Source organism: Notothenia rossii, assembly GCF_949606895.1.
Source record: "Notothenia rossii genome assembly, chromosome: 11".
Taxonomy (NCBI): domain Eukaryota; kingdom Metazoa; phylum Chordata; class Actinopteri; order Perciformes; family Nototheniidae; genus Notothenia; species Notothenia rossii.
Window position 1 is genome coordinate 53476203 of NC_136910.1, and position 142769 is coordinate 53618971.

At 40.1% G+C, this 142769-nt stretch overlaps 7 protein-coding genes across 22 annotated transcripts; 4 read left to right on the forward strand and 3 right to left on the reverse strand.

The window, feature by feature from the left end:
• Positions 1-12610: 12610 nt before the first annotated feature.
• On the forward strand, positions 12611-26884 carry LOC307025471 (uncharacterized protein). The gene is made up of 2 exons (XM_079660171.1): positions 12611-13105; positions 25338-26884. The coding sequence occupies exons 1-2, from the start codon at positions 12913-12915 to the stop codon at positions 26786-26788; spliced, it is 1644 nt and encodes a 547-aa protein (XP_079516297.1). The 5' UTR covers positions 12611-12912; the 3' UTR covers positions 26789-26884.
• A 12899-nt stretch (positions 26885-39783) lies between these two features.
• LOC307024023 (uncharacterized protein) lies at positions 39784-58881 on the forward strand. Its single transcript, XM_079657799.1, has 2 exons — positions 39784-40282; positions 54395-58881. Exons 1-2 carry the CDS (start codon positions 40090-40092, stop codon positions 55705-55707), a joined length of 1506 nt encoding a protein of 501 aa, XP_079513925.1. The 5' UTR covers positions 39784-40089; the 3' UTR covers positions 55708-58881.
• A 3284-nt stretch (positions 58882-62165) lies between these two features.
• On the forward strand, positions 62166-92539 carry LOC307025474 (uncharacterized protein). 6 transcript variants are annotated; one of them, XR_013804174.1, is made up of 5 exons: positions 62166-64076; positions 70498-70579; positions 71138-71261; positions 90959-91040; positions 91637-92539. XR_013804174.1 is itself a non-coding variant. In XM_079660177.1 (4 exons), the coding sequence occupies exons 1-3, from the start codon at positions 81157-81159 to the stop codon at positions 90967-90969; spliced, it is 690 nt and encodes a 229-aa protein (XP_079516303.1). In that variant the 5' UTR covers positions 80294-81156; the 3' UTR covers positions 90970-91040; positions 91637-92539. The 6 variants fall into 6 exon arrangements, 3 of the variants coding, with proteins under 3 accessions (XP_079516303.1, XP_079516301.1, XP_079516302.1); XR_013804175.1 differs by lacking the exons at positions 90959-91040; positions 91637-92539 and adding an exon at positions 73426-75004 and having other exon boundaries at positions 62169-64076; positions 71138-71274; XR_013804176.1 differs by lacking the exons at positions 90959-91040; positions 91637-92539 and adding an exon at positions 73426-75004 and having other exon boundaries at positions 62191-64076.
• Positions 75471-78221, reverse strand: LOC307025707 (uncharacterized protein). The gene is made up of 3 exons (XM_079660543.1): positions 78026-78221; positions 77076-77189; positions 75471-76677 (listed from the first exon to the last, which is right to left on the reverse strand). Exons 2-3 carry the CDS (start codon positions 77178-77180, stop codon positions 75616-75618), a joined length of 1167 nt encoding a protein of 388 aa, XP_079516669.1. The 5' UTR covers positions 77181-77189; positions 78026-78221; the 3' UTR covers positions 75471-75615.
• A 1808-nt stretch (positions 92540-94347) lies between the features above and the next one.
• LOC307023879 (phosphatidylinositol 4-phosphate 5-kinase type-1 beta-like) lies at positions 94348-112841 on the reverse strand (the record flags this gene model as incomplete). Of its 5 annotated transcripts, none has more annotated exons than XM_079657516.1 (14): positions 109592-109804; positions 105977-106185; positions 104967-105097; positions 103668-103785; positions 103414-103566; positions 102350-102646; positions 100402-100586; positions 99747-99827; positions 99351-99399; positions 99064-99148; positions 98708-98848; positions 98530-98608; positions 97950-98046; positions 94348-95255 (listed from the first exon to the last, which is right to left on the reverse strand). In XM_079657516.1, the coding sequence occupies exons 2-14, from the start codon at positions 106031-106033 to the stop codon at positions 95253-95255; spliced, it is 1476 nt and encodes a 491-aa protein (XP_079513642.1). In that variant the 5' UTR covers positions 106034-106185; positions 109592-109804. The 5 variants fall into 5 exon arrangements, with proteins under 5 accessions (XP_079513642.1, XP_079513640.1, XP_079513639.1 ...); XM_079657514.1 differs by having other exon boundaries at positions 97950-98049; positions 109592-109802; XM_079657513.1 differs by lacking the exons at positions 94348-95255; positions 109592-109804 and adding exons at positions 110785-110839; positions 111197-112841 and having other exon boundaries at positions 97944-98049.
• Positions 112842-114097: 1256 nt separating this feature from the next.
• Positions 114098-116942, reverse strand: LOC307023880 (uncharacterized protein). The gene is made up of 4 exons (XM_079657517.1): positions 116345-116942; positions 115511-115711; positions 115044-115154; positions 114098-114384 (listed from the first exon to the last, which is right to left on the reverse strand). Exons 1-4 carry the CDS (start codon positions 116639-116641, stop codon positions 114328-114330), a joined length of 666 nt encoding a protein of 221 aa, XP_079513643.1. The 5' UTR covers positions 116642-116942; the 3' UTR covers positions 114098-114327.
• Positions 116943-128603: 11661 nt separating this feature from the next.
• On the forward strand, positions 128604-134495 carry LOC307023452 (uncharacterized protein). 7 transcript variants are annotated; one of them, XM_079656739.1, is made up of 5 exons: positions 128605-129826; positions 130465-130639; positions 132083-132165; positions 132211-132225; positions 132256-134495. In XM_079656739.1, the coding sequence occupies exons 1-5, from the start codon at positions 129590-129592 to the stop codon at positions 133528-133530; spliced, it is 1785 nt and encodes a 594-aa protein (XP_079512865.1). In that variant the 5' UTR covers positions 128605-129589; the 3' UTR covers positions 133531-134495. The 7 variants fall into 7 exon arrangements, with proteins under 7 accessions (XP_079512863.1, XP_079512860.1, XP_079512865.1 ...); XM_079656737.1 differs by having other exon boundaries at positions 128604-129826; positions 132086-132165; positions 132211-134495; XM_079656735.1 differs by having other exon boundaries at positions 132083-132225.
• The last annotated feature ends 8274 nt before the right edge of the window (positions 134496-142769 follow it).

Here is a 142769-nt window from a genome sequence, read left to right on the forward strand (position 1 = left end):
AGAGAGAGAGACAGATACGCGAGGAAACAAATAAGGAAATTAATACTTTGGTGAAAATCAGCTGGCACGGAACCGCTATTACGTGTCGTTGATATTATAGCTTTTTTTAGCTGTCAACGAACTCCCTCTCAGAGGTGACCACGATTCACTCCACAGCATGTCCGAGTCAGGCAGTGCATAGGAAAATAAACCATGCCCAAGGCGGGCTAAACAGTTCATCGTCTCCGTCTCCATATTTCTTTCCTGAGGAAGCTACCATCCTTAACCAGTGTGCCTTGCTTGTGATTTACCAGTATTTTTGCTGCCACGCACACAATTTTTTAAAAGTGATTTCTATGTTGCCCTTTATTTGTGTATGTATTTGTGATAAGTGTGCGTCTTTATGCAATGCTTTTGGCCTTGCTGTTTGATATATATTGTGCCGCTGGCCCGCAGCACATGACGGTTTTGTGTGCCCTCCCATGAAAATCATTTGCCCTCCCTTTAGATTTGTTCTGGCGCCGGGTCTGAATAGATTATAAAAGGGTTTTAGGACGTGTCACTGCACCACTAGAAGCCAACTCCATCGATCAAGTTGGCTGAAACTTTCTCTCCCTCTTCTTCTCATGCTCCCTGTCACTCTCCTTTAACTCCTCCGGTGACTTTCTTTTATTTGAAGATAGTTTTTTGGCCTGCGCTTGGCCGGTTACCGCTGGTATTAAAAACATTTTGGCAAATGGTTAGGTGGCGCGATAGTCTGTAGTAAAGGTTTTATTTCACGGGAGCCTGCTCGCGCTGCAATCCGCAGCAAACAGCTGTTTGCTTTTCACCCAACAACGACAAGCGACTCACGAAACGCTATGTTGTAGCGTTAATAAACGAAACAATTAAAAAAAATTGCTAGTCAAAATACCAATAACACAGGACCATCTTTTTTTTTTAAAGCAACATTTTTAGTGGCCCGAGCGGGCAAGTGGAAAGTACTGGAAAGGCCCGGGGTGTCTAAATAGTGCTTCCGGGCCAGCGGGCCATTTATAATGTCGAGGCCTGGGTGTGACTAAGAAAGATAATTTTAAAGTATAAAAACAAAGGCATTAATTAGGGTTGCAAAATGTCTCCCATTTTAATGGTGATTAGATTTTTAAAATGCTAACACTTAACTGTTTTTTCTGACTGTGTGTTTCCTGCAGACGTCCAGCAGCTGGTGGTGGTTAAAGAAGAGGTTCTCCCTGACCAGCAGGAGTGCAGCACCAGTCTGGAGCAGGAGGACCCAGAGCCCCCCCCACACATTAAGCAGGAACAGGAGGAATTCAGGATCAGTCAGGAGAGAGAGCAGCTTCAGGAGCTGGAGGAGGCTGATATCACCAAGTCCACTTTCACTCCTGACCCTGTGAAGAGTGAAGATGACAAAGAGAAACCTCAGTCCTCACAGCCTCATCAAAGACAAACTGAACACATGGAAACAGAAGCTGATGGAGATGACTGTCGAGGACCAGAACCAGCCAGGAACTCGGATCCAGAGAGTAGTTTACAACCAAAGACTGAGGACGACACTGAAGACTCTTCTGAACCTGACACTGAAGACAGTGCTGATTGGAAGGAGACCAGCGAACCTGCGTCAGGACCAAACTCACTGAAAAATAGACATGAATCTGTCAGTGATCCACCACGTGGTGCTGAAAAGAAACCATTCAGCTGCTCAGTCTGTAAGAAAGCTTTTTCACGGAGTGGAAATTTAAAGAGACACATGATAATCCACACAGGAAAGAAACCCTTTAGCTGCTCAGTTTGTAAGAAAGCTTTTTCACAGAATATAGATTTAAAGACACACATGAGAGTCCACACAGGAGAGAAACCCTTTAGCTGCTCAGTCTGTAAGAAAGCTTTTTCACAAAATATACATTTCAAGGCACACATGAGAATCCACACAGGAGAGAAACCCTTTAGCTGCTCAATTTGTACCAAATATTTTGCAGTGAGCGCAAGTTTAAAAAAACACATGAGAATCCACACAGGAGAGAAACCACACAGCTGCTCAGTCTGTAAGAAAGCTTTTTCACAGAGTGGAAGTTTAAAGGCACACATGAGAGTCCACACAGGAGAGAAATCACACAGCTGCTCAGTTTGTAAGAAAGCTTTTTCACAGGGTGGAAGTTTAAAGGACCACATGAGAGTCCACACAGGAGAGGAAATATACAGCTGCAATGTTTGCGACAAAAGATTTAAATGGCGTAATCGTTTCAATAGACACAAGTGTGTTGGTCGTCAGTCCTCACAGGTTAATGAAATTCAAACTGAGGATAACAGAGAGGCAGAACCTCCAATCAGCAGCTCAGCTAAACACATGGAAACAGAAGCTGATGGAGAGGACAATGAATAAGTCTTATGGCAGTTCACACATGAGAAAAATCTGCCTGACTGGATTAACATTGTTGCACAACATTCATATAAGACTTAAATGAACTCCATCTTTATCAACATATGTGGACAATATGTTTAATGTTTTTGTCATACTAATTTTCCGATTTATACGTTAACCACTGACTGTTGATGAACCATTTTATTGTGGATTGAGGGCTCCAAGTTTCCTTATAGAGATATAGAATGATTTGATGTATTGTTCTTTATTTCTAAATGTTTTGTATCATTTCTATCCTGTTAATGAGCCCTGTTTTGGGCGGGAAACAAGATGGCGGCGTAGAGGAGAGACGTGTTTCATTGAGCTCCGGCTATAACTGTTAAATAATCCGTTTATCAATCACATTTCATGGCAAAATTATCATAGTTTATGATCACTATTACTATATAATGACCCTGGAGTACTACTTTTCAAAAACTTCGGACAAGACAAAAGAAAGCAAAGACGACCGAGATGGAGGACGGGGAGCATTGCGAGGGAGCACAAGCTAGCGCCCCTGAACATGCTAGCAGCAGCAGTTACACAGATCCAAATATTCTAAAAGCAATGGACAACATTACAGAAGACATAACTACGGTTCTCAACGCTAAAATAGACACACTGCTTGCAGCCATAAATGATCAAAGAACTCAAATTCAGGCGTTTGGAGCCCGTGTTTGCGAGGCTGAGGACAGAATTGTAAACGTGGAAACTGCGGCTGATTTGTTACAGTCTAAAGTGACTCGTCTGGAGAAGCAGGTGAGCGGAATGCTGGAGCACATCGATGATTTGGATAACCGAGGACGGAGGTGTAATGTACGTTTGGTTGGACTACCGGAGGGTACAGAAGGACCGGATCCTGTCAGATTCATTGAAAAGTGGTTACCAGACTATCTTAAAATGATGACCAGGAAGGGAAGAATCAAGCTGGATCGTGCACACCGCTCCATGGCACCGAAGCCCGGCCGGCTGAGGAAAAAGAGTAGCGATTACGTGCTGATATACCCGGCAACGCTCAAGGTGATGATCAACGGCACGGAAAGGAGGTTTGATACATCGGAGGGTGCCGCGGTATTCTCTGAATCGCTTGATGGAACCAACTGAAACATATTGTCCAATGCTGGACAATTCAGTTCTTGCAAAGAATAATAAGCGGGCACTGATAATTTGACTTGAGGAAGATGGGTATTGTTTTTTATACTGTTGGGGAAAACACTGCGGTGCGCAGACTGCTGATCTGCAGCTGGGACTTTTACGCAAGAGATGTTACCGCTGCCTCTGATAACTGACTGGACTGTAAAACCCGAGGTTGGAAAATTTGTCTTTTTGGTCTAATGTTGTGAAGTAAGTACTCACATAATTCCATGGCGTTGTTTTGATTTTGTTTCTTATTTAACTTCCCATGTTATGTTGCTGTGTGCGAAATGAAACGTGTTCTGTTTCTATGGATAGGCGTGAGTATAACGCTTTGTTTGTTCCATGGCTGTCGGCTGTGGGAAGGAGGAAGAGTGAGATTCCCTACACGCTTAGTAGGGACATTTCCCCTTTTCTGTTATGTGTTAGTTTATGATTTTAAGTGCTTTTTTTTTGTTTTTTCTGCTACACAGCTCAGTCACTATATCATTATGTTTATTGAGGAGAAGGTGTCAGGACATTCCCAGTCATATAACTACATACAAAGTTTAGATAATGGCAAATAAACTTAGGATTTGTAATTGGAACATACGAGGGATTCATAGCCCCATAACACGCAGAAAAGTATTTTCCTTTCTGCAGAAGGAAAATATAGACATTGCATTAGTCCAAGAAACTCACCTTGATGACACAGAACACTCAAGGCTTCAACATGGAGTATATGGGCAAATATTCTATTCATAATTTACAACTAGAAGTAGGGGTGTCGCTCTACTTATTAAATGGAATCTGCCCTTTAAAATTGTAAAATGTATAAAAGATAAGGGTCATTATGTGATAATTAAGGGCAGTTTACAAGGGCAAGATATTCTTATTATGAATGTTTATCATCCGCCAGGTCACCCACCAAATACCGTTACTAATATGTTTATGGAACTTGCAGAAATGACAGCTGATAGTCATTGTAGGAGGTGATTTTAATTGTATAATGAAGCCACTAATAGACAGGTTCCCTCATAGCACTAATACTCCCTCTCGTCAAGCAAATGCTCTTCGTTCTATTTGCAAAGATTTTGGATTTGAGGATGTATGGAGGAACCTCCACCCCGCTAACAAGGAATATACTTTCTTCTCAGCTCCCCATGGGTGTCAGACTAGGCATGACTATTTTTTTATACCTAAAGCTGACATGCATTCCATACTATCTTGTGACATGGGGAGTATAATTATATCCGACCATGCCACCGTGGTTATGGACTTAAAGCTTAAGAATCCAAAAAACCAGCCTAGGCAGTGGAGATTGGATAGTGTTATACTTTATATCCTATTTTATAACTGAATTTAAAGTATTCCTGTCGATTAACCTACCATCAACGGACAATCCATCACTTTTGTGGGAAACCTGCAAACCCTATATGCAAGAGGCCTGATTATATCTTATGCATCCACTAAGAGGCGCCAAAAGCGTAGAGAGCAAAAATAACTTAGTAATTGAACTGACAGACAAGGGAAACGCTTATATTAACTCACCATCACCTACTTTATGGAAAGAAATATCTGCCCTCAAATCAGCTATCAACTGTCTCCTTACTAAAGAGGCAGAGAAGAAAATTAGATATGTTAAGCAAAGGTTTTATGAACATGGTGATAAACCAGGGAAATGTCTTGCGTACCTTGCCAAAAAAAAGCAGAGTCCCTGTCCATAGCTGCCATTGTTGATTCAGAAGGTAACAGGATATATGAAAATAGATTAATAAATAACTGCTTCAAAACATTTTACACAGATTTGTATTGTTCGGAGCAGGCAAGTGGCCTCATTATATGGAGGACTTTTTTGCTCAGATTAATCTTCCAACAATATCAGAGGAACAAAGAAGCCTCCTTAATGGCCCAATCACAAAAGAGGAACTTATCAATGCCATTAAAAATGTCCAGAGTGGAAAGTCACCAGGACCAGATGGACTAACCTGTGAATTTTATAAATAATTTAGCAGCCTGCTTCTAGAACCATTACTCGAAATGCTTAATCATTCATTTACTACGACATAATTACCGCAGACTTTGAGAGAAGCAAAGATATCTCTTATATTAAAAAAGGGAAAATGCCCAGAATCTTGTGCCTCCTAGGCTTCAGGCCAATAGCACTCTTGAATGTAGACCGGAAATTGCTTTCTAAGGTTCGAGCAACTCGTTTGGAGGACCTTAGAGAGGACCAAACTGGTTTTATAAAAGGCCGTAATCCTACAAACAATGTAAGACGTCTTTTGAACGTTATACAGGCCTTTGAAAATGATTCTATAGATGGATTGGTGCTTTCCATGGATGCAGAGAAGGCATTTGACCGTGTAGAGTGGTCCTTCCTATTCTACACATTGGACAAATTTGGTCTTGGCAATAACTTTTTGAAATGGGTGAGAATACTGTACGCCAACCCACAAGCAGCTGTTGTAACTAACGGATTAAGATCAGAGTACTTTCCAACACATAGAGGCACTAGCCATTGAACCACTGGCTGAGATAATTAGAGCCACGCCTTCCATACATGGCTTGCAGCTTGGAGAGATATGTCATAAAATAAGTTTATATGCGGACGACGTCATAGTGTTTTTATCCCAGCCTGAGATATCAGTCCCAGCTCTCATTGAGAGGGTAGATTGGCTTAGTATTTGTTCTGGGTATAAGATCAACTTAAATAAATCCGAAGCTATGCCTCTGGGTAGTAGGACTATATCAAATACAATGACATCCTTTCCTTTTAAATGGTCTCCATCCGGTTTTGTATATTTAGGTATTTTTATTACCCCGTAATTTAATCAACTGTACAAAGCCAATTTTACTCCATTATTTGGTAAGGTTAAAAAAAGATTTAGATCGCTGGACCTCACTCCCTATCTCCTGCCTTGGGCGAATAGCTCTGATTAAAATGAATGTATTACCCAGGTTACCCAAAGTGTATCAGCTCTGTGCTCACCTGACAGCAATATCTCAATGGATAAAGAATGATGTCTCTTCTACATGGTTGGATATTGAATCCTCATTATCAAAATACTTACTGTATTTTGGGAGTTTTAAAAACATAAAAGAAAAATGTACCAACCCAATCACAATTAATGCTTTGAAAGCATGGCGGTCATCTCGCCGTATGGAAGGGAGGCTCAAATTGACTTCCATGTTCACCCCGTTAACCAACAACCCAGACTTTTTGCCAGGAGTAATGGACCCTATAGCTTTCAGCAGTGGCGTAACAAAAGCTTAACTAAATTGGGGGACTTCATGTCAGACAGTTGTCTCATGTCATTTGATCATTGAGGACAAAGTATCAGCTCCCAACACACGACTTATTTCGTTTTTTGCAGATCAGACATTATATCACCAAGAATACAACCCTTATAGATCACAGGGAGGTATCTGTCATTGAGAAATTCCTGTGCCGTCAACCAGTGAGATTGTCTCTTAGTTTGTTTTATGAAGTAATGCAACGCATGACTCCTAATAATACGCAAAGAGTCAAAGGGGCTTGGGAGAGGGAATTGTCAGTGACTAGCGATGAGGAGACATGGGAAGATGTCTGGAATTATGCCAAAAAGATATCTATATGTGCCAGAGCAAAAGCAATACAGTTGAGAATTATACACAGGATACATATATCCCCTAATCGCAGGCACTGTTTTAACCCCTCACTCTCCCCATGTGTCTAAAATGTAAAACAGAAATAGGAACCCTGACCCATTGCTTCTGGTCATGCTGCAAACTTCAGAAATATTGGTCTGACATATTAGTTGAAATGGAGAAGATATGTCATAGACATTTAGATATGGACACTACTGTCCTTGATTTGAGGTCTACCAGTCAAATCACTACCTACTGCTGCGAACAGAAGATTATGTACTGTCCTTACTTTTGCTGCTAGGAAAAATATTTTATTACTGAGGATCAGGTCCCATCTCTCAAAGGCTGGCGCAACATTATATTTGAGTTGGTTCCCCTGGAATATCTCACAAATGTTTTACATGCCAAATCTGATCAGTTCTATAAAATCTGGCAGGCTTACTTAGATTTCCTTGGACCTGATTTGTCAGCTATTATTGTTAAAGGAATCTCATGAATCTCCTGTCATCATAAATTCATCTTCAATCATAAATGTGATACTCCTGTAACTACCTACATATGTGTATGTTTGAGACAGCTGTTTTTTTTTGTTGTTTTTTGTTGTCATATTTTGTCTTTTTGCTTTGTAATTATGTACTTGTCATGTATGTGCTGCGCCATTATTGTGTTGTACATTTTTTTTAAAATCAATAAATATATTGTTTAAAAAAAAAAAAAAAAAGAGCCCTGTTTTACATACATTTACCTGTTATCTATGGGCTCAGAACAGTCTCATAATACACACATGCACACAGAAGGATTCACACTTGTATTTCCGGATCCACACTTGTGTTTTTCAATGCACACACAAATGTGTTCCGTTTCATATACATGTAAATAAAATCCAAATACAGAAAAAAGTTTTAAATGTGTATTTTTGATCCACACATATTTGTTTTCCGTTTAAAACCTCTGAACCTGCAAACACAAACCGCTTTCTGTGCATGGATCGCTGTGCATTCGTGTGTGGGTTTTTTGAGACTCCCCTGACGGTCAGCCGATTCGTACTTGTAATTTTTTCTATCTATAGCCAATCAGATGTCTCCTTTGATTTTAACATTCACTTGAGGATGTGAAGTACAGAGAGAGGCCAGAGAGAGTGGAATGGAGCAGAGAATTACAATACAAAATGGCAGGAACACACCAAAAAGTAATCTTCAAATCCAACCCCACAGCGCCACCAAGAATAAAGAGGATGATGATTTTCTACGAGTGAAAAAGGTGCATTTTGTGGTATTCATATGCCATACTATAAATGGTGCATTACAGCTAAAAAAGAAAAGGGATAGAATCAAAGCCATTGTGGAGGCAGCTGGACAATTCCTTGACATGAAAGATATTAAAGTAGACCAGATACATGCAATGCTAGCTATAAATGGAGTTGGGGGAAATGAAATTCAGGATGAGGGTTGGATCCTTAATCATGGTGCTGCACATAGACCTACTACAGTGGAACGCAAGAAGCCTCATAGCTAATGGTCAGGAATTCAAGAAATATATATGATCTAGAGGTGGTCCCTGAGGTAATATGTGTGCAAGAAACCTGGTTACGACCTCAATTAGACTTTGTCATTCCGGGATTTAGCTGTATAAGACATGATAGAGCTAATAATCAAAATGGTGGAGGGTTTGCCACGTTTCTCAAAGATGGTGTGGCATATAGGGAGGTGCAAACTCCTTATGATATAGACTATAGAGTGTATTATAGTGGAAATCTGCAACCCTAAAAAACAAGATAACATTATGATAATCAATTTATATAACCCATGTAAAAATCTAACCACTGAAATGTTTATAGAAATAGCAGGCAATAAACATAGGAAGGAAATGTGGTGTGGCGATTTCAATGCACACAGCAGTTTATGGGTCAGCAACCATACAGACAGTAACGGAAATATAGTGGAAAGAAAACTAGTATGCTTTAATGATGGACATGGCACAAGAGTAGATGTGCACAGGGGGAAAGTTTAAAAGTGTTTAAAAGTGTCTACTGTTTCATGTTTTGTAGTAGTGTAAAACAGTTTTATTGAATAAGAATTGCATTTGATGATACTTAATAATAAAAAATTAAAAATCGTACTCCCCGTTTTTTTCAGTGCAGGGCAACCCAAATAGGACACTTGATGTCTAGACGGCTGCCCAATATGCATTGCGCATGCGCAAGTTTTACACTTAAACGGTTGCCCGATTTGCATTGCTATATAACCAAACGCCACTGTGTAAAATGTCCTATTTGATTTGCCGTATGTAGTTGTCCAATATGGCGAGAAGGGTGAGCCTGCAGCCGCAGCCGGTGGAGGTTGAACACTCAAACAAGTATGAGAGCCAGCACAGCATAATAACGTAACACTATCAGAGACTGGATAATCCTCCGCCGCATCCACGCACGCACGCAGGCACGCACGCACGCAGGCACGCACGCACGCAGGCAGGCACGCAGGTACGCACGCAGGCACGCACGCACGCACACACGCACACACACACACACACACACACACACACACACACACACACACACACACACACTGTACAACACGCACCTACATCTCCTGAAGCATATCCCCCATCAGGAAAAGTGTTAACACCACTATAAAGACAATTAAAACCTGGCCTTTAGACGCCAATCCACAGCTGCAATACTGTTTTGAAAACACCGACTGGGTTTTTTTCGAACATGAGGACCCGGAACAGTACACATCAGCGGTCCTGGGATACATCAAGCACTGTTCAGACTCCGTCACTGTGGATAAGCGCATCCGGGTTCATCCCAACAAGAAGCCGTGGATGACTTGAGAGGTGCAGCGCCTGGTCAGGGAGAGGGACATCGCCTTCAGGACTGGTGAGAGGGATCTGTACAGCACTGCCAGAGCCGACCTGAAGCGGGGGAACAAGCGGGCCAAGATGGACTACAAGGGGAAGATTGAGGACTGCTTCCAGGGTAACGACTCCAGGCGGGTGTGGCAGGGGGTCCAGCAGATGACCAACTACAAACTTAGCCACCCCTCGGCCGACGGGGGTGACCCTCAGCTGGCGGAGGAGCTGAACTCCTTCTACGCCCGCTACGAGACGGGGCTATCGGAAGCAGCCACACCATTACACCCACCTGCCCTCAGCAGCCTCATCCTCACGGAGCACGAGGTGAGACGCACACTGAAGGCAGTGAACCCGAGGAAAGCAGCGGGGCCGGACGAAGTCTTGGGACGGGTGCTGAGAGACTACGCTGACCAGCTGGCGGGGATCTTCACCAAGATCTTCAACCAGTCCCTGTCCCAGGCCATCGTCCCATCCTGCCTGAAAACATCCACAATCATCCCGGTGCCGAAAAAGAACAACATCGGCTGCATAAATGACTACCGTTCAGTGGCACTCACCTCCACCCCCGCCAAAGTTTTTGAGAAGGTGGTCCGTCCCCACATCGTCTCATCCCTCCTTCCCGGTCTGGACCCCCACCAGTTCGCCGACAGGGCCAACAGGTCCAAGGAGGACGCCATCGCCACAGCTCTCCACTCTACCCTGTCTCACCTGGAGAGTAGGGGGAACTACGCACGGATGCTCTTCGTGGACACCAGCTCGGCATTTAATACCATCCTCTCTGACAGACTGGTGACCAAGCTATCAGTCCTGGGAGTATCCCATTCCTTGTGTCTATGGATTAAGGACTTCCTGTCTGATCGCGCCCAGAGAGTGAGGATAGGCACCCACACCTCCACGTCCCTCAGTCTCAGCAACGGGTCACCACAGGGCTGCGTGCTGAGCCCCTTACTATACGGCCTCTACACCTATGATCTCGTCCTCGCCCACACCAGCAACTCCATCATAAAGTTCGCTGATGATACCACTGTGGTGTGCTGCATCTCAGGGGGTGACAAGACCGCGTACATGGAAGAGGTGGAGCAACTGTTAGCGTTGTTTAAAGTAAACAACCTGCAGCTAAACAAGCTGAAAACCCAGGACATTTTCATTGACTTAAGGAGGAAGAAGACCGACATGCAGCCCCTGTACATTGATGGAGGCTGTGTGGAGAGAGTCTCAGTGATCAAATTCCTGGGCGTTCACCTGGCGGAGGACCTGTCCTGGAGGACCAACACCATGGCAACCGTCAAGAAGGCACAGTAATGACTCTACTTCCTGAGAATACTCAGGAAAACCTCCTCAGACAGGACCTGCTTGTGTCCTTCTATCGCTGCGGCGTGGAAAGCATCCTCACCTACTGCATCTGCGTGTGGATCCTCAGCTGCACAGCCGCAGAGAGGGGTGCGCTCCAACGGGTCATCAACTCGGCCCAGAAGATCATCGGTTGCCCCCTCCCCTCCCTGGAGGTACTGCACAGCATTCGTTGCCTTAAGAAGGCAGTCAAAATCCTCAAGGATCCACACCACCCGGGTGACAAGCACTTTTTGTACGGCTGCGCTCAGGCAGGCGCTTCTGTACCATGTCTTCCCGGACAAACCGACTCAAATTTAGTTTTTTCCCAGGGCCATATGTGCACTAAACGCTGCTAATATTTAAATTATATAAGCCTTCCGTGCAATACGAGGGGAATCGTGCAGTTTAATTTATTTATGTACATATTCCCTATCATGTCTATTTAAGTCCCATTTCTTATTTTTATAGTGTCTTGTTGTTTTTATATTGTCTTGTTGTTTTCATATTGTCTTGTTGTTGTGTGTTGGCACCTTGCGTTCATTGTAATTTCGTTGTACCTGTACAATGACAAATTAAAGATCTATCTATCTATAATATCAAGCTACAGCCATTGTGTATTTTATTATGTGAAGCACTAGATGGTTTTAGATAAATATCGACTCTTTGTTTGTAGATATCTACTAAACTAAAGCAAATACAGAGAGTAATGAAGGCCTGTTGAGAAATATGTATTGTACACACTGCTCTGCTTTCTGCACGGATCTCACAGCTGTTCTCACTGTAAACATCGCGTCTCGATGAAAGCAGTTAATAACATAATATCCAGGGGATGCATGCAGAGGAGCCGTGGAGGACCGTGGAGGACCCATCAGTGTATCCTCGATTATAGCTCCTCCAGAGAGCCTCCTCGACGCTCAATCCTCGATGTGCATTTAGAGAAATTAGATGTCCTTCAATATGGCGCGCCGGAAAACCTCTGATCGAGATTTCGAGGAGAAATTATTAGAGAAATAATAAAGGCCCCGGGTCATTTCCCTTGGTTAGGAAGGTTCCTAACCTAAGCTAAATGGACTATTGGACCGCAACCTGATTGTGTCTGCTTCTCACTTCTCTGGGGTTGCGTCAGAATATTGCATTTTAAATAAAAAATAATCTAGAGTTTTGGTTCTTTTCTTTTCTTTCTTTTGTTTATTGTTTTCTGCTAGTCTCTTGTCTACACTCCAGTCCAGTTGGTGGCGGTAATGCACCTACAAGTTGGTTTTCCAACCGCCAAAAAACACCAAAGAAGAAGAAGAAGAAGAAGAAGAAGAAGAAGAAGAAGAAGAACCCAGGTGGCGTCTCGTCCCTAGGTCGCAACGGTTCTCTCTCTTTCTGTGTTCCTGAGACATTGTGTGAGCTCCAGCACTACTGATCCATCATCTGTGTTTTTAGATAATCCTCCGAATGGACTGTGTGCTCTTTTTCTGGAGCGTTTACCTCGGACTATAGGAGCTAGCTTAGCATGCTAGCTGGAAACACGTTGGCAACACTACTCAGATTGAGAGTTTGATGGAGAGAAAGAACCAGTGTGTTTAACGGAGTTTGCAGGAAAAGGTGATCTAGTAAACATGAGTAAAGTCCAAATGCTGCTTTCGTTGAAGAAGCTGCTTCTCACTCCTGCTGGTGAAGAGATATTTGCTCTGGTGGAAAAAACGATGGCAGAGTGCGAGGAGGAGCTGTCTTGTTCAAAAGAGGAGAACAAGAGACTCCAGAAACTACTGGATTCTGTTTTACAGCCTCAGCTTCGGATACACACAGCAGGTCTGTTCCCTTTACTCTTAATTAACACTTTAAACCAGGGTTGTCCAAACTGCGGCCCGGGGGCCAAATGCCCCTGGCCATTTTGAAACGGCCCTCAGCTAAAAGTATAATGAAATATGGCCCACAAATGAAACTTGTGCTTTTCTCATATTGTACTACTTAAATGTATATTACACAGTAGTATTCATGTGTCAATTCATGTTAATAACATTTTGATAACATTTTCTAACAAATCTTAGTGGATAAAAAGAAGCCTAATAACTTATTTACATAACAAGCTTCATGTTATTATAATCATTCTGAGACTTCTGTTTTTAAGGGATGAGCTGCCAACCAGATAAATGAAACACTATATAGAACTGTGATGTAGGCTGTTTTTTCTTCAAGGTCCCATGACATGCTTTTCTGGTTATTAACCATCTCCTTGTGTGCTATGTAGCTTTTTATGCATGTAAACGGTCTGCAATGTCACAAACCCTCAAAGTAAACCCTGGAGCGAGTAAAACTCTAACAGCTATGCTTTCCCAGAATGCGTAGTTGGAGATTTATCTTTTTCCATTTTTTCTTCCTGAGTATGGTGACGTTACCATGCCCAAATGGACCAATCAGTGGAGCTCCTCACACACCAAAATCCCTTTGGCGCTGGGTGTAACGCGTTACAAAAGTAACAGAGTTACAGTAATGTATTACTTTTTGCTGTAATTAAGTAATATTACGCATTACTAATAAAATATGGGTAATAAACTCACAAAACACATATTAACCCGAAATTAAATGGAGTTTTTTTTTTTTGTGGAATTTAACAACATCGCGAGACATTCCGACCCCAGAGTAAAATTGTGCGCGTAGATTAGTAAGCCTGGTGTTTACCCTTCAGCCTGCCCGGTTCTAGGGGGGTGCATTGGCATGCATTGCACCCATAGGCTGCGTTTCACTTCGGTTAAATGGATTCCTTGCGTCCCTCACTTGCGTCGTTTCCCTGTGACTAGTCCCTCCCTCCAGGGAAGCATGGAGAGACGCAAGGAAACCACGAGAAGCAGGGAAATGAGTTTTAAGAGCAATGGGACGTACTTTCCTCCGGAGAGTCACGTGAAGCGACGTCCGTTTGTGATGACGCCGCACATCTGATCATCTGACAGCAGCTCTGTCCCCGTTATTTTCACAAACACCCCCGCCTACACATTTACTGACACAAATATTTGTATCATCTGTTGTAGACCCAAATAAATAAAATCAAATAAGAACTCATTCTCAAAAAAGATAAACGCCATTCTTAAAATGTATAAACGAACATTAGTTGGATTAATGTTGATTAGAGTGCACAATAGAAATAAAATAATTGAGAGAAGAGATGTTATCTATCAAAACCCAGTTAGATTAACATTCATTGGATTGCACACTTTGTTTGTTTGGATATGTGGCAAATTCACATTTTAAATAGCACTTAATGACTGACTGAATCGAAATGACAATAAATGACAATGTAAAACAGAGGCGTGGGAAGGTATTTTGAGTGGGGGTGTTGGACTCCAGTGAACACTATTACGGGCACTATAGAGCACGCACAAAAGCGCGAGCACCAGGGGCGCCACAGTGGAATGTTCTACTGCAACACTCCCCACACGAAAACACACAGTACACCCGCGACTGTTACAATGAAGGCTCGATAATCAGCTCACGGCATATAGGCAGGGGTAAAGTGCTATTTTTTTACGAGTGGGGAGCGGACCTCACCTCCTCTAGGGGGGTCCGGGGGGATGATCCCCCGGGAAGATTTGTTTTAAATATTGAAGTTAAAAGCATCAATCTGGTGCACTTTGAGAGCAACATTTAAGAGATCTATGGATACATCGCTCAACACCCAGATGAAACACAACTGTAAGCAGATGTTCTTTTTCTTTATGGATATTTTTACAAATCACTCTCCTTTCAAACTGTATTCTTGTTTTACTGCCATATAGTATTTCATAACTGTTTTTCCTTTATTCTCTTTTTTTTATAACTATAATGATCATATGAAGGTGTGCCACGGAAATAATCTTTTGAATAATTTGTGACCAAACCGTTTGTGGCCCACTGGGATAACTTAGACTAAATGTAACTATCTAAACACTCAGAGAGTCCTTTAGCTCACCTGAGTCTCTCAGCCTGATAGGAGAGCTCTCCTCCAGCTTGTTGTGGAACAAACAGCTCCGTATGTCTGTTAGTGCAGCTAGCTAACCAGATGCTAACAACACGGTCCCTGCTGCTGGCACCGGTCCCTCTCTCTCTCTCTCTCTCGCTCTCTCTCTCCCTCTCACACACACTAAATGCGCTATTTCTGCACACACACACACACACACACACACACACACACACACACACACACACACACACACACACACACACACACACACACACACACACACACACACACACACACAGCTGAGCTTGAATGACACAAGCACACTTTTATTTCCATGCAACTCTCTGATTGGTCTGGTGTCTTGCCTCTGTTGCATTCACTGAACACGGGAAATAACAGTCCTGCCGTTCTCTCTAGTGTCTTGATGAGGTTCACGTAAGGCACGGTTAATGTATTATATTATTGAGGTAGAATTGTCCGGGGCTACAGAAAAAACATTCGGGGCAGGCTAAAATATTATTTTACCAACAATGTGGAATTTATTGGCTACATATTTACACAGATTATACACAGCGGGAGCCGCAATAACCGTCAAATAATAATTCAGACGGGGGAGCTCTGCACCCCCTGCCTGCCGCTAGGGGGTGCTGCTTCACCCTCAGCACCCCCCTTCCCGCGGCCATGATGTAAAATGAAAAAAGCGATCATGAAAATGTTTCCAAAAAATGAATAAAATGATTTTTGACCACTTTGTTGTTCAGATATATCACATATTTGTAACTAAATTATACATTAATTGAAACAAAACAAGGTATAAACTGAGGAGTGACTCCCGTGAGGTTCATGTATTTTCTTCACTCCGCTGGGAAGCTGCTCTCATGTCAAGAAGCATCAGATCAGTGCATGCACTGTTAATTTATAAGCGGTGTGTTTGTGTGTTTAGGGGCTGTAGATATAATTATTTTGCAATTGTAATGTTTTTTTTTTTATTTCAACAGTGAGCTACAAACACAATAAGATTATGAATGAACAGTATGAAGTTCATCAACATTGAAATATATGTTATCAAAATAATATTGAACTGTTATCAAAACGTAGTGCAACTGTAGAAGTTTGCTCTGTTGTCTCGCTGAAAGAATAACTTTTACCACGTTTTTTACAGACAATATTGAGAGATAAATAGTAGCAGTTCTCACTATGTGTTAAATATCTTTGCCTTCAATAGATTAAATTAGAAGGCTGACAATCATATTGCTTAACATCTAAATGTAACTTTTTGCATGCAAAAAAACCCTCAACTTAACTGATGTGTAGGTGATTTAGTATTGTTTAATGGAATGTGTATCAGTGTATTAAAGTCAATACTTCATTCATTTAAATCAATATCTTTCTTGATTCTTTGTACAGTATGAAAAAAAGAGTCTTTGTACCTGTACTGAAGTTCACTGCTGTGAGGAGTCCAGTTCTGTCTCTCACTCTCTGGTCCAGCCTGTCTGCATCACCTGGACACTTTTAACAAACAAATATATATGGAAAGTACCATGTGTACAAACAATATAACTGATTATCTTCTGTTGAACATATTGGATTGTGTATTGTCCGAGTCAGGGTCCTTTTTATTTTACTGTAACTTTGGAAGTTGTGTTACCAATGCTTACTGTTTATTTAATACCAATTTGGTAATGCAATTAATAAAAACAACAAGGTTTGGGTTCGTTCTTCAGATGAAAGTGACGTTAACGTGTAAGCTCAATAATGAACTCCAGATCAACCAACCATATTGTAATATCTAAGTAATCATCTTGAAATATGACATTAATAATTGTAATATACACACATCTTATTGTGAGGTTGATTTCACATACACTACTTCAACATTAGCTTGTCTACATACTTGAGCATAGCCAATTTAAATTAACCTTAGCGATGCATACAGTTCCTACCTACATAATAAAATATCTCTTAAGTTACAAGGATGACCTTATCTTATCAACCTCAAACAGAAGCCGTCTGTTCTACAGTATTATCCCACTTAACGCTTAACACTTGTCTATTTCGTTTTAACCTTTATATATACAGTCTATGATTTTAACTTGGAGGCTACGATTAGGATAGTTAGCACCGATGTAGCTACCACTCGCTTACACGCTAACCCAAGCCTTAAAGAGCATCTTGCAGGTTGTTGTTTTTTCTACATTTATGCTTAAACTTGCTTGAAAATTACAGTTAAAAAAGTGAATGTAGGATTTAATATGTTTTACGAGACATAAGGGCAGGAATTCAGAGGGAAAGGACCAATTTAGAGCTCTGCTCTTAAAAACAGCTTTTTTTCAAGGTCATACGTCAAACGCGTCATATTACATCACAAAGGGGAAACATCTCCGCTCTCTGACCGCAGGTATAGTTAGTAGTTGCGTTGAGTTGAGCGGTTGTGTTTTAATGAGCTGGTATTTTTCGGTAGTTTTACATTGTATTTCACCATTTGTAATCATGGTGCAGTATTGTGTTTGTGCAGGTTACACAAATACCACCCTGTCAGGACATCGAGTCCACAGTTTCCCTCACGGGAAAAGGAACGGAGCTAGCGTTCTTTCCTGGGTGTGTTGTGCATCCACCTCCCTGCAGCATATACTCTCCACAACTTTATCAGGAAACCGTATTACATCTCTCTTCCCCCCCCCCCTTCGCTGCTCACTCTCTCTCTCCCCTCCGGTACACGGCACCGTAAGACGTAGTGTGGAGTTGCATTAGGTAACGCTGTGGTGGCTGTACTGCTCCAGCCGTCTCCTTTGTGTTTGTGTGTTTCCCCCTGTCTGTGTTGTTTGTGTGTGCGTGGTGGCTGTCACTCCTGGCTCCCGGCTCAACCTCCACTCACCTGTTGCAATCAGCTGTGCACCCTCCCCGACTACACACCTGCTTTCCATCAAGCCATTTACAACGACATATCAACGGAGGCTCCACAACATTTCTCCGCCAGATCGTCAAGTATCAGCCGTATCTCGCGTCTCTCCTCCGGTACACAGCACCGTAGTGTGGAGTTGCTTTAGGTAACGCGAGATACGGCTGATACTTGCGCATTAGTTTCTGTTATGGATCAGTATCAACAGTCCTGCCAGTAACGTTACTATATTATCAATGCTACTTTAGTTATAGCCTGATATATGATAGCTAACTTTACAATGTTGTGATGTGACGTTAGCTAACATTCTGTAGCTAACGCTGGTCACTCACCAAGATAGCTGCCCAGTTCTCCACTGGTTCTCCTCACACCACAGCTCAATTTCTCTCCGATGGCCGTTATTTCTTCTAATCCTTGGCTGCTCCTGGTCTCTTGGACGCCTAGCAGGCTCATAATTATAAGGTTGTGGTCCGTCATATGCATTAGAATATTCATGTTCAACTTCTTCTGTGTCTTCTTTGTCGAAACTAGCATTGGGATCCATGTTTATTAATACGTTACACCGGCCGCTCTCCCCCTTGTGTCCTCCGTGTTACGTCACACGCGGGAGGTCACGTGCCGAGGCTTTTTTATGCGGAAGTTAACATTTCTTAAAAAAACGACGCCAGATGTCACTGTAGTGTATATTTCTGTATATTCTTTTGAAAGTCTAGTGTATTCATCATTTTCCTACACATTTATTCACAGGTGTCTTTAACCTGGAAGTTGCTCTTTAAAATAGGCAAAACTGGTTTTGATCCCTCCTCCCTTGGCCTCCCTGCCACTTAATTCAGGAGTTTACTTGATTGGGAAGCGATTGGTCGCTTTTTCTGTCAGTCTGTTAACCCAGAATGCAAAGCGATACAAAATCAGTCAAGTGCCGGGAAAACTCAAATTAAGTTAAAGAGACAAACAAGAGACAAACAACAAAATGAGTGCGGGACCGTGTAAAAAGCTAAAAACATACCACTTCCACCCAGAATGGGAGGAAGAATATTTGTTTGTGATGTCACATTCAAAGGTTATTTGCCTTATTCGTAAAGCAAGCGTAGCTCTGCCAAAGAAAGGTAACGTGGAGAGGCATTATCGGAGTGTTCACAAGGCATATGAAAGCGACTTCCCTCCGAGTAGCGAGTTGAGAAAGAGAAAGGTCATGTATTATTGCTACAAAAACATTATCTCGCAGTCTTAGTGTCGACAAACTAGTTTCTAACATGCAAAAAGACAAACAAATGCGTCTAGGGTCAGTGTATTTTCGACCTTTCCAATCCAGACGAGATCTCTCTCCCCCGTCTGTGTGCGAGGGGGCGGGGCAGTTTACACACACTCGGCTGCTACATGCAGCAACACACGGCGGGGATAGCGGAGAGAAGCGCTCCAAGGTGTGGTTAAATGTTACCCGTCTTGAGGTGGACAATGGTCCTTGCCAAGAGTGTTTAGCATGTAAGGGCGGTAACACGAGCAATTTGTCTAAACATTTAGCAAAAGTGCACCACATTCAGACTGAGGAATGCACCGGGTTCAACTGTCTTTCTAGTGGCTCTGTAGCCCCATCCACGAGTAACGTTTCCACGTCAGGTATTATGTATGCTAGCAGCAACACACGGAGTTAACTACATTATACAAACATGGGTTAATGATTAGAGGTAACTAACTGAGTTATTTATTTTGTGAAAGTTTCAGCTATTCTGTTTACAGTTCTGTCATCAGATTATTTAATACGATTTGTTAAAACATTGTTGTTTCTTTTTGATGTGAAATATTATTTATTTAATTTAAATAAAAAGCAATGTTAATTTTGTACACTTTATTAAGTTAATTTAATAATATATGTATTTTTAAATCAAGTATTCATCTTTATTGTCTTCATTGTTAGTTTCCACATGCCTAAAACAACCTCCAGCTAAATCTAAAAGTTGATGGCTAAATAAGAGCGTTTGAGAAATTGTGCAAGGCATACAGTAATAGTCCGAATAGTCGATTAATCGTTTCATTAATCGATAGATTAATCGATTATCAAATTAGTCGTTTGTTGCAGCCCTATTGTAGTTATCCCATGTATAAATAAAACGTATTATTCAGCAACCCTTGCAATTTGGGATTTTATTTTTGGTTGGTAGACCTCGGTGAGCTGGTCATTTCAAAAGTAGCTCACCAGCCAAAAAAGTGGGGGCACCCCTGATGTACATGGTTTTAATAATACTTTTGCCTTTCAATGTTTGCCATTTCAAACCATGAGATGGTTCAAATAATATTTGCCTTGATTTACAATATTTTCTCATTTGTTTTATCCGTACAGTTTTGAAGCTTTTGTGCTTTTCTTAGCCATAGTCCGGTTTGGAATGGATGAAATATTTCAGCATTGCACTTTTAACTGGAAATGTTCTCACTTGATTGGTTTCAAAACATAATACATGCCATAATCTGTTCATTGGCAACCATAACATCAATGCTATTTTTCATTGCTGTTGCCGGCCGCTATTGCTCACGTAAACCTACTACTGCTGCACCCTTCACACCTTCTTTATAGTCCTTGACAGTGGTCTGTACTACTGGATTAACGTGTCACATGTTAAGAATTTGCAATCAGAATCGAGTATTCAACTAAGCCGTGTAATAAAAGTTGTTAGTAGCCTTAATGGCCGACACAGTTGTTATGCTATACCACATTGCCCTTCACTGGATGTATAATGAGCTGCGCTAAACTACATTTTAGCATTTAAAATACCTAGCCATTTTTTTGCATTTATTTTGGTAAAGTAACTCAAAAGTAATACAAAAGTAGTGTAACTCATTACATTTCAGAGACAGTAATATTGTAATGTAAGTTATTACTTAAAAAAGACAGTAATAAGTAATATTATATTACATTTTGGAAGTAACTTGCCCAACACTGGGCGCTACTATCAAACGCAGTGGGGGGACCTTTAGCGTTGATTTTCAATTATCAGGGACTCCCCTTGACTTGCATCGAGCTCCCTGCACGTTGGTAATAGACGAGTTGGGTTCGCGGAGAAACACTCACTCAACCTTATCTTTTCTCAGGATGTGTGGCGAACTGTGTTGTGAACAGCCTGGCTTTGAGTTTATGTGTGTGCTCAGGCTGAGTTCCGCGGTGTCTCGCTGTCTCGCAGTCCCAACGCAGCAACCAGAAAAGAATACCAGTAACCCAGCTCACACTGTCCGCTCCTCGAGCCTCAAAGGGCGGAGCAGCGATCGTCCCGCCAACACGGCACCCAGACCCAACGGCGTCCTAGCACGAAGTGCGAGGAACCTATTGTTATTGGTGGAATTATTCTTATTCTGCTGAGAATGTAAAAAAACTAAATCTGAATTTTTTTGTTAAAATAGCTCTTTAGCGCCCCGATTGTGTGGTAGTCACATATAGTTTCTCCGAACTTTACACATTTTGGCACAGACGTTCCTCATGGAATTGCGGACATATTTGTAATTGGCTTCCAATAGCCCCGCCCCCGAGAAAGTTGGTCATTTGGTCATTTGCATTTTTCAGCACATTTTTGCAAACTCCTCCTAGGGAAAAGATCGAATTTTTTTCAATCTGAGACAAGTTCAGCCCATTTCCAATGTGATGTTTAATTGCGAAGGAATAGTTGATCGCTCAAACGAGGAGCTCGTAAGCTAACGGAGAATGTACCACTTTTGACGATTTACATGTCACAAATTACTCCAAATTACTCGCATATACTTTTTCCGATATTCCCCGAAACGCTGTATACACACTGCTCTTATGATTGCAGACATATTTCAAATTGGCTTCCATTAGCCCTGCCCCCTAGAAAGTTGGCCATATTGAAGAATGTGCGTTTTTCCTACATTTTAACCTGTTAAGCCCGAGAGGACCCTAATGCGGGTCTGGCGTGTGGTTTTTTCACAAAAATGTGTCTCAGGGCTTCTTAATATTTAAAAACCTATGAATGTGTTATACTCACTTAACGGTTAGAAACTCAGTGAACTGAAGATATGAACAATTTTTTCCGAAACAAAGCACAAGTCTCACTAGAAGCGTCTAAATTAGCCCTGAGTGAATAAATGCTAACGCACTTGGCACATAACTCAAGGTAAAAATACCCTTATTACTTATCGTAACTGCACATACAAGATATCCGATTAAAGCTGAGATTCCACAGATTATATAGGTATTGGTATCATCACTGAGCGATCAGAATTCGCGACAGGGGAAGCAAACACAGACATCACAACACGTAGCATTACGGAGCATTCACGGGACATCTCTTACCTTGGCTGTTGGTTTCTGATCAAAAGTCGTGTTCAATGTCATTAAAACTATAAAAACGCGGCTGAAGGTTAATCCATAGGTTAATCCAATGTGTCTGTCACTTGGTAAGTGTTTTGCAGTTATAATAACAGGGGGGATGTGTGGCAGCGAGTATGAACACAGTCAAGTTAGTTACCCTGGTTTCTGTCCCTGTTAGGTTTCAATACGGTCTTCCTTGGAGGTCGTAGGGAGGGCTGTTAATGCGGTGTGAAAGTGGTTAGAGCTATTAGCTCGGGAGCACGCCGAGGCTGCAGGTGGAGTTGCCTGTTTGCTGGTCGCTTCGCCGAGCTTACGGTATTAAGTGCGTAAGTACCCGCCATAACTAGTACCTGAAGACTAGCGGGGAGTTTAGCTAGTTTCTGTGAGGCAGTTAGAGGGTCAGGCCGCGGTAGCGTGTAGGCTGTGTAGTAGCGTGAGCGTGCCACACAGTGTTGTCATGATGGAGAGTGTTGAGGACTTTGTGAGAGCGCCTACAGAGGAGCTACTGGAGGGCTTCTTACGTGAGCAGCTGATCTGTGTTGCTGAACATTTCCGCTTGGATGTTGGGGATAAAAGGATGAAGGAAAACATAACAAGGATTGTTAGAGCAAATATGTTCGTGTTAGGTGTTTTAAAAGGAGGAAAATATACTGTTGATCCTGGCAGATACAGTGTCAACATGTCTGGCTGCCGTGATACAGACCTGACTTTTGAACAGAGAAAGAGACTGTTGCTGTTGTAAACAGAAATGGAGAAGCTGGCAGTGGAAAAAATGAGCAATGACATTGCCAGGGTTCTGGTTATCTCTTTCGATAGGTGGTGTAACTCTTTGAATGTGGATACGTATGTCGCATTATGTGAGTTGATGGTGTTGGAGCAATTTCAAAATTCTGTGCCCAGCCACATTGCGGTTTACATCAGCGAGCGTAAGGTGAAGATTGCTGCAGAGGCTGCTGCTGTGGCAGATGACTATGTGCACAGGGGCGGTCGCGACTTCAGGTTCCAGGATGTATGTATCATGCAGCAGGGAGATGGGAAGAGAAAGCTAATCCACACTTGGGTGAGCGTGAGAGGCGTGGTCAGCCACAGAGTGATTCGGAAATCTGTCGGAGAGTGCACTGGAAGGTTGACTGTCCAAAGCTAAGGCTAAAAGGGGGAACTGTGTAGGCCAGTTTAACTCTGCTGCTTGTGCTGTGTCTGTGGTACCCTTACCTGTCACCTCTCCCTGTCAGCAGGTTAGCGAGCCATGTGGGTTGAGGGAACCACTGTTTTCTGCATTCTTGTCAACCGGATACGTGTCATTGGTGGGAAGTGATATCAGCGTGCGAGCGCACTCACTCCGGGCCACCTGGGGATCTGTTGCTCGTGCCGCACCACTTCCACTTTGTTTACTGACAATAAACATTTGTTATTTATACCTCTTGTCTCGCCTCCCTGCTTTATGTTACAGCCCAGGAGCCGGGTTGTAACAAAATGGAACAAGGGGGGCCAGAGATATGGAAAATGCACCCAAATGACCCCAGAAGTGTTTTTTTTCTTCTAAATCTCTCTAAAAAGGTCAAATTTCACTTATTTTGCATCAATCTTGATACAGGGTACTTATTATATGTTATAGTTTGGATTCCTAAAGCTTTCAGTCTAATATCCCGTCATTCAAGGGTGGTTCTCACTATAATTAAAAAAAAAAAATTGGACGGACACTATAATTTACATTTTTTGACTATGTTCAATCTGAATTTACATTAAAATAAAAAAAATCTATATTGATTCTGACTTTGTTACATCCAACTCACCGGTTTATCATTGCTTTGAGAAAAAAGATTATGCATTTACCCCTTTTTAAAAGGGAAGATATAGTAATTTGATCTGGGAATGTCATTTTCGAGCCTGAGTCCTGAAAAACAGGCTCAGTTTTATTGATTTAACGAGCAACCAATGTTTGTTTACAAAGGTAGGGAGCCACTGGTCTAGCTGAATCCCCTCTCGCAGCTGTGTATTCTGCAGGAAGCACTTGGAGTAAAGTTGTTAATATATATATATATATATATATATATATATATAATACATATTATGGCACTGTTCTAGCGGTAAACACTTAAGAAAGAACAGCTATGTGCTGTATCAAACAATGCACAGTGTGTTTTGGAGTAATATGGTTTGTGTTTACATTAGCAAGCATGCCAACACTCAGAGCTAACGCTGTACTGGAGAGAATATGTGTAACGTAATGTCCTTGCGGTAAACCCTGTGAGAGAGAAAGGTTTGAGATCCATACTGTTTCAGAAATAATGCTTGAAGTTGTTTGGAACATAATATGGCATTTAATCACGGCAGCGTTTGGCTGTGTTTTTGCCGGTAGGAAACTCTCTTAGCAGGGGAAAACTGCAGGACGCTACAAAGGGGCCTGGATAGCAGCAGCTGTTCCATTTAAAGGTATGGTCACAGAATCAGCCTTTTTGGAACAGGGCTGGAATAGAGGGGTATCAGGCATGGCTACAATGGGTGATCTGTTTGGTATTTGAAGCAAAACACTTCACAGACATGTTTTGTATAGGTATGGGCCCTATAGGCCCTACAATATATTTTTAGTATTACTATTCTATAGTAGTGTAGCTGTGAACGATCCCAAATACAATTCATTGTTTACATTGCAGCTTGTGCTAAACCAGAAGAAAAAACCCTTTTTCATTTTTAATTCGAAGTTGAAAGGGACTGGTCTACATAAGGTGAATTGAGTCAACAAAAATACACAATAGGTGGGACTAAGAAAGATAATATTAAAGTATAAAAACAAAGGCATTAATTTGGGCTGCAAATCGTCTCCCAGTTTAATCGTGATTAGAATTTTAAATGCTAACACTTAACAGTTTTTTCGACTGTGTGTTTCCTGCAGACGTCCAGCAGCTGGTGGTGGTTAAAGAAGAGGTTCTCCCTGACAAGCAGGAGTGGAGCACCAGTCTGGACCAGAAGGACCCAGAGCCCCCCCCACACATTAAGCAGGAACAGGAGGAACTCAGTGTCAGTCAGGAGGGAGAGCAGCTTCAGGAGCTGGAGGAGGCTGATATTACCAAGTCCACTTTCACTCCTGACCCTGTGAAGAGTGAAGATGATAAAGAGCAACCTCAGTCCTCACAACCTCATCAAAGACAAACTGAACACATGGAAACAGAAGCTGATGTAGATGACTGTCGAGGACCAGAACCAGCCAGGAACTCAGATCCAGAGAACAGTTTAGAACCAAAGACTGAGGACGACACTGGAGACTCTTCTGAACCGGACACTGAAGACTCTTCTGAACCTGAGACTGAAGACAGTGCTGATTGGAAGGAGACCAGAGAACCTGCATCAGGCTCAAACTCACTAAAAAGTAGACATGAATCTGTCAGTGATCCACGAAGTAGTGCTGAAAATAAACAATTCAGCTGCTCAGTCTGTAAGAAAGCTTTTTCACAGAGTGGAAATTTAAAGAGACACATGATAATCCACACAGGAGAGAAACCCTTTAGCTGCTCAGTTTGTAAGAAAGCTTTTTCACATAATATAGATTTAAAGACACACATGAGAGTCCACACAGGAGAGAAACCATACAGATGCTCAGTCTGTACGAAAGCTTTTTCACAGAATATACATTTCAAGGCACACATGAGAGTCCACACAGGAGAGAAACCCTTTAGCTGCTCAGTTTGTGAGAAAGCTTTTTCGCAGAGTGGAAGTTTAAAAAAACACATGAGAATCCACACAGGAGAGAAACTACACAGCTGCTCAGTCTGTAAGAAAGCTTTTTCACTGAGTGGAAATTTAAAGAGACACATGATAATCCACACAGGAGAGAAACCCTTTAGCTGCTCAATTTGTAAGAAAGCTTGTTCACAGAATATAGATTTAAAGGCACACATGAGAGTCCACACAGGAGAGAAACCATACAGATGCTCAGTCTGTAAGAAAGCTTTTTCACAGAATATACATTTCAAGGAACACATGAGAGTCCACACAGGAGAGAAACCCTTTAGCTGCGTAGTTTGTGAGAAAGCTTTTTCACAGAGAGGAAGTCTAAAAAAACACATGAGAATCCACACAGGAGAGAAACTACACAGCTGCTCAGTCTGTAAGAAAGCTTTTACACTGAGTGAAAATTTAAAGGCACACATGAGAGTCCACACAGGAGAGAAACCATACAGATGTTCAGTCTGTAAGAAAGCTTTTTCACAGAGTGGAAGTTTAAAGGTACACATGAGAGTCCACACAGGAGAGGAAACATTTAAATTGCGTAATCATTTCAATAAACACAAATGTGTTGGTCGTCAGTCCTCGCAGCTAAAAGAAATTACAGAAATACAGATATAGGATTATTTGATGTTTTGTTCTTTATTTCTAAATGTTTTTGTATCATTGCTATCCTGTTAATGAGCCCTGTTTTACATAAATGTACCTGTTATCTGATTGTGTTTGCTGCTCCAACTGTCAGGGATACATTTGCATATTTTGTATCCTGATGACCTAATGCCGTTACATGTACTCCCTAAGCCTGATTTCACCCACCTGCAACCGATTCGCTAATAGCCACAAATGGTCTTTTCTTTGACCCCTTGACTCAACAACTTTCTTGTTTAATAATCGTTAAATCTCCTCAGGACCAAGTTCCGTTTCCTGCCTTTCACTTGCTGATCACCCACTGCTCATTTAAGGTGGACTAACCTTTACAATGGACCAGCTAGTCTTAGTGTCTTAATGCAAACGTTCTTGAACGTATAAGGCTTCGCCCTCTAAGGCTATCGCTATTGGCTAATCCCACTGCACGTGTGCAGCACTGACAGACTTAATCCACGCCCACCTATGACGTGGGCCCCACCTACGGACTCACTTCCGTATAAATAGGAAGTAGTACCGACAATCTGCTCCCACTTTTCTTCAGCACTCCGTTGCAGAAGCACTGTCAGGCACAAGCTCTTTTCAGAGCTGTTTACTATAAAGCAAACATTCCTAGTGGTTCCCCTGGCCCCATCCTCCCTCTCCTCCGGACGGGGGAGACAGGGTGGGGGCCCGGTGTCAACCCGACATATGAGTTACGACCGGAGCTCACGGTGTGAGTCCTGCGCTGCTGCGGCCGAGGATGATTGGCTAGTCCAGGAGTCTTACTCTGTGGACCAAGCCCTTTATTTATTGGATCCGAGTGGCGGGCAGCAGTCAGGCGACTCCTTCCCCTCCATTCACGAATCACCACGTGGTTCCCACAGCCCCATCCTCCCTCTCCTCCGGACGGGGGAGACAGGGCGGGGGCCCAGTGTCATCTTTGCAGAAGCAGTGGTGGAATTTTGAGGTACTTAAGAATTTCATTTCCGTTGCACTTTATACTCCACTACAAATCAAAGGGAAATATTGTGCTTCACTATCTTATATAGAGTGTATAAAGTATAAGGTTCTGTTTTTTAATTTACCAACATTTTTAAATATTGTTAGAAACCCTTGAGCTATTACATTTTTGTTTGTTATTATTGGATTATTTACTACAGGGTACTTTTTACATGTAATAATCAAACAGCCTTTAGCTAATTATAGTTTTACTTAAGTAACATTTTCACTACCAGACTTTCACTTGTAATAGAGTATTCTTACAGTGTGGTAGGAATATTTTGTACTTGTGTTGTATTCGAAAGCTGTTACCGTTCATGGTGTTCGCGGGTCAATTTTGACCCATGATTTATCTCAGTTCAAAACACTCAAAAATAATGACTATCAACCAATATTGTTTTAACTACATCATAACTAACTTATTAAGCATTCATAAACGTACAATCCTGTTGTAATTTAATTGTATGGTTCCACAACACATTACACCACATATTGCCCATGTGCATGTGTGTGTTTAGGTTCAAGTGTTAGTGTACATATTCTTTGTGAAAGGTGGAGTTCCCGTGGGGAGGGGGACCAGAGGGATGGGAGGCCAGGTGCATGTTGCGAAAAAAGTAGTGTTACAGTGGATGAAGGGGGTGGGGGTGAGGTGTCTAAAGTCAAAGATGAATCTTGATTGGGCCAAATTTGACCCTGAGTCACCCACAACAATTCTGCTGGGTCTTCACAGACCCGAACACCAAATTATACACTTTTTTTTTTAGAGACCTTCAGACTTGGCTAAAATGATCAAAATCGGTTTTGTAGCTGTTGTGGAGGATATCATGAAGCGATAAAAAAAACTAGAGTAGTTATTATATAATCTTTACTTGAAACGGGTCACTGGATACCCGAACACAACATAAGGGTTAAGAAAAGGGCCTGATACTTCTTCGACCTGCTTTGTTAACTGTAGCTGATGTATGTGCAGTATTTGTTAAAATCATTGTAAACTGTAGATTAATCATGGCATGTATCAGATAACAGAAGAAATACAAATGTGTTGTTGAAAAGTGTCTATTGTTTCATTTTTTGTAGTAGCCGCCTTAGTGTAAAACAGTTTTATTGAATAAGAATTGCATTTGATGATACTTAATAATAAAAAATCTTACTCCCCGTTTTTTTCTGTGTAGGGTAACCCAAATAGGACACTTGACGTCTAGACGGCTGCCCAATATGCATTGCGCATGCATGAGTTTTAAACTTAAACGGTTGCCCGATTTTCATTGATATATATCTATATATATAATTCCAAAGCTGGTAAAGACCTTTCAAATTAGCAATAATAGTCATATAAAAAAAGTACTGATCTAATAACAGAGATTTTTTCTTGAATCAACTTTTTTATGGAAATGTTTTTATGTAATTGTATTTAATTAATAAAATGAAAGACATTCACAGCTGTCTAACAGAAGTTCAATCCATTTCTCACTTATTCTGAGAATGTACTTAACCTAATAAAAGGAGTTGTTAAATAATAGTGAAGTCACGTTGTAATAACAATAACTCATCTCTCTCGTTCAGATGAATATTGTCGGGTTTTTTTACTTTTCTTTTTCTGCTTTACCAAATGCCACTGTCAAGTGTCCAATATGGCGGACCATCTCGCACATGCGGAATTTAAATCGGGCAGGGATTCAGATCGGATAGTCAAAAGGGGCAGAAATGTAAATGATATTGTAGGTAAGATTCAGGAAGCTATTTCGGAAATTGAAAGCTGGTCTCTGACATGGGGGTTTAGATTGTCGGTTTTTTACGAGGAAAAGGATAGGTGAGGAGGTTAGGTTAAAACTTTATGGACAAGAACTAAAGAAAGTGAAGACATTTAAGTTTCTGGGAATATGGTTGGATGAGAGAGTCACATGGAGTACTCACATTGATAAAGTAGTAGATAAATGTAAAATGGTTTTAAATGTTATGAGGTGCTTGACAGGCACTAAGTGGGGGGCTGATAAAGCTGCTTTGAGGAACGTATACACAGCCTTAATTAGATCAGGCATAGAATACGGACTAATGGTGTATGGTTTTTGTGTTTCGGAATTATGTAAGGAATTCAAAATTAAAGCATGGAATATTAGTCTGACGGTGTTGTTATCAGCTGTTCCACCATCATGGTTGCTACCTCAATCTTTAGTAGATTTATCCTTATTGAAACGGTTAGATTCAATGAAAAATAAAATCAATGTGCAAGCTTATGTGAACACTGTTCTACATGAACAATATGGGCAGTTAATACAAATATTTACTGATGGATCCAAAAATCCAGAAAATGTTCGAACTAGTTGTGCATTTTATGTTCCTGAATTAAAGGTCAAAGTGGGAAAGCGAACGAGTGATCACATCGCAGTATACACAGTAGAGATGATGGCTATCTCACTAGCACTTCAGTGGGTAGAGGAAATACAGCCTATGCGAGTGGTCATTTGCTCTGACTCCAGCGCAGCTCTGGAGAGTATAAACAACTTCTCTTCAGAATGTCGTCAGGATATTTTACATGAAATTGTACACATCATGTTTAGGTTGGTTCATTTGGGAATCGTTGTTCAATTTTTGTGGGTTCCAGCCAGAGGTTGCGCTAGACTTTTTCGCTGCCCGTCATTTTGACGGACAGGATCGTAAAACTTCCGTCAAAATCCAGAATTACCCATCGGCCTTTACACAACTCTGACGAGGGGGGGGGGGGGACAGTTCACATGCGCCGTGTTATGCATGGCTGCTGCACCTCGCGGGAGCGTGCACAGCGTAAAGCCAAAACTCACAGACATTTCAATGATTTGTACGGCACAGTTAGGTTTGGAAACGGTATAATTTCCTTTTTGGAGGGCATGCATAACACGGCATAACACCGCTGCGGGGAAATCAGCATCTTGATATGCCACACCTGTGAGGTGGGATGGATTATCTCGGCAAAGGAGAAGTGCTCACTATCACAGATCTTTTCAGATTTGTGAACAATATTTGAGAGAAATGGTTATTTTGTGTATGTAGAAAATGCTTTAGATCTTTGAGTTCATCTCATGAAAAATGGGAGCAAAAGTGTTGCATTTATATTTTTGTTCAGTGTATATTAGCAACAATAATGATTGTATTAATAATAATAATTAGAAGAAGAAGAAGAATATAGTCAATGATTGACATCAGAAAATGGTTAAAACAATCAGCCCTTATCGCCAGCAGTAACACTGCATCTACTGCAGGTAATAACAGTTCAGATCATGCATGAGGACACTACGTTACCCGCGGCCACTGTCGTGGACACTAACGTCCTCCCGTCCGACTCGCTGGCTTTGCCCGCCAAGCCCACGGAGGCGGAGCAGCTGCTGCCGCAGCCGTCTTTGTTGCCCCAAACACCGCTACCCCTCGGAGGCCCGCAAGTGGCAGAGGACCTCGGCAAAACAGAGCCTGCCCAGGTATATTTAAAAAAGTACCCAACTCGCCTGTACAGTGGGGTAAGGCGCTCATTTTGCAGCTCATGGTTTAAAAACAGAGATTGGCTGGAATATTCATGTAAAAAAGATGCCATCTTCTGCTATGCATGTAGACATTTCGGTTCAAGTACGTCAGATGCCTTCACCATAACTGTACCAGAGTACCAACCGCTGTCTCCTGGTACTCATCTGAGTAACTCACTCACTAAAAATGAAATACTATATGACAGTAAAACAAGAATACAGTTTAAAAGGGGAGTGATTTTTAAAATATCCATATAGAAAAAGTAAATCTGCTTACAGTTCTTCTGTTTCATATGGGTGTTGAGGGATGTATCCATAGATCTCTTCATTTTGCTCTCAAAAGTGCACCAGATTGATGCTTTTAACTTCAATATTTAATTAAAAAAATCTTCGCGGAGGAGCATGCCCCAGGAACCCCCTAGAGGAGGTGAGGACCCCCCTAGAGAGTTTTGGGTCCACTCCCCACTTATAAAAATAGTACTTTACCCCTGCACCCTCTCTAATCTCAGATGCACCGTGAGTCATTTTGTTCTGGAACCGGGCCTGGAACAATATCAGTCTTTACACATCATAACAATTGAACAGTTTTAAAGTTTCTCTTTCTTTCCCTCTTATATTGCAGTTCCTCACTCACTTTTCTTTAATTCAGTGCGAGAATTTAGCTCGAGCTTGTCCTGCCAGGAGTTTAGATCTGGGCTGAAATTGTGTCAGGGCCATTCACATGCACATTGGTTAGCCTGCCCTGGAACGATATTTAGTTTGAATCCTGGTCAACTGATATTGGGCTCTGAGACTGATTCTTTTGTGTGACCTCAGTTCTGACTTGAGAGGGAATGTTGGGTCAAACACTTTGTGTTTTGTCTCATAGTTGCGTGTTGGCACCTTTAATGAGCGCCACGGTCTCTAAATGAGACACACTGGTTCTGTGCTCCCAGTGGGCAGGATGAACATGAGTCCGTCCACTCAGGGTTAAAAGCTCTGTTCTCACTGTCCACTTTCCTCTTCTTGGAGAGCGCCATATGTAATTATTTGTCTCTCCCTGTCTGCCGGTAACACGCCTGTTCACTCTCCTCTCCGTCTTCTCTCCCTAGCCTCATCACAATACCCCTCCTCGACTCCTCTCTTCCCCTCCTCCGGGACTTGACCCGGAAATCGATCAAGACACGCCATTTTGAAGGACTTCCCAATAGCTGAAATGCACAAGGAGGAGTCGAGGAGGGGTGAGGGAGGATGGGTGCGGGAGGAGACGAAAGGGAGGATAAACGCGAGTAGACTACACGGAAATGTTTTCACTACTCGCGTATAAAAGCCCCGCCCCCACCTTCACAGCTGGTCGATTTCAACAGAGGAAAACCGACTGGAAGATGAGTGGAAAAGCGTCACATAAATGTATAAGTGCTCACAGCTCCGGGGGAATTATTATGTGCAATTCATTTCTAAAAGGCTTTCACATACTATAATTATATATATAATTTAAATGTAGGCTACATTTGACACCAAAAGCAGGACCAACCATCATACATTGAATTCCTTGACTAACAAGAGAAAGATTCATTCATTTAAATAAATATTTAAACAGAAATGGGCCGGTTCTAAAGGGTTAAGCCCGATGAGAGGGGATACAGCTGTGCACATGTCATCATTAACAGACGTCGTTTAAGAGTGACGTTTGAGTGAACGAGGACATCCCAATGAATCTGAGGACTCCTCTGTCCTCGCGTCACCTTCTCGTGTCCCTCGCTCGCATTTTACGGAGGCGGAGCTAAGATGCAAGGAAGGGACGCGAGTGAGGGAAAGGAGGAGTCGAGGAGGGGTATTGGGCTGAGGCTCCTGTATCGCTAATTATTCTCTTCACTCACTTTCTCCTCCGCTTCTCTCTGCCGCGCTCTCGTCTCTTCTTCTGTGTTTCTCTCACTGTATCGCTCACTCGTCCCTTTCGCTCCCTGTCAGCGGCGGTTAAAATAGAATCGCCCCGTCTAAATTGAAATCCCCTATTAATGTATTGATTATAGGTCCGGGTCCGTATAGTTCGGCGTCTGGGTCCGGATCCGGACCGCGGTCCGCCTGTTGCTGACCCCAAGAGCGTAAGGCAATATCTCATTTTAAGTGAGGGGCACCAGCCTTTCATGTTCTCCTGCATGTCACCCTCTGTGATAATAGTTTGTATTTTCCCTCTAGTTTAGAGAAATATTATTTTGTCAACAGTATCAACCAATCCTCTAATCCTAGATTTATTGAGACGCATTAGCGAAACCAGGGGTATTGTTTTTCACAGCAACAATGATACATTGTGCCATGACAAAAGCCATTATTGAAAAAACAAGTAAACTATTTTTTGTGCTAATGGCAGATTTTTTGTGAATATGCATTTACACCATCAGAAAACCATACATCATACGATATTTTTGTACGCCTTGTGGGTACACGGAGAATTATATTTATTCCATACAACATTGTGGTTTTTCCATGTCCTGTTCATAATAGGGTAATCATTGCAATATTAATTGAGCATTTTATGCTCAAAGGAGGGAGTGTCATGATTATACAGATATTGATTTTGGTGACGTTGTAGTTAGTAAATAATAACAAGTAGTTAACAACAGTTCTCATAACAACAAAAGGTATGCCAAAGCTTGGGCCTTCTCCAATGAGGGAGTGGTCCAGTTTTAAAAGGTAAAGAAAAAGGAGCAAATTGACACCACTTCACACATTGTCACCCTTCACTGGCAACTTCCAGAATATTATTGGGAGTTAGGACTGATTTGGCAGAGCTGGAACAAAAACAATAAATAGAAATAAGATTAAGATAGAAACAGCTTAAAAGACGAATTGTCTTTAGATTTTTATAGATTGTACACTAAAAAGGAAACCTATTTTTTGTTTTACAGCTGAAAAAGAGTCCATCGTTTTGTTTCTATTTTTGGAGGAAACCGGGAGAGGGCAATGAAATCGGGAGTCTCCCGCGAAAATCGGGAGGGTTGACAAGTATGAGATTATGTCAAGAACAAAGCCAAACCAATTGTGGAGTCAGTCACCTCGGCCAGAGACAACACGATTGTCTGAATGACATGCCCGATTTTTTCTTCAGAAACTATTACAAAGCGTTAATGAAAAGACTTTCCGTCTTCCGGTTGTTCCGGTTGTTGCCTCTTTTGAATGATGAATACATACTACCGCAGCCTGCTGGTAAGGAGAGTTATTGCCACTCACGCATGCGCAGTTCATACGTGCTCGGCTCGGATTTGCGGTGTGTTCCAGTGCGCGAAGTCGGCAAATACGCAGGAGAGTCCGGCGACGCAACAGTCGGTGTCGGCGTCGGCGACTTCTCAGGTGACTGGCCGGTGTATCTGGGCCTTAACGTTATTGAAGATTATACCATATTTATTGAAGATTTCACATTAGGAAATATTCCCCAAAATTATTCAAAAGCACATTCTTCCAAACTCTCTGCTGTAGTATGAGCATCAGGAGACTAGTGATGTGTGTAGTGAGTTTGGTAGTAATATACTGTATAATAGTGATTGAATATTATTGTATTCTCTTTTTTCGGTGTTGCACTTTGCAGACGGTCCCTGAGCACTCGTTTCTTCTCCGGCTGCGGAAAGAGACCAATTTAATGTGTCCAGTTTGGAGGACAGCACATAGGCTTTTTTTTTATCAACATGTGATTGTAATTCGTTGTCAACCTTACCACGGTACCTAGGAGACGTAATTTGTATCTGAATAACATTTTGTTCATGAGTTATTGATCCGTGAAATCTGAATCTGCCAATATCGTTCTAACTTTACTCAACTTCCACACCGAGGGAGAGGCCTGCCGATGCGGAGCCTGAAGAGGCTTCAACAACGGCCACCGCCGCCGGCATAGTGACACTGTCTGTAGTAGTAGCAGAGTGGTTTTATAGCAATTGATCGAATCTGCGCTGCTTCGCCAGTCAACAGACCGTGCGTGTCTGTATTTAGTAGCAGGATGTGCACTGAAAAATTGGGCTCCCCCGAAAGCAAATGGGTCATTCGAACACTGGTTATACTATACTTGCACTGCTTACCGTTTTCATACTTTATATATCTTAGCATATTCATACACACTGTTCATACTGCTCACAGGCTGCTGTGTATATTCATACCCCTCACTGTTTATTCATCATTCAATTAATTCTATATTTTATTCTGTAGATTGTGTACATTACTTTTCACTTTACTGCTTGTTGCACTCCTGGTTGGAAGCTAAACTGCATTTCGTTGTCTCAGTAGGCTACCTGTAATATGTGCAATAACAATAAAGTTGAATCTAATCTTGAGCAGGAACAAATGTATTTACTTCGTACATATCTGACATTAACGATTAAACACATGTGTGCATTCTTTATAAATGCAAACCGAGTCAAGCCGACTCCGGAGGTGGCGGTATGCACCTTAAAGTTCTTCTTCTTCTTCTTTAGTGTTTATTGGCGGTTGGCAAACCAACTTTTAGGTGCATTACCGCCACCAACTGGACTGGAGTATGGACAAGAGACTACACAGAAAACAAGAAATAAAATAAAACTAAACTAAAAAAACTAAAAAACAACAACAAAATAAATAAAACCAAAACTCTAGATTATTTTCAATTGATCAATTTCTCTAAGAAACGTAATAAGCTCACAATACAAATTGCCTGATGTTTTCCCTAACAGCCCTGATAGCGAAAAGTCAATGTATTTTGCAGTGTTTGGAAAAGCACATTTCTCTGAATACTTTATTTCCTGCAATGCAGCAAAACATGTCCAACCGTTTCTGGCTGGCTACAGTGTGTACACTTTTCGGTTGGATGCTTTCCTATTACCCTTAATGTATGATTGAGACCTGTATGATCTATTCTCATCCGAGAAATGACATTTTCCTCCCTTCTTTTAAACCCCACCTTCCTTCCATCACCCACATACCTTTGAATGTTATAAAGATGTCTTCCTGTATCACTAAGGTCCCAATGTTCTTGCCATGTTGTTTGCGCATATTTATGTATGAATGTTTTAACCTCCGATTTGCTGAGTGGAACTTCAATGTCTATATTCGTAATTCTGAGTGTTTGTTTGGCCAGAATATCCACCTGTTTATTACCCTCCACACCAACATGAGCAGGAACCCAGATGAAACGAGTTGCTATGCCTTTGATTTGCATTTTATACAAAATTAGAAATATTTCATTTATTATGTCCATTCTAAATGAAGATCTGTCTGATCGTATACTCGATAAAGCTGAATAGCTGTCAGATGCAATTACAGTATTATATATTCCTTTCTCCTTTATCCATTCCAATGCCAATACTAATGCCAACAACTCTGTGGTGTATACTGACACATGGTCTGTTACCCTTTTTCTTTATATGTGAATTACTCACTGGGATATAAACTGCTGCCCCAGCACGCCCTGTCTCTGGATCTTTGGAGCCATCTGTAAATATGATTATTGAGTCTGAGTGATATCTTGCAAAATAATTCTGGACTATGAGCCATACTGGTATTTCTTTCTTTTCCTTCAACTCTTTTTGTATATTGAGGTCCACCCTTGGCATTGGGAATATCCAGGGTGGAATGGACGAGATTGCAACTGTGGGGCAATACTGTATTTGATTCAATCCTATACTTGCCGCTTTAACATCGCCAATCCATCCGAAACTCGTTAAATGTGACTCATTGTGCTCCCAGCAGTCTTTCAAAATACTTTTCGCTGGATGACTATCACCATGCCCCTGAAGGTTTACCCAGTATGCCAACATTAACTTTACTCTTCTTATCCTTAAAGGCATTTCTCCCATTTCCACCTGTATTGCTGATACTGGAGATGTTTTAAAAGCTCCACTACAAATCCTCAGGGCCTGAGCTTGTAGGACATCCAGCTTTTTAAGGTTTGATTCTGCTGCTTCCATGAATGCTATACACCCATAATCCAATACAGGTCTCATGAGTGCCCAATATATGTTCAGTGGTGATGACCTACTCGCTCCCCACTCCTGTCCCACCAAACACCGAAGTACATTGTTGACCTTTTTACATTTACTTTGAACTTTTCCTATATGATTGCTCCACGTTAGCTTTCCATCAAACCAAACACCAAGAAATCTTATTGTATTTACCTGTTCAAGAGGTTGCTCATAAACTTTTAATGATACAGGAGCAGTTTTATGCCGTTTTGTAAAGCAAATGACTTGCGTCTTAGCTACTGACAGTTTGAATCCCCATTTATTTGACAATTTCTCCACTTCAACTATTGCAGCTTGTATTTTCTTTCCATCATGTTCTACATTGCAGCCTTTTGCCCACAAAGTCCCATCATCTGCATACAAAGATTTCCCCAAACTTGGATGAACTTGATTAAAAATGTCATGTATCATTATATTGAACAACAACGGACTACATACACTACCTTGCGGAGTACCATTTTCCACATCATACACACTTGAATATTCTGCACCTACTCTTACTTGTATTTTCCTGTCCCGTAAAAAATTCATAACCCAATTATATGCTTTACCACCAATTCCCAATGATTTTAACTTGATTAGTAGTCCTTCCTCCCAGAGCATGTCAAAAGTCTTTTCAATGTCAAAGAAGACTGCAATCACTACTTCCTTGTTGGTCTGTGCTTTCCTGATGTCTGATTCTAAGCACAATATAGAATCCATTGTATTCCGACCCCTACGGAACCCACATTAATATGGTGATAACAGAGCTTTACTTTCTAAGATATATGTCAACCTTTCTGTAACCATTCTTTCCATGATTTTGCATAAATGCGATGTCAGGGCAATAGGCCTGTAGCTAGATGGATCTGAAGGGTCTTTCCCTGGCTTTAGTATGGGCACTATTATCGCTTGTTTCCAAACCGAAGGAAGTTGGCCAGAATCCCACACCCTATTAAACAATCTTAACACAATGACTAGAGAGTTATCCGTCATATATTCCAACATTTTATAGCAAACACCATCTTTCCCAGGAGTGGTTTGACGAGCACTAATAATTGCTTTCCTCAACTCAAACATACTAAAATGCAGGTCCACCTGATCCCCTAACACTTCTCCTCTATCCAATATTCTCGGGTTTTCCATTAATGTATTATCTCTGCACTGCCTGGCTTCCTCTGTAAGGTTATCTGAACTATGAACTTTCTTAAATTGCTGAGCTAGAAGTTCCGCCTTTCCTAAGTTTGTGACAGCTATTATGTCCCCTCTGCTCAAAACTGGCAACTCATAATTCCTTCGAACTCCCCCCATTCTCCTAATCATGCCCCCAAACATCTGCAAGCTGTACTTCTCTTCCAATGCTATTGCAATATTGCCTCCAAAAAGTAAAGAAATCGGGGGAGGTAATGAGTGCCAAAGTATTGAGGAATGGATCAATGTTGATCAAATGTAGGGATAGAGAGCAACAGGGGAGGGCAATAAAGATGAGTACCGTAGAGGGTAAGAAAGTGGAGTGTTCACTGTTTAGTGGTAAAAAGCTAGTCAGGGGAGTGGTGACAGGAATCCCCGTCAGAATTACAGCGGATGATGTGAAAGAGAATATAACAAATGCAAAAATAAGTGATGTCAAATGCATGAAAGCAAACCGCAATGGGGTTAAAGAAGATAGTCTTTCGGTTTTGATCACCTTTGATGAAAAAAGGCTTCCGGAAAAAATACTTATTGGATATATGTGTTATTATGTGAGACCGTATGTTCCACCACCAATAAGATGTTTTAAATGTCAGAGATTTGGACATGTGGCGGCAGTGTGCAGAGGGAAACAAAGGTGTGGCAGATGTGGTGGAGATCATGAATACGGCAAATGTGAAGAAGGGGTAAAGCTGAAATGTTGCAATTGCGGAGGGGAGCATAGTTCAGCGTACCGTGGATGTGAGGTTAGCAAGAAAGCAGAAGAGGTGCAGTGAGTCAGGGTGACGCAGGGAGTAAGCTATGCAGAGGCAGCAAAGACAGTTTCAGGAGGAATGCAGGTTACAATGGAAAACAAGAATAAGAGCATAGAAACAGAAAAAGTCCACAACTGTGTTAAGTTGAAGGAGGGCACTCTGATAGTGAGTAAACAGAGTTTGTATTGTTTATGGCAGAGATTATCAACTGTTCAGGGCAGACTAAAAGCCGGAATGAAAGAATAAAAATAATTGTCAGATCAGCTGAAAAGTACCTTGATGTGAAAGGGATGCAGTGGGAAAGTGTGAAAGATATACTAAATGAGGATGTTCAACAATCTCAGACATGCAGTGGATCAACTTGATGGTGTTAGTTGTACTGCAGTGGAATGCCAGAAGTTTAATTGCAAATGGACAAGAGTTTAAAAAATATAATGACAATCTGGGAAAGAAACCTAATGTAATTTGTATTCAGGAAACATGGCTGAAACCACAACTGGATTTTATTGTGAAGCATAGGCTCTTGTCCATACTCCAGTCCAGTTGGTGGCGGTAATGCCCCTAAAAGTTGGTTTGCCAACCGCCAATAAACACTAAAGAAGAAGAAGAAGATTGCTGTGCAGTTGCAGTGGACAGACCTCCATAGACTCGTCGCTAGGTCGCTACGGTTCTCTCTCTTTCTGTGTTCCTGAGACATCGTGTGAGCTCCAGCACTACTGATCCATCATCTGTGTTTTTGGATAATCCTCCGAATGGACTGTGTGCTCTTTTTTCTGGAGAGTTTACCTCGGACTATAGGAGCTAGCTTAGCATGCTAGCTGGAAAAACGTTGGTAACACTACTCAGATCGAGAGTTTGATGGAGAGAAAGAACCAGTGTGTTTAACGGAGTTTGCAGGAAAAGGTGATCTAGTAAACATGAGTAAAGTCCAAATGCTGCTTTCGTTGAAGAAGCTGCTACTCACTCCTGCTGGTGAAGAGATATTTGCTCTGTTTGAAAAAACGATGGCAGAGTACGAGGAGGAGCTGTCTCGTTCAAAAGAGGAGAACAAGAGACTCCAGAAACTACTGGACGCTGTTTTACAGCCTCAGCTTCGGATACACAGAGCAGGTCTGTTCCCTTTATTCTTAATTAACACTTTAAACCAGGCCAAACTACGGCCCGGGGGCCAAATGACCCTGGCCATTTTGAATCGGCCCTCAGCTAATTCAAAAGGTATAATGAAATATGGCCCACAAATTAAACTTGTGCTTTTCTCATATTGTAATTCTTAAATATTGATGTACAAATATATTACACAGTAGTATTCATGTGTGAATTCATGTTGATTACATTTTGATTACATTTTCTAACAAATCTTATTAGATAAAAAGAAGCCTAATAACTTATTTACATGAAATAGACCCTTCATATGTCATGTTATTATAATATATATATATATATTTTTTTTTATTTTTTTTTATTTAACCAGATAAAAAGCATTGAGATAAAATCTCATTTACAATGCTGACCTGGCCAAGAAGGCAGCAACGTAACACATAACACAAACATATAAAATACAGAGAACATAACTAAGAAAACAAAAGACAAAAAAAAGCAGTTACTACATTGTGCACATTAGGACAGTAAGAAAGGCAGTACTTATTACTGCAAGAGCAGCTGGTGGTAAGGACTTCTGACAACTTCAATTTTAATTTCAAATATACACTCTGAGACTTCTGTTTTTCAAGGAGGAGCTGCCAACAAGATAAATGAAACCCTATATAGAGCCGCGATGTAGGCCTTTTTTTTTTTTTAAAGGTCCCATGACATGCTTTTCTGGTTATTAAATGCTTTCCCAGAACGCGTCGTTGGAGATTTATCTTTTTCCATTTTTTTCTTCCGAAGAGTATGGTGACGTTACCATGTCCAAATGGACCAATCAGTGGAGCTCCTCACACACCAGAATCCCTTGGCGCTACCAGTGTTGGGTGTAATGCGTTACAAAAGTAACAGAGTTACAGTAATGTATTACTTTTTGCTGTAACAAAGTAATATTACGCATTACTAATAAAATGTGTAAATAAAAAACGTTTACTATCCGTTAAAATGCTCAGTATGTAACGCAATTACAAGTTACAACACATTTTAACCCAAAATTAAATTGAATTTACCAACACCGCGAGACATTCCGACACCAGAGAAAACATTTGCGGGTAGATTAGTAAGCCTGGTGTTTACCGTTCAGCCGGCCCGGTTCTATGGGGGTGCATAGGCATGCATTGCACCTGAATGTTATGCACCCTCTTTTCAAAAAAGAGAATGGAGCGAAAAATACAAACAACAAATTGTGTCAGGTGCGCGTGACCTGGGGGGTATACTACGAAGCAGGATTTTCGCTTAGCCGGCTAACTTCAGGGAAAACTCGGGGTTTCCGGTCCTACGAAGCTGGTTCTCTTTTTAGCAGGCTAGATCTCCATGGTAACTTATGCGGTGCGGCTAACCTGCCCCGGAGCAGGTTAGGTTGCAGGCTAAGAGCTCAACTCAGTGAAAGCACTGCCTGCTGACCAATCAGAGCTCAGTGTGCGGAGTTTAAAGCGATCAAGTCATATTACAGGAGAAAGGAAATACAGAAAAGCTGCCGTTGGAGGAAAGACGGCCGGCAAAAATCACTGACTGTGTGAACGTGAACATTAATAGAATATCACCTCCAATCTTCAGAGCAATCCAACTATTATAACATTAGCGTTAAGAAAGCTTACTTAAATATCTGCCACAACATAAGTAACCGGATCAGAGTAACATTAACATTACAGTCCGTGGCACATCACATAATAATGTATCATATATTTCCTTATCTGAGTCAGCTGAGCCGTATCTGGCTGTGGAGCACTCACAATGTCACATACTGTATGCAGAAGTATTATTTTAAGCAACACATTAAGTTGACGAAACACTCGAAACAAATGTAATTAAAGTCAGATTCACTGGTGTCTTAGACGAGGCAGTGATATCATAAACCTGTTAATGTACGCATTCAAACACTTTTTCTGTTACCAGCTGTATTCATCTTGCAGGTGCAGCTATGTGGCTTTTATCCTGGATAAAGTGTAAGTCATGGATGTTTAAAGTGTAACTTCTTCATATTTGTCTAATTATATAGTTGACTTTTCATTCAGGAAGTATGACGCGCTGCGCTGTCAGTACGCTTGTCCATGTTTGTGATTGGTCGAATGCTCCAAATGCCACCCCTTTCATGTGAACGCGCACCTAACTAGATAGGGCATGGCTGGGTTGAGCGATCCACTTGATAACCCGTGTCGTAGTATCGTTTAGCGAGAGCGCGTATGTTTTGGATTAGGCCAACCGGCTAACTCAAACATATCCAGGTTAGGTTGAACCAGCTTCGTAGTACAGGCCCCAGCTCCGCTGCGCGTGTATCATTTCCAAAGTGCTTCCACATTAGTGACACACATCTGTGGATAATCATTTATACGAAAATAGTTAAAGCAACCATCACTAAACGCCAGCAACACTGCATCTACTGCAGACAATAGCAACAGGTCAGATGGGGACGTTACGTTACCTGCCGTTGTGGACACTAGCTTACTCCCGCCTGACTTTCTGCCCTCGCCCCTGGAGCTGCAGTCTTCTCGCCCGAAAGGCGGTCATTTTGCAGCTCGTGGTATTAAAATAGACAATGGCTAGAATATTCATGTAAAAATAGTGCCATATTCTGCGATGTCTGTAGAAATGTTGGGTCTAAAATAATGCATACAATAGCACAGATGCTTTCACCACGAATGGCTACAAAAATATTTCATATATCCCAAGCTTATCAACAAGCTATTGCAGCTGAAATGTTCTCCAGTCAACCTCACATGATGATGTGATAATGATGTGAGTTTTCAAGCGCAGTAAATAATCTCTTCCCAGAGTATATGATGGGACCAAGGTGATGATGTACATGGGTTTAATAATACTTTTGCCTTTCAATGTTTGCCATTTCAAACCATGAGCTGGTTCAAATAATATTTGCCTTGATTTAAAATATGTTCTCATTTGTTTTATCAGTACAGTTTTTAAGCTTTTGTGCTTTTCTTAGCCATAGTCCGGTTTGGAATGGATGAAATATTTCAGGATTGCACTTTTAACTTGAAATGTTCTCACTTGCTTGGTTTCAAAACATAATACATGCCATAATCTGTTCATTGGGGACCATAACATCAATGCTATTTTTCATTGCTGTTGCCGGCCGCTATTGTTCACGTAAACCTACTACTGCTGCACCCCCTGTAATCTCAGATGCACCCCGAGTCATTTTGTTCTGGAACCGGGCCTGCCCTTCAGGCTCATCAAGATCCCTCCGCTTCGTGTCGGGTTCCCTGATCAGCCTGTCGGGTGTGCTTTTCCCCATAATGACCGCCTCGCTGCACATTATCCCGTTCATTACACAGCCATATACTAAACAAATAACCGAGCCCATTCCGTGTTCCTGTTATTGTTTACTTCCTCTCTGCCTTTTTCTGGTGATTTATCTGATGTCCAGCGCTCCGTCTTTTAACCTCTTTTCCTTTCTCTTTCTTGATCCTCCTTAGCAACCTTCATTATAGTCCTTGACAGTGGTCTGTACTACTGGATTAACAACGTGTCACATCGATCAATCAGCGTAGACTACTCAACTAAGCCGTGTAATAAAAGTTGTTAGTAGCCTTAATGGCCTACACAGTTGTTATGCTATACCATATTGCCCTTCACTGGATGAATAATGAGCTGCGCTAAACTACATTTTAGCATTTAAAGTACCTAGCCATTTTTTTGCGTTTATTTTTGGTAAAGTAACTCAAAAGTAACATAAAAGTAGTGTAACTCATTACATTTCAGAGACAGTAATATTTTAATGTAAGTTAGCAAAGACAGTAATAAGTAATATTGTATTACATTTTGGAAGTAACTTGCCCAACACTTGGCGCCACTATCAAACACAGTGGGGGGACCTTTAGTGTTCAACTATCAGGGAGTCCCATTGACTTGCATAGAGCTCCCTGAACGTTGGTAATAGACGAGTTGTGATCGCGGAGAAACACTCACTTAGCCTTATCTTTTCTCAGGCTCTGAGTGTGTGGCGAACTGTGTGGCAAACAGCCTGGCTGTGAGTTTATGTGTGTGCTCAGGGCAGGCTGAGTTCCGCAGTTTCTCACAGTCCCCACGCAGCAACCAGGAAACGACACCAGTAACCCAGCTCACACTGTCCGCTCCTCGAGCCTCAAAGGGCGGAGCAGCGAGCCCCGCAACATCCCGCCAACACGGCACCCAGACCCAACGGCGTCCTAGCAAGAAGTGCGAGGAACCTATTGTTATTGGTGGAATTATTCTTATTCTGCTGGCGTTTCCTGTTTTTGAGGGCTTTAGGACGCTTCAAAAGTTGTATAACTAGTGCCACCTATGTGTAAATAATCTTGGAAACATTTACATAGTCGCACCGTTTGTCTGTTTGACCTGAAATGTTGTACACTTATCTGGGTGAACCTGCTCTACATTTGGTCCTCTTGAACCTCTAAGCTTCACATTATGCTAATTTTAAATTATCATAATGTTCAAAACAGTTAAATTACAATCTTTTGTTTTTCGACACCAAACTTAGTATACAGCATCGGTGGAGGGTCACACAGATTACCCTAGGAAATGAGCATGTTCAGTCAATAAATATGGCCGCCATTAATCAAAACGTATTTGCAAAAAGTTGGGGCTTAGAAACAAATGCTCATAACTCATCAACAATGTATCCAAATATCACATATTTTGGTGGATAGGTTCAGTCTGCCTTGGGGAATAAGCAAACAAAAACATTTTCATTTTGGAATATAGGGGGTGCCAAAAGCACCACAAATGTATAACTCAAGCACGGATGGACAAAATAATATATATATTTTTTTGACATACTCTGGGGGTGACTATGAACTGAGATTTAGAGTGTTGCAACCAATGCAGAACATGGGCGTGGCCTATGCTTTTTTTTTTTTATTGCGGTGGCATAAAATGAGCTTCGTACGCAAAACTTGGGACACACGTCACAGCCCATGCCATTTTTGAGAATGTAGAAAAAACTAAATCTTAATTTTTTGTTAAAATAGCTCAGTAGCGCCCCCTATTGTGTGGTAGTCATATATAGTTTCTCCGAACTTCACAAATGTTGGCACAGACATTCCTCATGGAATTGCGGACATTTTTGTAATTGGCTTCGATTAGCCCCGCCCCCGAGAAAGTTGGTCTTTTGGAAACATTTGCATTTTTCACGCATTTTAAGCACATTTTTGCGAACTCCTCCTAGGGAAAAGATCGAAAAAATTCACTCCATGACAAGTTCAGCCCATTTCCAATGTGATGTTAATTTGCGAAGGAATAGTTGATGTAAGGGAAACTTCTGTAGCAATGGAGAGTCAGGAGTCAGAGAGACACGAGGAGAGTTGGAGCTTTGATGTCAAACACTGGTGGTTTAAGTATTGGCCCGGAGAATTCACAAGACATGTCACGGGCCACGATTTGACCACACGCTTGAGATGCCACAATAAATTCTGCAGCGCCTCTCTCTCGATAGCCCTTTTAACTAGTTCAGAGAGTAAACAACATATTTGGGGAGATAGACTAAACAGCTGGGCACCCTGAATCACTTGCATCTGACCCTTAATGGCCTCGAAGCCAGCATTCCCACAACCATAAACCATTTCGGGACCGAGAGTTGACCGGTCATAAACTGGTTTATCAAGATAGCTGGAGCCTCCCATTCCTTAAAGGTCCCATGTCATGGCAATTTCCACTGATCATAATTCCATTGTTGAGGTTTACTAGAATAGATTTATATTGTGCAATTTTCCAAACTCACATTGGTTTCTCATACAGCATCTCTGTAACTTTGTGTATTCACTGAATTTCACTCTCTGCCTTTAACGGCTCGTTGTAGCTCCAATAGCCCCAGCCCCCACCCTCCCTGCGAGCACAGTGTGCTCTGATTGGTCGGGACGTTGTGAATCGCGCTGAGCTCCGTGGAGGTGTGGTTTCCTTGTTTAGCGACAGCGAAACACAGCCAAACTCATCCTCGGCACACACAAAGTCACAGCCGAAGTAAAAACAATAAGTGTGGCTTGATATTGAGTAAGAAAAAGGTTGATAAACGCTGTGAGAATGGGTCTGCAGAGACAATTTCGCCACGAACCCAACTGTATGTTATCAGCCTGCAGCCAGGGAGGAGAAATCAGCAGAGCTGCCTGCACTGAGTGTGTGTGTGAGGAAGTCCGTGGATTGTTCAATTTGGACCAATCAGCGAGGGCTTAACGTAACGGCTCCACGGATTGGTCCATTTGGTTCCGGGTACCGCAAGACCGTATCGCGTCATAGCTCTGGGCGCGGCTACTCGCCATTCCTATGTCACGATACCCAATAAGTAAACAATGACGTATCTCCAACGAGGCGTTTTGCGGGAGGTATTTTCTGTGTTAGAGTTTTACTCCTTACAGGGTGTACTTTGAGGGTTTTGACTCTGCACACCGTTTACATGCATAAAAACCTTCATAACACACAAGGGGACGGGTAATAACAGTAAAAGCATGACATGCGACCTTTAAGAGAGATAACAGACTCGGGGTTGGTCATAAACGTCAACAGACAAAAAGGTTAGATATCTTAGGAGTAAAGGAGAATTATTCCCTCATAGTTGATCGCTCAAACGAGGAGCTCGTAAGCTAACGGAGAATGTACCATTTTTGACGATTTACATGTCACAAATTACTCCAACCTACTCGCATATAATTTTTCAGATAATCACGAAACCCTGTAGACACATTGCTCTTATGATTGCAGACATATTTCAAATTTTCTTCCATTAGCCCCGCCCCCCAGAAAGTCGGCCATATTGAAGAATGTGCGTTTTTCAAGCATTTTAAGCATATTTTTGCAAACTCCTCATAGGGAAATGATCGGAAAAATTCCAATTCAGGAAACGTTCAGCCCATATCCAATGTGATGCTAAATTGCGAAGGAATAGTCGATCGCTCAAACGGGGAGCTCGTAAGCTAGCGGACAATTTACAATTCTTTACGATTTACATGTCACAAATTACTCCAAACTACTTGCATACAGTTTTTCCGAGATTCACGAAACGCTGTAAACATTGCTTTTAGGATTGCGGACATATTTCAAATGGTCAACGCGAGGCGTTGCAGAGGCGCCGGGCAGGAAGTGGACCGGTCAGAGCACCCGGCCCATCCCCAAAATAAACTAATTTTGCAGACCCTATCCCTCCGTAGTCTTTCAAGTAGGAGGAGAAATGCCAGCGCTCTCCTCCGGTTTACAGGCACTGTGTAAATTATATATATAGAATAATTATGATGATGAATGCATTTTTTTAACACTAAAATACAGCAACACGTCTTTGAGTCATGTCGTTTATAACTGGAATATTACAATATTATTAACTTTGTCTGTACAAAGTAGCCTGTCCAGGAAATATGCCCAAATCAACAAAAGCTGCGAGCCGGAAGGCAAGACGCTCCGCTTCTGAAACGCGCCCGGTAGGGCATGACGCCGGAGGAGGCCGGACCAAAACCGCGACGCAGAAGGACCTGGTGGAATCGAGGGGTAACGGAGAACGTAACATTTTTGAAGTAAATTCAGATTGAACATAGTAAAAAAAAAACAAGTGAAATTCAACCTTTTTTTCAGAGAGATTAAGAAAAGAAAACCCACTTCTGGGGTCATTTGGGTGCATTTTCCATATCTCTGGCCCCCTCGATTTTGATGATTGACATCTCTTTTTAACCGTTAGAGCCAATAGAATCGAGGGGAATTTACTCAAATCCATCTAAACATTACACATTGGTGAATGAGTGATACATAGCCAAAATGCCCCAGAGCCGGAAGCTGCGATACACTCTGGTAGCTATCATTATTAGCTAATATGAAATCTCCATTATTGACATAAAAATTGAATGATGGATTATTAGGAATAATTTAAAAGTGACACAGACACATTGGATTAACCTATGGATTAACCTTCAGCTGCGTTTTTATTGTTTTAATGCCATTGAAAACGACTTTTGATCAGAATAACAGCTAAGGTGAGGCGATCTCCCGTGTTTGCTCCATAATGCTACGTGGTGTGATGTCTGGGTTTGCTTCCCCTGTCGTGAGTTCTGATCGCTCAGTGATGATACTAATATCTGTAGAATCTGTGGAATCTCAGCTTTAATCGGATATCTTGTATTTGCAGTTACGATAAATAATAAGGGTATTTTTACCTTGAGTTCTGTGCTAAGTGCGTTAGCATTTTTTCGCTCAGGGTTCATTTAGACGCTTCTTGTGAGACTTGTGCTTTGTTTTGGTAAAGATTGTCCGTATCTTCAGTTAGCTGAGTTTCTTACCGTTAAGGGAGTATGACCAAATAATGTTTGTTTACAAAGGTTGGGACCCACTGGTCTATCTTAATCCCCTCTCTCGGCTGTGTGTCTGTGTATTCAGCATGATGTCTGCAGGAGGCACTTAGAGTAAAGTTGTTATATACAGGGGTGCACATAACTTTTTTGCCCTGGTTCTCAACACCTGGAGATGTTGCTTGGTGTGCATCCTCTGTATCGCGAATGTCAACGGGGGGGGTGGTGTGCTAGTGAGCTGTTCGCCCGTGCCTCGCAGCAGAGAGCGCATAGAGCAGACTCTTCATGCCTCTTACCAGTTCTTATGCAGCTCGCAAATATCTCCTCTCTTTTCTATCTCTCTCTTCTCTCATCTCTCTCTTTCTCTTTCAATGTTGGTGCGCAAATGCACTTTTTTCAAATGATCCGGTGCTCCTTTTTTGGCGGTGGGTGCGTCTCTCTGCGCACCAGTTATGTGCAGCCCTGGTTATATATAATGGCACTGTTCTAGCAGTTAACACTTAAGGCGAGACACGGCAGGCAAAAACATCGTTTTTCAAGCACTGGTCAATTTTGAGATTTTGTGCTATTTTGATTCTATAACATGTTTTCTTTCAGGCTCTTGGAAGGAAAATGCACATTTAAGTGTTTATTTCACTATAGTTTGTCTATTTGCGTCAGTAGATTTCTTCTAAATTCACCAAAAGTTAGCATTCTAACGTAACATAAAGTACCGCGACCGCTGTGTGCACCATGTCATCAGAGATATCGTTGGAAAGCTGTTTCTCTCCTGCACATCAGATCCAAATATAGTCGTTTCCTTTGTATCAGCAACCAACCGTGAAAGTACAAAGGGGTCTTCAACCAAGAAACTAAATCTCATTGGCTGGTGTCAATTTCTGACAAAGTGATTCGTTCAGATGCGTCACGTGGTGTGCCAAAACACTTCCTGGTTAGCTTTCCGCTAGAAATGTAAATCTCAAAATGGCAAAAGAACGGCGAAAAAAACGTTTACAGAGAAGACGACAACAATTGTCACTTGCATGAAGCAAGGTTATACAAAAAAGAAATGCCCCCGAACATGAAATACCTTCACGGAGTGCGTTGATGCGTAAGCTGTCATCCAAAGAACAGGAGGGTTTAGCTAGCGCCTCACTGCAATCTTTAAAGGTCGTTTTGTCAAAATGAGTTTTTTCTCCTACTCTGAGTTCGAAATTTCTACTTCAGTACCACGTAGATACACCAAACCTTCCAGTTATATTCCTATCAATATTATGAAGGCTTTTACAGAAGGGTTTGTTCATATATCATTCATAGCCTAAATTATACAACATTGTATACCTAAAAACATGGCAAAAATTGATATTTTAGGGCTGTTGACAGTATTTTCTGATTTATGGAGTGATAAAAAGAGATATCCAATATCCCTTCTGTAAAAGCCTTAGACACTAATATGACTACAAAATGAAACAAGAATTTTGAACCTCGCTTTATCCAAAGTTCAGATTTCGATTCCTGAAATGTGTTAAAATATGCACATATTTAATGAGATAATGGCTAATTTGCATATTTAAACATGCTATTTCAGAATACTTGTAATACAAAAAACAATTGCCTTATTGTAAGTAATTAACTGGAGATATTTCTAGCTGATACCTTTAAGTTAAAAAAGATACCCTGTTCACCTGGGGTGTCTCGCCTTAAGAAAGAACATGTCAAGCTATGTACTGTATCAGAAACAATGTGCTGCGTGTTTTGGGAGTAATATGGTCTGTGTTTACATTAGCAAGCATGCTAACACTCAGAGCTAACTCTGTACTTGAGAGAATATGTGTAACGTAATGCCGCCGGTGAACGCCGGTGAAGATGGCCGCATTGTCTTTTGGCTCCTCTTCAACTTTGCCCTTTTTCGTATTTTGTGCGTGTTTATTTACTTACAATAAATTAAATAGTCAGGCTGGAAAACAGAGCTCTCTCTCTCTAACTATCTATCTATCTATCTATATATATATATATATATATATATATATATATATATATATATATATATACATATACATACATACATACTTACATACTTACCAGTGACGTGCGGTGAGCTTCATGGCTGGTGAGGCACTGACTCTTTCTGAGTCAGATTTACAAATATTATATTTTGACCTTAATCAAAATATTCGGTTATTTTCAAAAGCTTTTTTAGTCTGATGCTTCGATTCATTTTAAACAGACCATTCAACAAAAGTATACCCAAAATCTAAATATTGGATTGTTATTTCTTAGTAAGATCCCATTTTCATTACAATTGTGGTCTTACCTTGACTTGAAGATTAAGTCCATGCTATCTTTCTGGACAACAATCTCTATTCGTTTTTTGTAAAAGTCCTCCTTATCTTCCTGTAGTTTCAAAAGTCTAGTTTGTTGTTTATGTCTACCGTCTCTGCATAGAATAACAGTAGCAACAAGAACCTGTGGGCTCACGTGCGCCCCCTTCAGTGCGACAGAGGTTATGGCTGCCTCTCCTGCTGCTTTTTTCATTGCCGTTATATGATGAGACCAGCGAGCCTAAATATCATATATACGTTAAATAAGTTATTTAGAGACTATGGATGGCGAGGATAAATTTAATAAAGGGATCTACAAACATTACATTGGTGACCTAGAGTGAGATGGTAACAGGCATGCGCTTAGGGCCCGCTTTCCAGCCAGTTTCTGTGGGGTGACACATTCTGAGGTGAGGCAGAGCTCATCTGTGCCTCACCTCACCCCACAGTAACTGGCTTGAGCGCGCTCACAAAATAAGTGCCCGAGCTAAATTAGTGCCCGCGCTCCAGCCAGTTACTGTGGGCTTACGAGAGGCAGAGCTCGTCCCTGCCTCACTTTTCATCGCTACCCGTAGTTGTAGCGGAGCTCGGCAAATTTGCTGATTTTGACTTTAAAAAGCGATTGGAATCATACATTAATCACACTTACATCATAGATCAGTGGAGACATTTTTATTATTATTACTATTTAGTTTTTCTTTAGTTGATTTTCCGTTACATTGGAGTATGACAGGTGAGGCTCTGCCTCCCCTGACTGCACGTAGCTGATACATACATACATACATACATACATACATACATACATACATACATACATGCATACAATGGGGCAAAAAAGCATTTAGTCAGCCACCAATTGTGCAAGTTCTCAAACTTAAAAAGATGAGAGGCCTGTAATTTTCATCCAAGATATACCTCCACTATGAGAGACAAAATGAGAAGATAAAAATCCAGAAAATCACATTGTCGGATTTTTAAATAATTTATTTGCAAATTATGAAAAATGAAAATAAGTATTTGGTCACCAACAAACAAACAAGATTTCTGGCTCTCACAGACTGGTAACTTCTTCTTTAAGAGCCTCCTATGTCCTCCACTTGTTAACTGTATTAATGGAACCTGTTTGAACTCATTATCAGTATAAAAGACACCTATCCACAACCTCAAACAGTCACACTCCAAACTCCACTATGGCCAAGACCAAAGAGCTGTCAAAGGACACCAGAAACAAAATTGTAGACCTGCACCAGGCTGGGAAGACTGAATCTGCAATAAGTAAGCAGCTTGGTGTGAAGAAATCAACTGTGGGAGCAATTATTAGAAAATGGAAGACATACAAGACCACTGATAATCTCCCTCGATCTGGGGCTCCACGCAAGATCTCACCCCGTGGGGTCAAAATGATCACAAGAACGGTGATTAAAAATCCCAGAACCACACCGGGGGACCTAGTCAATGACCTGCAGAGAGCTGGGACCAAAGTAACAAAGGCTGCCATCCGTAACACACTATGCCGCCAGGGACTCAAATCATGCAGTGCCAGACGTGTCCCCCTGCTTAAGCCAGTACATGTCCAGGCCCATCTGAAGTTTGCTAGAGAGCATTTAGATGATCCAGAAGAGGATTGGGAGAATGTCATATGGTCAGATGAAACCAAAATATAACTTTTTGGTAATAACTCAACTAGACGTGTTTGGAGGAGAAAGAATGATGAGTTGCATCCAAAGAACACCATACATTACCTACTGTGAAACATGAGGGTGGAAACATCATGCTTTGGGGCTGTTTTTCTGCAAAGGGACCAGGACGACTGATCCGCGTAAAGGAAAGAATGAATGTGGCCATGTATCGTGAGATTTTGAGTGACAACCTCCTTCCATCAGCAAGGGCATTGAAGATGAAACGTGGCTGGGTCTTTCAGCATGACAATGATCCCAAACACACCGCCCGGGCAACGAAGGAGTGGCTTCGTAAGAAGCATTTCAAGGTCCTGGAGTGGCCTAGCCAGTCTCCAGATCTCAACCCCATAGAAAATCTTTGGAGGGAGTTGAAAGTCTGTGTTGCCCAGCGACAGCCCCAAAACATCACTGCTCTAGAGGAGATCTGCATGGAGGAATGGGCCAAAATACCAGCAACAGTGTGTAAAAACCTTGTGAAGACTTACAGAAAACGTTTGACCTCTATCATTGCCAACAAAGGGTATATAACAAAGTATTGAGATGAACTTTTGTTATTGACCAAATAATTATTTTCCACCATAATTTGCAAATACATTCTTTAAAAATGGGATTTTCTGGATTTTTTTTTTTCAGGCTGTGGAGGCACAGAAGGACCAGGAGCCCTGCTTCTTTTGTTTTAAACAGGGCAGATGTGTTCAAATCCTTTAAAAGGGTTAACCCACACAAGGCTCCTGGACCTGATGACATCCCTGGCTGTGTTCTCAGGGTGTGTGCAGTTCAGCTGGCAGAGGTGTTCACAGACATCATAAAAGACCCCCAACACCCCAGCCACAAACTGTTCAGTCTGCTGCCGTCTGGCAGGCGTTACCACAGCATCCTGACAAAAACCACCAGATTCAGAGACAGTTTCGTCCCACAGGCAATAAGACTGTTAAACACCTGAACTGCTGAAACAATTTCACAACATTCATCTGCTACTTAGTAATTATGTATCTATTATCTAATATATCATTCCAATAACTTGTATATAGACTCGTATTGCACTATTCCACTTTTTTTTAGAACTATTTTTCTTTTGTATTACTTTTGATATAATATTATTTAATATTGTCTGCTTATCTGCTTATTGTGTTGCATTGTTGGAGAAGGCTGTGACCTAAGATTTTCAACGACATAATTACTGTAGCTATGTTAGTTTGACAATAAAGAACCTTGAAGCTTGCGGTAAACCCTGCGAGAGAGAAAGGTTTGAGCTCCATACTGTTTCAGAAATAATGCTTGAAGTGGTTTGGAACATAATATCGCATTTAATCACAGCAGCATTGAGCTGAGTTTCTCCCGGTAGAAAACTCTCTTAGCAGGGAAAGCTGCATGACGCAGCAAAGGGGCGTGGCTAGCAGCAGCTAAGGTTGGAGAATCAGCCTTTTTGGAACAGGGCTGTAATAGAGGGGTATGAGGCATGGCTACAATGGGTGATCTGTTTGGTATTTTAAGCAAAATACTTCAGACATGTTTTGTATATGTATGGCCCTACAATATATTCGTAGTATTACCATTCTATAGGCGTAGTGTAGCTTTGAACAATCCCAAATACAATTCATTGTTTACATTGCAGCTAGTGCTAAACCAGAAGAAAAAACCCTTTTGGATTTTAACTGGATGTGGAAAGGGGCTGGGCTACATAAGGTGAATTAAGCCAACAGAAATACACAATAGGTGGGACTAAGAAAGATGATATTAAAGTATAAAAGGCATTAATTAGGGCTGCAAAATGTCTCCCATTCTTAAATGCTAACACTTAACCGTTTTTTCTGACTGTGTGTTTCCTGTTTCCTGCAGACGTCCAGCAGCTGGTGGTGGTTAAAGAAGAGGTTCTCCCTGACCAGCAGGAGTGGAGCACCAGTCTGGACCAGGAGGACCCAGAGCCCCCCCCACACATTAAGCTGGAACAGGAGGAACTCAGGATCAGTCAGGAGGGAGAGCAGCTTCAGGAGCTGGAGGAGGCTGATATCACCAAGTCCACTTTCACTCCTGACCCTGTGAAGAGTGAAGATGATAAAGAGAAACCTCAGTCTTCACAGCCTCATCAAAGACAAACTGAACACATGGAAAAAGAAGCTGATGGAGATGACTGTCGAGGACCAGAACCAGCCAGGAACTCAGATCCAGAGAGCAGTTTACAACCAAAGACTGAGGACGACACTGGAAACTCTTCTGAACCTGACACTGAAGACTCTTGTGAACCTGACACTGAAGACAGTGCTGATTGGAAGGAGACCAGAGAACCTGCATCAGGCTCAAACTCACTGAAAAATAGACATGAATCCGTCAGTGATCCAAGATTTAGTGCTGAAAAGAAACCATTCAGCTGCTCAGTCTGTAAGAAAGCTTTTGCACAGAGTGGAAATTTAAAGAGACACATGATAATCCACTCAGGAGAGAAAGCCCACAGCTGCTCAGTCTGTAAGAAAGCTTTTGCACAGAGTGGACATTTAAAGAGACACATGAGAGTCCACACAGGAGAGAAAGCTCACAGCTGCTCAGTCTGTAACAAAGCTTTTTCACGGAGTGGACATTTAAAGAGACACATGAGCACGCACACAAGAGAGAAACTCTTTAGTTGCTCAGTTTGTAAGAAACCTTTTTCACAGAATATAGATTTAAAGATACACATGAGAGTCCACACAGGAGAGAAAGCACATAGCTGCTCAGTCTGTAAGAAAGCTTTTTCATGGAGTGGACATTTAAAGAGACACATGAGAATCCACACAGGAGAGAAACGATACAGATGCTCTGTCTGTGCGAAAGCTTTTTCACGGAGTGGACAATTTAAGGAACACATGAGAATCCACACAGGAGAGAAACCATACAGATGCTCTGTCTGTACGAAAGCTTTTTCACGGAGTGGACAATTTAAGGAACACATGAGAATCCACACAGGAGAGAAACGATACAGATGCTCTGTCTGTACGAAAGCTTTTTCACGGAGTGGACAATTTAAAGAACACATAAGAATCCACACAGGAGAGAAACCATACAGATGCTCAGTCTGTAAGAAAGCTTTTTCACGGAGTGGAAATGTAAAGAAACACATGATAATCCACACAGGAGAGGAAATATTCAGCTGCAATGTTTGTGACAAAAAAAATTAAATGGCATTATAATATCAAAAGACACAAGTGTGTTGGTTGTCAGTCCTCACAGCTTAATGAAATTCAAACTGAGGATAACTGAGAGGCAGAACCTCCAATCAGCAGCTCAGCTGAACACATGGAAGGTTTCTCATTTCTCTGATTCCCCTCCTCGACTCCTATCCTCGTGTCTTAGTCCCGCCTACAGGAGATTTAAGCAGAGGAGTCGAGGAGGGGAACCTAGGAGAGAGGAGGGGAAGCAGCAGGCGGCTAAAGAAATGAGAAATCCTCTCCTCTGAGCAGTCATTTTAAAGAGACGTCCGTTAATGATGACTGGAGGCACAGCACTCTGTCTGATGGACAGAACTGTGTTCATGACGACTTATATATTTTCTTTGAATTCATTCACAGTGCGGTATAATGAGACAATGACGGGCTACAGATGCGGACATATATACACACACATATACATGTATATAAATATATACAATACCTTCAACATGGCGCGCTGAAAACCGTTTCCGGGATTCGAGGAGTCGAGGAGGGGAAATTATAGAAATTTGAAAGCTTCATGGAAACAGAGGCTGATGGAGAAAACAATGAATTAGTCTTATAACAGTTCATAAATTGGAAAAATCTGCCTGACTGGATCAACATTTTTGCACAACATTCATATAAGACTTAAATGAACTCCATCTTTATCAGCTTAAGTGGACAATATCTTTAATGTCTTTGTCATCCTGATATTCTGATTTATACGTTAACCACTGACTGTTGATGAACCATTTTATTGTGGATTGAGGGCTCCAAGTTTCCATATAGAGATATAGGATGATTTGATGTATTGTTCTTTATTTCTAAATGTTTTGTATCATTGCCATCCTTTTAAAGGTGGAGTAGGTCATTCACTTCAGAAAACCTTTTTGCTATATTCCATGGAATGCTCTTAACAGCCCGATAGCAATGCATACATTAAATACTTTGACAATAAATACATAACATTTTTTAATATATGGCGCTGTAAAAAGCGCGACTGATGGTCTACCTTCCTGTCAGCCTTCCATCTCGTGCACAAACTTATCTCGGGCCAACATTGGTCATGTGCGCGTTCGTGTGTGTTGGAGGAGGGGCTGTGTAAGGAAGTCTGAAGGAAGGGGCAGATTTTTTTCGGCTGCATACTTTCAAATTCTAGTGCACTCGAGCTGGTTTCTCTATTCTTACCTACCCTACCTTTTTAATGAGCCCTGTTTTACACAAATGTACCTGTTATCTGACTGTTTTTGCTTCTGTATCTGTAAGGGAACACATTTTTCTATTTTGTATCCTGATGACCTAATGCCGTTACATGTAACAGTGCATGACATTAAGGATTTTGGGAGATGGCCCTGTGTGCCATCTAAGCTAATTTACAGATGGCCCTGAGCCCAATAGAGATTGCCCTGAAAAATGCGCGCGGACGAAATGACGCACGAAGGGTTTGGGGGGCCTGCCCCTAGAACATTTAGATTTTTGCAGGTCTTCGATGCTGTCTGGTGCGTTCTCCAGACTGAATTATAAGATGAACCACCACAATATTATATTGTAGGTTACAATTTCAATTGTATTCTTCATTTCACTTGTTTGTTTGTTCTTGTTTGTGTTTGCTCGCTTGCATGCCCTGCATAGCTATAAGAAACACTTAAGTTGTTGGTCAAGACACTTTCCATCTGATGAAGGCAAATGCCTTCCCAGATGTAAAATAGTAGAAAAACATTACATTCAGTTATAACTGCCAAAACAAACATTATTTACACTATTATGGCCCCTGTTAAAAATGTTTGTAATGTTATCTACTGTAATTTGGTCGAACGAATGCCTCCTCATCCGGAAGCTGACCAAGCAGCAGTCGAGAGGAGCCGAGCGCATCCGCGAAGCACACAAAATGGCGACGTCAGAGTTCCCGTTAGCCGGCAAATCTAAATCTCTTCGGTCAAAATGTCCGGTCAAAATAATTTCCCTTTAGGCAATACCGCTTCAGTTGCGCCACTGATGTGACAGACAAGAAGAGTATGTGACAGACCAGAATAGTCAATTCTAATGTCTAACACTTAATGTGGAGAAAGAGATGTCCTGTATGGGTTGATTGTGCGTTGATCTGTTGGTTGCCTCGGGGTTCCGGTGGGCATGTAAACAAATGCATAATGCTGCGCTATACTTTGTGGCCTCACCCAGTTGCATCGCGACACTTATTGTTTAGGTGTCTTTTAATAAGCAGGTAGTTATATCATTAGCTAGAACTAGCTGGATCTGATCGATATGGACATAAACGCGAGTGAAGTCTAATCTGACGGGAGAGAGAGATCAGCTGCTGCTGACGAGTCGACACGCAGCTCTGCATGATCAAATGCAGCGGTGAGCGGACAAAACACACACTTCAGGTTAGAATATCACACGTAGCTATTTTAATTACCTCTCAAACTACCTAAACTAGTTATAGATATGTTTAGTTTTACTGTCGGGTCATTCATTACTGGATCCGCGAGCTGCATGATACTGGCATAATAGATTGCCCGATCGGGCAACCAGCAGATGAGGCTTTATTGCCCGAGCTAAATACTAGATGGCCCCGGGCCATCGGGCAGTCGTTAATGTCGAGCCCTGATGTAATATGTTACTCCCTAAGCCTGATTTCAACCACCTGCAACTGATTCGCTAATAATCACAAATGTTCATTTCTTTGACCCCCTTGACTCGACAACTTTCTTGTTTAATAATGGTTACTTCTCCTCAGGACCAAGTTCCCGTGTCCTGCCTTTAACCTGCTTATCATTTAAGGTGGACTGACCTTTACAATGGACCAGCTAGTCTTAGTGTCTTAATGCAAACGTTTTGTAAAGTGATGCTAGACCAAAAACGTGCTGTTGGGTTGTGTGCTCTGTGCAGGACGGTGTCTGTACTAAAAGATTGTTTATGAAATGAGAACTTCACTCTGTTTTTGTTGTCCAAACGACGCCAACAGAGCGATACTTCTTTCCAGCAGGTGACATAAATGTTACATCATCCAGTTCAACTGTTATCCACATATTAATGATTAAAAACAGCAATGTGTAAGATATGGCTAGTAATTTACTATTTCAACAGAATGTGAAGAGGTTACAGTCTTGAGGCCATGTCCAATATGTTTATATTTTGTTTGATTAAATCTACTGAAATGAGCATTCAATGGCTAAATTATTCTTAATTACTGTCATTACATTATGGGTTTGGATTGCAATTAGGGATGTAACGATATACCGAATATCGCGGTATCGCGGTAAATAAATTTCCCAATACCGTCGTGAGACTGACAAAATCTACCGCGATTTTTAAAAAATAATAATTTTTAAAAAAAAAAAAAAAAATTTAAAACACTTTTTTTTTTTTAAACCTTTATTTAACCAGGTGGTCCCATTGAGATCATCGATCTCTTTTTCAAGAGAGACCTGTCCAACATGGCAGCAAGTAGGTTACAACATGAAAATAAAACAGATAACACAAAAGGACATCGTATTTACAGGGCTACATTTACACACCTAGAGACATTGACAAGTACCAACCATATAGTTATATCTCGCCATGTCAATAAGCCTGCGTTAGACTTTTTCGCTGTCCGTCATTTTGACAGACAGGATCGTAAAATATCCGTCATAATCCCTTATTACCCGTCGGGTCTGAACAGTTCACGATAGAGCATGCTCGTGAACTGTCAACGGGGGGTGGGGGGGGGGCGGTGTTATGCCGTGTGTGCATGCACCTCGCGGGACGCGCACAGCGTGAAGCAAAACCTCCCAGACATGTATTGATCTGTACGGCAAAGTACGGTTTGGGAACTATATCATTTCCTTTTGGAGGGCATGCATAACACGGCATAACACCAGAGCCTCGCTGCGGGGAAACGTTGGCGCTGTTCCGAGTTTGTTCTAATCTGTCAAAATGACAGACTGCTTTCAGATTTTTCCGTCATTGTTAAATAAAATATTCGGTTAACGCGACCACTGGTGTCCCAGCAACATCAGTACCAAGCGAGAGAGTTGTTTCCAGAGCAGGGGATATTGTAAATGCCCAAACACCCCAGCTTATAAATACCTGGAAATGTGGACATTCTCATATTCCTAAAAACCTGTCTGATGATGCTGAGTGAGTGACTAGTGAGTTTGAGTTGAGTTACTTGAAAAACTAAAGTGAAACTTGATTTATTTTATTGCAGGGTCTGATTATTAAATGTCCTTGTTTATTTGTGAGATGCAGTGGCATAAAGAAAATGCTTACTTTGTTGGGTAGTACCAGTAGGTACAAAAACACTGGTTTTCTTGTTCCAGTCTGTTACTGTCACTTTGTTTTTGACACTTTAAAATACTGCTATCCTATAAAAAGGCTGTAAAAATCAGATTTATTATGTAATAAAGAAATATTTTCCGAATAAAAAAATGTTTTATTGAAAAAAAAAAATTTATGATTTTTTTTTTCTTCCCTTTATTATTCAATATCGCGATAAATACCGTACCGTGGACTTGTTATCGCGATATTATCGTACCGTGAGTTTTTGGTATCGTTACATCCCTAATTGCAATATTAGAACGCATAAAACCCAACTTTATTTCTTCTAAGTTGCAGGTGTTTTGAAGTCCGTTGTGTTTCATCTAAGCTTCCAATTCATGCTCCGATAATGCTGAAAGTATCTGTTGTATGCTTAATCTGCTCCAGTAACAAAAGTGTAATTCACTTGAGAGAGACAAGAGATAGTGGATGGATCCAGAAAATAACCAGAAGATAGTCCGTATAGAGCCTTCCGTTTCTGAAAATGATCAGAGATAGAGCTAGAAAACCCCCCCACCAAAAACCTGAATAGAGCTAGAAGATAGCCAGTATAAAGCCAAAACCCAAACCCAGTAGAAAGACAGGAAGTAGCAAAAAAAGTTTGTATTTTTTATTTTTTAATATTCAACCTGTTCTCTTAAATTATTAGAACTTCCTATCTCAACATGTATCCTTTTATTCAAATTTTTAAAAAAAACATACATTTTTCCTGCCAATTATTGAGATTGTTTCACAGCTTTTATCTTAAAAATATTTAGACTTTTTTCTTTACATATACATATACATCCACTCTGCTGGATTCTGCTCAAAATGCATGCAAACATCTCACTTTATCCATACTCCTGCAGTTGTATTGTTTTGGATTCATAGTGAGGGTTATTAGTTGTTCTGAACTGTTATTGTTATGTATTTAAGATAAAGTGAAATACCCATAAAAAAAGTCAGAAAAGAAAAGAGAAAGAGACTTGCTTTTTTTATTTCACCTTTTATACCACACTGCAAGTCTGACATTTATTAATGAGACGAATGGAAGTTACACTGCAGATTTAAACAAAGCTCAAGTCTTCCACAGCCAGAAATATTCAAGCAGAAAAATCAGTGCCAGTTAAATCAAAGTGAAAGCAATCATCTAAGACAACATTTGTGAAGTGGATAAGATCAACTCGGCGTACAAGACACATCACTCCTGTGATCATCATAATCCAGGCTCTATGTTCACATAGAGAAAGATATTACAGTGTTTTCGGGCCTATGTTGGTTAAAAGCCAGCAGAAGGCTGTATTAGTCTGGGAAATAACTCGTAATACATTTGTAAATTAACAACAAAGAAACAGTGATACCTTTTAAAAAAAGAAGTGTTTGATAGAGGTTCATCCAACCTTGCAAGTGGAGCAATACAAAAAATAATTAAAAAAACTTACAACATATTAATTATTTCCCCCCCAAATGTAGGAATTTAATATACTTTTGTTCTTGTTAAAGCCTGATTTTTCTGGTAAATTAACCTTACAATTCTCAGAGAATATCAACAAAATGTTTACGATTTAATCTTGCTTCTTTTTTAGGAATATTACCCTCCTCACTTTCTATTTAATTTGATTAAAAAAACAAACTACAATGGCCCTAAAACACTGCCGATAATGGAAAACCTTAGTCTTGTGTCAGTGGAATGTATGAATGAATATATATATTAAATATGGAGCCTGAGGTTTACAAAAACACAGCTCTTAATGTTGAATAGGATACGCTGCCTTCAAACACATTTTGAATTTAATCAAGCTAATATCCTCTTCAGCTAAATCCCATCTCAGTGTAGTGACAGTAATCCCTTTGGTGTTGTACCACCGTCAAATCTATCAATACATATTTGGAACAAGGACTCTTAGTCATGAATATAATTGGGTTGATTGTCAGGCAAATTATTGTAAACACATTTTCCTAATGATGTTTTGTCTCCACAGTTTGGTTGGGCTCATGTGACTCTGCTGATCGTGGTGACTCAGTCTCACCTCATCATTCACAACCTGTTTGAGGGGATGATCTGGTAAATAAACAGTCCTTTATCGTCTTTGCATAGATTAAGCTTTACCTTAATAGTTTCTTAAGTTTCTGTCTTTAAAAAGAAAATATTCCACTGTGTTTTAGCATTTCAATAAACTTTAACACTTTTCATATTATACTAAAACTACCTCATTGCAGTTAAATAAAAAAAACGGTACCGACTATCTTTACCGTGTTTATTGGCTAGAAAAATCCAAATACATTCCTACATGCCTTGTTACAAAACTTGTTTTCTCTAAGTCTCTTATTTATGAGTCTCATGTTAACTCCTTGTGCCGATTTCCTATGTGATCTGTAACGGCATTATGGCCTACATGTTTGGTTTCTTCTTCGAGCGCATCCCTCTCATCAAGGTTGGTTGCATATTATTGTCTTTCCTAATATTAGAAACTGTTAATGTCAGCAACGCTGATGACTTTAAATACAAATTAAAACTAAAGTAACAAACTGTTTTGATAATGTAAGAAAGTACAGTTATTTGTGTTAAAAATGTAAGAAGTAAAAGTAAAATGTCCTCGGAACAATAAGTAGTGGAGTACGAAGTGAAGTACCAACAAGTCCTCCAACTCAAACGAGAAAGATGTATAAGTACATTACAGTAACAAAGTATTTGTACTCCACTACTTCCCACCTCTGTCCGTTAGCTATAATACTTTTTTTTGAATTTATTTTTTGAAAGGGTGGTTTTATTATTTATCCAGTAGTAAGCAGAGTTACGACATCTCCGTTCACTCCAATGGACCATTTTTTTTTTACAGCAATGGCGGATCGCGGAGCCCTCAATAGTTCCCCGGAAGTTAGCTTGCCGCTGACTTCCAGGTAACTATTGAGGCTATCTGCGGCTAGCAGCGCAGTAGAGTTGCAGCATAATAGACCGTTCATGTTGGACTTTTAAAGGTAAGAAGACGTTTAAAGATTTATATTGCGGATATTATCAGCACATCTGAGTCAAATTAACATGTGTATTAAAGGATGTTAGTGGATTATCCCTAAATCAGTATATTTAGGGAACGTTTACAGATAACAGATTAGGCTAGGATACCGGATAAAGTTAGCAACACACGTTAACCACGAACAGCCTATTAATTCGTTCTCCTAATGTTATTTCAACCCAACGTTGTGGAATAAGAGAAAAGGGGCTTCTTAACGTGCTTTTATCCGGGGTGGAGGGAGTTCAATATTAGTTAAATATAACATTGGGGCGTGTGATTGTAGTGGGTGGAGGTGGTGAAATGAGGATATCCATCTTGGAGTTCAAGCTATTATAATATAGTTAACGTTACACAATAATAAGGAAGAGAGCTATTTTTGTGATACATCGCTATTGATATGGATTTAGAGTGCATATTTGAGATTTCCAAACAGTAAACTAAAACGTAACTTATGGGTGAGTGTTTTTAGCAGAGCCATATAATGTCCTTGTGATTCTGTTGATTATACCTGTCTGTATTATGTTGCAGCTCAGTTGATTTTGGATTGATGGCAAAGGGAGAGGGACTTAAGTGAGAGTGAAAACACAAGCCATATGCCATACATTTTTCCATACATTCACAGTAAATATTTATTCAGTATGATAGCTGTCTAACAGAAGTTAAATTCATTTTTCACTTATTCTGACAATGTACTTAACCCCAAATAAAAGAACCCAATAAAAAGAGTTGTTAAATAATAGTGAAGTCACGTTGTAATAACAATAACTCATCTCTCGAGTTTTATTTTTCAGCTTTGCCAAAAGCCACTGTGTCAAGTGTCCTTCCTGGGTTGCCGTCCGGAATTCTCCAATCTCCAATATGGCGGACCATCTAGCACATGCGCAGTACAGATCGGGCAGGGGTATGGATCGGGTAGTGACAGACGGTAATGCAACGTCCGGGCTGGATTGAGCGAGTCGGGCTGGCGTGACGTGGATTGCAGACCGGAAGAAGGAACTGAAGTCGGAGACGCGTTGCAGATAGCTCAGAGAGAACCGGAAAACTCGGAAACATACAGAAAGGGTAGCATTGGACTGTTATTTTGGCGGATTTGCATAAACTGTACATTGACTGTATCATCATGTCAACCAGCTCAGATCGTAGCCAAATAACCAATATGGAATGGATGTAATCCGAAGCCGCGAGGAAGAAAAGGGCTTTGATAGAAAGAGATAGCTCAGTAAGAGCGCGAAGTTGGTCGGATTAGGTGAAGCAGACAAGGCTAGCCAAAACAAAAAATCAAAAGTCAGTCAAAATGACAGCCAAGCAACTTTGAATAAAGAACTAGAACATGAGTGGAAAGTTAAAATATCATTCAATCAGGATGTTGGGCAGTGGCTCAGTCAGTAGGAGATTGGACTGTGAGCTGTAGGGTTGCCGATTCAAGTCCCCGACCAGACCTAAAAATGGAGTGTGGACTGCTACTTGGAGAGGTCCCAGTTCACCTCCTGCCCTAAAGGACAGCTAAGGTGTGCGAGATGCGGAGGACATGAGTATGGAAAATGTGAAATTGATGCAAAGGTTAAATGTTGTAACTGCGGAGGAGATCACAGTGCTGCGTTTGGAGGATGTGAAGTACAGAGAGAGGTGCAGAGAGTCAAGATTACAAACAACATTTCATACGCAGATCAGAAGCAATAAAGAAAATAAGGGGAACAGTAACAATCAATAAGACCCCTAGTGGAATGGAGCAGAGAATTACAATACAGTAATCTTCAAATCCAACCCCACAGCGCCACCAAGAGTAAAGAGGATGAGGATTTTCTACGAGTGAAAACATTTTGTACATTATCCAGTGCTTACTAAAATGAATACTAATGTATATATACAGGAAGGAGGTGTAATAACCAGGTGGTGCTTTACTAAAGCTGATTGGGGGAAATGTAGGATATGGTGTGGCGCGTTAAATTGTAGTTTAGGCATAATCTTTGTCTCCAATATCTTTCTAGTTACAGTTATATGCAGAGGCGCGGGAAGGTATTTTGAGTGGGGGTGCTGGACTCCAGTGAACACTATTACGGGCAATATAGAGCACGCACAAAAAAACTCCCCACACGCAAACACACAGTAAACCCGCGACTGTTACAATGAAGGCTCGATAATCAGCTCACGGCATATAGGCAGGGGTAATGTGCTATTTTTTTACGAGTGGGGAGTGGACCTCACGTCCTCTAGGGGGGTCCGGGGGGATGCTCCCCCGGGAAGATTTTTTTTAAATATTGAAGTTAAAAGCATCAATCTGGTGCACTTTGAGAGCAACATTAAGAGATTTATGGGTAGGGTTGCCAACTGTCCCGTAAAATACGGGATTGTCCCGTTTTTGGAAACGTAAGTACCTGTCCCGTAATGAACTGATACGGGACGCACCTTGTCCCGTATTTTGGGGTGGTGGAAGAATGACCGCTCGTTATGGTGATTCTCAGTCATTCGCTCTCTTGAGGACTGCGTGCGCACCTCTCAGAGCCACACACACACAAGCAGGGGGGGCTATCTTGAGCTGTGGGAGCAGCAGCATGCACGCTCAGCTCATTGGTCAATACTCATAGTCATGCAGCAGAGGAGCCAATCACTATAACGTATCGTATCTTAGCAACCGTTTCACCTCCATGCTGCTCGTCCTGCCCAACATGGAAGATGCTGCCGACGACAAGCACAAACAAAACTACCTCCTCAGAGTCCGAAAGTGATGCAAAAAACAACTTTTCTCCTCCTCCTCCGCCGAAGAAAAAGACGAAAAGAAAGAGTTACTACAGAACTGAGTGGGAAAAAGAATACGTGTGGCTAGAAAGCGTAAGGGACGATGTGCACAAGGCAAATTGTACTGTCTGCCGCCGACAATTTTCAGTTAGTCACGGAGGACTAACTGACGTTAAACAACATGCTGCAGGTGAAAACCACATGAAAACAGAGAAGCAAAGGAGAAGCCAGGGAGCCTTGACACAGTTCCTCGTTCGTCCAGCAACTCCAGAGGCTAACTTGGTATGTCAAATAAGGATGTTAATTTTGTATATGAATTTAAATTAAACCTACATTTACAAACATTTTGTTTGGTCAATTTCATACTGCTAAATGTTCAATGTAATTAAGTACCCCAACACTGATACACTGTGATATTTTTTAAACAATATATGATCAACTTAATCATATAATGATGCAAGTAGATGTAATGACTAATATTTATTCATAATCAGAGGTGGTAGAGTAGCCAAAAGTGTACTCAAGTAAGAGTATTGTTGTTTTAAAACAATATTACTCAAGTAAAAGTAAGAAGTATTTTTCATTAAAACTACTATTCACCTCCGGAGACCCAGAAATTAATTGTGTCCACTATAGAGGACACCAAGGGAAAGGAAGGACTGAAGGATGGAGGGAGGAGTGAAGGGAGGTCAGAAGGAGCTAGGGAAAGAAGGAAGGAAGGAGGAAAGATTGAAGGAAGGAAATAAGCAAGTAAGGTAGGAAGGAAGGAGTGGAAGATGGAAAGAAGTAAGGAGGGAAAGAAGGAAAGAGGGGGAAGGATGGAAGTAAAGAAGGAATGAATGAAGTACAGATTTAAGAAAGGAAAGAAGCAAGGAGGGAGGGAAGGAATATATATATATATATATATATATATATATATATATTGTATTCAAGAGGTGGGTAGAGCAGCCAACCGTATTCTTATTTTAGAACAATATTACTTAAGTAAAAGTAAAAAGTATTTTTCATTAAAACTACTCTTCAAAGTACAATTTATCCAAAAAGCTACTCAAGTAAATGTAACTCATTACTACCCACCTCTGTTCATAATAAAAAATAATGCATACTATATACAACCTATACACACTCAAACAGCTAGTATATACATGTGTAATACATATCAGGTAGTATTTGATATTATATATAATATTATATTACAATGATTATATGTATAGTGATATTTTCTTTTTCTTTTACAGGTAACTGCTGCTGAGGTAGCCCATGTTTATCACACGGTCAAACATAATTTGAGCTATAACTCATCTGATTGTGCATTCAAATTGACCCTGCAAACACTAAGTGACTCCTCAATCGCAAAAAAGATGTCGTGTGGGAAGACAAAAGCTGAGGCAGTGGTCACTGATGTCCTGGCACCAAAGGCAGTTGAAGAGGTACTCAGCCATTTGAAGAGTGAAGTGAAGCCGCTCCAGTTTTCTCTACAAACTGATGCCTCAAATAGAGGCAATCGTAAGATGTTTCCCTTGGCTGTGCAGTTTTTCACTCCAGAGAAGGGCATTGTTAAAAGGCTGATCGACTTTGTTGAAAATGCAGATGAGTCTGCTGCAGGGATAGCCAGTTCAATCCAAAGTTCTCTGGACAAAATGGGTCTAACTTTGGATCATGTGTCTGCATTCAGTGCAGACAATGCAAATGTCAATTATGGCATCCATAACTCTGTCTTCACAAAATTGAAGGAGTCCAACAGCGAGATCCTCCGTGGCAACTGCCATGCACATGTGGTCCATAACACAGTGAAACATGCCTTGGATAAGCTGTCAATTGATGTGGAAAATATTGTCCTGAAGGTGTACGGTCACTTTTCCATCTCTGCCAAAAGGAGAGAGACCCTGAAGGAGTTCTGTGAGTTTCTGGATGTAGAGTTCCATGACATTCTGCGCCATGTGGTGACCAGATGGCTGTCACTCAACCCTGCAATCAGCCGCTTGTTGGAGAACTGGACTGCGCTGAAGTCATATTTCATCAGCCTCGGTGATGAATGTCCAAGGCGGCTGCGAGAGTTGCTGAGGTTGCCTGAAGATGCAGCTGGGGTTGAAGAGGAGGCTGATCTTGCAGAGGTGTATCTCCTCTTCTGCAACAATGTCCTGATGCTTTTTGAAGAGTCGGTCAAAAAACTGGAGAGGGATGCCACCACATCTGCTGACCTATATGCCATCATGGACTCTTTTCTGAGAAAACTAATCAAGAGAAGAGATGATCAGTTCTATGGCTACCTCACCAAACAAAAGCTTCGGCGTCTCATTCCATTTGAAGCTAACCTTGCCAGGGAAGAGTTTACAGCCTTCTTAAACACTGCCATCACTTATCTGCAGAAGTGGTTCACATTCTCTCAGGAAAACTGGCTCTTTTACCTGCAGCCACTCTGTCTGACATCTGGGAACATCTCATATGAAGACATGGAAAAGATCATTGAGAAGCTACACCTAGTTGCCAGGTATGTAACTCACACACTGTACCACTTTGTACTTATTCCCTTTATACTGGCATATTATGCACACCACTTTTGTCTTGTATTAATAAAAAACAAAATTATACATAAATACTTCTCATCATACAAATCATGTCTTATTTAAATGCAAACAAATGCACGGGGCTTTTATGTGTTGTTTTTAATATAACATTTTATCAAATGAATTCAACAAGTGTCTCAGTAGTTTTTAATAATGCTACTGAACTGAATTCCAGTTTCATCTCTATTCGCAGGCTCAACCTCTCCATGGATGAGCTCTTTGATGAGTGTGTTACGGCAAACAGCCTCCTCGATCACCTCACAAAGTCAAAGGATGATTGGGAGCTGAAGGGAACAGCTGAGAGGTGGGTAGCAGTTCTCAGGGGCCGGGCAGCTGACCTTCCAAACATTCTGGCTGTGGTGTCCTTTGTCCTCAGCATCCCTTCCTCTACTGGGTACGTGGAGAGGGTCTTTTCTTTGATGAAAAATAAATGGTCAGATGTGCGGAACAGATGCTCTGTTGAACTAATTAAGAGTGAGCTGATTGTCACTCTCAATTATGAAGAGTCTTGCTCAGAGTTTTACACTGCATCTCTGGTGGATAGACAACTCCTTGCTGCTGCAAAAGGCCAACAAAAATACAAGTGGAAGAAATAGGGTTGTGTGACATCGTCTCTGGTTGTTCCATAGGCTGTTTTGGGGTTTGCCAATAGTATTTTTTTTCTGCTTTAATGTGCACACACACACACACACACACACACACACACACACACACACACACACACACACACACACACACACACACACACACACACACACACACACACACACACACACACACACACACAGGTGGTGTGTTTTTCTTTAGTTTACGATTTTGCACTAATCTACTTTTTTCTTTCAAAGAGGCCAAATATGTTTGCACTACATCTCAAACACACTGTTTTTTGTTCAGAAGGTTTATATTTGTGTTTTGTTCAGAAGGTGTATATTTATGTTTTTGTTCAGAAGGTGTGTTTTGCACTAATCTATTTTTTCTTTCAAAGAGGCCAAATATGTTTGCACTACATCTCAAACACACAGTTTTTTGTTCAGAAGGTTTATATTTATGTTTTTGTTCAGAAGGTGTGTTTTGCACTGATTTATTTAGTTATTTAAAGACAACTGTTTTGCACATTTGAAAAAATAAATGATTGAACGATAATCTGTTTCTCATGTCTCATGTCTATAACCTAACTATAACCTCACACTTTGGGTGTTTGACACAAAATTTAGACTGGAATTGAGGGGTTTAACCCAAAAATGGGGGGTTTTGCCGCACTGCCAAGATGTGTCCCTTATTTGAAACTCTGGGAGTTGGCAACCCTATTTATGGGTACATCTCTCAACACCCAGATGAAACACAACTGTGAGCAGATGTTCTTTTTCTTTATGGATATTTTACAAATCACTCCCCTTTCAAACTTTTTACTGCCATATAGTATTTCATAACTGTTTTTCCTTTATTCTCTTGTTTTTTTTATAACTATAATGATCATATGAAGGTGTGCCGCGGAAATAATCTTTTGAATAATGTTTGACCAAACCGTTTGAGTCCCACTGAGATAACTTAGACTAAAGTTAACTATCTAAACACTCAGTCCTTTAGCTCACCTGAGCCCCTCAGTCTGAGAGGAGAGCTCTCCTCCAGCTTGTTGTGGAACAAACAGCTCCGTATGTCCGTTAGTGCAGCTAGCTAACCAGATGCTAACAACACGGTCCCTGCTGCTGGCACCGGTCCCTCTCTCTCTCCCCCTCTCTCACACACACTAAATGCGCAGAGCCGCGAGCTTGAATGACACAAGCACACTTTTATTTCCATGCAACTCTCTGATTGGTCTGGTGTCTTGCCTCTGTTGCATTCACTGATAACGGGAAATGCCGTCCTTTCTAGTGTCTTGATGAGGTTCACGTAAAGCACGGTTAATGTATTATATTATTGAGGTAGAATTGTCCGGGGCTACAGAAAAAACATTCGGGGCAGGCCAAAATATTATTTTACCAACAATGTGGAATTTATTGGCTACATATTACACAGATTATGCACAGCAGGAGCAGCAATAACCGTCAAATAATAATTCAGACAGGGGAGCTCCGCACCCCCTGCCTGCCGCTAGGGGGTGCTGCAGCGCCCTCAGCACCCCCTTCCCGCGCCCATGGTTATATGTGTTCGCTACAATAATTGACATGTCTGTTCAACAGCACCACGTTGAAGTGGAAGCCGTCCTCCCGCCTGAAGGAGCTTCTGGAAGAGTCTGCAGAGGAGCTGATTAAAGAGTACCAGGTAAATGTTCTGCTTGATTTTTGTTAAAAGGTGTCTGCTGTTCTGTTTGTACATGGATATCTCTAAGTTCATCTTGCCATTATGTGAAAAACCTCTTCAGTCTCCAGTTTTTAAGTTAACATTTAGATAAAGTACATTTTTTTACATACATTTTACTGTATAATATTTATTTATATTCTCAAACTTACTCAATTTCAATGTTTAATATTCTGATTCAAAATGGGTTTTTCAGGAGAATTGATAGCTTGAGCCTAGAACCCAGTTATTTAATCAGGTTTACTTCCTGTTTGGAACAAAGCAAACATTTAATAAACTGAGCTTCCTTACTTGTTAGTTAATATAAATTCCCATATCCACACAGTAGCTAATGTGCATATGATAATAAAGCCCTTTGAACCTTTTGAAGCTTACCCCATCCCCTCTTCTTAAAAAGAACATGTAAAATCAATGGCTACTTAAATACTAAATTAAATAGCTAGCTCAACCCAATCAGTCTTAGTAAATTCACAGAAAAGTTTACAGTATTGTATGTTAACACTGATTTACATGTTTTGACAGAATGGAGGCAAAGATATCGTCGAAAATGGTCTATGCTGAGTGTCGTGAAGATCCATGTCCCCCATGAAGTTCAGCAAAAGACACCACACCTCCCAACGTGTCCATATCCATCGAGGGATCGGAGGTGCTTGATGAGTGTAAATGTTTGGTGAACGCCTGACTTCTGCTCACGGCATCATCCATGCAATGAACTTAAGTAACACATCAAAGTTGAAATACGCTTCTGTCGTTTTCAAAAATCCATCTTGAACTTAATTTCCTCAAGATTTATCTTGAAAGTCCACATGTTTGCAGAAGCAGTGGTGGAATTTTGAGGTACTTGAGAATTAACAACAAATCAAAGGGAAATATTGTACTTTGTGCTTCACTATCTTATATAGAGTGTATAAAGTATAAGGTTCTGTTTTTTAATTTACCCAAAAATTTAAATATTGTTAGAAATCCTTGAGCTATTACATTTTTGTTTGTTTATATTGGATTTTTTATTACAGGGTACATGTAATAATCAAACAGCATTTAGCTAATTATAGTTTTCTTAAGTAACATTTTCATTACCAGACTTTCACTTAATAGTAATAGAGTATTCTTAGAGTGTGGTATGAATATTTTGTACTTAACACTTGTGTTGTATTTGAAAGCTGTTACCGTTCATGGTGTTCGCGGGTCAATTTTGACCCATGATTTATCTCAGTTCAAAGCACTCAAAAATAATGACTATCATCCAATATTGTTTTAACTACATCATAACTAACTTATTATGCATTCATAACTGTACAATTGTAATTTAATTGTATGGTTCCACAACACATTACACCACATATTGCCCACGTGCATATGTGTGTTTAGGTTCAAGTGTTAGTGTACATATTCTTTGTGAAAATTGGAGTTCCCGTGGGGGAGGGGGACCAGAGGGATGGGAGACCAGGTGCATGTTCATATGCATATGTATGTTTATACAAATATTTACTGATGGATCCAAAAATCCAGAAAATTGTCAAACTAGTTGTGCATTTTATGTTCCGGAATTAAATCAGCCAAGCTTGAATGACACAAGCACACTTTTATTTCTCTGATTGGTCTGGTGTCTTGCCTACGGAGCCCCCAAGGGGACATGGAGAAGAACAAAAAAAAAAAAATGTTTTGCGAGATATCGCAAAACCTTTGCGAGATCTCGCAAATGTTTTGCGAGATCTCGCAATACTTTTGCGAGATCTCGCAAAGGTTTTCATTTCGCTCAATGTACTTCCGGGTCAGTTCAGCGACACAGAAACCACAACAATGGAGCAGTTAATCGATTTTTACTTTGAGCTTGGCTTAAAATATAAAGACATAACATCAGTGCTTGGCAATAGGCACAGGTTTATCATAAGTGAAAGACACCTCAAGAGGAAACTCCGAGCGAGGGGACATGCACGTCGACATGTATACTCTGAGCTTGCGGTCCTGGTGGATTTAATTCGCAACCAGTTGCAGTACTCTGGGCAGCTTCATGGGTACCGCTGGATGTATGCAAAATGCAGAGTGCATGGACTGCGTGTGAGGAAGGAGGATGTGCGCTTGGTACTGAAGGAGCTGGATCCCAGAGGAGTGGCATTAAGGCAAGCAGGACGACTCAGATGAAGGCGTTACTTCTCCAAAGGGCCAAACTTCATCTGGCACCTGGATTCGTATGATAAACTGAAGCCATATGGCATTTGTATAAATGGATGTATCGATGGGTATTCAAGAAAAATTATCTGGCTTAATGCCTACACAACAAGTAGTGACCCAAAGTTGATTGGGGGATATTACATGGAAGCAGTGCAGCGTTTAGGGGGCTGCCCTAGACTGGTGAGGGGCGATCTTGGAACAGAAAATGGCTATGTTCGAGGCATTCAGCGTTTCCTCGTACCTACTAGCCCAGACGGCACCCATGAAAGTTACTTGGAGGGAGCCAGCACCGCCAATCAACGAATCGAGTATTGGTGGGGTTTTCTTCGCAGAGAGTGCGCGGAGTTTTGGATGTGCTTATTTGGAGACCTCAGAGACAACGGGCATTTTGATGGTGGATTTCTGGACAAAAGCCTCCTTCAATTTTGTTGCATGGGACTCATCCAGGTGAGTTAATACATTGTGTGTATGTGCTGTGCGTGTGAGTTAGAGGAGAGAAAAAGAAAAGAGAGGAGAGAGTGAAGGACACAGACAGAGGGCGGGGTTGGTGGTTATGTGTGAATGCCATAATGTTGTTCTCTATTTAAGTTGATGCGTATGTACAGTTCTTACTAAATGTATTACATTCTTTTTAACAGGATGAGTTGGATGACACTGCACAGGTTTGGAACGCGCACACCATCAGGCCGTCGAGAAACCTGAACGTCCCCAGCGGTCGGCCAAATGTGATGTATGCTGTGCCTGACCTTTACCGGACAAGAGACTACCTTTCCCCTGTTGAAGATGAACACGTTCAACTGTGCAAAAATGAATGTGTCTTTCGGCTGGCCATACCATGTGATCCAGATGTGTACGAACTATGCCACATCTTTATGGGCGAGTCCCATCTGACTCCACCAACAGACCCATATCAGGCTGTGAACTTGTATATGCACCTAAGAGAGGCCATCAGTGCATCTCTCTAAATCATATACCGTGACATTGGAACTCACCGTCACCGCACTGCTTGTTTGTTTCTGGGAGTATATAGCTCTTATGCCTGTAGTTTCTTTCACAAAGTAGTAATGCTACTCACTGCATTTGCTTGATGAACTTAGGTCATGTGTGTGCATAGCTCATATAATTAATTTGAAATCCTATCTTTAAGTTGACTAAGAATTTAGAATATGTCAGTAAAGTCTAAGCTGTTGAATATTTTAGATTCTGTAGACACCAGTCCTGTTAAGGTGTTATGAACTGTAAGATGACTAAAATACTGCCTTGTCAACATCACTCCCCCCTTTTATATACATGTGATGGCATGACCCTGTCCTCACTGTGCAGCTCCTTCAGTGACAGGCTGCTGCACCCCCGCTGTCTCAGAGAGAGGGAGCAGCGGTCAGACTATATAACCAGTACAGCCCCTAGTAGACCCCCCCCCCACACACACACAATAACAGACTATAACACCCCCTGTTGTTAAATACCAACCATGTGCAATATATATATGCTGTTAATAACTGTGCAATATATACCTATAAACTTTTACAGGATGTGTATTTTGTAAATTGTCTAACTTTGTTTAAATTATAATTTGTTTATCTTTAATACTTTTTTATGCATGCTTCTTAGGTAACATTAAGCTGTCTTTGGCTCTTTTCTGCTGTAACAATGTAAATGTCCCCTCTGTTGGACTAATAAAGGTATTCATTGGGTGAGGCGTGTGGCGCAGTGGATATAGCCTTGTTATGGGGATCAGATGGTCAGAGGTTCAAACCCCACTGCATGTCGTTGTGTCTAGGCAAGACACTTCACCCCAAATTGCTCCTTGTCCACAGTATTGAGTATGTAAGTCGCTTTGGATAAAAGCGTCTAACCAGTAACATGTAATGTATTCTGATTCTGATGTGTTTTCGAACTGTGAAACAAAAATAGTGTGTGTGAAAATGTATAGGACTTTAGTAATGCTAGAACCAAGTAGTACGAACATCAAGTTACATGTAATTAACAGAAAACACAGTGATGCCTGTGTTGACAGGCACTTTAATGTCAGAAAGGGGTAGAAAATAACAGCACAAGCTGATCTTTTAACAGTGTGGAAATATTAATAATAATTTTGTATTTTTATCTAGTGTGAAATCCTGGCTTGCAACCCTGATTCAATTTAAAATGTGCCTAATCAGTTTGGTTTGTCAATTTATTAAGACCAATTGAGAAATAAAAAAATAAAACATTGCACATTATGTATACGTCACTTCATATGCACATCTACATACACACGATTTCTGTTTCTAAAGAAAATAGCATTGAGTTATAATTCGGTGCCATGTTAAGATGGCAGTAAATGAAAGTGATATGTTGGTAATATTATTTATACATTCTGAGGGCTTGTAATTAGAGGGTAGTCTTTTCAGGCCACATTTCACACTTTCAACATCACCTTTTTGTAAACAGGATCTAACATAACTATTTCCACATTAAATTTCAAACATTTTTTTTCTGAGAGTTATCAAAAAGGACTGACTCTTTAACACCATAACATCAACAATTAACAATTCGACCAGTGACGGACAACACCGTTTAGCTTTCTTAGCTGCAAAAAAAACACACTTAATCTCAGCCTCTAAACTGGGTTACAATCAAACTGACAAAAATGAAAACGGCAGTCATTCTCAAAGCATATTAAAAAAAAAGTAATATCCTTGTTAAAGCAGAAAATAGAATTGCAGACTGCTCATTACACGGTTCAGTGCATCAGTTGTTTCAATGAAAAAAAAAACACAAAAATATCAAATCAAAATAATATTCCAAACTGTTACTATCAGGCCTGATAATGACTGCTCTCAAGTTCAAAGGATATCCATTTCAAAGTAGTTGCTGGACAGGATATTGTCAAATTCCGTGCGAAATTCAGGGAAAGAGCTGTAGGTACACGGTATTTCAAGGATAGCTCCACAGGTATGAGCAACAGGCCTTCTGCTGAGCCCAGTTTCAGCATTAAAGCACACCCCAATTCTGTCAACACATATGACAGAAGAACCAGTGCAGAAACGCAGGATTTTTTCAGCTTTGGCTTGGTCAGCATTTTTCACATATCGTTGGAGGTGGTTGAAAGTGGTCTGTTCTCTCTGAGACAGCACCACGTTGGTTGTTTGAAACAGTTGGGACACTCTTCTGCCTGTGGCTTTCTTCTTCTCATACAGAGACAACACACTGTCCTTGTCAGGCAGTTTCAGCTGTACAAGTGACATGGGTGTCAAGAAGCAATCGACGATATACTTTGGCTCTTGGAGAATGGCTTTATGAGCCATTGTTTCGATGGCAGGCTCCATGTTGTTCTTTGCCGGTAGGAAATGGGAACCCATCCTTGTGAAAAGGTCGAGCAAGTCCTCTTCATCACTCTCCTCCATTGTGCCCTGGAGAGCCTTCTCCACAGCTGATCTCTCAACAGGAGAGAGGTAGTTGAGAAACGATGTCATCAGGATGTCTACATCAACGGAGTCGACTCCATGAATGCAGGCTAAAATGAAAGCCTTTGATAGCCTCACTGGCATGACACCATGGTCCAGTAATCCTTTCACCCAGATCCGTCCAACTGCTTGCCATTCAGCCTCACAGAAATCTGGCCTCAGCCTTGGAACTCGCTCTGCTTCCCCTTCACACGTTTCAAGAAATTGCTCCCAGAATGCAGTGTAAACCTCCCTTGACCCTCCATTATCATCAATAGCATTTTCATTTACAAAGTCCATCTTTAGAGTCAAATGTATTATGCTACTGTCCATAAATACAGCCAAAAGATCTTCAACAACCTTTGTCCTGTGAATTGATGCACGTTGCGTGCTCTCTGGATTTCCTGAGCCTTCAGCTGAGGTTGATGGGGATAGTTGGCTGCTCGAATTTAAAAGCAAATCCTGTAGTAGAAGAACGAATCATACAAACACACACAAAAAGATTGGTCAATGAATGAAGCAGAGGCCAAAATGTCCTAATTGTTTAAATGTTGAGTATGAATCAAGGTCCATATAATATTGGATTCTATGTTTTTCCCATAATGCAACTCAAAAGCTATTTTTTACAAGACCTTCTTTCCAACTCCACCACACCTCCAGTTTATAACACAGACTTTCTATTTGTTGTCTCCAATTCAAAGCCGAGGTAACACTGAAAACTTCAGTATAAAAATCATCAAAGTTACTTTTTTTATACCTGGACAGTATACAAATGTTTTACAGGCCACAGTTATGTGAAATCTTACAAGACCGGTAGTTTAAAGGATGTGTTCAGGGTTTCTTGCAGTGATGCATCTTACCTGTGCTGTTTGCACTGTATCCTCATGTATGGACACATGTGCCGAAGGCAGGCCAAAATCAGAGGACAAGGGGAGTAGTAAATCCTGCATTGGTACTCCATTCATCTCCGCACTCTGAAGGATGAATTAAGTATGTTATTAATTGACAGCAGACACTTTGAAGTCTTAGACGTTGTTGCAGACCGTAATTTACAAAAGTATTTCCGTAATAGTCTTCAACATCATCTTCTATTTAAAACCAGAAATACTTGTACGTGTTTATAAAAACTACTGCACAATCACAAGTCAAAAGGACTCTGTTGCTTTCCACTTCTACTGCAGCTTGCTAAATAACACCATTTATTTTAATACAAGTTGTACATGACTTTGCTATACCACTATACACAACAAATGGTAGTTTGATATAGAAATTATCGCAAAAAAAGGAGAATTGTGAAGTTGTGCATGCCACCATGAGTTATGAGCTTATGAGCAAAATTAAAATCTTTGTGGAATTCCACAGGTTTTCATCAGGTCTTGTTTGGTTTGTCGAAATGTGAAAGGTTCTAAAGCAGCATAAACTATTAAATGTTAATCAATATGCTGTGGCAAAATGAAGCTCTAAATATACAAGGGGTGAGCTAACATTTCAGTAAGTACAGTAAGCGTTTCACAGCACTGTAGGTTATTTCATTCGTGTGTCCAAAGAATAATCGGGGAACAGAATACATATGCCATAAAAATAAAAGGACATGGTACATTTTTTTCAAAGTAGGAATGCACATTTGACTTTTTCTATAAATTGAATCGAATTTACTGACTATTGAAATCCAACAAAAAACTACAGTATGTAATTGATTGAATTGAAGTAGCAATACATTTCTCAATCTTTTCTGTGTTTACTGGTTTGGTTTTAATACATATATTTGCATTTCTACCCCCTTACCCAAACACTTTCCTGATCACATTACCTGAGTGACATCCTCATGTGTGACGTCATTCCATTTTATCACAACTATCTCATCACCACCTGCTCCCCAAAGATCATCTTCCGGATCCCATACAAGTGTATCTGCCTCGTCTGTTGGGGTTGAATGGGAGCGATGTGATTGCCTTGGACCTTCTGCTGTCACAGTGTCAGAGGTTGATCTTTGTTCTTTGGATCTTGGTTGTATCTGGAAATGCTACAAAAAAACAATTTTTGTTGTCAGCAGTAATTTGTAATAATGGCAGGGAGAAAAACATGTTTCACAATTAATATCAAATGGTGTGCAAAAAAATACATATGACTACACATTAGCCTATTAAGCATAAAGGTACTGTGCAATAACTTTTAGATATTCTTCAATCTTCCCTCAGAGTCTCTAAGATAAGTGATATGTTTCAAAGCATTACAAATAAAAGTATGAAATAGCAAAAAAATATGCAACAAAAAGAAATGTATGCATCTGACCACACATGTCAACAACAAAGTCCTGGAAAAATTGAAACATACAGAGGTGAAAGTATGTTGGTAACGCCTTGGACAAAAGCGTGTGCTAAATAGCCCTACCATAACTATAGCTATGTAGAAAGTTGCTGACTAACTGTGGTGACTGATGGCACACAATGGAACCTTTCTGTTTTATGAAATCCATGTACATCATTTCTTTATTTAGTTATTACCTGAAGTTTAATCTTCAAGCACTATCTCTTTCCATCTGTCCCTGTCATTAAAGTGACTTTATATTTCCTACTGCCACAAACCTGATCGCTATTGTCGCTGTCAGATGAATATCCATGTTCTGGCAGATCTGTAATCAATTCATCTGCATCAACAGATCCATGTGAGTCTGCTCCCTCAGTGATGGCAACAGATGAATCTACAGATAAGGAATCTTCTCTAACTGTTTCTACCTCAGATGGGGATTGATCTTTTGGGTGGGCTTCTTCTTTTGTGGATATGTAAAATCTAAGCAGCTTCAGTTTAGTTTGTTCATAAAGTCTGCCAACAGTGTCATCTGAAGGGATCTGGTTTCTTTTAAAATCACAGACATCAAAGGTGAAGTCTTCAACTCGCCCTTTTGTTGAGTGGCCATTTGGGAAGAATAGCTTCTTTCCCATTTCCAAAAGCTGAGCAACAGTTGTTGTTTTTTCCACCGATGCATGTCTTGTTCCCCCGCCATTGCAGGTCCTCACTTGTTGGTATTCCTTATTGTGAAAATGAAGCCATCCAATTTCAATCTTCCTGGTAGTCTTTTCTGCTGCGTTATTTCTTTGTCTTGACATCCCTTCACCTTCTTTTTGAAACACACCTGATGCACCACACAATGCTCCTTTTGTTTTTGATTTACTTTTCCGTGCTCCTATTTTATCTCTTAATGTCTGTAGAAGAGTTTCTTTATCTGTGCTGCGCTTTGTTTGTTGACAGAAGGAGAGGACAGCTACTCGGTCACCATATGAAGTGATATACTTTGCCATTTGTTCATCATTCATGATGGTTAGCACTGCCTTGTCAACCTGCAAAAATAAAATAACTAATACATTACCAACAACCACTAGCTTGCTACCTAGCACCCTAACACTTAACTTGTAAACAAACGGCGCTTATCAAATTCAGAATTCAGCATTAAACGTTTTACAGAAGGATTTTTTAACTGCCATGCTACCTCCATATTACTTATAAAGTGTTTGACTTTTCCAGGCTCTGTGCTGTTACGGTAACTTATTCCGTGAATTGAATGAATGTTCTACGCACCTTGTCACTTTGCATTTTCATGATGTCCTCTTGTGGGACCTCTCTCGAGCGAAGAAAGCTTTCCAAATCCTCCTCCATGACTCTTTCATCTGTTACAAGCTGCCCCAGAGTACTGTAGGTTGCCAAACCGAACCGGCCGGAAGTACATTGCGCTAAACGAACATTTTTGCGGGATAAAGTATTGCGAGATCTCGCAAAAGTATTGCGAGATCTCGCAAAGGGGTTTTGCGAGATCTCGCAAAAGTATTGCGAGATCTCGCAAAACATTTGCGAGATATCGCAAAGGTTTTGCGATATCTCGGAAAACATTTTTATTTATTTTTTCTTCCCCATGTCCCCTTGGGGGCTCCGTACTTGCCTCTGTTGCATTCACTGAACACGGGAAATAACAGTCCTGCCGTCCTCTCTAGTGTCATGATGAGGTTCACGTAAAGCACGTTTAATGTATTATATTATTGAGGTAGAATTGTCCGGGGCTACAGAAAAAACATTCGGGGCAGGCCAGGCGACGCCACTGGCGAGCACACACCTACAAAGATGTAAAATATTATTTTACCAACAATGTGGAATTTATTGCCTACATATTACACAGATTATGCACAGCAGGAGCAGCAATAACCGTCAAGTAATAATTCAGACAGGGGAGCTCCGCACCGCCTGCCTGCCGCTAGGGGATGCTGCAGCGCCCTCAGCACCTCCCTTCCCGCGCCCATGGAGTGGAGTGTGGTTGGTTTTTTGGGAACAAAAGGAGAGGGAGTAAAAGCTACCAGAAAGGCAGTTTAAATTCTTGAGTGAAACTGGGGTAGGAAAAAGAATTTAACATTAGGTCAGGAAAGAACATAGATTTGTTTTTTGTTTTATTTATTTAATGGTTTTATTTATTTATTTTAATTTTATTTTGATTAGAACATAGGTTAAAGAGTTGGAATGATGTGATGATTCATACTCATGTACAGTAGGTGGCGGTATGCACCTTTTAAGTTGTTTGCAATCCGCCAAAAGCAAGAGAAGAAGAAGAAGAATCAACAGTAGGTGGCGATATATGCTTCAAGTGGAAGCGATTCGCCATTAAAGAAAAGAAGAAGAACCTATGTGGCTTCTCGTCGCTAGGTCGCTACGGTTCTCTCTCTCTGTGTGTTCCTGAGACATTGTGTGAGCTCCAGCACTACTGATCCATCATCTGTGCGTTCGGATAATCCTCCGAATGGACTGTGTGCTCTTTTTCCTGGAGCGCTTACCTTGGACTATAGAAGCTAGCTTAGCATGCTAGCTGGAAAGACGTTGGCAACACTACTCAGATTGTGAATTTGATGGAGAGAAACAGTGTGTTTAACGGAGTTTGCAGGAAAAGGTGATCTAGTAAACATGAGTAAAGTCCAAATGCTGCTTTCGTTGAAGAAGCTGCTACTCACTCCTGCTGGTGAAGAGATATTTGCTCTGTTTGAAAAAACGATGGCAGAGTACGAGGAGGAGCTGTCTCGTTCAAAAGAGGAGAACAAGAGACTCCAGAAACTACTGGACGCTGTTTTACAGCCTCAGCTTCGGATACACAGAGCAGGTATGTTCCCTTTACTCTTAATTAACACTTTAAACCAGGGTTGTACAAACTACGGCCCTCAGCTCAATCAAAAAGTATAATGAAATATGGCCCACAAATTAATCTTGTGCTTTTCTCATATTATAATTCTTAAATATTTATGTACAAATATATTACACAGTAGTATTCATGTGTTAATAAGCCCACTTTTTAAATAAATTCCATCAATTCATGTTGATAACATTTTCTAACAAATCTTTGTTGATATAAAAAAAAGCCTAATAACTTAATTACTAATAACTTTTTAAGGGATGAGCTACCAACAAGATAAATGAAACCCTATATAGAGCTGTGATGTAGGCTGTTTTTTTCTTAAAGAATGCTTTCCGGTTATTAACCATCCCCTTGTGTGTGTGTAGCTTTTTATAAAAAAGACGGTGTAAACGGTCTGCAAACCCTCAAAGTACACCCTGTAGCGAGTACAACTCTAACACAGAAAACACCTTTCTATGCTGCCCCAGAACACCTCGTTGGAGATTGATCTTTTTCCATTGTTTTCTTCCTGAGTATGGTGACGTAACCATGCCCAAATGGAGCTCCTCACACACCAGAATCCCTTGGCGTCACTATCAAACGCAGTGGGGGGACCTTTAGCGTTGATTTTCAACTATCAGGGTCCCATTGACTTGCATAGAGCTCCCTGAACATTGGTAAGCGGAGAAAACACTCACTCAGCCTTATCTTTTCTCAGGCTGTGAGTGTGTGGCGAACTGTGGGGTGAACTGTGTGGCGAACAGCCTGGCTGTGAGTTTACGTGTGTGCTCAGGCTGAGTTCCGCGGTGTCTCGCTGTTTCGCAGACCCCGCGCAGCAACCAGGAAACGACACCAGTAACCCAGCTCACACTGTCCGATCCTCGAGCCTCAAAGTGCACAGCAGCGAGCCACGCAACGTCCCACCAACACGGCACCCAGACCCAACGCAGCATTCTCATCTGTTTGTTATTACTGGTGTCATTTTCTGGTTGCTAACAAACGCCATTGTAACACCTAAACACTGATGTTCCGCTGTAACAGTGGTGGACTCATCAGAACAGAGTGGGCGAGCTGACCAATCAGAGCACAGTGGGTTCATAGGGAGGGGGGGGTGGGGCAGGAGCTCCAACAAACCGTTTAGGACAGAGATTGAATACACATAGGCCTGTCACGATAATCAATAAATTGACTTATCTTACGATAAATACAAATGGACTCGATAACTTTTCTGAGCTCGATAAATTGCCGTTTACATAAGTGTTTGTTTACATAAGGATGTGACCAGAATGTTAGCCCGGCGCGCTGTGAGGGGCAGGGCTCACACACAGCCATGTCAGGAAACTCCGCGTGCAACAGTGTAGCTGCCAAATTAATAATATAGAGACAAGCAGGAGACAACGTGTGACTTACTTGAGGGGAATTTTAAGTTAAATGGAATTGGTTGCAAAACCTAATACCACATCTCCGGTGTTGGAATATTTAGGATTTAAGCCAAATCAATGAGGCGAACCTACGGACTTGAGTGAGCTGGGCGGAGTGTCGCATTAGTTTTAAAAAGGTAGCAACAAAAGCTAACAATACGACCAACCTTAAACTGCATCTGAAACACAACCACCCCATTCCGTTTTCCCAGCTGGGAGCAAACACGGCAGCTGGAGATGGAGAGCCCCTATCTTCCTGACAGTTTACAATCAAAGATGCATTTGCCCGACAATGCAAACATGTTGGTGTTCCTTGCTCAAAATCTTTGAAAAACAGATTTGGACATGGCCTGTTGAGGCATCTGGGTCTTTGTATGGACAGTGGACTGTACACATGACTACTATTTTTTAAGGAGTTTTTTTTTGGTTGTGAGACAATGTGTGCTCATATTTATTTATATATATATATGAGAGAGAGAGAGAGCTCTGTTTTCTAGCCTGAGTCTATTTAATTAATTGATTGTTTTGCTTGTGTTTTTTTATAATTTAATTTGTTTTATTTATTATATATGTGAATATTATTTCACATTTCATTTGCAATGTTGAATGTTCAATAAAAGTTTGAAAGGATGTACTTGAATTATTATTATATATTATCATTATGTCAGTGGTCTAAAACGGTGCCGACAATATTATCGTTTATCGCACTAATTTCCGAGAAAATCTATCGTCCAACAAAATTAATGATCATGACAGGCCTAAATACACATACTATACAGAGATGCTGTATGAGAAACCAATGTGATTTTGGAACTTTGAACAATGTAAATCTATTCTAGTAGACCTCAACAATGGAATTCTGATCAGTAGAAATGGCCATGTCATGGGACCTTTAAAGCATATTAATGTATAAAGCCTGATTTACCTACATTTAGCTAACTTATAACTTAATTTACGAGGCGATATACCTCACCTTTATGAGTGTCGCTAGGGCTGTAGCGATACACTAATCTCACGATACGATACACAATATTCAGCTCACAATACGATATATATCACGATATTCAGCCAACGATACGATTCGATATAATTCGATACACTTACATCATTTTCTGAAAGATTTTAAAGGGACAGTGTGATTTTGGTGACATCTTGTGAGTGTTCCATTGACTTGGATTGAATTAATTCAACTGAAAGCATCAATTATACAATATATGACTAGACAGAGAGTCTACAGCTTGCAAATGCTCTACAAAATGAATCAAAAGATGTGGTGAGAATTTGTTTCATTTATTGAAACAGTGCAAACTGTAGCTTACAAGCCTTTGAAACGTAAGTACATAAAGTGCAGTATCACATTGAACAACCGTCATCGCTGTCCAGCACGGTTTGTTTTGGGTCACGCCGCGGCCGCAGCTTCTTGAGTTTCTCAGTTAGCATTACCTTGTCCGGGTGGTGACGTTGTAGGTGGGTTCATAGGTTAGTGGTATTTCCAGAGTATTTCACGTTTGTGTGACACAGCTTGCAAACCGCCATAGTTTTATCTAAATTGTCGCTTTCCTTCTTCTTTTTAAAGCCGAAGTGCTCCCACACATCTGCTTTTAAGAACGAAGGTGCTGGGTTAATGTTTGCCGCCATTCTCCTGAACCACTTCGCACTCACTGCGAGAAGAAGACACCGGCGTCTGTGTATCTAGAAATGCTCTACAGCGACACTAGCGGCTCGGCTGGCTGACGTAATCGCTCTTCATGCAAAGCGAACGGGGGGAATGGGCAGCGAGCAGAGTGCCAGGCGGAACACGGGGGATTTGAATGGGACTTAATGTATCGATACCCGCAGCTAAAATATCGATATATATCGCAGGATCGATTAAATTGCACAGCCCTACCCAGCCCTTCGTATATTTTTCTGTATGTGGCCCTCGGGGAAAAAAGTTTGGACACCCCTGCTTTAAAAACTTAGGTAACACGTTAAAGTCTTTGGTAACACTTAAGACTATTTATTATTGCTGGGTAACGATTAAACATTTTAATCATGATTAATCAAATGATTTTCTACGATTAATTGCATTGTTATGCACACAATTAAATAATTAATTCAAAAGTTGTGTTTTGCGCATTTTTATTTTAAACAAATAAGGTTATTTTTAACAGTAGTAGGCAGGGATGCTCCGATCGATCAGCAGCCCTAAGGAAGATCCCCATAGGATAGCCCACTCGATTGGATCGGCGATCGGTATCGGCCGATACTGATTCCGGCGATCGGCCCCAAAATTGTCGATCGGAGCGTCCCTACTAGTAGGCCTATTCCCTTTACAGAGTAGCATTTAAACTATTCCTTGTCACTCAATGCCTGGAACAGATAAGAAATGTCCATGTAAGAGTTTGCTACCTTTCTCCATGTTTCTGTCCCCGCCATTTGTTTTATGTGTTGGTTCATGTGAGCACTGCAGCTGTCTAAGGCCCGCCCTAAATGCTCTCATTGGTTGAGATGCGATAATAACACGTTAACTTGCCCAGCCCTAATATCTATTCGTTCATTATAGGTCCCATGTCTTGGCCATTTCTACTGATCATAATTCCATTGTTGAGGTCTACTAGAATAGATTTACATTGTTCAATGTTCCAAAATCACATTGGTTTTCTCATACAGCATCTCTGTATAGTATGTGTATTCACTCTCTGTCCTACACACCTTGTTGGAGCTCCTGCCCCCCCCCCCCTTCCTATGAGCTCACTGTGCTCTGATTGGTCAGCTCGCCCACTCTGTTCTGATGAGTCAACCACCGTTAAAGCTGGACATCAGTGATTATGTGTTACAATGGCGTTTAACAACCATAAAATGACACCAGTAATGACAAACAGATGAGAATGCTGCGTGGGGTCTGGGTGCTGTGTTGGCGGGACGTTGCTCCCCCCTTTGTGTGCGTGATAAATATATTGTAGGGCCATACCTATATAAAACATGTCTGGTGTTTTGATCAGTAATTAAAAAAAAGTAATGTCTCTGTTAAATGCCTTCATTCAATGAAAACAACCACAAGACCGGGACTATTTTTACTGCACAGGAATATGTCATCGCTACTGCCATGTTATCAGGCCATGGAAAGTTGTAGAACAATACAAAATCAAAACTCGAACTGTTCAGTCAAATTGACTTAATATAATTTACAGGTCATTTAGCTGGCTTACAAAGCTGATTTTAACTATTAACAACTTATGAAATTAAGTAGAAATGGCATAAATTGATATATTAAGTGAAAGTAACTTAAAGAAAAAAGTTACAATAACTTAATGATCAAATCCTTTTTTACAGTGTACTGTTTCAGAAATAATGCTTGAAGTGGTTTGGAACATAATATGGCATTTAATCACGGCAGCGTTTAGCTGAGTTTCTCCCGGTAGAAAATTCTCTTAGCAGGGGAAAGCTGCGTGATGCTACAAAGGGATGGGCTAGCAGTAGCTATTCCATTTTTAAAGCTACGGTCACAGAATCAGCCTTTTTGGAACTGGGCTGGAATAGAGGGGTATGAGGCATGGCTACAATGGGTGATCTGTTTGTGAAGTTTTTTGCTTAAAATACCAGTCATGTTTTGTATAGGTATGGCCCTACAATATATTTGTAGTATTGCCATTCTATAGGCGTAGTGTAGCTGTGAACGATCCCAAATACAATTCAAGGTTTACATTGCAGCTAGTGCTAAACCAGAAGAAATAACCCTTTTTCATTTTTAACTGGAAGTGGAAAGGGGCTTGGCTACATAAGGTGAATTGAGCCAACAAAAACACACAATAGTTGGGACTAAGAAAGATAATATTAAAGTATGAAAACAAAGGCATTATTAGGGCTGCAAAATGTCTCCCATTTTAATGGTGATTAGATTTTTAAATGCTAACACTTAACAGTTTTTTCTGACTGTGTTTCCTGCAGACGTCCAGCAGCTGGTGGTGGTTAAAGAAGAGGTTCTCCCTGACCAGCAGGAGGGGAGCACCAGTCTGGACCAGGAGGACCCAGCGCCCCCCCCACACATTAAGCAGGAACAGGAGGAACTCTGGATCAGTCAGGAGGGAGAGCAGCTTCAGGGGCTGGAGGAGGCTGATATCACCAAGTCCACTTTCACTCCTGACCCTGTGAAGAGTGAAGATGATAAAGAGAAACCGCAGTCCTCACAACCTCATCAAAGACAAACTGAACACATGGAAACAGAAGCTGATGGAGATGACTTTCGAGGGCCAGAACCAGCCAGGAACTCGGATCCAGACAGCCGCTTACAACCAAAGACTGAGGACGACACTGAACCTTACTGGAAGGAGACCAGAGAACCTGCATCAGGCTCAAACTCACTGAAAAATAGATATGAATCTGTCAGTGATCTACGACGTAGTGCTGCAAAGAGACCATTGAGCTGCTCAGTCTGTAAGAAAGCCTTTTTACAGAGTGGAAATTTAAAGGCACACATGAGAGTCCACACAGGAGAGAAACCCTTTAGCTGCTCAGTTTGTATGAAAGCTTTTTCCCAGAATGGAAGTTTAAAGGCACACATGAGAGTCCACACAGGAGAGGAAATATACAGCTGCTCAATCTGTATGAAAGCTTTTTCATGGAGTGGAAGTTTAAAGGCACACATGAGAGTCCACACAGAAGAGGAAACATACTGCTGCAATTTTTGTGACAAAAGATTTAAATGGCGTAATTATTTCAATAGACACAAGTGTGTTGGTCGTCAGTCCTCAAAGCTTAATTCAATTTAAACTGAGGATAACTATGAGGCAGAACCTCCAATCAGCAGCTCAGCTGAACACATGGAAACAGAAGCTGATGGAGAGGACAATGAATAAGTCTTATGACAGTTCACACATGAGAAAAATCTGCCTGACTGGATCAACATTGTTGCACAGCATTCATATAAGACTTAAAGAGCAACTTCCAGGTTAAAGACACCTGTGAATAAATGTGTAGGAAAAAGATGAATACACTAGATTTAAAAAAAAAAATACAGAAATATACACTACAGTGACATCTGGTGTCGTTTTTGTAAGAAATTTTCACTTCCGCATAAAAAAGCCTCGGCACGTGACCTCGCGCGTGTGACGTAACATGGGGGAAACAAGGGGGAGAGCGGCCGATGTAACGTATTAATAAACATGGATCCCAATGCTAGTTACGACACAGAAGAAGTTGAACATGAATATTCGAATGCATATGACTGACCACAACCTTATAATTATGAGCCTGCTAGGCGTCCAAGAGACCAGGAGCAGCCAAGGATTAAAAGAAATAATGGCCATCGGAGAGAAATTGAGCTGTGGTGTGAGGAGAACCAGTGGAGAACTGGGCAGCTATCTTGGTGAGTGACCAGCGTTAGCTACAGAATGTTAGCTAACGTCACATCACAACATTGTGAAGTTAGATATCATATATCAGGCTATAACTAAAGTAGCATTGATAATATAGTAACGTTACTGGCAGGACTGTTGATACTGATCCATAACAGAAACTAATGCGCAAGTATCAGCCGTATCTCGCGTTACCTAATGCAACTCCACACTACGGTGCTGTGTACCGGAGGAGAGACGCGAGATACGGCTGATACTTGACGATCTGGCGGAGAAAGGTTGTGGAGCCTCCGTTGATATGCCGTTGTAAATGGCTTGATGGAAAGCAGGTGTGTAGTCGGGGAGGGTGCACAGCTGATTGCAGCAGGTGAGTTGAGGTTGAGCCGGGAGCCAGGAGTGACAGCCACCACGCACACACAAACAACACAGACAGGGGGAAACAAACAAACACAAAGGAGACGGCTGGAGCAGTACAGCCACCGCAGCGTTACCTAATGCAACTCCACACTATGTCTTATGGTGCCGGAGAGGGGAGAGAGAGAGAGAGCAGCGAAGGGGAGGGGGGGGGGGGAAAGAGAGAGAGAGATGTAATGCGGTTTCCTGATAAAGCTGTGGAGAGTATGTGCTGCAGGGAGGTGGATGCACAATGCACCCAGGAACGAACGCTAGCGCCGGTCCTTTTTACTGTGGAGTCGATGTCCTGACAGGCTGGTATTTGTGCAACCTGCACAAACACAATATTGCACCATGATTACAAATGCTGAAATACAATGTAAAAATACCAGCTCACTAAAACACAACCGCTCAACTCAACGCAACTCTACTATACCCGCAGTCAGAGAGCGGAGATGTGTCCCCTGTGTGATGTAATATGACGCGTTTGACGTATGACCTTAAAAAAAAAGCCGTTTTTAAGAGCAGAGCTCAAAATTACTCCTTTCCCTCTGAATTCCTGCCCTTATGTCTCGTAAAACATATCAAATCCTACATTCACTTTTTTAATTGTAATTTTCAAGCAAGTTTAAGCATAAATGTAGAAAGAAAAAAAACCTGCAAGATGCTCTTTAAATGAACTCTATCTTTATCAACATAAGTGGACAATATGTTTAATGTTTTTGTCATACTGATTTTCTGATTTATACGTTAACCACTGATGCCGTTACATGTAATACGTTAGAATAGAATAGACCACTGATGAACCACTTTATTGTGGATTGAGGGCTCCAAGTCTCCATATAGAGATATAGGATGATTTGATGTATTGTTCTCTATTTCTAAATGTTTTGTATCATTGCTATCCTAATAATGAACCCTGTTTTACATAAATATACCTGCTATCTGATTGTTTTTGCTTCTGTAACTGTAAGGGAACACATTTGCCTATTTTGTATCCTGATGACCTAATGCCGTTACATGTAATACGTTAGAATAGAATATCTTTATTGCCATCACACATCAGTGTAACGATATTCAGTTGGCTTCTCTCACTTCAGTACATAAATAAGAACACATCCATAAAAGAAGTGATAAAGCAGAGATAGTAGCAATAATCAGGGTCATCACTTAAATGCACTTTACCAGAATGTTAAAATACATTTTTAAAGATTATTTAATAAAGTAAAGCTACAATGTTTAAATATAAATACTTACTGAAAATATCTGTTTGATACTTAGTAGTAGTAGTAGTAGAACCTTTATTTAGCCAGAAAAATCAATTAGGAGCAAATTCTTATTTTCAATGATGACCTGACAGGAGACAAAAGGCTTCCTGAGGGGATGGGGGTTGGGAGGAAGAAAATAAAAAGACAGACTCTGGGCACTACAGAATCCAGGAGACCACACAATGACACAGAGCAGAGATGACAGGCATAGCAGTTAAACATATAACATCTTTAAAACAATACTGCTGTGGTTCAATCAGTCATTAAAATAATTTAGAACATTCATCCATTCAATCATTCATTCATCCATTCATTCCTTCATGGCAATGCACACTATAGGAGAGGTCAAGTCATTGGTAGTGAGCATCAGGCAAAGCAGTTGCATGTGTGTACCAGGGTGTTTGTAATAGTGTCCCTGAAGGTGCGGGGGGAGATAAAGGTCTTCATTTTCAAGGTTTTTTGTATGATATTCAAGCTATTAGCTGCTGCAATCTGAAAGGCAGAGCGGCCAAAGGATGTATGGGCTTTGGGGATCTTTAGCAGTATGTTTGTAGCTGACCGGGTGTTGTGCGTCGGGGGTGGGCGGAGTTGCAGTAATTGTGTGAGGTAGAAGGGGGTGAGGCCTAGGAGTGTTTTATAAACACATATCAGCCAGTGGATGTTGCACCTGGGCCCTTTCTCATTTCATCAATTCCCCCTCCTCGACTCCTCGGTCCTCCGGTAGTGACCCGGAAATGAATTTCAGCGCGCCATGTTGAAGGACATCTAATTTCTCTAAATGCACTTCGAGGACCGAGGATCGAGCGTCGAGGAGGGTCTCTGGAGGAGCTATAACCGAGGATACACTGATGAGCAATGTTCGAATTACCCGTTTGCATTCGGGGGAGCCCTATTTATTTATTTTTTTGGCAATCATATAGGCAAACCTGAAAGATGTATGTTTCCTGCATTAGATCAATATTGATTGCCAATAGGCCTACCTTGTTTGGTAGGACATCTTTGTTCTCATCTCCGAAATCTCGATCGCTTTTTCGTGTGCCTGGCTCTTATGGTGCTTATAAATCTTTAGGATATGGTGTAGCGCGTTAAATTGAAGTTAAGGCATAATCTTTGTCTCTAATATCTTTCTAGTTACAGTTATGTGTGTTCGCTACAATAATTGACATGTCTGTTCAACAGCACCACGTTGAAGTGGAAGCCGTCCTCCCGCCTGATGGAGCTTCTGGAAGAGTCTGCAGAGGAGCTGATTAAAGAGTACCAGGTAAATGTTCTGCTTGATTTTTGTTAAAAGGTGTCTGCTGTTCTGTTTGTACATGGATATCTCTGTTCTCTAAAGGTAAGTTCATCTTGCCATTATGTGAAAAACCTCTTCAGTCTCCAGTTTTTAAGTTAACATTTAGATAAAGTACATTTTTGTACATACATTTGACTGTATAATATTTATTTATATTTTCAAACTTACTCAATTTCAATGTTTAATATTCTGATTCAAAATGGGTTTTTCAGGAGAATTGATAGTTTGAGCCTAGAACCCAATTATTTAATCAGGTTTACTTCCTGTTTGGAACAAAGCAAACATTTAATAAACTGAGCTTCCTTACTTGTACTTATACTTTGACCGTAACCAATAAGAGTTAATATAAATTCCCATATCCACACAGTAGCTAATGTGCATAGGATAATAAAGCTCTTTGAACCTTTTGAAGCTTACCCCATCCCCTCTGCTTAAAAGAACATGTAAAATCAATGGCTACTTAAATACTAAATTAAATAGCTAGCTCAACCCAATCAGTCTTAGTAAATTCACAGAGAAGTTTACAGTATTGTATGTTAACACTGATTTACATGTTTTGACAGAATGGAGGCAAAGATATCGTCGAAAAAGGTCTATGCTGAGTGTCGTGAAGATCCATGTCCCCCATGAAGTTCAGCAAAAGACGCCACACCTCCCAACGTGTCCATATCCATCGAGGGATCGGAGGTGCTTGATGAGTGTAAATGTTTGGTGAACGCCTGCCTTCTGCTCACGGGCACCATCCATGCAATGAACTTAAGTAACACATCAAAGTTGAAATACGCTTCTGTCGTTTTCAAAAATCCATCTTGAACTTAATTTCCTCAAGATTTATCTTGAAAGTCCACATGTTTGCAGAAGCAGTGGTGGAATTTTGAGGTACTTGAGAATTTCCGTTGCACTTTATACCCCACTACAAATCAAAGGGACATATTGTACTTTGTGCTTCACTATCTTATATGGAGTTTATAAAGTATAATTTAATTTACCACAAAATTTAAATATTGTTAGAAATCCTTGAGCTATTATGTTTTTGTTTGTTAATATTGGATTTTTTACTACAGGGCACCTTTTAAATGTAATAATCAAACAGCATTTAGCTAATTATAGTTTTACTTAAGTAACATTTTCATTACCAGACTTTCACTTGTAATAGAGTATTCTTACAGTGTGGTATGAATATTTTGTACTTAACACTTGTGTTGTATTCGAAAGCTGTTACCGTTCATGGTGTTCGCGTGTCAATTTCGACCCATGATTTATCTCAGTTCAAAACACTCAAAAATAATGACTATCATCCAATATTGTTTTAACTACATCATAACTAACTTAGTATGCATTCATAACGGTACAATCCTGTTGTAATTTAATTGTATGGTTCCACAACACATTACACCACATATTGCCCACGTGCATGTGTGTGTTCAGGTTCAAGTGTTAGTTTACATATGATTTGTGAAAGGTGGAGTTACCGTGGGGGGAGGGGGACCAGAGGGATGGGAGACCAGGTGCGTGTTGTGAAAAAAGTATTGTTACAGTGGATGAAGGGGATGGGGGTGGGGTGTCTAAAGTCAAAGATGAATCTGCTGGGTCTTCACAGACCCGAAAACCAAATTATACAATAAATATAAATATGAATGCAACAATTTTGTTTTTGCTCCCATTTTTCATGAGATGAACTCAAAGATCTAAGACATTTTCTATATACACAAAATAAGCATTTCTCTCAAATATTGTTCACAGATCTGAAAAAATCTGTGATAGTGAGCACTTCTCCTTTGCCGAGATAATCCATCCCACCTCACAGGTGTGGCATATCAAGATGCTGATTAGACAGCATGATTATTGCACAGGTGTGCCTTGGCTGGCCACAATAAAAGGCCACTCTGAAACGTGCAGTTTTGCTTTATTGGGGGGGTCTGGGGGGGTCCGAAAACCCTAGGGTTAAACCCTAACCCTAACATGTCACCCATCTCCTTCGCATAGAGTTGATCAGGTTGTTGATTGTGGCCTGTGGAATGTTGGTCCACTCTTCAATGGATATTGAAAGGAACTGGAACACGCTGTCGTATACGCCGATCCAGAGCATCCCAAACATGCTCAATGGGTGACATGTTAGGGTTAGGGTTTAACCCGGATATGACGTCATATGACGGATGACGGATGCGACGGATATGCACCCGAGCCGATCGTGTACTGACACCGGTCTCAAGTCAGCACCGCTGCAGACTCGCTGTTTGAGGGCTTGATAGCCCACTCCCCCTCCACACCGCTCCACACTCGTTGCTTTGGAACAGCCCTCAATATGGCGGACCCTCCGCGTGAACGCGCAAACGGAGGGGTAGGGTGTAGGGGGGGCGGTTTGGGAATGGGCCGGAGGATACACGCAAGCAGACTACGCGGAAGTGTTTTCACTACTCGCGTATAAAAGCCCCGCCCCCACCTTCACAGCTGGTCGATTTCAACAGAGGAAAACCGACAACTGGAAGATGAGTGGAAAAGCGTCACATAAATGTATAAGTGCTCACAGCTTCGTGGGAATTATTATGTGCAATTAATTTCCAAAAGGCTTTCACATTACTATAATTATATTTTTATTTAAATGTAGGATACATTTGACACCAAAACGGAACACAAAAGCAGGACCAACCATCATACATGGAATTCCTTGACTAACAAGAGAAAGATTTGTTCATTTAAATAAATGTTTAACAACAAATGGGCCGGTTCTAAGGGGTTATTCAGTTAGACCCGATGAGAGGGGACACAGCTGTGCACGTCATCATTAACAGACGTCGTTTAAGAGTGACGTTTGAGTGAACGAGGACATCCAAATTAACACCTGAGGACACCTCTGTCCTCGCGTCACCTCCTCGTGTCTCTCGCTCGCATCTTACGGAGGCGGAGCTAAGACGCAAGGAAGGGAAGCGGGTGAGGGAAAGTAGGAGTCGAGGAGGGGTATTGGGATGATGCTGCTGAAACATCTCTGTTCCCGGAAATGCATCTACGAAGGAGCCGTGGAGGACCCATCAGTGTCTCCTCGGTTATAGCTCCTCCAGAGAGCCTCCTTGACGCTTGATCCTCGGTCCTCGAAGTGCATTTAGAGAAATGAGATGTCCTTCAACATGGCTCGCTGAAATTCGTTTCCGGGTCACTACCGGAGGACCAAGGAGTCGAGGAGTCGAGGAGGGGGATTTGATGAAATGAGAAAGGGCCATGGAGGGGAAGTTCATTTCAAGAAATCAAATACTAAATTATAATTTGGAACAGACAGTGACTTTTTTAGGACATTGGATTTATTTCACAATCACAAGTTGGAAGTATTGCTACAATACAGTTGTAGTCCTATAAATTACATAAAAGCACTCTTTTAAAAGCAAAAAGATGACAAAACAAATAACATAGTAGGCGACTTATTTACTTCCAGGATGGAATAAATCCCAGTGGAGATGAACACATTCTCCAGAGAATAAAAGACACAGGGAAAGGTAAAGCTAGTAATAAAATATTACATTAAAACATCTTGTTCTAACCACAAAATAAGCAAATACTTGTTTGTCAACGTGGCAGCAGATTCTGCATATTGAAGAAAAGAATAAACACAACATATAGAATATATTAATAAGTATATAGGCTAATATTGACCTAAGCAAATTGGGATTTTAAAATCAAATATACATGATGTTTATAAGGGTATAAACATTATAACACACATTTGAATGTATCAATAGATTACTTTTTCTTTCAGATTCTAGACAACACAGCTCTTTATAATAATATAATTTGAAAATAACATAATTATTTTCCCTGCATTTGATTTTTAAGAAAATCTATTTCCTCAGGGATCCAGCCGCTGAGAATATTCAAAGATTTGCACAGAAATTCAGACGTCCAAAAGTAGAAGTCAAAGTCAATTTTCTTGTTAGCACTGTTGTAAAATTAGCAGCAGAGTGCAAATAACAGGAGAAGAAACAGCTTCATAGTGTTTAGCAGTGACACAGTGGATCAGTGACTGTATCTGTAAAGTAGAGGATGCCTACAAAAGAGCCAGCGATTAGGCACATCAACTCTGACTAAAACAGGAAAGGCACAGAGTTGGTGACACATTTACACTGTTGTGAGGTCCTGATGTGACATCGTAGGACTGGGAGGTCAACATTCAGAAGTCCAGGTTGATCCTCACTACAAGAAAAAGAAAAACAAGATGATCATTTTCGAACTAAGTTAGAGTTGAACATTTACAACTAGTCATAGAAGGACGACTGAACACGCTTACCGGGAAAAAGGTTAGGGTTCAAAAGTTACATTATTTCATTTCATTTGTATTTGTCCCGCTCATGGTACGCATAACCAAATGTACAATAATAAGATTATAACTTCCGTTTGGTTGTTTGCTTGTGAGAGCTTATTAATATCCCTGTTCTAGTTCCACACTTGCACCCAACTGGGATTGGAGCTGCTCACTATCTGCTTCCACTGCATGCTGGGATTATTGTGCGTTTTTATGCCAGTGACCTACTTGTGAGATAATGGGGTTTTCTCTCTCTTCTTTCAATTTATGTTTTCCAAATTTGGTCTTGTCCAAATGTTGCGGTTTAACTTTTGTAATCTTGCTATATGCAATTCGTTTTTATCATTTGCATGTCACTGTGGTTGCACACCTAAACCCAGTGCTTTACTGCATACTATTTAGACATACTTATGGCTATTTTACTAATATATATTTTTACTGTAAGTGTAAATATGCACATTGACATTTCATTTTATCTCGTTGCATTGTCATCCCTACTACCTCTGCTTTCACCACTCTTATTTATTTATTGTGTCTATTTTTTACTACAGTGAGAGTTGCCAAAGAAATGTTCTTGGAAGACAATAAAGATATATTCTATTCTATTAAATAACTTGGCTGCAAAATCATACGAATCTACGGAAGCCCTGTGAGGCAAATAAGACAAAAGGGTTGGTGAAAAATATTCAAATTATTTTTGTGTCCTGTTTATTGTTATTAGTATTATTATTATAGTTGTACTAAGTTGTACTATCATAATAGTTCATTGTAACACTCCCGTTGGCCACAAGAGGCTTCCCCACTACCCCAAATCACCTTCACTTGTCAAAATGTTTTGTCACCTGTGTTTATTGATGAGAAGTTTAGTTATTAAAAAAGAAATCCCCCCCCTCTGTCTAGACTGTCACAGACGTCTGCGTTTAAGTGAAAACATGGTGTTAGCCTGGTATGCTAATGGTCAGTTATATAGTAGATTAATTAAAGCAGAAATATAGCTTTGGGCCTCGGATCATGTTCTGGTCTTAAATTTAGTAGCTAGATTTAGTCTGGCCTGTTCTTAAAACCTGGGTATGCATGTCTGTATGCTTACACCTCAATATATTAGGGATACCCTTATTTTGTATTAGTTTATTGATTTCGTTGTGTTTTTATATGGCCTACTTGTGGGATAATTAGGTGTTTTTCAATTAATTCCTTGTTGTATATAGAATCATTATGTTTTGATTTACCGTGGAGCCTGTTTCTTCTTGAAATGGATACCTTCCCAAATTACCCTTTTCCAATTGTTGCCTTTTTTAGCTTTTGTAAGGTTATTATATTCAGTGTGTTGAAAATCTCCCTTTTCCCAATTTGTGCGACATTACTGCTGACCACTTTCCAAAGCATCCTGCATTGTTTCCTCTTTATATTCCACAGGCCTGTCTCTGCTCATGAAATTAAGTTCTTCACCAACATCTCGTACATATGGACGTAAGGCCAGGGTCACTGTGACCTCATAAAAAACCTTTTGGGCTAATTACGACAATTTTGCAAACATGTCTGATAGGATAAAATGTTAAAGTGACATTTTGGTAGGAAATTCATGTTAATTGTAAATTGACTTGTTGGTAAATTATTCAGAACAAGCGCAAGACATACATTTATTTTAATGCCTTTCTTTTGTACCCTTCGGGTGACGCATGGTTCACAAATAATGTTCCCTATAGGCTGTCTTTAAAAAGGGAAAATAGTATATATTATAATGCTCAGGCAATTTTATGTATCTACATAATGATTTTCAAGCCTTACTGAAATGACTGAAAAACAGGGGCCCCCCGTAAAGAAGGAAGCACATATGCCAATATTTAAAACACTAAATCAGCTTTGGATAATGGCCAGCAGTAATGTGAAGTGTGTACAGAAGTAATTCATTCTGTAAAGCTTGCGAAAACAATATTATGGATATTTTTAGGTAGAACATCTTGGAAAGTGCACATCATGTCTCTGAGCAACCAGTTAAAGAAAATAGGGCAAAATGGCCGTCAGAGAAATCCAAGCCTATATTTATTTCCTTTTGAACTCGCTATAGTTTTGAATCCCTCTGTCTTCTGTCAGAGAATTTAAGATCCGATTAAGTCCAACGTCTCCAGGCTTCCAAGCGCCTAACAGAATGCTTAATGTGGGCTGAAGAGCAGCTTCATAAGCCTGAACAAGGATTTGTGGTTATGTAAGATAAGTGTTTGGCTGAGTCATGTTGTACAGACGTAACAGGGGCCTCTGGGGCTCGACCACCATGGGAGAAGAAAGCTCGAGGAAAATGTAAGAAATTGCATGTTGGAAAAGCAGCAAATGGTTGGCCAGAATATGTAAGCAGGTGATGAATAGTAACGTCTCTTGGTCTACGTTTCTATTTAGATTATTCAGTGTCTTCTGCTTAGGCACATCTGAGTCATCGTGAGCACCGTTTGTTGATGCAGAAGCAGAAATACAGGCTTTTAGATTAGGGTCGGAAAGTCAGCAGAATTTTTGTTTTGGTATTCATTTCAAGCCCGTATAACTGGAATGTTTTTCACGCAAAATGTAGGTAATAAATAAAAATGTTATACCAAGTAGACGTCCAGATCAGAGTCTGACTGACTCCTGCTGAGAGATGGCAGAGAATCGTCCAGAGCGATGGTCGAACTGGAGGCTCGGCGCTCTTCACTGCTAAGGAAACATACAGGAGAATGTGTTGTTGTGTAATGTAATGATGTAAGTGAGCACACAAAATGTTGCTCATAGCTCTTCTTTTGATGACATTTTACATCAGAAAAGTGTAAATAGAGGTAATTTTGCGAATTAAAAAGTGTTGATGCCAATGTGATTTTCAACAACTCTCAACTTAAGTCACCCTGAAACTAAAACAAGGAATTAAATAAACTTACATTTCAGAATACTTAAGTTTTTCTAATATTTAAAGCTCACACTTGTTCAGATTCTCCATGTTTCATTTTGATAACAGTGTCGCAAAAAAACCTCCATACTGTAAAAGAAATACAGATAACTGATTTTCTTTTGTACTTCACATCTTTTGTTTTGGTTCTGCTCAGTTAAGTGTATTTGCATAGTGTTTTAAGTGATCAATTGGAGAAGGGAGACTTTTTAAAACCACAGAGTTCAGTTATGAGTGCTGCTTAAGTAAAGTACCTGTTAACAATTTCCTCTTCATCATTTGCCTTGAAAGAAACTCTCGGAAGGAGATCCGGCTGCTTGGAGGAACTGTAAACTGTTGAAGCAAACAGTCATTGATTCAAGCAAAGCCTCTCCCAACAATAGTACAATAAACATGCTTTAAATTAATATTTGATGCATTACTCAAGCTTACAGTTTCCATCCAGGTTGTCCAAACTTTGGGCCTTCTTCTCCTCCTTCTTCTCCTCCCTGTGTGGGGAGAGAAACTCCTGAGAGGCAGACTTTGCTGCATTCATGGAAGTCCTCTTCCTCTTTGAAGATGTTCCTCTCAAAGCTGAGAGACATAAAAAAAGAGTGATTCAAAAAGCGAGAATCTTTCTGTTATCGCAGGAAGTAGGAAGCAGGATGTGTGAGTCATCTGTTTTATTAGTTCTATATATATATCCATGTTGCACTGTTGGAAGAGTCTGTGACTTTTCTTTGCCATATCTACTCCGTAGCTAATGTGCACATGACAAGAAAGCCTTGAATCCTGATGTCTTTACTTACGGTGAATCTTTTTAAATACAGTCGTTCCCATGAACTTCAGAAATCTGTCCGCGTAAAAACTGGGCCTGTGAACCGACACCGTGTCCTGAAAATAAAGAATAATGTCAGAGTGGACACACACACACACACACACACACACACACACACACACACACACACACACACACACACACACACACACACACACACACACACACACACACACACACACACACACACACACACACACACACACACACGCAAACGCACACGCACGCGCACACACAAGAAGGAGGCTGTGCAGTTACCCCATCATGTACAAGAGCTTTCCAGGAGTGCTCCACCTTCTTGATGAACCTGACAATACACAATAAAAGAAGAAGACAAAACCCATTAATAAATGTATAAATTAAAAAACTATCGATAATACAAAAAATGGAATTAAAATCACATTTTTTAAAAGGACAATGATGGACAAACACAGGATAATTATATATTCAATTCATTGCTTTTTTAAATGACATTCCTAACTAATGAATCAACACAGAATATTAAAAAGCATGTGATCATTTTTTATGTATTTCTACATTGTTTTGTTTTTTTTAATACATTTTTATTTACTGAAAAAGCCTGAATTAGAAGTGAGATGTGGATGTCAGTAAACATCAGAGAATAATAGATATAGATATCATGTATGATCTCACCTGTAGGACTGAAGGATGTCGATGATTCCTAAAAAGATGAGAAAGTTCTCGTCTTTATTTTTGGCAGGAATTCCACCAAATCTGAAAAAAGATTTTTGAATGATTAATACACAGTTATTTACTTTAAAATTGTTCCTATATATTATTTGAAAAGTAGTTGAAGCTGTTGAACATAAAGTAAAGCTAATTCTTGGTGGCGTCAGCATGGAAATCATCATCATTATAATCAACTTTTTTTTAGACTGTTCTTCCTACATTTCACAATGTATTGTTGTTGTGTCATTGTTCATTGGAAAGTTGTGTGTGTTTGAAAAAGCAGAAGAAGAAACAGAGTAGAACAAACAGAGAACATACAAACTAAAGCATACAAGTGTTTAGACTAGAGAGCCGTTTCAGTATATTAGGCCATGATTAACTTACATTTTATTTCATGTATTTACATCGTCATGTTACAATGTTTGATGCTTTTTCCCAATGCAATAAAGATATCTGGCAATCACCTACTCTGAGATAGCTGCAAAAATAACTCTAATATGAAACCAAGGTTTGAAATGTGATGTTTAAAACTGTATTCTCTATATATTACCTGCCATGAAGCCCCTAAAAAAACAAAGAAACTTGTCCACAAAGAGAACAGAATAAAAACATTACTCACGTGTCGTCATCCGCCACAGGTTCGGAGGCCTTGGTGTTCCCCTGGATGGACTCCAGGGCGGTGGAGTAGAGGACTTTCTGTCCCTTCCTGCTGTCACATCGACTTCCTCTGCTCAGAAGCTTCCGGTCCAAAACATGAACCCCCAGCAGGAGACTGTAGTCCATGATCTTAAAGCTCTCCAGGACCTGCAGAGAGATGAAAACTGGTGAGCAACTCCAACAAATAAACTTATAGTTCACTTAAAACTAATCGGAAAGTAATGACCTCTTAGATTTTTATTTGTAGTATGAAGAGCTATGAGACAGTCCCAGGAAAGTCCACACTGTAAGTAACTCATATCAGATCCCAAAACTCATTGGCAATTACCGCTCATCAACATTGGAACCACCAAAGAGAAAGATCTGAGCTTTTTGAAATGATAACTTTCAGTAACAATCATTTAGGACAGAAGCTTTGTCTTGTGGGCAGATCCTCCAGCTGAGTCAATAAAGTAGCATCAAGCTTATTTACTTTACAATTTACTTTATTGGTCCCGTAGGAAAATGTGTTCCTAAAACATTTACAAACCTATTAACAATTGCGACCTATTGCACAACCCGCATCGACATCCATATTACATTACTTGTGTGTTTAGTATGTATAAAAAAATCTATTTTAGTGAGAAAATAATATATTATCAGATTTGAAATTCAGGGTAAATCTAAACAGAACCTTCCTATGTTGCAGTATGTGGTCATACGCTGTCAAAATTAAGTTGTCATTTTCCACATTCTGGGTATTTGTGCAATTATTTGATCAATTTCATAAATAAAAGCTGATTCATGTAATAAAACAAGACTTTAAATGGTAAAATAACACCAAATTAAACGTATATGAACCACAAATACACTGTATAAAGTGTTCTTGCTGCAAAGCTTTAAGGTGACCTCGTCCACTCCCAAGTGGGTCCCAGCTAAAGCCTTAATCTGCAAACCAATATGCAGCACAAAATGAGCCTCAATCCCTCCGACAAAAAACACTGATGTCATGAACTAAGTCTCCTGTACACAAACTAAAGAGGGCCTTACTTTTCCATGGTGTTACCCAACAATAACTGAGGTCATGAAAAGAGGCCCCACACGAGCGCGTTACACCCAAACAGGCCAGTTCGTGCTCGGATTATGCGAGTCAGGCGCTTCGCTATGCTAGCTTAATCCTCCATCAAGGGACCACTGTTGATTCACGCTAATAAAATAACAAGCATGTGCCAATGAGGCCATCATACCTCCAAGTCCATTGGCTGCCCGTAGCCCAACACCCAGTGGCCCTACACACCATTCTTTGTGATAATCTTATTCTTGGAAGCAGATTTGAACTTTGAGCATGCAAACAAAAACGTACTTAGGTGTACAGTTTCTCCCCTAGCTAGCATTGGGAGAGGGAGAGCCTAAACATATGTTTAGCTAGAAAACCAAATAATTCTGTAAACATATGGTCCCCAGAGGATCACCATTTTGTTTTTCATCTCAATTTCCTTTTCACTAGAGCCACTTTCATGCCACAATGTTTACTCTGACGCAAGATATTTCACAATTTGATGGTCATATTTTCATGAATTTCTCTTATCACATTCCTGCTCGCATGAAGATGAACCAATCTGATTGTAATGATCCTATGACCCTACCACTACGAGTAATCGAGGGTCAATCTTTACAAAAGCTTTTGGACACGATGTTTGTTCTGTTAAACCATATACTTTGCACTGTAATTATTATTATAGCATTGTGACGAAGTGAAGTGAAGAAGAGTAAAGTGTCTTCAGTCAAAGTGTAAAAACATGTGATATTAAATTAACCCAGATTATTGTTTGGAAATGTTTTGCAATCTTCTGTGACTCCGCTTGAGTTTTGATAGACCCTGATTACAACCATCCTCATGGTAAGAGATGTATATCTTTATGTGAACCCACCCGACAGTCCCTCTGCAGGGTCTTCATCAGGGCGCTGTAGGTGTCTGCGTCAAAGTGCAGGCCCTCATGCATCTCCTGGAAGTCCAGGTCTTTGAACGTGGGCGAGGACTTGACGCGCTCCTTGCGTGATGCTCTGCGTTTGTACGAGGACCCCTTCAGGTCGTACTTGTAGTTCATCTTAATGGCGCGCGGCAGCACGTTGTTCATCACCACCACTCGGACGGTGACACCGCCGCACTGGATGCAGTAAAGGCCGTAGAACTTGGGCAGCAACGTCCTCGGGTTCTGATTCAGATTCTACAAAACACAAGGAGAGTTTTTGTTCAGGAAGATATTTGTATATAGAGAAATGTTTGGCTTATTATTGATCGTTTTCGTTTTTTCGGAGTTTTGAGATGTGCCAGAGTCCATGAAAAAAAAAAAGAGTAATCCGAGGTCTGATAAGAAGCAGGCAAAAACCGAAAACTGTTACTTAGCATTATATTAAAAAGGTAGCATATATTTTACACGTTTCTTTTTTTTTAACTTGACACATTTATTGTTGCAATGACATCAAATTTTCATGAAATAAAATGAAAATATCTTGGTTTAACAATAAACTTTTAACATTACAGAGGCAGCTTTTTGTTTTTCTAGTGTGGGAGCAGACCAAGGGGTAGAACTAGAACCAGATGGAGGGATTATATCTCTTCTCTGGCCTGGGAGCGCCTTGGGATCCCCCAGTCAGAGCTGGTTGATGTGGCCAGGGAAAAGAAAGTTTGGGGCTCTCTGCTGGAACTGCTGCCCCCGCGACCCGACCACGGATAAGCGGGAGAAGATGGATGGATAGTGTGGGAGCAAAACAGTAAGAAAAAATGCAACATTTAAAACATTCAGAAATCAGTTAAAGAAAGAACTGCACCAAACTGGACCTTTACTTTAAGGATATACAATTATTCTTTTGATGAGTAACACATTTGAATCTGCACGGAACCTTTAGGTCCAACATTTCACGTTGAACAGTTTTTGCTAAATATGTGAACTGGTGTGCACAACAAGAGTTTGTTTTCGATGAAGGAGCTCACCATGTAGTACCCAGGAAGCAGCTTCTGCAGGAACTCTGCCTCTTTGTGCTGCACCGTCTTGATGATGAACTCATCGTCGCTGGTGAGGTAGAACCAGGAGCTGCTGGCTCCGGGGTTGCTCAGCTCGATCAGAGGCTCGTTGCAGATGGAGTACTGCAATTCAGAATGATGCAGCAGTGTTAGAGTGAGAAAGTGTTGCAATCGAATCAACCATCGAGCTGCATCAGAATGACGAAGTGGATTTCCACACTGACCAGATAGTCGTCTGGTTTGATGCCGAACAGCTCTCTGAAGTAACGAAAGGCCAGTGGTGCGTACGTTTTCAGACGGAAATCTGGGTAGTGATGTGCTGGAGTCATGTTGCTGCCCTCACTGGAGAACAAACAAAATGCATTTAGGTTAGGATAAGAACAAAGGAAATGTACAACGACAAAGCAGTAGCTGTTCCGACATGCTGTCAAAACATTTTGTGTCACCGTAAGTAAAGCACAGGTGCAAAAAACAAGAAGTATTCCAGGGTCCTTTTGATCATGCCAGTTCAGCGTCACGTTATTGTGTGTTAAAAAGACACTTAAATACAAAGCCATGTTAGTGTCATTTGTAACACCTGTGCTTTTATAAATGTTAAAATGTCTTCTGTGAAAAAGCAATATTGCTGTGGTTTTCGACCAAACCACAATGATTTTGAGGTTGTAAACATCCAAAGTGACTTCCTTAATCTTTATATATAAATATGAATATATGCTACAGTATCTGTTATTTATTTGACAGTTGAAATTATTTTCATCTCTGATACTGACACTACAACTTTGTGTATCTGCTGTTACACTTATGCTCTATATCTGTCTTTTTCCCCTATCTTAAACAACTATGAATGCGTGTTGCTTTATCTACTGAAGCCATCTAAAAAAACTCGTGCTCAAACTATGAAATTAATATTCTACTTCCCTAAAGAAGAAATACATAGCTCACAATACTCAGTTACTCAAAACTAATACAACTTGTTGTTTAAACTTTTCCACACGCACAAAACTTTAAGCGGCATATCTGATTGGTCAGAACCGATTCAAACATTGAAAAAGAAATCCATGGTGCAGATTTGTACGAAAGTTTAAATGTGAGATTTAGGAATGCCAAAAATAAATCAGTACTTATAATTCCAGTGTATACAATCGGGTATAACTCTGAAGCCTACAGGTTACCTGAATGACAGTTGTTGACAGTTTAAACTGATTGATTTTACTGGATTTCACTTTTTTCAGATATCCAGTGATTCAAGCCAGAATCAGACTCCTACCAATACTGAGTAGATTGAAGTAGTTTAAGGTTATCCATTCCCTTTGTACACAAAACAATTATAATTTGCTTTTGGGGGGGCCTGAAAGGATTTGGAAATCCAAGTTTAAAGACAGATAAATGTTTTAACACAGCAAGCAGGTTTTAACTCATTCAAAAAGAAAATAATCACCTTTGTGATTTGAGAGAAAAGATCCTTTATGGGAATTCATCTGCATATTTATGAATGTCAACTAAAATAAGGAAGTGTAGAGTACCTGGGCAGAAAAGCGCTTTCCACCACAGAGAAGTCCTGCATGAGAACATCTCTGTCTGGTTTGGAGCTGAGGTTTCCCACAGCGTAACCGATGCCCAGCTGGATGGCTCCCTTCAGAGCTGCTGCCGTGGGCTAGCTCACCAGAACAGGGAAGAAAAAAAAGATACTTGTTTAAAAAACAAAAATAAATCAAGCAGTTTTTCAAATGACAATGATCAATCTCCATAACGTTAACCCTTTTAATTCTGCGTGTTAGCATGCCAACAAGTCCGTTAGCACATATCACATTTGATGAAGAATATTGCTTGCTTAGTCTTGACCACAGTATTGGATCTATACCGATGAACCAGCATTGACTTCCCTATAACCAAACTAATCAAAATCTAAGTCTTTAATCTTAAATCTTCCTAACAAGGAAACTCATTTGCAGCCAGGATTTATACAAAACCATAAACATTGATGGACAGCAACAAACAAGATATTATATTTTACTTTGATGAGGCTACCGACAAAGTCCCACACCAGTTACTAATTAGCCTTAATATATAGAAAATATAACTTGACAAATACAAAAAATGTTATTTAGCTCGACTTATTTTCCTCCAACAAACTGAGCTGCAGTGAAAGCTCTGTGTGAAGCTGATCAAACTAATCTTCTTGCCCTTTTTCTCTATTACCGCCATCACTAAACAGTTATTAAATAACATATAGCTGACTGACGGAAACATAATAAACACTAGTAAAAATCAATGGTACAAAACATTTGGAATTTCTATTATTTTAAATGTTGTTAATCATTCAAATTGAATACAACATTATTTTTGCTTATTTAAATGCACCATTTATTCTACATCCTGCTAGGTGACACTTGGGGTAGTTACCCCATCTTCAGGGTAGAGCAACAGCCCTCAAAATGTCTACGCACATCCCTGGTGTGGCTGTCTTCTAAAATGAGGATGTTAGCGATCTTCCTTTGAAAGCATAACATGAAGAACAATGAAGCCTGCCTACCTTGTGTTTGTAGAGTTTAGTTCCACTTCCTGCGCTGTTTACCGTGGCGGTTGACATCTTTTGGGCAGATGGAAGTTGATGAGAGGGAAGCTCGGCCGTCCTTCCTCCAACTGTCGCTTTCTGAGTTCCTTCTTTACGCTCAATGATGAATGCAGGGATTAAACCTCACATGGGCTTTACCGAAAATGCATTTTCCAGGTGCACCACTCCTGAGGTAGAAAGAAAAAGAGTTACACACTGTGCCACATTTGCATGAAAGTCAATGCAAAGCTGGTTGTACAAGTAGCATAAGAATTTCACCGACTATAACAACTTCTAAAGTTTGACGGTATAGTTTAAGTGAGTCTTTCCATATGACTTACAAAGAAACGTCTAGACCTCTCTGTCCAGGGCACCGCTGAGATCTGCGGGACCACCAGTGTTTATTAAAGTCTTTAAAGTCCAGAATCCCTCACAACAACCCTTGATCCTTATTAGGAAGGAATGGAACATGCCCCTGTTTTATAACTGTACACAAACAGGGCTCAGTGCTTTGTCCCTTAAGTATATCTGACCCTATAAACTTTGGCTTATTATGGAAACGGCAACAACAAATATTTTTTTAGTTATATTTACTATTTTCACCCAAATTAGCATAGATAATGATTCATTTGGGTATTTTAAAATTATATTTCAGAAAAATTCTAATACAAAAATGGTCTTAATGTAGGTAATAACTCGGGAAGTTTGATAGTGACATCTAGTAAATGTTTTACCAATAGCTTAAATGTATTAAGTAAAACAGATATGCCACTTCATCTTAGAAATAAATCCTTGACTGATATGTCAACTAAATGAAATAAATATTTACAATTTTTAACCCGGCTTCATCCCATGTTCAGATTTATGTTTTGGAAATGATAGCAAATTAACACATTTTTATTAAGATACTGATATGCATATTTGAACATTACATTTCAAAAAACTTATCCGACAAAAATAATGGTCTTGCTGTAAGCCACATGTGTCAAACTCAAGGCCCGGGGGCCAAATCAGGCCCTTGGTGGATTTCATTTCGGCCCACAGGATAATTTGTAATTACTATTAGATCTGGCCCGCCGGTATATTGCACGCACACCTTCCTCAGCTCAGAGCCTGAGCCCAAACATTGATGAACTTGCACCCAAGATGAGATGCCAAGTATCTGAACTAGCATCACAGAGCAGCACACTGAGTTTAATGGATGTTTCCTTTTGCACTTTCTCTCTTGCGACAACAGGGCATGTTTGTTTTGTTCTTTGAGGGAAATTGTTTTTTTGAAGCTCTTGGCCTGTAGACAAATGTACTCATAAGAAATGACTCTGGAAAAGCTGCAGATAGAGCCATAAGAAATGAATGCAACTGATTATTAAATATTGTTTCTATAGGAAATCATTTAAGCTTTGTTAGTTCCAGGTTCAATAAGTTCATTTCAATAAGTTTTGCAATTAACATTGAACCAGTCAGGCCCTCGACTAGTACCGATTTTTTTATTTTGGCCCACTGTGAATTTGAGTTTGACACCTCTGCTGTAAGCAATCAGCTGGGCAAGTTTCATTGTAAAATGTAATAATTAAAAATATCACCTTTTTATTTGTTGTATATAAAAAGCTAAGTCTACTTCTAAGAATATCATGTCATATTTGTCGTCAAATTAAATAAAAACGACCATGTGTGGTTAAGGATCAGCCAGTTATAGACTTATATATTAAAAAACAAACACTGCCGCAACATTGGCATGCAGTCAGCATTATTCAAAACATGTTGTAACACCAACAAATGTATTTCTTTTCAAATCATATTGACTTCTTCTCATTTTAAAGTTTGAGTTACATTAAGTTAAAAACAATGATGGGCAAACACTGAGTTTTGAGGAATTCCCCAATTAACGTTCAATTTCTTTGTATTATTATTATTCTTCTGAAGACGTTTATAGCTATTTTCCATTTAACTACGAAACCAGGGATGTTCACCTGGATAGTAGAGAGTGTCCTGACATTCTGAAATCCTGGAGTTGTTTGTTTTACTTTAGGCCCTATTCTTGTTTGAAGTGTAAATATTAGCGTACAAAACAAAATTCCAATCGCAACATGTTTTTGTGTCTCAAACGAACCGGCACAGATCCTATCACAAGCCCCTGTTTATTTTAAGCACTGCGTCAGGATGTGGTGTTGTGGTCGGACTCAGGAAGAATGAAACTGTTTCATAAATGTCTATAGGTTTCAATTACAGAGGCTGAAGAGATCAACAAAATGGCTAAGGATCATTCCTTTTCTTAAAGAGACTTGATGTGATTCGTGCTTAGAGTAGTGAATGGGTTTTATTAGTGTACATAGAGTCTTTGGCAGTTCATTTAGGGTTTCCTCTGGAGCACTTTACATATTAAAATCACACAGAGTGATGTAACAGCCAAACACGGCTGAAAACATGTTATATTAGGCACCTTTAACAGAGCATTAGTTAGAAGTATGACAACTTATAAAATACAAGAAAAGCAAGCTGATTGTGAATGAAGTACCTGTATGCTTCTATTGATATCCACACAGATCATTTGCTTTCATGCAACCAAAGTTTGCCAAAAGATGATTGGTAGGTCTACTGCTTGTACAAAGGACACCAGAATTTTTCTGATGGCAGCATCTTGTCATGTTGCAAATAATTAAAGATGTGTTTATGCAGATATGTTTATAGAGATCCAGGGATTTCCACAGTCATGAGGATTCATCCTCTTGGCGCCACAAATGCAAATATTACTTTTCATAGGCAAAATGGTTTTCATGGTTGGCCCAGCATGTGTCATTCTACCTATTTTTAAATAATGACTGAATGTTATTTAGACTTTAAAAATACATCAACAGGGATTTCCATACCGATACAAATAATCGTGTGGGTTATATGCAAAAAGAGTCTATGCAACCTGCAATAAAATCGGCGTAGAGTAGGATCCATCCTCGTTGGAGACCACAGTCAAATTTTTATATCCACCCGTTTAAAGTGATCTTTCAATCAATGAGGATAGACTACATGTTGGACATCTCTTAGTGTAACACAAAACACTTAAAAGCACCACATAATGCCTCCAAAATAACAAGTAACTTTTGAAAAAAGTTTACAGACAAATGTAGAAGTTTCTTGTGTTAGACTGCACTAGTTAAAGCTAAGAGTTTAGGCTGTATGGTGTTATGGTATAACTTATTTGGCAGGTAAACTCAGGTGAATATTTAAACCCTGCACACTCTCACGCAACCAGCACACTGCAGCTCTTTTGCATACATGTAAACGATGACAACCCCGTCCAGCTCACTGCCGACATTTTACTTTCTGTCTGACTGAAGGGAAGTCTAGCACATTTCCTCCTGACACACTTAGTTCATCATCCTCTTGAATAACACACACATACAGACTGCGTGACACTATAATGAATCTTGATTATCATTCAGTTAATCAACATCAAGTTACACAGTTAATCATATCAAGTTACAGCTTAGTGTTAAACATACATACAAGTTAAAGAAGTGGCTCAGTCCTCACTAAAAATAAAAGTTGATGGGAAGTAAAGGTAGTTTTAGAAAGAATAAACACTCTTTGGCTTCTTACCTTAATTAGCATGGTCGTACTGTATGATGACGAGATGAATGCAGGACAGTGAAATAATACTGCGCTGTGTGATCTGAACTCTGTGGCCGACCGTGGTGAAGAGCAGAGAGCTGCAGTGACTGGAGAGCATCCTCACCACTTCCTGTATATCTGCCTCTCTCTCTCGCTCTCTCTCTCTCGCTCTCTCTCTCTCGCTCTCTCTCTCTCGCTCTCTCTCTCCACCTTCTACCTGTTGTTTTATTTCCGAGAAGATGAGTCAGACTCAGTTTACTTAAAAAACTCATTGGATTAAATCAATTCAAAGAATATATGTAGCTCAAACCAAAACTAAGTACATCAATTGTGTTAAATACACACAGAGTTGTCCAACAAATAAACCATACATTTTGAATTAATCTAACCTAATACATTTCAATATGAGTGAAATGCTAACTACATGTTGTTTAACACCCATTACATATACAAGTATATTCCTTAAATAGATATTATTTATTATTTATTTGTTATTTTGTCACATCTAAGTAGGGCTTGACTTTATTTATTTTTTTAACCCAATTACTTAGTTTTTTTAGGGAGTAAAGTACTATTGTCTTTTAACTCTCAATTTACTATCAACTGACTTTAATCTACTTCTTAAACACAGTGATTCACGCCGGCATCAATCATTAATACAAAAACTTAAATATTATTTTCCCACAAAAAATAAAATGCAAATTGAATTATAGTGTTTTAATGCATTCTCATACAACATGCAGATATACTAATATCATATAAACTATAATGCAATTGTCACCTATGGGCTTCCATAATATTCTTCATTATAATGATTGTATTAATTGACTTTTAAATATTGGAACAAGAAAAAAAAACATAACAAGGTTTATAAAAAATATATGAAAGAAAAGCTATAAATAGTCTCGTATTATTAATGTTGTCTTCATAAAGGCTACATCTCCAAGATTAAAAACCACTTACCAGGCAGTCATTATGGTTTTTATGGTATGAATGTTGTTGCTGTTGTAATACTAATTCTGTCCACAAGAGGGTGAAGTGTACCACTACTCCATTTGACAGACTAAACTTAAGTATTTATTTCCTTCCGGTTTAATTTAAATTTCTCTCTTCAAACTAAACTAGTAAGTGATGTAACATTAATAAGTGTTCAAGCTAAAACAAATGAATACAAACTTTACCTGACAACACTTTGCGAGATTATCCTGGCAAACATGTAGTTTGTTTACAAGCCGTCTGAAGTCATAAACAGAAAAAAAAAAAAAAAAAGATTTCAAGGAGTGATTGTGTGTATTCATTTTGGGTAAGGTTAGATTGGTTCAAGGACAAGAGGTAATTGATTTAAAGATAACAAGCGGGAGTTTCAGATAATTTATTTATTGTCTCATTATCTGATTCAGATTGTTTGCTGTTGATCTGGCAGAAAAGTGGATAATAAATCACAGTTACATTGCACAAAATACGTATGATTGAAATAACATTTGAGCATATATTCAAACGTAATCAAGCTTAATAACATAAGATGAACAGAAGCCCTATAGATAAACCTCTTATGCTGTTATACATTTACAACTTAAAGCAAAGGAAACTCACGTATCATTTATGCAGACAACATGAGGGAAGCCAGCTCTTTTGTTAAGGAAAAGGCTTGGCTACAGGTGAGCTGTTCTTCCTTATCGATTACTTAGCCCCGCCCCTTCAGGATGGTAAATCGCAGGTAGAGGAATTCGGAGTGGGAGGTGCTTTTCCACAGAGTATGTCGTCTTATTATTATTATTTACAATATGCCTATACATAAGTCTCATACAAAAGCATCTAGAAATGTAAGAACAGACTCAAATACTCACATTTTGCGTATTGAGAGACCCTGCTATTTGGTACAACTTAAGAAGTGCAGGAATGATTACACAATGGAAAAAAATAATGTAATTTTTTTTTTGTATGATGTGACAAGAACAAATATGTTTTTTTTGTAGGATATGTGAGGACTTCAGGAGTTTTAGGCCTACTTTGAGAACAAACATGTCAGTGTTTCCCTCTGACCTCTAGGGGGTGCTGCAGCTCAAACCCTCCGATTCCCAATGTACAACGTCATCTTCTCACATAAATTAGTAAGTAAGTGTGACAGTAACATTATAATCTTTACTATCCTCCTGTATTCACATATCTTAATTCTTCTGCCCAGACTTAGTTGTTTGTGCTAGTCCCTTCCTCAATTTGTTCCTTTTTTATTTAACCCTGTAAACAGCTCTCTATTTCTGACCCTCTCTAGCTTATTGGTGAAAGTAGTACTGACTCAAGTATTATGACATCCTTGTCATTTAATTGATTATTTCCATTTTATTCTACTTTATACTTGTAATCCCCAACATTTCAGGGGCAAATAATGTCATACTACATTTATTTACCACCGTTACTAGTTACTTTTTACATTTAAAAACACATGATATGATGCAGTACTGTACTGCTAATCTTACCAGTCTCTTGAAGTGGCTTCACATAGACAAACTAAAGTACTAAAATGATCTTACATTCATTAGTTAGTGATAAACACTTGATATTATATCATCCATTTTTATTAGGGCTGTCAAACGATTACAATTTTTAATCAGATTAATCACAGCTTTAAAATGAATTAATCATGATTAATCACCATTCAAACTATGTCCAAAATATGCCATTTCTTTATGTAGCTATATTGTTGTGGGAATGGAAAGATAAAGGAAAGAAGGCGGATATATCCATTTAACATACAGTATGTATGTATGTTTATTATAACATTGTTTTGTGTGTCAAAATGACAGACAGCCCACACACCTATCAATCATCAAACCGTGGGGTCATAATTCATTACGTGTTGATTTCTATCAACACGTAATGTTGTATCGATGTATAGAGATGTATTACAGAAAAAGTATTCTCCGCGTCGGGACTTCCTGCAACAACACCACGCCGTTATCTTGATTCTGATTGGCCAGAAGCAATTGTCAAAGATGTTCTATTGAGAAGACGATCACTACGTGCCAAAAGTTTTCAAAACCGTTTCTAGTCTTCGGTATTTCCAGACAAGTGACTACTGAAATCAATCTTACTCATTGCTGTCTCTGCAATTTACTCGGCGCGAGTTGGCGGAATTTATTTTGCTTACTTTAACATCCTTTTTCATGGTGGGGCTAAGCCATTTCTTGGTATGGCTGTAAATTATCCCTGCGTTGCCACTGGTGGGATGTATGGGGCGGGCCATAATTCAAAAAATTAATTACCGCAGTTAACACGATAATTTTGACAGCATTATTTTTTAAATAATACGGTGAACAGTCCCATTCTGAATAATGAAGACTGTTACTTTTTATACTTCAAGTTCATTTACCTGATTATACTTATGTACTTTTAACAACTTGAATTCACGAATTTATTTGGCTATTTTGATTGTAGAATTTAAACTTCTACTCAAGAAAAAGATCTTCTTTAACCTTTGTCTTTTTCTTCTTTCCCTCCCCACGCCCTCCCCCCGCCCCTCTAAGTGGGACATAGTTCGAGTTGTTGGAGGTTTGTTTGGGAACACCAGAGGAGACGCTCTGCCTGCATGTCGGCCCTCAAGACCGTGACTTCAGGCCAAAAGAGATGAAGATCCAAAACATGGCCTTTGGCACATTTGGCAGCTAGACAGCTGCGAGGGTTGCGGAGCTGCTGGTAATATTTCCTGTTCCTCTCTACAAATACTACACCGGACACTGGACTAAGACTGTCTGGATTTGGCTAAATCCTCAGGGAAAACCCCCGAGTGAATAGAGAATGTGTCATTATGTAAGCATTGTACCACTTATGAGCAAGCTGAATCAATAGTGATTTTTAAAGTTAGGAAGTATCACCTTTTGTCTCTTGATCCTAATCTAGTTATTTTAAAGAGGACATATTATGCTCATTCTGAGGTTCCTTTTTGTATTCGGAGCCTCTAATGCAACACTTTTACATGTTTTACTGTTCAAATAGGTCTTTGCATTTAACCATGTGTATACAACCTAAACAATTCAAGAATAATGCAAGTAGATCAATGCAATATTCTGCTCTCTGATGTCAATCCTCATTCCACTGTTTTGAAAACAGGATACAAAAACAGTATACAACAGCCTTGTTTTACTTTTTTTTTTTTTTTTTTAAAGTTGAATATAAGAGGAAATGACTTGCAAAAATTGCCTTTTTTCTGCACTGCTACGGATCCTTGTCTTATAACATACTAAGAACTTTGATTTTAAGGTGAAAAACTATATATATAAGGACATTAGGCTGTAAAGTTATGTAACAGTTGTACATTGTAAAACTCATACGTCTATGTATTCTTTGTGTATAACCCTTCAAAATGAATCAACAACTTGAATAAAGGGCGTAACTGTCAACTGTGACTTAATTATGCATGTTTTTTTGGGCGTGTGAGACAAGTATATCTTCACAAGGCGTTTCGACCACAATTTAGCTGAAGTCAGAACCACAAAATGACTTCGCAGGAAAAGGAAAGCTTTATTTCGTAACTATTTTTGAACATACTGTAGGCGTGTTTTGTTGAGGACAACACAGACGACTAACCCAAATGTGTACTTATCTACATATTTGTTAAATGTGACACATGCTTTTGTAAGTTTCAGAGCAGTTCATTTTCTTAGCTTCATAATGGCAGTGTGCAGGTGTATTGGCTCAGAGAGGCTGTGTTGATGCAGCTGTGCTCATCACACACAGTCGGAGAGAGAATCTGCCCTCAGTGCTGCTGGGAGGCTCTCAGATATCTAGAGCAAACACACAGAGACAGGTCGGAAATAATGAAATGCATTAATGTTCAACCATAGTAAACTACAAGACTAATTTACTACTAATGTAACAAGGCCATTAGGGCTCACCACTCAAAACACTGCGGCGAGGACCCTTACAAAAACACAGCGTAGCACAGATATCACCATCACAATGGAATATGTCCACTCGCTGCCAATGTGCTTTACTTATATCTTAATGATACTATAAGGGCATTTTTAGACAATCCTTGTTGTTAAGACACCAGAGGCTGTTGAGTACTAGAGTCAGCTGCTCTGTTGCACTATTTCTATTTTATTTGTATTTACTTACACATCTCATAACATTCTCTTGCACTATTTTATGTCCTTTATATATACAGTACATGTTGCGCTGTTGGAGGAACCTGTTACTTTAGTTTTTAATTGCCATGTACATATGACAATAAAGCCTTGAATCTTGAATCTTGAATCTAGAGAGCATCCTTGGCATTAACCAAAACAGTGATATTACATTACATCATAATCATATATCATATTTTTAATCATTTTTTTCCACTTTTTTACAGGTTACACACCTAATTGTCAGCCTGAAAGAAAAATGTAAAACAAATCAAACATCGTATTTAGAATAATATTACTATAACTCTCTGATGTACCTGTATCTCCAGGTGGTCAATGTGCCGCCGGCGTCTGTCAATCATTCTGTCCCGGGCTGAAAACTCTGAGTTTAGACTGGCTATCTTTCGGGCCTGTTTATCCATCACAACCTACAACACATCAAAGATAATAAATGGCAAGAAAAATCGAATCTGTCACATGTTAAATATGTGTTTGTTTATTTATTAAAGGTCCCCAAGTATACTGTTATCCATCAATATATTATAGGTCTCAGATACAAAACATGTCTCTGAAGTGTTTGGCATACCTTGGTTGGTGATTGGCTGATGGTTAAGTCAAACCAACGTTATGACATCGTAAAGTGGCCAAAATCAGCTCTTTTTCAGACAGGTTTTTATATAAATGGATCAGGACACATGTTGATGTATAAAAGACATGGAAAGGTGGATTTTGCATAATAGGTGATCTTGGTTGATGATGTTGATGATTCTTGGTTTCGGCTTACCTTCACGGAGCCCATGTCCAGCTGGGTTTTCCCCCTGGACTTGGGCTCCGTCAGGCTCTTTATTCTCTGAAGGACCCGGTTGATCCGCTGCTGCATGGCTCCCTGCTCCGTCTCCACCTCCTCCAGAACCTTCTGCAGATCTCTGGCTGCCTTCCACAGCCGGTCCCCCCGGGCGCTCAGGATCTGCAGGTCCTTCCTCACCTCAAAACCACATCATTGTACAATATTTATAGCTGTGACTATACGAAAATGCAGGTTTCAAATTAATATATGGATAATTTCTGTGTGAAGCAAGTCTAAAAGCGACACCAAACTCAAAATAAAAGTCTGAATTCGTAACTTTTGAAGTCCAACTAAAGTTCAAAATTACTTTTAAGTCTTTATTCTTTAAAAACATACAAACAAATTGTATTAATAAAGTGTAATTATAATAATACAAAATAATAAATACATAAATAAAAAGGACAAGATAAAAAAAACGGAAAAATGAACCCTTACATTTTTCGTTTCCAGGTTCTCAGTTGTGATGATTTTTTTTTTAAATATTGTGGTTGACAAAAATATTTTTGTTTTATCTTTTTTTATTTGCAGTCAGACAACATAAGGAATATAATTGCATAACCTTGGGCTTTCTCACATTCCCTGTATGTGGCATTTGAGACGTAATGAATAATGATTCAATCAAGAGAATAAATGGCAGATTTGATCATGAAAACTGCTGTTAGTTTGAGTCCTACAACTTCCAAAAAAACACAAAAGTCCCACAAAGTGTTGTGGGTCAGAGAACAGGGAAAATGTGTTTCTTTTGCTCTGTAGGGTGGTACCCTTCCTCACCTGCCTGTGATTCCGTCCGGCCTTCAGACTCTGCTTCCTGAGGCTCTCCAGGTTCCTCGTGGCTCCGTCCAGCTCGGCCTCCGCCTGCTCGCCCCTCTGCTCCAGCTGCCGGGCGTTCTCCTCCACGCCCTTTAGCAGGTGAGCCAGGCCCAGCGCCAGCATCTTCAGCTGGGACACGGGGACCCCCCCTGCCTCCTCTGAGGTGGAGGGTGGAGGGGCTCGCTCGGCCTGGCAGAGCCCCACCAACAAAACAGACAGCTGTAGCACTCGGGTGACCCTCATATTCCAGGATTTCATCCGTTGAAGCCTCTATGCCCCCTTCTAAAATCTAGATCCTTAATATTGAGTGTCCGAAACCAGATCTGATTAACATCCCAGATATGTGGCTTCAGACAGGGGCTCCTTCAAGCTCAGGAGAAGAAGCTACATCTGCTGGGCCCAAGTGTCTTAATGAGCCTCAAATGTTCCCCCAGGAGGTCTGGAGCTTTGAGAGTGATGAGGGATGTACAGATGAGCAGAGGGAGGACAGCCATGCAGACGAAGACAAGGGGGGAGTTCCCAGACTCACGCATGGACTATAAAGTAAAAACATGTAACTGGACTGCACTTGGAGTATTCTAAAAAAAATCATATCCAGAATTAACAAAAAATGGATGCCTTTTATGAAGGGTTTACAAAACACAAAACACGCTAATTAAGTGCATAATATTAAGCTTCAGGTTTACTGTAGTTAACGCTGCTGAACTTTGGACACCTTGCTCTTCAGGCAAATGAGCCTGTGTGATAATAGAATAATAGTACAGCAAGAGAGACCTCTGCTGGCTGTCTGAGGAACTTGAGTTAGCTTCTTGCTCTGAGAACGGTCTCAAGTTTACTGTAATCCGAGAACATGATTCGTTTTTTTTTGTGTTTTTGCTGTTTGAATTTGCTATGTGACATTTGGGTATTTGTACTGTCACTAAGGAAGCTTAGAGGGGACTGTTTTACGAATATAAATAAACAAACCCATATTTTTCAACTCCACATGGCCTATCTTGTCAACCTATAATTTGCTCAGTAACCATTTGCTTAGAGGTTCTTATAATACTATGTATAATGTGCAAATAAAGAGTGGAGAATTCTTGTTATGCCCTGTGTAGGGTGTCCTTGTATTGGATAAACTGTAATAAAGTGACCCACAGTATAGAGTGCCTTCCAGGGGAGAAAACATGCGCATCCCCTTGCAGTGGAGATAACACGATAAAGTGTTTTCTATGGTAACCTAACAGTAAAGAAAGTGTTAAAAATGTCTATTTGGGCAGACCTTGAAATCCAAAAACGCATATTTAGGCTGCCCTGCATGCTAGAAAACGTGCTGTTGTGTCACTAACCCACCACTCTCTTTTTGGCCCTGCCTCATATGCCGCCTACAGACCTTTATTTATTTTTAATTTTGACACTGAAAAAGAGAGGTGACGCATAGATATAATATTACAGTGGACTGCGATTGTTTTTTGCTTAGGCATTCAGATGTGAGTGAGTGTATCAGAGCTTTTTTGGCTTTGTTCACTTCCTACACTCAGCCTCTGAATGCAGTGCTTTGTACCAAGGAGAGCCAGACCAACAAACTGTTCTTTGAATTGTTTTGGAGTCTAGCAGCCCTAATGCACAAACGACACTATGTGTACTCATAAAGCCTGATTTATAAAGGAGAGAAAGCGTCAGTCTGCCCACTGCTTCCTGGCATTCAGAATTCACAGAAAGCTGCAGGGAGGCAGCATCACTGAGACTTTGAGGCTGCGGACCGGACACAATATGCAGTAAGTTCAAATGTTTTTTTATCATTTTAACAGACATTTTAAACATTTCTGATGAGGATTAAAAATTCTATGCTATCAGAAATATCTTCAAAGATACTTGTCACATAAAATACGTTGAGTCTTCGAAATGTAACCTTTTTGTGTATTCAGTCAATGTTTTCGTTTAAGCCGATGCAGTGAAGACATGTCTCAACTTTTTTAAATTTGCATTTTAAGAAAATATTCACAAAGCATTCGTAACAAAATAAACACATAGATTAACTATAACAGATGAGAAATCCGAAAATAAATAATACAATAATAGTAATAATAATATTACAAATAAAAAGAAAGGATACATTATTAATACTCAGGTATACATTCATTAAACTAATTATATTGTTCTACTACTTGATCCATTTCCCCACCTTTCCTCAAAGATATGCATTTGGTTTCTAATTCTCATATTTGTTGTCTCCATTACATTCATTTCATTTACTAGAAATGTCTCAACTCTATGACTGCTTGTAATCCAATTGAATCAAAGTGTGCAGTTTGAAATAAGACAACAGTTGGAAGAAAACATTGACAACAAAAGTGACAAGGAGATTAAAATTGCAAGTGTGAAGATGCGGTTAATAACAAATGCTTTTACTCTTGATGAAAAAAGTGTTCAAAATACCAAGCTATGAGAAAAAAAATGTTTCAGTGCCCAGACAGCAGACAAACTTGGTGGTTGTTTGCCACACCAACTTTATTTATACATCAAATGTTGTGTGTCTCAGTTTGTTCTGCTGCCCCCAAGTGGCCAAAATGTCCAATAATGCAGCTTTATAAAGTAATACATAGTAAAGTTGGTCTCTGGCTTATTCCTGTCCCAGCTGGACTACGGTGATACCATTTATAGATTTGCCTGTCCCACTGTTTTGGCCAAACTTGACCCACTCTACCATGCTGCCTATAGGACTCATCATTGCAAACTGTAGCCTAACTGGATGGTCCTCACTCACTATGCGTAGGATGCAGCATTGGTTTTTATTAATGTATAAAGCCATTTTAGGTCAGCTTCCACTCTACATATGTGCCAGATTTGCTCCAGTTTGTAACTCTCACAACCTCAGATCCAGTGCCTGGATACGGTTCTAGGTTCCTGCTGTGCGGACTGAGGCTGGGAAAAGGAGTCTTTTTTATGATGGTCCTTGGTCTTGGAATGACCTTCAATCACGCTTCAAACTGAGGGCACTTGTCTCAATAGCATGTTTTAAATTGAAGTTGTCTGAAGTCCTTACCACTAGCTGCTCTTGAAGTAATAAGTAGTGCACCTTTCTTACTGTCCTAATGTTCACAGTGACTGATTTTTTTTCTTTTGTTTTCTTAGTTATGTTCTCTGTATTTTATGTGTAACGTTGCTGCCTTCTTGGCCAGGTCAGCATTGCAAATGAGATTCTATCTCAATGCTTTTATCTGTTTAAATAAAGGTTAAATAAAAATAAAATAAAAATACGGTTTTAGACACTTAATTTTATTTGAAAGTCTTGTTGAAAAGTATGAATGAATGGAGAATTGTTGCAGGTGTTCTGGCTTTAAATACTCCATGTTTGATTAGTAACCCCCCAAATTGACAAATAAACCCCGGATGATATACTGCTTTGTTTCTGGGTGTGACACTTTGTAATAAGAGTGTACATGAATATCTTGTCACCATATATATCCTGGTGTCTGCATATCTACATGTGTGTGTGTCTTAGCTGTGAGATGAACATGAAAGTGAGATGGGAGCACAGAGCCGTGATGCACGCAAGCATCTATGAGCTGATCAAAGAGCAGTCACATGATGTCATTGTGCTGCAGGCAGGGGCTGCTGGGGTCCATGCGTTAAGGTTGTAGCTTTAAGTGTATGGAGAGGAGTGTGAGGCCCTATTGGCGACATTACTACAACTTTGGCTAGTAAATTCATGAATCTAGTTTAAGTTCATACCAATTTAGTTGCTACCCGTATATTTCTGCTCACTAGCATTATGTCTATTAGATTTAAAGCTTCTGAACTGTTTTAGATGTCCCTCAGTTTTCCAGCATTGATTTCCCAGCATTCTTGGTTTCTTGCACTGCACCCACCCTCATTCTTTTAATGTCTGCTTCTGAGCATGTGCAACAATTGTCCTATGGATACTCATCTAGGACATCTTTAATGTACCGGATTTTGATTGTGCGAATAACTCAGCTCATATCATATTGCTATAGTGGCATTTTATAAGTCTGTTGTTCAAGTAAAACATGCTAAAGCAGAGTTTAAAAAGCTAAAAGATTATTATTTTGCCTTGCCTAATAGATATCAACTAAATAGAGTATAGTTGCATTTATTTAATTGAACAGCTCACAAAGTTTAATTGTTTTGAGTTTACGAGTGAAACTTTCAGTTGATCTTGAATAAATTGCTATATCAATGTTTGTTTTGTTGTTCTGCAGGCTTCAGTCTAGCTCATATGGTAACCTATGGTAGGGAGGCTGTGGCGCAGTGGACTAGTGCGTTGGTGTTCAGATCAGGGGAGCACAGGTTCAAGCCCCCCTACAGTCAGCATGTCGTTGTGCCCCTGAAGACACTTCACCCCAAATTGCTCCTGTGGGGATTGCCCACAGTATTGAGTATGTGAGTTGTTTTGGATTAAAGTGTCTAACCAGTAATGTAACTTGAGCAGATAAGGACCTCTGTCACTGGTAAGCTCTCACTGCACACAGTCAGCATCTTCTCTTCTTCTCTGCTGGTTGTAGTGTTTGGCCATGCAGTTGTGAAACAAGAATAAAAGGAGAGCCCCGTGACTTTGTGAGTCAAAGTTCAATCAGATGAATTCACGGGTCATGACCAGAAGGGAATGAGTGTCGCGCCGCTCCACATAGAAACAAGTGGGGAAAGAATTTCAGTCTTCCGGAGCCACGAGAAGGAAAGGGCCAGTCATAAACCGTTGCATTATTTTATATCAGGCTTTACATCTACAGGCCTGGTTACAATTGTACTTACATGTACTTGTACATTTTTCCCACCAGACTGAGACTATTTTTCTGGTTTCCTGCAAAAAAGATTACAATCAATGTTGTTGTAAATCATTAAGGCTGCGGAAAAAAATCCCCTGACATTTAGTTTACAGAAGAAAAAAAGTTTGTCCTCGTAGGATTTTAGAACAGCTTATGCTTAAAGGAAACCTATTATTCAAATGTTCAAGTTAATTTTTACATGTTGTGCCTCTATTGTGACATGTCTCCATGTTTTAATGATTGTGAGAGAAACGTTGGGATTGTAAGCAGACCATTTGCATGCACAACAACCTAATAGAGGAAAGGGAAAATCCCCAAAAGCATAACAGGGCCTCTTTAACATCTTCTACCATTTGTTTGGGGCCCTGAAATGAGCAACTTTCTCATCAACATAAGGTTGTCGTAGCTTATACTCTTTTAAATGTCTGGATTATTGAGCATATAAACACACTAGTGCTGTAAATAGAGAATTATGTGTCATATTCGTAGCTAAGCTTGGCTGCAGATATTTGCAGTCGATGGCACCAACCTCTTGGAAACACTACGAAATACTTTCAGCACTTTTTATGATCCTAATTTTAAATTGTGACACACCTGTACTCTGAGAGAAAGTTGTAGGTGTCCTGGGAATACCACAAACACAGCTTAATTGTTTCATAAGCGCTTTTACTACTTATCAAACTGCCTTTCAGCACATATACCATTAAATATTTTTATTTGTTGGCTTGGCTCCAGCGACAGTATTGTGGGAAATAGCCTAGGGCTGGGGAAGATTGCACAGATAAGTCAGTCGTAAATGAGTTTGGCAACACTCAAAAGACGCAACTGTTGCTAAATTGGCAAGCAGGTGCAGGTAGCTGTAGAGTTCAGCTGATGGTAAGTCTCACATTGCCAGACCTTTGTCTTCAGTGCTGTCTGCACTTGTTTGTATTTCATAAAACCAATCATGATCTTCTTGAACAAGCCACAGTGATGGTGCCCTTGGGAAAAAGGATAGCTAAGATAATGGAAATACAGGAGAATGCAAGCTGTCTACAGTGAGTTGGGCTAGTTGTTGGTGGACTGGTTACTAACTTTGAACCTTATATTTAAGGCATATTTAAGGCATATATTTAAGCATTAATAAAACAATACCACAAGCATCTATTTTGAACAGACAAGAACCTCGTATAGAGTCTCAATCTTCTCAGGACGTACTTAATGACCACAGATTTTATTTGAACAATCAAGGCAACAAACTTGGTATTAATAAATTAACTCACATGGCCTTAGTTGGTGACGGGCCTAGGGAAAAAATATCACCCCTCGTAGACGAACATTATCTACAGAGGGTGATCACAGCGACTCTCTTTGACAGCAGTGTGTCCGACGCTTCAGCTAACGGTTGGAACGTTGTCGTACTTAATGCTAATAACTCATAAATCATCAGTTGTAATCAAGTAAAAAACAAATCTGATTTCTCACACCAGTTTACATGCATTTCTTTATTGCAGCACCTCGTGTGTAATTTTGTAAATATTATTTACTGTAGCCTACTATTTAAAAAATTGTGATTGAGCATGATTAGTCAGAGATTATTAATGTGAGCAACGTAATAAAAATGTTTAATCAATTGACACTACTTCTTAATGTTGGCATGTGCTGTGGTGATCCCAGGAATGTAAACCTGTTCTTGCTCTAATGCTTCTCTAATACCCCCCCAGTCACCGGGCCTCCACCTTTCACAAGGGCCCCGCCAAGTCAAGCATGATGGGGCTGACTCTCAGGGGTTTGTGGGGCAGAGGTACGCTGACTGAACAGCTGGCGGGGGTCACATGCCAAGATCACGCTTCTGCCTCTGTGGATCTAACATGCAACAACTGAAACGTGTTATTGTAGTGTGATTCACATTAGGTGCGCTCCAGCAGTCACGTGCACCGCAGAACACTCCACATACAGCAAGGTCGTGTTACATTTTTACAACAAACCTAAGTAATCCTTATGTATAAAAAGGAGGCAAAAAATATCATAAGAGGAATGAAAAAAGGATATTTTGCTATTTTATAAACCTTTTTGATCCCAAATACGTTAAAATTGTTTTGTTACAGCAATTCAAATAAATTAAATACAGTTTTGTATTTTGTATTAACCATAAAGGATACTAAAACAACGTACATACAGTAGGTTATACTTGCTCATAATGAGGAAAGACATTTATATACGGTACAGGTATATAAAAAGAAGACCGCTTTTGTTTGCTATTTTAGATTAGTTTATTAGATTAGATATATTGATCCCAAACTGGGAAAAGTATAAATATACATATCGCGTTCATTTTTAGCTTGAGTACGTTTAACCTCCGATTCCAATGTCTCGCAGGTGTTGAGTAAGAACTCGAGATTTATTGTGGAAATAATTGATGTGATATGTGAAACTGGGATGTTTGACAGCTTTAAGTGCTGTGGAGATTAGCCACAAACCATAACTCATTACTGATTGGTTGACGGGATCATTTATTCTCCTGGCACTGTATTTCAATAACCATTAACATGCATGCATTTAGACGCAATCTTGACATAAATGTGCCAAACATATGTCTGAACGTTACCATGAGGAGGTTGTTATGTAAACGTTTCTGATATTTAGCTCCAGGCTCAAACTGAAAAGATGATAAGATCAAAGAGATCACGATCAGCGCTGCAGGACCGTGTTCTCACATGCAACATGCAAAACACCATGCATGTGGACATGCACATTAGTCTCTGTATGCATTTGATATGAGCCTTTACAAAAGTGACATGAATGCATGACATATGATATACTGTATATATATAACACCAGGGGCAAGCTGTAGAAGAACATTATTTACAGTGTGTCTGTTGCTTATGGTATCAGAGGAGTGTTGTGCATGGGTACAGTGAAGCTGTAGTTTAATCACTATTTTTACATGCAAAAATGTATCAAATGATTAAGAGTCTGCATTTTGACGGTCTTCAAGCTCATTAGTTCGAAGCATTGCATTAGACAAGCTGTATGTGAAAGGCCCATTTCGATAAAACTTCTTTAGTATAGCAAAGAATGTTGCGAACATATAACTTTAAATACTGATCACCAGTTTCTGTCTTGCCTTTACTTCGAATCAGTTGCGTCTTCAAATATATTCGTAAGCATGGCTATATACTGTAGCTGACACGAAAGACCAATGAAAACTTGCACAATTTAAACAAACAGACACACACACACACACACACACACACACACACACACACACACACACACACACACACACACACACACACACCCTCACACACACACACACACACACACACACACACACACACACACAGGAGTTTGTTTAAATTGTGCAAGCTAACTACATTGCTCTCCCTGACTCTCTGATGGATACATTGGCTCAGAAGGAGGATATCAACCCTGAGCTAAATTAAAGCCCAACAATTTGACTTTATAAGGTTGACAGAAATATGACTCCAAATCATTAACGATGCTTCATAAAAATGTGGAATCTCAGGGAGAAGGCTGAGGTTGTCGCCAAACTGGACAATGTTAGCATTGCTGTTATGAGCTTGTTAGGAGGGCAATGTTAGCATTTAGCTCAAAGAACTGCTTTAACTAAGTCCCACAGAGCGGTAGCTAGCACGCATCACTGTGGACCAGACAACATGATTATTGATTTTGTTGTATTAAGACAAGGCAAGGCAAGGCGAGTTTATTTATATAGCACATTTCAACACAAGGCAATTCAAAGTGCTTTACAAAAATGAAAGACATTAATAGCATATTAAAACATATTATAAAATGATATCTAAAAACACTAATTTAAAAGCAATGATATAAAATGACAAAGATTCATGAATAAAAGTTACAAGGCAGTGTGAGATACACACATTTGAAATGTTTAGGTCTGACTCTCAATCATTGCTAACTTTTTAGCAGAAATAGTTTTCTATCACCTCCCTTTCTTTCCTCTTTCTTGTTTAACTTGTCTTTTAGAAAGACAAGTCCCATCTGCAAACTTGAAATACATATTCAGAAGATGTAGGTAGCATCAATGTCATTCCCTTTCCTAGCTTAGACTGTAAAATATCGACACATTTAGCAGGCTTTTCTTGTAACTACGTCCAACGCCAGGTCTGTTGGGTTTAGAAAATCTTAAATGTAAGTATCGAGTAAAACTTAAAGCTGAGCTGAGCTCCAATGCACAGAGTCCCCTTTTCTGAACCAATAACAGACTGTGATGGGAGCCAGGGCCTCTGACAGGTCACACTGCCTCTGTTCTCACTGCAGGAGAAACCACAGATGGATTTGGCTCGATGATGAAACTCATAGGTATTTCTGGTATGTGGCAGCTGTATCATTTGGCATAACAATGCACCTTGCTCTGTTTGTCATTATGTAAGACAAGTTCTACCAATGAAAGCTTGGGGAGACTGCTGTGTGCTGCACTTTATCGGAGGTGGGGAGGTTGCACATGATGAACCTGATGACATTATTCTTCTCCTCCCCTTAGTGCTACAACTTAGTCGATGTACGAAATCTGCTTTGTACCCTCCTCTCCATTAAGTCAGGGTTTAAGAAGGGACCGTAGAATCCATCTCGACTGAATTTCAATGAGACACATGGGAAGCTAGTTTTGAGCACAAGCTATTATTGGAAAATCACCTGTATTAACATCATATTCCAACAAGAATCTGATGTACTTTGATGGCTACATTGTTGTTAATGTGAACCTCTTCGTAAATTACTCATCAGTGCTATGGCGGCTACAGAAATACCGCAAGGAGATCGCATGGATTGTGATTGACTAACTGTGTTTCTTCCTATACTTTAAGTGTTATACCTGGGTGGCGATTGTTGAGAGTGAATACATTATAAAGCAACGTCATTAAACTGCAAAAAGGCATTAGAAGTTACTTGGATGTAGCTTCAGTTAACAAAAACACATTCTTTGGACGACACTAGAGGTAAATGGAGTAATATTTCTAAGCAATAAATATCACCATCGATCGACCATAGCATTCGCTTTGCAACGTTGCCAGTTGATTTCCTACATAAAGAATATCCCACATATTGTTGGTATTACAATATATAAAATGTTATGATAAATATTTAAATTTGGCTCTATGCTAACTTTTTGTAAATTTAGAAGAAATCTACAGACGAAATAGACACATTTAGAAAAGTAAACACAACAAAGGTTTTCTTTTCACCATTCTTTAAGTAGAAAGCAAAATAGCTTAAACTCAAATGTTAAAAAGTGCATGTTTTTCCCTGTAGTGTCTCACCTTAACAGGGAAGATGTATTACAAGTAAAACACAACCTGATTACAAGTGTTTCTATGAATGTTGTAAATCTTATGCTTATCAAACATATAACGTAGGTATATGACAGAACCATTTGACTATAAATCTAGGCTGGCTACACACTTTTTAAAGCCACATTTAAAATGTATACATAAGGGGAATTGCGTGATGCTCAGAACATAGATTTCAAGGAACTATTCCTCTAACATGTCCATTTTAATCTTCTATATAACTCCGTATGAACATCATTTAAAGGTCTAAATCGCCCACCTTTCTGTATTAAAACAGTTAAAAAGGTATGAGTAAATTCAACAAAAACACAACAGATGGACTCAGAAATGTTTTTTCTAATTTCGTCCAATCAATGGCTGTGTACTGTTCTTCCCTAACACCTGCCATGAGACGGGCCCACCCATCAAAGCGAGGCGGTGATTATCATTAGTTTCTATCAGAGGAGCACCCTGCTCTGAGCATTTTATCTCAGAGCCAGACTTCCTCGGGCCTCTCCGGAGTTCCTGATATAGGCGTAGCAGTTAATGAGGGAAATACCCAAAGTTAAATCGAGCATGGAAGCCTGAGAGGGGCGAGAGGGAAGAGGGAGAGGCTGGAACGTGAGAGGAAAAGTATCAGGAGAAAGAGAGAGGGATGCCGGGAGGACGGAGAGGCGTCTCTGCTGTGGCTGTGAGGGTCTCTGGCATGATGATTTGGGACAGAAAATGAAAATCACATTGCCAGGGATTTCTACACTGCTGCAGTGTCCTCTACAGCTGCTTCTGGAGGAGGATACCTGGGATTTCATACAAGGAGAGTCACACTTTCTTCATTTTTAATCACATTTCTGCAAGAGGAGTTCTTCACGGTGTGGATAACTCTGAGAGTACAATCATTTTTTAAGGCAAGATCGGCGGATCAGTGTTTTTGTGTGCTGTGTATCTGCTGTTTCTGATCAGGTGCAGAGCTTAGTCGACTGCTGGACAGGGAGTCTCAGCAATTTGTTCACAGTGGCTAAGTTCTTCACTTGTGCAGAGGTGATGTATGACAGACAAGCTCATTACTCACTTTAATGTACATAATGTTTTCCAAAAATGTGAATGATTTTGAAAAGTCTCCCACAAAAAACTAAGGGAATCTGAAGATGTTGTGCTCAAACTGTAAACAAGTAGGTTATTAGGTAGATAATTAAAGTCTGATCAAAGAGACCAAAACCAACAATCAGTTTGTCCTAGCAGCAAAACAGTGTTAGAAGTAAGTCAAAAATAAACTACATGTGAGTGTGTGTTCATGGTAATGAAGGAGCATCAGTGTAGCTCCCATGTTTTGTAATAGAGAACATGAGCTCTATGGCACAGAGGAAGAAGATATGTAGGTTGTTGATACAAGGTTTGTTACTTTTACATGTGTGCAAGCCTGAAAATACTCCATAAGAAATACATGATTGTTTGAGTTTGAGCTGACCTGTTTGTGTAGTTTCTAAAAACTACACATCCTGGCTGTTATAGCACATTGGGCTCTTTATATAATCGAAGGGTTAAATGGGAAAGGCATTGAGTGCTATTGACAGGGAAGGATAGTCATAAAAAATTGAGGTACAGATTCATAAATAGTTGGATTTGGTCATTTTCGGGGGATTTGTTAACATCAAAAAACATTATTCACAATTATTTATGTAATTATTAACACCATATCCAAAATGCATTAACACAGCCATAATTATTGAACATTTAAAAAACAAGCTACATTATTTTATTTTTTCATAATTTATGTTGAATAACATCTACTTTATTATTAATGAAACATTAATTGAACGTAATTGATTTGTGTCAATGAAGGGACAACAAGGTTGTGTATTTCAGCTGTCAAAGACAAAAACAAGACAAAAAGAAAAGTATCTTTGAAATACAGGATGTTCCCAGAAAGAAACATTCAGGATTTTGTCTCCCTCTGTCTTTGTACATGTGACATAGATTATCTTGGAGAAGAATAACATTTGCACCGGCATGCATTATCAGATGTAATCAGAAGTTTTGTGTTTCCTTCCCTGTGTTGTGCGGAATGACGGACAATTTGTTAATGATTGATAATATCATCATATACATCAAAGTGTATTGGATATATAACAAGTGTCCAATGCCTGTGACAATGAAAATAAAGGAAATGTGTTTTGCATGAGGGTTGAATTCCTGCCATGTTTTGTTTAATGTGCAGAATTTGACACTTCTCAGAGGCTTTGCACGGTGCCACCAGGGGCCACATGTGGATTACTCCCAGGAAACATCTGGCCTCCCTCTGGTGCCTTCTGAGCTGAGCGCAGTTAGATCTCACACACTGGCTCAGTTCAGCAGGAACAGGAGTCACGTCAACACACAATGTTTTGTCCTGAATGCCGAGCCAATGATCTGTGGTCACATTCAGGGAGGAAAAGTACAGGGATCATGTGGGATTTCATTTGGTCAGTTAGCATAATACTAGTTAAGTTAGCAAAAATGTTTTTCTTTTCTTCAAAAGTTCTCTACAGTAAGTACTTCTTTGTTTGGCAGATGTTGTCCATACAGTACTGTATTATATATTTCAGGTTAATATATCATAAGATTGTGAGCTCTCTAAGATAATTCACACTTAAAAGATTATCTAAACGTTATTAAAATGAATTAAATAATAAAAAAACTAGGTATTTCCCCACAAATTGCTCTTGCTATTTACTGTAACCTAAGAAAATGTGTTTAAACAAAGACATATTTGAAGTAATTTCTGTACCAAACCTGGCCTAATATTCTCCTCTTGCTACAATAAATCCAATGAATATTTTCTATCAAGAACATTTCCTATAGGCTATAGTAGTACGTATTGTATACAATCTATGTTCAACATCACTTGAGGCACTACATATAAGGCCATTTATATATCTCTACTAGGGGGTGTTAACTGGTTATTGTTTTTTTTTTTATTAATAAGGGAATCAATTTATGGAGGAAAAATATCAAAAAAAGGTAATGACGTAGTAATGGTGTAGTACTAGTTTCCATCCTCTAGAGGGCGGGCGTGTTCCTAAAGGGTGCCACACGAAAAAAAGAAGAAGAGAATGCGGAACAACAAGAACACTTCGGTAACGTGCTCAGTGCAGAAAATAAAGATTTAAATGTACATTACAGCGTGGAAGTTACTCACAAACATCTCTAGTCTGGAGACTTTAGAGACTCAGATATGTGCTCTAATGGACACCGTGGTGGAGGAAGCGGTGGCGGAGCTCGGCAGACTCCTGGCCGCTCAGCAGTGCTCTTCCCCGGCTACAGTCTGTGCAGTGAAGAGCGAGGAGGAAGAGCGCGAGGTGACTCCACCGGGGGGGAGACACCTGTGTGATGATAATACTATAACGGTAAAACACACACTGGCTCAATACTGTTTTGTTTGTTGGTCTATTAATGAACTGTCTCGTGCTCCATGCTTAAGTGTTAGCCAAGTTTTAATTAAGCTCTTGTTTGGGTACATACACTGTGTCTGTCTACTATATTCAAAATTCCCCAAATAATTCCCCTACAAATGCAGATGTTACTCCTTGAGTTCGAGTTACATTTGCTAAAAACTACACATCCTGTCTGCACATAATTGTACTTGTTTTACGGACTTGTAACCGAGTATTCCTTCACTCTAGTATTTGTACTTCTTCCACCTTTGCACCAATGTTATAAACATTCAACTTGGCTAACAATAAGTTACATGTAACTAACTACACGTACTCAAGTAGCCTACTACTGTATTTTGTACTTATAAAATACTTACTTTATCATGCTTTATCTTAACTTGAGTATTTCCATTTTATGCTACTTAGTTCTTCTACTCTACATTGTTGAAGAAAAACAGTGTGCTTTTACTGTACTACATTTCTTTAACACTCATTAACAGCTACTTTTTACATTTCAAAACACCTGACCTTTCTTAATATAATGATATGATTTAGTTCTATAACTAACTCCTCTCGTGGCTCTTCATTCTTTATATCTTGTAACTATACAGAACCAGTTTGCATCCCTCATGGAAGCACGGACCAGAGCTGCTGTAGAGAAGATCCTAATGCTTCTGAAAGTGTCTCTGTGTAAAGCGGCAGAGCAGAGGGCTGGGAGGAAGGATGATAAGAAGCAGAAAAATAACAAGAAGCGGAAAGCAGGGCAAGTGGCTGCGCCCAAAAAGCGTGAGTCAGTTAACAGATTGAGTATCTGTGTAGAGGCTTTGTCTGTTCACATACTTTTTTTGTACATAAAACAAGGTTTATGTTAGAGTTCTTTGTTAAGAAAAGAAAGGACAATGACCACATGTATAACAATGGCATTAAGCCAGATACTATTTCATATGGTGTCTTTAAATCCATATGAAATACTGACAAAAAGCACCTGCCCTCGCACTGACTGGGTGAAGACTGCTTCGTAGGGTCAGTATTAGTTGGACTTTGAATTCTATTAAAACTGAACCACTATAATTCTCCTCCCACAGACAGACAATTGTATTGTATTGTTATTGTATTTTTAAAGCTGAATGCCAACACATTTTTTGATTGAACCAGAGCATTTTGGAGATTATCACATCAAAGTCCCTTTAACCCTTGTGTTGTGTTCGAAAGCTGTTACCGTTCATGGTGTTCGCGGGTTCATTTTGACCCATGATTTATTTCAGTCCAAAACACACAAAAAAAAATGACTATCATCCAATATTGTTTTAACTAAATCATAACTAACTTATTATGCATTCATAACCATATAATCCTGTTGTAATTTAATGTTATGGCCCAAAACACATTACACCACATATTGCCCACATGCATGTGTGAGTTCAGGTTCAAGTGTTAGTGTACATATTCTTTGTGAAAGGTCGAGTTCTCGTGGGGGGAGGGGGCAGAGCGATGGGAGACCAGGTGCATGTTGCAAACAAATATTGTTACAGTGGATGAAGGGGGTGGGGGTGGGGTGTCTAAAGTCAAAGATGAATGTTGATTGGGCCAAATTTGACCCGAACACCAAATTATACACTTTACTTTCTAGAGACCTTCAGCCTTGGCTAAAATGATCAAAATCAGTTTCGTAGTGTTTATGTAGCTGTTCTGGAGGATATCATGAAGCCTTGTTCCGATAAAAAAAACTAGAGCGTAGTTATTATATAATTTGAACTTGAAACGGGTCACGGGAGACCCCAACACAACATAAGGGTTAAGAGGGATTGCATTGTTTACAGGAAATAACGTGACACATCTTGTTTTACATAATCTTTAGCCATTATTGCGTTCACTGTTTGGGTTAAATGTACAGTTCATCAGCTGTTCTGTACTGTTATTGCTATGCATTGAATATAATATGAGAATCCATAACATAAAACAGCTTCCTTCATTTTACTAACTGAAAGAACTGATCTGAAGAAGAAGTTATCTAGTTTGATAACCATTTCAGTTTTCTTTAAAGTCTTTTGTGGTAAAGTAAGCAGTTGTTGCAGTTAGTAAAGAGCTTGTAATTGATTTAAAAATTCTATTTTACAATTGTGAAACATATTTCCTTGTCTTACAAACAATTTGTTTTCTAAATGACCAAAAGCACTTTGTGTACATTGGATTGGATTGTTTAAATTGATGTCTGTTTATTTTTTGCAGCAGATTCAGACACACATGAGAGTAACTCTGGGACCCCGTCTGAACCTGGAGCAGCCTCAGAGCCGGAGGTAACGGAGCAAGAGGTAACGGAGCAAGAGGTAACAGAGCCGGAGGTAACAGAGCCGGAGGTAACAGAGCCGGAGGTAACAGAGCAAGAGGTAACAGAGCAAGAGGTAACAGAGCAAGAGGTAACAGAGCAAGAGGTAACAGAGCCGGAGGTAACAGAGCCGGAGATAACGGAGCAAGACGTCGTCCAGGAAGATACCGACCCTTCAACTATCAAACCCACCAAGAAGAGCACAGGGCCTTTCAAATGTCCTTCTTGTGACAAACAATTCCGTCTGAAGTGTTGGATGGACCGTCACTACCGGACTCACTCCAAACCTCATCTTTGCTCCGAGTGCGGGAAGGGTTTCGTCGACCAAAGGATGCTCATCGCACACTCGAGAAAACACACCGGAGAAAAGCCTTACGAATGTTCCGACTGCGGGACTGAGTTCGCTTACAAAAGCACCTTCAAAAGACACATGCTTAACCACAGCCTGAAGGAGCGCAGCCTGAAGGAGAAGAGCTTCCACACATGCTCGCTGTGCGAGAAGCAGTTCGAGGGGCTCATGACGTTTCAGCGGCACAGGTGCTGCGCCTTGAAAAAGACGTTCAACTGCTCGCTTTGCCTGGAGACGTTTACGTGCAGCCAGAGTTTGGTCGATCATGAGCAGCTGCATCCAGGCGCCAGATATTACGTGTGCGAGGTTTGCGGCGAGCGTTTCTTCTCCACCTCGTCTCTGGCCACACACCGGGTGACTCACGCGGAAAAGAAAAAATGCTGCGAGGAGCTCGGCCTAGGAAGCAGCGACCCGAGCGTCCTGAAGCATCACCTGAGCAAACACACCGGAGAAAAGCTCTTCTCCTGCCAGGTGTGCGGTAAAGGCTGCAGTCACCAGAGCGCCCTGAATCACCACATGCTAACACACACTGGGGACAAACCGTATGTCTGCGAGACCTGCGGGAAACGCTGCAGCCACTCCAGCGCGCTCGTGAACCACATGAGGGTCCACACGGGGAAGAAACCGGGGAAGCCTGTGTGTAATATCTGCGGCAAAACATTCGTCCGCTCGGTCAAACTGAAGTACCACATGACCGTTCACACGGGGGAGAAGCCTTACGCCTGCGACCTGTGTGATAAAAAGTTCAGCAACCCCAGCAATCTCAAGAAACACATGAATATTCACTCGGGGGAGAAACCGTACGCCTGCAACATCTGCGGCAGGAGGTTCGCTCAATCCGTGGGCCTCAAGCTGCACCGGCGGGTGCACACAGGAGAGGAGCCGTACTGCTGCTCAACCTGCGGGAAACGATTCATGTTCAGCGGCAACTTCAGGAAACACGAGAGGGCTCACCTGCAAAAAGAGACAAGAGATGGACAGTCTGAAAAAACTACAGTGTAAAAATAAAAAATGTCATTGCTGAATGTTAAAGGGGCCCATATGCTATTTTTCAGGTTTACATTTGTGTTGGTGCCTAGTCTACTGTGACATGTTTCCAGCTTTAATGGTTAAAAAAAGTATTTATTCGTCAATAGTATCAGAATTCCGGAAATACACTTATCTGCTTTCTTGCAGAGAGTTAGACGAGAGGAGCAAAACCACTCTTATTTCTCTACAGTAAATATGACGTTACAGCCAGCAGCTACTTACATTAGCAAAAAGTCTGGAAACAGGAAAACATCTATCTTGGCTCTGTCCAAAAGGAACATTATTTTGTACAGATTATACAACAAGTTCATGCTTTTTTTTTTTTTTAACATACAGAGAGGCTTAGGGGTCGTATTTTTAATAAGATAGGATCATGTCTCCTAGCTCCAACCTCCTTTTTAACAGAGATAAAGCAAGAAAGTGGATTATCTTGTTTTTTCTCAAGATGTCAAAACTTGTTGTCATGGATATTGGAGCAGATGGACCCAAACACAGGAGTCAGGTCCAACAACAGGATACTTGAATAGAATAACTTGTTATGCATGGTCTGTGCTGGCAGGGCTAAGCAGAACCAAACCAAAGACTGATCTTAAAACCAAGAAGAGTTGAAGGGCAGGTGGAGAGATGGGTGGAGATTAAGCTCAGGTGGGAGGATGAGGTGATTAGTTAGGAGAGCAGGGAAGGAGCTGATTGGCTGGGAGAAAACTAGGAGCAGGAAAGGGCTAACGATGCTGATTCAGAGCAGGTGTGTGAGGGAAAACACAGCAAACAGATCAAATAATTTAGACAAAAGGTAAAGCTTAGACCTTCAGAAAAATATGTTTTTAATAAAATGATTTCTGATGCAATGATGTTGAATTTAATGAAAATACAAAACTAGAAAACTGTTTTTATTGACATTAAACTGAGCTCAATAAAAACGTTTTTTTTAAATGTGACATACGATATTACTTTATTTGTCAGATCAAGTCTGAAATTTGACTTGCGTCACAGCTCCATGTCCAACATCAACATACAAATATCCAGACAAAAATACATGGAACACAAACAACAAACATTTAACATAACAGCACAATCAGTGAGATAAAAGCTGCTCAAAGAGCCTTCAGCGTGCATTTGATCTGGAATGTAGCTCTGTATTTACTGTGAGGATTGACTGATGCACAAAGGAGTGCTTCAGTCTGACTTTATTGAATCGTGGGACCCTGTATCTCCGATTAGATGGTAGCAGTTCATATAGTGACCAGAAAAATCCCAGTAAATCAGGCGTTTCTGAAAATGGTCATACCAAAAAAAGACTTTGCACCCCAGCCCTCTACATATAAGATTAACCATTAACCCCTAGAGACTCATATGTATATGTACTGATAAGAATGATACAGTTTGGTCCATCAGACATTGTTTATTCAGTGTGCATTCAGACACATCTAAACAGAGAAATGATTGTGTTCTGTAGGTCATCCACTAGGTGGTGCTAGAGGATCATGTTACCCAAAATTGCACTGTTAAGTCACTACACATACTGCAACAGGAGGACACATTGGAGCTATACACTATCAACAGGTCATGACATTTTAACAAAATCCTCCGAAGAAATGTAAAGAAGTCTTTGAGATTCTGAAAAGGACGTCACTTTACTCAACTACTATTAAAGATTTGGAAGGAGAAATGTTTTGAGTTATCTGACATTTTTACATTTCATCTTGAGTTTTTGATTCAATCAACCAGTTACCTTTTACACTCAGAAATATATATCACTAAACAAAAAAAACTCTTTCCCCAGCTTTTTTAGTCCACAGTAAAGGCAACAAAGACAAATTAAAAAAAAAAAAAAATCACATCACAACAAACCCAAAAACAGGGACAGCAATTTAAGCGAATGTAAAAATCAATCACTTATAAATAGGACTTTGTAAGAACCTTAGAAACTGGATTGGATGTGATCAATAGTCATTACCTGTTTCTCTCCAAAAAGTTGCTGCATGAAAAAGAAATGAAATGAAACCTTAGCTCTAACATGACTTCACCTGGCTCAGTGAAAAGATCCGTGGTGAATGTGGCTGCATCAGCAACGCCGACGGTTTCCCTGCATGGCGTCCTCTCTAAGCAGCTTACACACATCTAATACCAGTTTATTACATTTAGTATAACCTTTAGTGCAGCGCTGCTTAATGCTGCTAAGAATTCAGTGTTTTCATGGAGATTAAAGTCATACGCACACACACACACACACACACACACACACACACACACACACACACAGCATACACTTCTCCAGCAAAGAGAACCTAACCTGTGTGTCAGTGTGTTTATAGTTGTATAAAAAACAACCATGTCAAAACAGGATTGCATTTACAAGACAACCCTTGAGAAACCCTTTAAACTTCCATTCAATAAAATACATATACAAATAGAAATATAGTAGAATAAATGTGCTTCCTTTGATTTTCTCTTAAATGTAATTTTAGAATATATGGTATGCATGTAACTCAATTGATAACTGAAGGTGTCAGTTTTCCCAATCCGTGCTTGTTGTGTTTTTAATGGAGTTTCATGCCACAACTAGTTAGCCTAATAGTCATATCAGCAACAGTTGTTATGCAAAGCAGATCAACATGTTGTGAATCTTGTTTGAGGATCACGATGCAACAACTCCTAACCAAAATTAAATTGGCTAGAGTTCAGTCCAATTCCGGTTTATCCTCCGCGCTCTGATTGCATCATTTTCAGTTGAAGCTGTAAATCCACTGTAATCCACCTGCTCAACACAAACCGGCAGTCAGACATTTTCTTTCAACCAGCCAACGAAGATAGAGAAGCATTTAGCTGCCAGATATTTGTCATCAGGAGTTAGTGGAGACCAAAAACAAAGCTAAAAAGAGAGCTGAATATTGGTCTCGCTTGCCAGGTGGCCAAACAAAAGGAGACTCCAAATTCATTTCTTTGTTGGAAGTGTAATAAAGCAACTGTTTGCTAACAGGTTTGCTATAAAACGGGTGATAGAGTATATGTATGTTACGTTTCTGTTCAAACGTAGTCTTTACTGGCCCCCATGTGGCCGTTTTTATTACAGGTTAAGATTACAAATATTAAGATTGTAAGATACTTAAAGGAAAATATCACATAGAGAGAGAGAGAGAGAGAGAGAGAGAGAGAGAGAGAGCACATCTTGCTGCCCAATATGTATACACATGCCACAGCCTGAGGGACAGTGAATGAGACACACACACACAAAATCACGCACCTACGCACCCAAAGAAACACAACACACACACACACACACACACACACACACACACACACACACACACACACACACACACACACACACACACACACACACACACACACACACACACACACACACACACACAAACACGTGTGTTGAAGTGTAATTGTATCACTGTATATATATATATCAATAATATGTAAAAATGTGAAATGTATGTTAATGTTGTTAATTATTTTGTATTTTGATGCTTTGGCAACATTGTTTCGTTTAACTTTCATGCCAATGAAGCCCAATTTAATTTAATTGATGGAGTGATAGATAGATAGATAGATAGATAGATAGATAGATAGATAGATAGGTACTTTATTGATCCCAATTTGGGAAATGTTAAGACACTTGGCTACCATGTTCCAAGGGGGCTCCATATTTACAAGATGAAATTAATCATCATGTATATTTATAATCACCATGCATGGGTAAAGCCATGATTTACGTTTTATTTTTAAGGTACAATCGACCATATTGCACCATTGATCTGTTTGAATGCAGACATGAGTTATTGCTTCACTTCATTTTCTGAATCGTCAGCAGATACCTGCGGACGGACCTTATGGTTGCTGCCTGCCAGATTTACCTCCAGTAGCTTTCATTTCTCGTCCAGCATGGCTCCCTGCATGTTGTCTAACTGTGATTAATGGAAGATAGTTTCAGGGGTCACTACCCTGATGGTCAGCTGGAGCCGTGCCGTGACAGAGTGTCTCTGACTGCAGAGTGATAAACTGTGGAGACAGAGAAAAGGCAATCAGCATGCAGAGGTGCTTTCCTCACCATCGTTCGATCCAAGGTCCAGACGTGGCCACGCAGGTAATCATACATTCACTGTCAGAGCCCCTGTACCACGGAGGGTCCTCTCTGTGGAGATCAGGGGAGAACATTCTGTTTTCTTTTTCTTTTAAGCCTATAATATATACTCTTATAAAGTTGTGTAGCCTTCCTATATGCTATCAGAATCAGAAACGGGTTTATTACCAGGTTGACACTTACAAGGAATTTTACTTGTAATGTTTATTTTATTGTCTTTGCTTTCTAATGACTGTTTTTAAATGCCATTTTCTTAATGTTTTTCATTTTTGTAAAGCACTTTGAATTACCTTGTGATGAAAGGTGCTATATAAATAGTGTTGCATACATACAAATAAAACAAAAATTAAAAACACATATAGAGAACTATTTTAAGAACACTATAATAACATTAAAAAAATAATACAAAATATAGTAAAATAAAATATAGCAGTATTTACATTGAAATAGAATGGAATAAATTATGTGCAGTAAAAAAAAACGATATTGTGTGCAGGCTAATTTACTTTTCCATGACCAATGTTTAAGATTTTGTCATCAACTTTTTGTTTAATGATTAAGTCACAAGTATATGCTTTCATATGATTGGTTGGATGTGTGATTGAATGATTGGGTGTGTAATGGGCGGTCAGAAAAATCAACGTGCATCCACTTTAATGCTCAGGCATCGCCGTTTATTTAAAGAAAAACAGACAATTCTAAACTATTAAACAAAAGATTTGAAGCCATACGGCGGATACATTTTCTCATTCACCATGCGGTCTCTATCATACGGTTAATAAAGGATTAACCTTCCACTCATCGTGATCACCTGTCACCTGTCGTCTATTACATGGCCAAAATCAGGCCTATGTGACCTCGCCATAATAATACATTGATAGTCGGCATCAATCAAAACAATAATACATATAAATAATAGAACATCATATACAAAACATTCATAATATGTCATTATAAATATAAATAAGATAGAAATGCAATATGGCTTCAACAGGGTGAATAAATGGATGGGTGAATGGTGGCTAAAAGGATGGATGGATGAAAGGTATATTGGTTGAACTGGTGGGTTGATAAATGAATGCGTAAACCCATTAATTATTTGATGGTTGAATGATAGAGGGGGTGAAAGGATTGATAATCGATAAATAGATGAATGAATGAATGATGGATAACTGGGTGGATGGATGAGTGATCTAATGGAAGGGAGTAGTGGGTGGTTGAATTGATGTGTAAATGTTAGAATAGGTAAAGTAGGGGATGGATATTTAATGCTAATTGGGGTAAAAGGGTGAATGGAAAGTTGAATGGCTAATGGTTTATGGGTTAAAGGATGTTGGATGGATGAATTACAGATGGGTAAAATTAAGGATAAATGGATAGATAGGTGGTTGGATGGATGGGTGAATGCTAGTATGTTTAATACCAATACTGAATGGTAAAATGGGTTAAATGATCAATGGTTGAATGGAAGGATAGTAATGGTTAAAATGATATATGTATGTATGCAGATGGTTGAATGTGTAAAATGATGTATGTATTTTATGGATGGACGGATTCAAATGAATGATTGGATGGTTAAATTGGAAGGTAGAATGTTTAAAACCAATAACGGATGGTTACATGGGTAACATGACCAATGGTTGTATGGATCAATGGTCGAATGGTTATGGATATACTGTATGCATGTATGAATGGATGGTTGAATGTGTTATATAATGGATGGTTAAATGGATGCATAATAGTTGATGGATGGATAGTTAAATGGATACTAGGATTTCGATGAATGGTAGAATGGGTCAAATGACATATGTAACATACAGTATGTATGCATGGATGGATGGATGATAATGAAAGGATAGATCGTTGAATGTTCAAAACAATGGACGAGTGAGTAAAAGGGCGTATGTATGCATGGATAGATGGTACAAAAACAGATGCATTAATAGACGGATAATGAATGAATGGGGTGATAATAAGTGGCTGGATGGATAAATAATTAAAGGCGGGCTAGATCTTGTATCTGGAGCGTTATCACAGGCCACAGAACCCGATCAATGTCACCTGACTGGACATGTGACTGAGAGTGTGAGAGCAGAATGTGATCAATCAATTCAGGGTCCACAGCTCAGTGACATGATGACTCTGACCTTGGATAGACGCCATTAATTAAAACTCTGTCGAGCTCTTTATCACTGGCTGCACCCCCCCCCCCCCCCCCCCTCATGTGGACGGGCCATCAGTCAGTCAGCAACAAGCGGATAATGTGAGTGTTCAGCACGCTTACATCACTGCATTATGCAGCGTGATCCAAACACATGTGGGTCGCATTGTGAGAAGGTGTCAGAGACGATGTGGACGACACACATCCATGCTGAGTCTGCAGGAAGTGAGAAAAAAAATCATCCAAAAATGGTGCTGAACAACAATACCTCGCAGTCTAAGAAACTGGATGTTTTTACACATGGCTGTCAGCTTATGCAGAAAATAAAGGTTTGCACAGGCCTTAAAGTAATAACTTTAAATGCAAAAATCTACATGACACCATTGAAAACCACCAAAGTAACCCTTTGCTACAGGATATGCTTTTCTTGCTGTGTTTTTCTACCACACTTTAAAGAGGCCCTATTAAGCTTTTTGTGGCTTTTAATTTCCTGTAGTGTGTTATATAGGTTTTTGTTCATGTAAATGGTTTGCAAAGGATACAATCCCAAAGTTACCCTGCCTGAAGCCTCCATTGGATTTATTTTTATTTTGGCGACATAGTGACACCCAAGCTTCTATTGGTTAGCAATCCAACACATTGTTAAGCGGTTGACCAATCACAACAGAGCCGGCCAGCTAACCAATCAGAGCAGACTGGGCTCTGGTTTCAGACAGAGGGTGAAAAGAGGTGCTGCAGCACAGGCAGTATGAGAAGAATAAAGATCTTTTTGAACATTAAAGCATGGAGACATGTCACAGTAGAGGAACAAAATACAAATATGAACCTGAAAATGAGCACAACAGGTCCTCTTTAAATTAACTACTGTTAATGTAGTATAATATGATCACAACATTCAGTCACAGCTTGAGGAGAACTCAGAGACTGCAGACCTCTACCAAGGCCAAATGCTCTATGTTGCAATGTTGACATCATAATAATGATATATTTTCACCAATGTTACATCCTTTCACCAAGTCTCAATAAAAGGAGACATGTATTATTTGTCGAAATCTGTATAGATTCGTCGAAAACATTGGCTTCTTGCTGAGGTAAAGAAGATAGCGTCCGATAGATCGGGCTGAATATGTCAGTGGATGGAAATATCTCCAATAATAAAGGACTTGGATTAGGATCATTGGCTTCGCCTTTTGACTTAAGCAATATTAGCACACCTCTCTGGCTTAGGGGCCCCTAACCCCCTGGGGTCCTTGGACCTGTGCCTGGTGAGACCATGCTGTAATCCAACTATGTATTGGATGCTATCGGTGTGATTTAATAAAATATCAAATGTTGATAGAGCAGATATGGAAACCTTGGGTGAATGTAATGCTACCTCATTAGTAAAAGAAGGAAATAAATTAGGAGTTGAAGAAAGTAAAAAGAATAACGAATACAAAAAGCATATAATGAAAAAAGAAAATCAGTCAGTGAAACAAAAGATGTTTTTCGATTAGTTTTATGTGGAATAAGAGCTGTCAGATACTGGTAAGTTATTTCCCTCTGAAATGAAGTGGATGCAAATTATAAAGACTCTCAAAGGGAAAATATTTCACTAGTTACCACCGTGTCAAAACTTTATTTCCCAGCTGTGAAATGACGCAGTGCAATTATCACATTAACACATACTCTGCCTCCGTGCCAATGCAATATATAAATACAAACGATAATAATAACCTAGTTTTATAAAATAAAAAAACATTGTTACTTAACTTTCTATTCTCCTTTAGCTCCTTTTCCTCATAAGGTTCATTCGTAGGGAGTATTTCTTATACAAATCAATGGTCCAAGGGAAAAAGGGTTTCAAATATCTAGAAGATTGCAAAGCCCCTTGAGGCAAATGTGTGATTTGTGATATGGGGCTGCATGAATAAAATTGCCTTTACTTGACTTGCATGCACCAGTAAAGCCAATAACAACAGAATGTCGGTGATGAAGCTGTCCTGAATCAATAGTTTTATAGCAAATGTGCAGCGGTGGCAATGGACGTATTAATTTTTCCTGCGGGGCCTCTTGATGAAAGGATGGCTCATTTTATTGACAGACAGGAAAAGGTCAGAGTGGGGGAATGCCGGCCCCCGAGCCCTTAAAGATGGAGTGATATTTGTTGTGAAGAAAGCCAAACATGGCCTCTAAAGGGAACGGACACCCAGCTGCACTGTTGAAAGGAGAAGAAGAAAAAAAGGGATTTAACTCCATTAGGAAAAGCTGGAAAAGGTCATTTAGCTGATTACCTACTAGGCAGATTAATGACTAAAGGAAGTTCTTTTAACACAGATTCATTTGGTTGTATTTTACTTAAATTCAATATTAAAAAAGAGTAAACATTTATTAAGTATCACATGGCAACCTATCTCTAAGAATGCCTTGAGTAAAAATAGATTAAAATGAGCATACTTTTTAATACAAAAACTGAATTATATAAATAACCACACATGCAATCTATAGGATTACTAAATAATAAAGCACAATAACATGTCTCATAATATGTTATGATCACTTGCCTGATATGTATTGAGCTTCACATTCAACAAACTATTTCACTTTCTTCCCTACGGACCCTAATCTTTAAAACCAAATAAGAACTTACGAAGAATTTAACATGAGAACAAGCTAGCATTTGCTGAAAACAAGAGTCGACTCCTAGAAGAGCGAAAAAGCTGAAACATCTGACAGATATTTAAAAATAGATTGTTTACTTCAACAGGTCGTGTCTAGATAGTAACCCTTAATTTGCAAAACTATTCCTAGAATTGCAGAAACTCTTTGCACGACAACCTATTCTTATCTTTACTCTTCGAGGTCATGCCACAACTCAACTAGAATGTTTCAAGTGGATGGTTACCCTCTGAGACATTTTTACCATACAACCATTAACAATGCTAACATGATTATGGTTAAAATGCAGAAGTGGGAAGG

Bases quoted from the DNA above. Each gene is read 5' to 3' on its own strand.
- LOC307025471 (XM_079660171.1), top strand. From the start codon at position 12,913: ATGAGTAAAGTCCAAATGCTGCTTTCGTTGAAGAAGCTGCTTCTCACT. The intron at 13,106-25,337 runs GTCTGTTCCCTT...TGTTTCCTGCAG, and splicing joins GCTTCGGATACACACAGCAG to ACGTCCAGCAGCTGGTGGTG.
- LOC307024023 (XM_079657799.1), top strand. From the start codon at position 40,090: ATGAGTAAAGTCCAAATGCTGCTTTCGTTGAAGAAGCTGCTACTCACT. The intron at 40,283-54,394 runs GTCTGTTCCCTT...TGTTTCCTGCAG, and splicing joins GCTTCGGATACACAGAGCAG to ACGTCCAGCAGCTGGTGGTG.
- LOC307025707 (XM_079660543.1), bottom strand. From the start codon at position 77,180: ATGAATGGAGTACCAATGCAGGATTTACTACTCCCCTTGTCCTCTGAT. The intron at 76,678-77,075 runs GTAAGATGCATC...CTTCTACTACAG, and splicing joins ATACAGTGCAAACAGCACAG to GATTTGCTTTTAAATTCGAG.
- LOC307025474 (XM_079660175.1), top strand. From the start codon at position 81,157: ATGAGTAAAGTCCAAATGCTGCTTTCGTTGAAGAAGCTGCTACTCACT. The intron at 81,350-86,712 runs GTATGTTCCCTT...TGTTTCCTGCAG, and splicing joins GCTTCGGATACACAGAGCAG to ACGTCCAGCAGCTGGTGGTG.
- LOC307023880 (XM_079657517.1), bottom strand. From the start codon at position 116,641: ATGAAATCCTGGAATATGAGGGTCACCCGAGTGCTACAGCTGTCTGTT. The intron at 115,155-115,510 runs GTAAGCCGAAAC...GATGTGTTGTAG, and splicing joins TGGACATGGGCTCCGTGAAG to GTTGTGATGGATAAACAGGC. The intron at 114,385-115,043 runs GTACATCAGAGA...TGTTTGCTCTAG, and splicing joins TTGACCACCTGGAGATACAG to ATATCTGAGAGCCTCCCAGC.
- LOC307023452 (XM_079656733.1), top strand. From the start codon at position 129,590: ATGTACATTACAGCGTGGAAGTTACTCACAAACATCTCTAGTCTGGAG. The intron at 129,827-130,464 runs GTAAAACACACA...GTAACTATACAG, and splicing joins GTGATGATAATACTATAACG to AACCAGTTTGCATCCCTCAT. The intron at 130,640-132,082 runs GTGAGTCAGTTA...TATTTTTTGCAG, and splicing joins AGTGGCTGCGCCCAAAAAGC to CAGATTCAGACACACATGAG.